The sequence below is a fragment of the Stomoxys calcitrans genome, chromosome 1, assembly GCF_963082655.1.
Source record: "Stomoxys calcitrans chromosome 1, idStoCalc2.1, whole genome shotgun sequence".
Taxonomy (NCBI): Eukaryota; Metazoa; Arthropoda; class Insecta; order Diptera; family Muscidae; genus Stomoxys; species Stomoxys calcitrans.
The window spans coordinates 140,415,773-140,559,951 of record NC_081552.1 but is presented as its reverse complement, the minus strand read 5'-3'; the positions used below and the strand labels follow the sequence as shown (position 1 = coordinate 140,559,951).

At 37.8% G+C, this 144,179-nt stretch overlaps 2 protein-coding genes across 3 annotated transcripts; both read right to left on the bottom strand.

Annotated features, from left to right (window-relative positions):
• Positions 1-23,108: 23,108 nt before the first annotated feature.
• On the bottom strand, positions 23,109-24,071 carry LOC131997044 (uncharacterized). The gene has a single exon (XM_059367306.1). It carries the CDS (start codon positions 24,069-24,071, stop codon positions 23,109-23,111), a length of 963 nt encoding a protein of 320 aa, XP_059223289.1.
• Positions 24,072-32,395: 8,324 nt separating this feature from the next.
• LOC106085333 (LIM/homeobox protein Awh) lies at positions 32,396-134,212 on the bottom strand. 2 transcript variants are annotated; one of them, XM_013249551.2, is made up of 6 exons: positions 133,659-134,212; positions 50,396-50,577; positions 45,424-45,641; positions 44,391-44,624; positions 43,960-44,085; positions 32,396-32,903 (listed from the first exon to the last, which is right to left on the bottom strand). In XM_013249551.2, the coding sequence occupies exons 1-6, from the start codon at positions 133,662-133,664 to the stop codon at positions 32,842-32,844; spliced, it is 828 nt and encodes a 275-aa protein (XP_013105005.1). In that variant the 5' UTR covers positions 133,665-134,212; the 3' UTR covers positions 32,396-32,841. The 2 variants fall into 2 exon arrangements, with proteins under 2 accessions (XP_013105005.1, XP_013105006.1); XM_013249552.2 differs by having other exon boundaries at positions 44,403-44,624.
• Positions 134,213-144,179: the final 9,967 nt, after the last annotated feature.

Below are 144,179 nucleotides of genomic sequence, written 5' to 3'. Positions count from 1 at the left end.
TATGAAATGTTGAAAGAGTACAGGCAACAGCATCTGCAAGCTACCAATACAGGAATTAAATGCAAATGCCGTGTACTTTCCTTTAAGGCAAAATATTAAGTGTGAAGACTACCACGATTTTTTTTTTAAACCCTTGGCTCACGATTTATTGTTGGCGGTGACTTGAACTCTAAACATACCTGGTGGGGCTCAGGACTTTTACACCCGAAAGGAAGGAAACTTTGCATATACATACGCAAGGAGAAATATACCACGTTATCCACAGAACAAACAGAAATGTAAATGATAAGCGCTCGTTAAATAAAGCCTGTAAAGAACTCAAAATGCTGATATTTGAAGATAAACACAGAAAAATCTTAGAATATGTTGACAAAATAAACAACTCATAATACGACCATCATTTACTGTGGAAGGCAACGAAGTATTTAAAAAAAAACCCCGCAATAGAAAGCCACTCATAAACAAATAAAAATGCGTTAAGTTCGGCCGGGCCGAACTTTGGATACTTACCACCTCGGGTATATATGCAAACCACCTTTCATCAAAATCCGGTGAAAGTTGCATACCTTATGTCCCATAGCAGTTATATCGAAATATGTTCCGATCTGGACCAAATACTAATAAGTACAAGTCATTGTTCAATTGTGTGGATGTGGCTATAAGTCATTGTGTCAAATTTCATTAGGCTATAAGTCATTGTGTCAAATTTCAGTGAAATCTGATTATAAATGCGCCTTTTATAGGGCCAAGACTTTAAATCGAGAGATCGGTCTATATGGCAGATATATCCAAATCTGTACCGATCTGAGAAAAATTTAAGAAGAACGTCGAAGGGCCTAACACAACTCACTGTTCCAAATTTCGGCGAAATCGGACAATAAATGCGTCTTTTAAGGCCCCAAAACCTTAAATCGAGGGATCGGTCTATATAGCAGCTATATCCAAATCTGACCTGATCAGGGCCAAATTGAAGAAAGATGTTGATGGGTCTAAGACAACTCACTGTCCCAAATTTCAGCAAAATCGGATAATAAATGTGGCTTTTATGGGCCTAAGACCCAAAATCCGAGGATCGGTCTATATGGCAGTTATATCAAAATCTGGTCCGATCGGATATAGCCCATATAGCGGACCAGATCGGACCAGAATGTCGAAGGGCCCAACACAACTCACTGTCTCAAATTTCGGTCTATATGGCAAATCTGGACCGATCTGGGCCAAATTGCAGAAAGATGTTGAAGGGCCTTACACAACGTACTGTCCCGAATCTCAGCAAAATCGTATAATAAATGTGGCTTTTATGGGCCTAAGAACCTAAATCGGCGGATCGGTCTATATGGCAGCTGTATCCAAGTCTAGACGGATCTGAGCCAAATTGACGAAGGATGTCGAAGGGCCCAACATAACTCACTGTCCCAAATTTTAGCAAAATCTGATAATAAATGTGGCTTTTATGGGCCTAAGACCCTAAATCGGCGGATCGGTCTATATGGGGGCTATATCAAGATATAGTCCGATATGGGTCATCTTCAAACTAAACCTCTTTATGGACAAAAAAAGAATCTTGCAAAATTTCAGTTCATTATCTTTATTTTTAAAGACTGTAGCGTGATTTCTACAGACGGACATGGCTAGATCGTGTTTATAAAGTCGGAAATGGATGTTTCGATGTGTTGCAATAGGAATGACAAAATTAATATACCCCCATCCTTCGGTGGTAGGAATAAAAACATGGATGAAACATGGTGTACAACAGCAGTGGAGACTTTATTATCATTTGCACAACACCTCCAAAACATCTTTAAAATTCCATGAGAGTGCGCTTCAAATGGACCCACCAACAAGGCCAGTAAGAGTGAGCGAAGAAAGCATGAAATAAGGGTACTTAATAAGAAAAAGTCACCGGGTTACGATGCACTTAACGTAGAAGTAGTACAGCTCCTCTCACGGAAAATGCATTACGTTCCTAGCAATTTTATATAGTGCCATTTTGAGACCTAACCACTATAGATCCCAGTGAAAATGTGCTGCAATCACAATGATTCTTAAACCGGGAAAACCCGAAAATCTGATCGGGTCAACCATTTTCTCAAAGATCTCTGAGAAAATATTTTAAAAACGGCTGCTGCCTCTTTTGGAACGCGACAACATTATTCCTGAAAATCAATTCATATTCCGACATAAACACGGAACGCCGGACATCATCCACAGAATAGTTATCCAAATAAAGAGCGATCTGAACCATATACGACACAGATGTCGAAAAGCCTATCATAAGTCACTGTATCAAATTTCAGCGAAATCGGATTACAAATGCGTCTTAAATGGGGCCAGAACTTTAAATCGAGAGATCGGTCTATATGGCAGCTGTATTCAAATTGTGATCAATATGGTCCAAATTGAAACAAAGATGTCGAAGGACCTAATGAAACTCACTGTCTCAAATGTGGGAGAAATCAGACAATAAATGCGCTTTTTATGGGCCCCGAACCTTTAATCGGGAGATCTGTCTATATGGCAGCTATATCCAAATCTGGGTCAAATTGCAGAAAGATGTCGAAGAGCCTATCTCAACTCACTGCCCCAAATTGCGGAAAATCGTACAATAGATGAGCTTTTTATGAGCCCAAGACCTTAAATCGAGAGATCGGTCTATATGGCAACTATATCCAAACCTGGACCAAATTGCAAAAAGATGTCGAGGGGCCCAACACAACTCACTGTCCCAAATTTCAGCAAAATCGGATAATAAAATGTGATATAGCCGATATAGCTCATCTTCGAACTTAAGTAGATCGACTTAGATTTTTACGACGATCAAAATAAATATACTTTATAGGGCCGGAAATGGATATATCGATGTGTTGCAAACGGAATGACAAAAGATGCCATATCTGAAATACGTACTATAAATGCTGGCATTCCCCAAGGAAGTGTACTGGGACAAATGTTGTATACATACACTACCGATATACCAATAAGCGATAACATTTTGATAGCCACAGCTTTGCTCGCTACTAGTTCTTGTCTCACTACTCTGTTGCAAACTGAACTTACTAAACTAGATAACTGGCTCAAAAAATGGAACATAAAGGTCAATTCTACGAAATCCAGCCATGCTACTTTCATCATAAAACTTGGCGACTGTCCTCCCGTTACTTTTGAAGGCAACATGATTTCAAGCTGTGAACAAGTTGAATATTTAGGGATGGCATTCGATTTTAGGCTGACGTGGAAGCAACATATTAAGAACAAATAGAAACAACTAGAAATTAAATCCAGAAAACACTATTGGCTCACTGGGCCAAAATCGCAGCTAGGCTTAAGCAATAAGCTAAATCTCTACAAGGTAATGCTAAAGCCAATTTCGACCTACGATAACCTGTTATGGGGTACTGCAAGCAACTCAAAATTCGAAATTCTTACCAATGCACCACGGTACGTAAGAGAGACCAATCCATGTCAACAATTCGGGAAAAAATAAATAAATTCCGCGGAAGGTACCTACAGCGTTTAAGTGACCACGCTAACGTATCAGCCATAAATATACTTGACACAGCAAATGAAACTGGAAGACTGAGAGGCATCTCGTCCTGGATTTACTGAATTTACTTTGTAATTAAAATATAAAATGCACTTGTATATATAAGAACCAATGTATGTATCTAAAGGTATGTTCTTCAATGGGAATACTTGCCTACTGTGATTTAAAATGTATTACCTAAATCATTTATTTACTGTCCTACGACAGATTGCAAATAAAGATTCAGGTACTCTCATCGTAAACAAAGTCCAACGTTTTTCAAAAAAGATGTTAACTTGGCGAACATTGCCTTTATGTCAAACGAATTGATTTTTGCGTGTAATTAAAGACATACAATGGCTAACAATTGCTACACTGACAAAAAAATTAGGGTACTTTGGCAATACCGCCTGGTATTATTTTGTTCTCTTCATTTGCAAAGATTTGTAATACCATTTGGTATCAATGCAATGCCAGACAAAGGGGGCTATTAAAAATTGATGGCGTCACATTTGTATTCTTGTCATCGCGCCAGAAGTGCTGTTGAGCTTTGCACTTAAAATATTGACGACATTATAAAATATTTGTTTACAAGTTCTAACGACATTCTACATCAAAAACATGATAGTCTCTTGTGAAGAAAACGATGTTGTGTTTGTGTATTCATATGAAAACCTCTTGGATTCAATGGAAACCTCTGGGTATCAATGGATATGCAATCAATTGCTGAATACAAAGAATTGAGGTTGGTCACGGTGTAAATAAAATTAGATTAAAATTATTTTCAATGTTTTTTTTTGGTTCATTGGGGGTGGAATAATCAATAACGGTTTGGCAATAAAACCAATAACGGTCTGGTTCTAAACCCAATAACATATTGGTATTAAAATCAATACCAGTTCGTTAATAAAGCTAGTACCAAAGGGTACTAATCATTTTATGTTTCATCCATACCACCCGGTATTGTTTTTGTACCATACGGTGTTGCTTTTCTATCAATACCGTATTGTACTGAAATGAGCACGTTTGGTATCAACGTTTCCCAGGGTGTATGTTATTGTAGCCTTATCAGGTAAGGGGCCAACTCAGACTATACTAGGCACGAATGTTGCATGTCATGGAAGAAATCATTTTGCGAAATTTGAGCTAAGTTAGAGATAAATTGCGCCCTCTTAAGGCTTAAGAAGTCATATCGATGAATCGGTTTATATGGGGGCTTTATCCAAATCAGAACCGATATCGCCCATTTGAAATCCCCAAGGACCTACATGAACAAGAAGTATATGAACAAAATTTTATCACTCGTTCGACCAATTTCGTGATTTCCACAGACATACGGCGGACATGGCTAGATGGACTCAGAATGTCGAGACGATCAATCATATATATATATATATATATATATATATATATATATATATATATATATATATATATATATATATATATATATATATATATATATACATATATATATATATATGTATATATATATATATATATATATATATACATATATATATATATATATATATATATATATATATATATATATTGTAAAGTGCCAGATCAATATTTCGAAATGACTAGATTAGTATACCCCCATCCTATGGTGGAGGGTATAAAAACACCGTAAGATATGCGTTATGCTATTTGAAAAAAAAAATCTCGATTATAGCAAGGCACGGTCTAGTGTTCATACTTCGAATGTATACTGCTTTGTAAAATTTGATTTTTTCACTCTTTTTGCCTCTCAACATTGCGTGACTTTGTTCTCATATTGTATGGGACACATGGCTTAGATAATTTTATCAATCCCTTGCGCTTAGCCAGCAATGCATTTCATGGAGCCATTCCTTAGTATGGCTTGCTGACATAACCAGGGTCTAAGTTCCCAACAAATTTTATTGGTACTACACTTTGCATATAACAGAAAACTGGAAAAAAAGTCTTCTAACACTTGTACGTTATCGAGTATGAGACTTGGTTCGCTGGTGGAATTTCCTTATCGTTGGCTGAGATAGAGTTGCTAGAGCCACTTTGTTTTTCCTCTGTGTGGAGATGATGGTCATTTCTCGAATAAACAAATCACTAAAATCATTAATAATGGTCACATTGTTAACTTTCATAAATTGTACTCCTTCCGAGGCAAAGGTGCATTCGCTCAGATGTTCTGTCCCGAAATGTAGATGGAGCAGACTTAAAAAAAAAACAATTTATCAATAAATGATAGATTGTTTTCATCAGAGGGTTTCACATTTGTTAACTTGGCTTAAGTGCATCGGCGTTTGAGTGAATAACAATAAGTGTAGAAGGGGGAACTCATACAAGTGGATTAGATGAAAGAGCGAGGATTATCTTGGGTTATGAACGATGTGATATCTGCTCGATTGCAATGTATTTGCAGGCGTAAAAAACATGACATATTCTTCATCATGGACCTTAGTTATCTGCAAAGGCGATCAAATCCTGCGACGAATAAAACAATATTGACCACGGTCGCAAGTCCCTTTGTGAGTGATCACCCAAGGTACAAACGAGTGTTGCCAGTGGCATTTGTTTTTATACCCACCACCATAGAATAGGGGGTGTATTCATTTAGTCATTCCGTTTGCAACTCATCGAAATATACATTTCCGACCCTAATATGTATATATATTTGGGATCGTCGTAAAATTTGATTTTAGGTATCCGTGTCTCCGTCCGTCTTTTGTAATCACTCTATAGCCTTCAGAAATTGAGATATTGGGCTGAAATTTGGCAAAAATACGTCTTTTTGATGCACATTTGGTTATAGCTGCTATATAGACCGATCTGCCGATCAAGGGTCAAAAGCTCATTAATGCTTTATTTTTTATCCGATTTAGCTGAATTTTGAAACAGTGAGTAGTTTTAAGCCTCCCGACATCCGGACTAGATATGGTTCAGATCGTACTATAATTGGATATAGCTGCCATATAGACCGATCTCCCGATAAAGGGTCTAATGCCCATTAAAGCTTCATTTATTATCCCATTTCGCTGATATTTTAAAAAAGTTAGTTATTTTAAGCCTCCCGGAATCTGAACTGAATATGGTTCAGATCGTACTATAATTGGATATAGCTGCCATATAGACCGATCTCCCGATAAAGGGTCTGAAGACCATAAAAGCTTTATTTATTACTCGATTTCGATGAAATTTGAAAAAGTGAGTAGTTTTAGGCCTCCCAACATCCGACCCAAATATGGTTAAACGCTTTATTTTTTATCCGATTTAGCTGAATTTTGAAACAGTGAGTAGTTTTAAGCCTCCCCACAGCCGAACTAGATATGGTTCAGATCGTACTATAATTGGATATAGCTGCCATATAGACCGATCTCCCGATAAAGGGTCTGAAGCCCATTAAAGCTTTATTTATTATCCCATTTCGCTGAAATTTTAAAAAGTGAGTTATTTTAAGCCTCCCCACATCCGAACTAGATATGGTTCAGATCGTACTATAATTGGATATAGCTGTCATATAGACCGATCTCCCGATAAAGGGTCTGAAGTCCATAAAAGCTTTATTTATTACCCAATTTCGATGAAATTTGAAAAAATGAGTAGTTTTAGGACTCCCAACATCCGATCCAAATATGGTTTCGATCGGACTATATTTAGATATGGTTGCCATAACGACCAATGTGCCGATAAAGGGTCTGAAGCCCATAAAAGCTTTATTTATTACCCGATTTCGATGAAATTTGAAATAGTGAGTTGTTTTAGGCCTCCCAACATCCGACTCAAATATGAGACAGATCAGACTATATTGATATGGCTGTCATATAGACCGATCTTTCAATTTAGTGTCTTAATCCCACAAAAAGTAGATTTATTGTCTGAAAATGTTACTTGTATATGAGTTCTCGGGACCTGAATAAAATATGATCGAGGCAAGCCCCTATTAAAATATAACTACGGATATATTAGTAGTGGAGTTGTAATAAAATAGGATGATTTTTATATCCTTGGTAGGGGGTATCCAAAGTTCGGCACGGCCGAACTTAACGCGCTTTTACTTGTCAACATTTCTATCGTTTGCTTCATTCATTGTTAAACTCGGAACAAAATCATTTCGATTTGAGATACATATGTATCATTAATTTCCTTTCGTCGACTTCTTTCAACCGAATCGACCATGATCTGAGCATTAATCATAACGCTGGCTCCGATTGGGCGAGGGGTAGAATGAATGGTCGCTATGCATGAAAATCGTCGCATAAAGGCAAGACGCATTGGCACATTTTCTGCAGAACAAGGTCATGCGGTATTTTTTCTTTTTTGTTTCTTCCCAATGCATACACTTGTCGAATCATTTGCGAACGATTGTTAGCAAAGTGGACTGGATACAAAGATTCGCCAAAATGCATATGTATAACATGCGTTCAGTTTGAAGATTTAATAGTTTTGACAAAGTTTTTCGTTTTGTGTAACAGCTACACCCAGAGAATAATACTGTTATGTTAACAATGTAAAGAATAAAGGTTCAAAAAATTCAACATAAGTTTGGGAATATCTTCTTCTTCTTATATATAACAAGTAAAAGCGTGCTAAGTTCGGCCGGGCCGAATCTTATATACCCTCCACCATGGATCGCATTTGTCGAGCTCTTTCCACGGTATCTCTTTTTAGGCAAACAAAGGATAAAAGAATATTGAATATTGAAGAAGTAAATAGGGAGATCGGTTTATAGGGGAGCTGTATTAGGCCGATTCATGCCAAAATCGTTGGATAATATTTGCGCCCTTTAGATGCTCAAGAAGTCAAGATCCCATATCGGTTTATATGGCAGCTAAATCAGGTTATGGACCGATTTGAACTATTCTTAGCACAGTTGTCGAACGTTATAACAAAACACCAAAATTTCAGCTAAATCGGATAATAATTACGTCCTCTAGTGACTCAAGAACCCAAAACCCCTGATCGGTTTATATGGCAGCTATATCAGGTTATGGACCGATTTGAACCATTCTTAACACAGTTGTTGGAAGTCATAGCAAAACACGTCGTGCAAAATTTCAGCCAAATCGGATAGGAATTGCGCACTCTAGACGCTCAATAAATCAAGACCCCAGATAGCTTTATATGACAGCTACATCAGGTTATGGACCGATTAATCCATACTCAGCACAGTTATTGGAAGTCACAATAAAACACCCCATGCAGAATTTCAGACAAATCGGATAAGGATTGTGCCCTCTAGCGGCTCAAGAAGTCATGATCCCAGATCGGTGTATATTGCAGCTATATCAACACGTGACCCGATATAGCCCATTTACAATCCCAACCGACCTACACTAATAAGAAGTATTTGTGCAATATTTCAAGAGGCTAACTTTACTTCTTCAAAAGTTAGCGTGCTTTCGACAGAAAGACGGACATGGCTAGATCGACATAAAATGTCGCGACGATCAAGAATATATATACTTTATGGGGTCTTAGACGAATATTTCGAGGAGTTACAAACAGAATGACGAAATTAGTATACCCCCATCCTATGGTGGAGGGTATAAAAATCAATTTGAGTTTGTTTGTCGGTTTGTGTGTTTGTTTGTATGTTTGTAAACATGGCGCCAGTGGTGAAAGTAGGGTACTACATTTTTTGATATCTGAAGGGGGGCGGACCCACCCCCTTACACTAATTTTCAGAAACGCCACATCTCGAAGATGGGTGGTGCGATTTAAGCCAAATTTTGTATGGTCTCGTACAGTAACCAAAAAACAAAAATTTAGTATCCAAACTTCGGATGGGTACCTAGAGGGACGGCCCACCCCCAAAAACGTACCAAATATATATTTAGACCAATCACGACAATATGGGACTAAAGTAAAAGGCATTAAGAACACGAAAACGTATCTGATAGTCAATTGTCGGACCAAGTGTTGGGAGGACCACCCCACCTCTAAAACGGTCATATTTACCAACCATGGCAGTATGGGACTCAAATGAAAGGTATTTGCGAGTAGAATACGAATCTTACATCCAAATGTGCGAAAAGGTCTCTAGGGATCCACCCCTTCCCCAACGCCTTCCAAACAGGACTTATTTACTGACCATGGCAATATGGGACTTAATAAAAAGTATTTGAGTGTAGAATACGAATCTGATATCCAGATGTGGGACCCAGTGATTGGAGGCCGCCCATCCCCGAGAACATCTCCCAAAGAGGACAAATTTACGACCATAGCAATATGGGGCTCATATGAAAGGTCATTGAGAGAAAGCACGAATTTGATATAAATATTCGGGAAAAGTGTCTATTGGTCCATCCCATTCCTATATTACATCACCCATATAGGACATATTTGCTGATCACTATAATATAGGGCTGTAATAAAACGTATTTTAGAGTAGAACAGGAATCCCATATATATTTTCAGGACCAAATCACTGAACGGCCGCCTCATCCCCCAAACTGGTCATGTTTGCCGACTATGGAAATATGGGGCTCAAATGCAAAGTATTTAGGAAAAGACCCCGAATCTGATATCAACATTCGGGGCCAACTGCCTAATGTATCATAATAACCCCCCAAAAGGACATATTTAGTGGTGGATGGAAGTGGAACTCGATATTGATAGTTTTTAGGGCCCATACCCCAAACCGGACATATCTGCCGACTTTTTAAATAAGATGTTTAAATGATTGGTATTAGAGATTAGAACATGAAATTGATATCCAATATCGAGGCCAATGGCAATATGGGGTTCAAATAAATGATATTTGAGAGTAGACTTCACGGCTAAGTGTTTGGATCACCACCCAAAATACCCCTAAAACGGGAATATTTAGCGACCACGTCAAGGTATTGGGGAAAAGAGTACAAAATTGATATCCACTTTCGGGACCAATATTCTGGGGTCTACCCCTTTCCCAAAGCACCCCACTAACAGCAATTATTTACTGCCCATCGCTATATGGGGCTCAAACAAAGGTATTTGGGAGAAGAATACGAATCTGATACTCAAATGTGGAACCCTGTATTTGGGGCACCACCCCTTCCCCAAAACACCCCCCAAAGAATACAATTTGTAGGGGCACGTGTTTGGGAACGCCTCATTCCATAAACTGCCCTTAAATCAATGGCAATATGAGGTTCAAATAAATGTTATTTGAGAGAAGAGCACGATGTTGATATTTTTTCTGGGCCAAGTGTCTAGGGGACAACCTCATCCCCGAAAACACCACTAAATCGGACATCATGACAATATTAGGATGAAATAAAGACTTTTATGAACGGAGTATATCTAACACCCAAACGGTAATGACTCTTAACCCTCCGACCGAACTCATTTTCAATTCAATTGCGGGTCCGGTTCAGTTAAATATGAAACAAGTAAAAGCGTGCTAACTTCGACCGGGCCCTCCACCATTGATCGCATTTGTCAAATTCATTGAATAACTTTTTCAAATATAAATGAGTTATATCATCAGTTGACCGAAATGGACCGTATTTGTCACGCCGTAGAAGTCATATCGAAATATCACCTCCAAAATTTTAGGCAAATCGTATAATAATTGCGCCTACAAGACGCTCATAAAGTCAAATTATATGGCAGCTATGTATGGTGATGAACCAATTTAGACCACACTTGGCAGTTGTTGGAAATCATACCAAAACGACATATGCAAAATTTCAGCCAAATTGGATAAGAATTGCGCGGTCTAGACACATAAGGTGAACGATTATTATGGTGGCTCAGGGAGGTAGCCAGTATTTTATTTTGGAGGAGGCCCATCCCACATTTTTCAAAATCTTGTTATTGTGAAATTGGTACCTCAAAAAATTTTTTTTTTTAATTGTGGTAGGTGCAGGAACTGACACATCGGCGGTGACATTTGATCATAAAGTCAGAGCTTAATTTTACACAGATTGACAGCCAAGTGCCAATATATTTTGGAAGTTGTATTAATGGCTTCAAACGGTACACAACGGCAACGGCTCTTACTGTTCCTCCGTGTGCCCAGGTTCGCATTAAGGACGAAAAATACTCAAGAATAGAGCCATCTGTAGTTAGGAAAGTGTTATCGTAATGAAATTTGGATTAGCGTAAAGAAGACGACTGAAGCAGTTTTCCCATCATGTTTTGGGGGAAAATTGGCTTGTCAAAAGTCAGTAACTTTTTATAACCCAAAAATCAAACGAAAAAATTTCTCAAAATTCTTTGGAGTGGTATTTCTGGAATCCATTGTCTTGTCTTGTTGCATTTGATGATTTCTATAAAAAAAATTAATTAATGGCAATAATCCTACTTCTTTTGACAGCAGGTTCTATTTTATACCAGAATCAATAAGCTTTCTTCGCTGAATGGTCATAAAATATTATGAAAATGATTTTTTGTTGTAGGGGCTTAGGAAATAAAACGATTTTTTTTTGTGAAAAATTTTTAAAATTCAAAATATTTGAAAAAATTCTACGTCAATATAAATTCTCTAAATTATGAATATGCTACCATATGGCACGGTCGCTTCGCTGCTGCGATGGTACACCCAATATCAAGATGTAGCTGTATTGCAATTTTAATAGCTTTAGCCTTATCCATAAAGAAAGAACATTTTGAAAGTTTTAGTGCCTAAATGTACGAATTAAAAAAAACTCTCGTCGGCCGATAAATATTGTCAAGGTGACCTTTAGTTCAATTCGTAAATAAAGTACCATTTTGTACGTTTTAGGACCTAAATGTACACATTCCAAAACAATCTTCTAGTCATCCCTTACATACTGCCAAGATGTACCTGTATCTCGAATGTCACAGATGTGGCTCAGTCTGTAAATAAAGTACCACTATGTACGATTTAGTGCCAAAATGAACGAATATCTAAAAAATCTCCTAGTCGCTCGGTACATAGGGCTTAGATGTAACTAAATTCCAAATTTCAGAACTGTAGCTCAATCCGTAAAGAAGGCGCCATGTTGTACCCTTCAGTACAATATGGCACCTTTAGTATAATATAGTAGACGTTCGGTACATACTGCCAAGATATGCCTGCATCCCAAATTTCAGATCTGTAGCTCAATCTATGAAGGAATTACTAAATAGTACCAAATACCAGCACTTAAGTACTTTGTATTCCACTCCTTGTACGATTTCAATATTTCATACTTGGTACAACTTATCGTTTATTTGTCAAGACATCGACCATTATTATCATGTTTTTATACCCTCCACCATAGGATGGGAGTACACTAATTTCATCATTCTATTTGTAACTCCTCAAAATATTCGTCTAAGACCCCATAAAGTATATATATTCTTAATCCACATGACATTTTATGACGATCTAGCCATGTCCGTCCGTCCGTCTGTCTGTCGAAAGCACGCTTGCTTTCGAAGAAGTAAAGCTATCCGCTTGAAATCTTGCACAAATACTTCCTATCAGTGTAAGTCGGTTAGGATAGTAAATGGGCTATATCGGTCCATGTTTTGATATAGCTGCCGTATAAACCGATCTAGGGTCTTGAATTCTTAAGCCTCTAGAGGGCGCAATGCTTACCTGAAATTTTACACGCGGTGTTTTGGTAGCACTTCCAACAACTGTGCTAAGTATAGTATAAATCAGTGTATAACCTGATATAGCTGCAATATAAACCGATCTAGGGTCTTGACTTCTTCGGCTTTTAGGGGGGACAATTCTTATCCGATTTGGCTGTAATTTTGCATGAAATGTTTTTGTTATGACACGTGGTGTTTTGGTATTACTTCCAACAACTGTTCTAAGTATGATTCAAATCGGTTTGTAACCTGGTATAGCTGCCATATAAACCGATCTTGGGTCTTGACTTCTTGAGCCTCTAGAGGGCGCAATTCTCATCCGATTTGGCAGAAATTTTTGTACAAGGACTTCCCTCATTACTTTCAATATACGTGTCTAATATGGTCTGAATCGATCAATAGCATGATACAGCTCCCATATAAACCTATCTCCCGATTTTGCTTCTTAAGCCCCTACAAGGCGCAATTCTTATCCGAGTGAACTGAAATATTGCACAATGAATTCTACAATGTTCTGCATTCATTTGTGTTCCGAATCGAACTATAACTTGATATAGCTCCAATTGCATAACAGTTCTTATTCAATATTCTTTGTTTGCCTAAAAAGAGATACGGCTCATAGAACTAGACAAATGCGATCCATGGTGGAGGGTATATAAGATTCGGCCAGGCCGAACTTAGCACGCTCTTACTTGTTTGTTCTAAAATGCCCGAAAACTTTTTTGGCATCCTAATTAAGGTTGCTAAGCTGTACCTAAAATCCAAAATTCAAAGTTCTAGCTCAATTAACAAATAAGGTACCAAAAAACACCAATCGCGGTACTAAATTACCATTTTTTCCACTTTGGGTATTATTTTGGGAAATTTTTTTTCATCAGATCTTATTTTTTTTAGACGCTCTTTAATTTGAGCCCAAAATCATAATTCTAGCCCCATCTGTTCGAGCTGGGTAAAAAGTCACAATTTTGTACTTTGTAGTACCTAAACGTACGAATATCACAAAACCCCAAGACCGCCTTCCGCGCCTAATTTCATGACTTTATCTTTAGCCGTTTAGGCTAGACGTTGATCTGTCAACCATTCAGTCAGCCAATAAGTCAATCACGCGTCTCTTTTATATATAGAGATAAAATTTCATGAAAATCCGAAAATTAAATCGAGGGCCAGGCGAAATGGGTTAAAATTTTGTCTTTAAAAATATTTATTGAAATTTGTCTACAGAAGAAATTTTAGGAAAATGTTGTTTGGGACAGATGAGTATAATAAAAAGACTTTAAATTTTGGTCTTAAAAAATAATCGCGAGGTTAGGTTGTCTGTAGAGAGTTATTCGCTGAAAGTTAGTCATTAAAAACTATTCATTAAAACGTAGTCGTTGGAAAAAATTTAATCAAAATTTTTTCTTTAGAAAAACTTTTAAAGAAATTTTTTCTTAAAAAAATTATTTCGAGAGGGGTCCGGCCTGCGCCGAAATTTTGTCATAAGAGAATATTACGCTGAAACTGTCATTACTAAAATTTCATTAAAATTTTGGTTTTACTAAGAATTTCATTACAATTCTGTCCTTAAGAAAAATAAATTTAAGGCGTACCTTGGCCCATTTTCAATCCCACCTAATAAGAAGTATTTATGCAAAATTTCAAGCGCCTGGCTTTACTCCTTCGAAAGTAAGCGTGCTTTCGACAGACGGACGGACATGGCTTAATCGACTGAGAACTCCAAGACAATCAAGAATATATATACTTTGTTAGGTCTCAAATCGATACTTCGATAAGTTCTAAACTGAATGACGAAATTGAGAAAAATTTCAGCCAAATAGGATGAGAATTGCGCACTGTAAAGGCGACAGAAATCAAGGCACGAGATAAACCGATGGCAGCTATATGAGGTTATGCACCGATTTGAACCATATTTAGCACAGTTGTTGGAAGTCATAACCACCGATAAAAATTGCGCACTCCAGCGGCTCAAAAATTCAAGATCCGAAATCGGTTTATATGGCAGCTGTACTAAAACATGAAAAACGAAAAATAAGCGGGCTTTCGACAGGCGGACGGACATGGCTCAATCGATTTAGACCGTCAAGACGATCAAAAATATATATACTTCGTTAGGTCTCAGATCGATATTTCGATGAGTTCCAAACTGAATGACAAAGTTGGTATACCTCTATCCTATGGTGAAGGATATAATAAACAGTTTGAAGCAGATTTGCAAAGTCGGAGAATTTTGCTGGAGTCGGAGACAACAACTTTAAATTGACTCCTACTCCGGTCAGTAGAACATTTTATACCCAAACACGAGGGATGGGGCTTTATTCATTTTGTCATTTCGTTTCAACACATCGAAATATCCATTTCCGACCATATAAAGTATATATGTTCTTGATCGTCGTAAAAATCTAAAACTATCTTGTCATGTCCATCCGCTTGTCTATATGTCTGTTGAATCACGCTACGGTCTTTAAAAATAGAGATGTTAAACCGAAACTTTGCACATATTCTTTGTTTTTTTGTCCATAGACATTTTAAGTTTGAAATGGACTATACCGGACTACACCAATATGCCGATTTAATGTCTTGGGACCATTAAAGCAACATTTATTATTCGATTTCGCTGAATTTGGGATAGTTAGTTGTGTCGTACGTGTAAAGCTAGCCTAATTTTACATAGATACTTCTAATTGATGTAGGTCGTTGGGGATTGCAAATGAGCTGGCTGAAATTTGGAACAAAGATTTGTGTTGTGACCTCCACCATGCGTGCCAAGTTTGATCCGAATCGGTTTATAAACAGATATAGCCCCCATGTAAACCGATCCCTGGATTTGAATTCTTAAGCCATCAAAAACCTCAATTTCTATCCGATTTACCTGAAATTTGGAACAAAGACTTGTGTTTTGACTTCCAACATCCATGCGAAGGATGCTCCGAATCGGTCTGTAAGCAGATGTAGCCCGATCAACGCATTTAACTTCTTCAGCCCTTAGAAGTGTAAATTTTCAACTGATGTGGCTAAAAGTTGGCCCAAAAACCTATCTTATGGCCTACAACATCAGTGTCAAGTTTTATCCGAATCAGTCAATATGGTCTAAGTACTGAAACCATAGTGCTATGTACCCAAGGTTCTGCCCGGCCGAACTTAGCACGCTTTTACTTGTTGCATTTTCAATCGAGCATGTCCATGTGTTGTAATTTCGATCAAATAATACGGTAGAAATTGCATCCTCGTCTTCTGGTGAAGAACTTTCCCGTTAGCTAAATAAAATGTTTTCACTTTTTCCATTTTTATGTATTTCTTTCTTTTTTTCAAACATTCAAAAAATTTTGCTCCTATCATTGTTGTCTTGCCTACTCAATGATGGCAGCTGATTAGACTTGGCATGGTGTAGCAAATGCAAAAACTTTCCAATCTCTGCAGCCAACACCATTATAAACGAATACTTCTCCCGGCGATTAATAGCCTGTTTGTGGACGTCGTAAAATAGTCCAGACGAACAAACGACAATCGCTCGAAATCGAATATTCTTCGGTTTGTGTATGTTGAATTAAATTTTTCGCCAAGACATACGTAAGCCAATGTTTTAATTTTCACATGCTTACGATTTTGGAATTGCCGTATGGTTGTTTCTCCAAATCTGCTACCAATTCGTTTGTACAATTGTGCAACTATGGTATAATTTTTCTTTTTTCAATCACATACATAAGCAATATCTTCTTCTTATATATAAAAATCAATTTGTGTTTGTTTGTGTGTTCCTTATAGACTCAGAAACGGCTGAACCGATTTTCTTGAAATTTTCACAGATGGCGCATAATGATCCCGTAGTGAAAATAGGCTACTACATTTTTTGATATCTGAAGGGAAGCGGACGCTCCCCCCTTACCCTGATTTTCAGAAGAGCCAGATCTCGGAGATGGGTGGTACGATTTAAGCGAAATTTTGTGTGCTCTCATATAGTACCCTAAAAATAACAAGTAAAAGCGTGCTAAGTTCGGCCGGGCCGAATCTTAAATACCCTCCACCATGGATCGCATTTGTCGAGTTCTTTTCCCGGCATCTCTTCTTAGGAAAAAAAAGGATATAAGAAAAGATTTGCTCTGCTATTAGAGCGATATCAAGATATAGTCCGGTTTGGACCACAATTAAATTATATGTTGGAGACCTGTGTAAAATGTCAGCCAATTCGAATAAGAATTGCGCCCTTTGTGGGCTCAAGAAGTAAAATAGAGAGATCGATTTATATGGGAGCTGTATCGGGCTATAGACCGATTCAGACCATAATAAACACGTATGTTTACGGTCATGAGAGAATCCGTCGTACAAAATTTCAGTCAAATCGGATAATAATTGCGACCTCTAGAGGCTCAAGAAGTCAAGATCCAAGATCGGTTTATATGACAGCTATATAAGGTTATGAACCGATTTGAACCATACTTAGCACAGTTGTTGGATATCGTAACAAAACACGTGGTGCAAAATTTCATCTCAATCGGGTAAGAACTGCGCACTCTAGAGGCTCAAGAAGTCAAGACCCAAGATCGGCTTATATGGCAGCTATATAAGGTTATAGACCGATTTGAACCATACTTGGCACAGTTGTTGGATGTCATAACAAAACACGTCGTGCAAAATTTCATTCCAATCGGATAAGAATTGCGCACTCTAGAGGCTCAAGAAGTCAAGACCCAAGATCGGTTTATATGGCAGCTATATCAAAACATGGACCGATATGGCCCATTTACAATACCAACCGACCTACACTAATAAGAAGTATTTGTGCAAAATTTCAAGCGGCTAGCTTTACTCCTTCGGAAGTTAGCGTGCTTTCGACAGACAGACGGACGGACGGACATGGCTAGATCGGCATAAAATTTCACGACGATCAAGAATATATATACTTTATGGGGTCTCAGACGAATATTTCGAGTAGTTACAATCAGAATGACGAAATTAGTATACCCCCCATCTTATGGTGGAGGGTATAAAAACGTCTTGCGAAATTTCTGCCAAATCGGATAGGAATTGCGCCCTTTAGAAGCTCAAGAAGTCAAGTCCCCAGATCTGTTTATATGACAGCTATATCAGATTATGAACCGATTTGAACCATATTTGGCACAGTTGTTGGATATCATAACAAAATACTACGTGCCAAAATTCATTCCAATTGGATAAGAATTGTGCCCTCTAGAGGCTCAAGAAGTCAAGACCCAAGATCGGTTTATATGACAGCTATATAAGGTTATAGACCGATTTGAACCATACTTGGCTCAGTTGTTGGATATCATAACAAAACACGTCGTGCAAAATTTCATTCCAATCGGATAAGAATTGCGCACTCTAGAGGCTAAAGAAGTCAAGACCCAAGATCGGTTTATATGGCAGCTATATCAGGTTATGAACCACAATTGTTGGATATCATAACAAAACACGTCGTGCAAAATTTCATCCCAATCGGATAAGAATTGCGCACTCTAGAGGTATCCAAATTTCGGATGGGGTACCCAGGGGGGGCCGCACCATCCTAAAACCTACCAAACATATATTTAGACCAATCACGACAACATGGGACTCAAATGAAAGGTATGTAGGATAAGAAAACGTATCTGATATCCAATTGTCGGACCAAGTGTTAGGGGGATCGCCCAACCCCAACCAAAGCACCCCTAATCGGACATATTTACCGACCATGGCAATATGGGACTCAAATGAAAGGTATTTACGAATAGAATACGAATCTAATATCCAAATGGTTCCACCACGTGCTCCCACCACGTTTCTGGAGGTTCACCCCTTCCCCAAAACACCCCCCAAACAGGACTTATTTACTGACCATGGCAATATGGGGCTTAAATAAAAGGTATTTGAGTGTAGAACTCGAATCTGATATCCAAATATGGGACCAAAACATCCCCCAAAGGGTCAAATTTTCGACCATAGCAATATGGGACTCAAATGCAAGGTCTTTGGGAATAAAGCACGAATTTGATATCAATATTCGGGAAAAGTATCTATGGGACCACCCCACCCCCACAACACCACCCAAATAGTAAGTATTTTCTGACTTTTGCAATATGAGGCTCAAATAAGAGGACTTTTGGAGTAGAACTCGAATCCCATATATATTTTCAAGGCTAAAACATCCCCAATCCGGTCATGTTTGCCGACTATAGAAATATGGGGTTTAAATTAAAGGTATTTGGGGGTAGACCACATATCTGATATCAACATTAGGGACCAACTGTCTAGGGGACGTCCCACCACCATAACAACCCCAAATAGGATGTATTTGCTCACCAAGACAATTTGGGTCTTTAAGAGATTTATAGTTTTTTGGGCTAATACCCCAAACCGGACATATTTGCTGACTTTTGCAATAAGGAGTTTAAATGAGAATAGAAAACGAACTTGATATCCAATTTTGAGACCAATGGCAATATGGGGCTCAAAAAAATGATATATGAGAATAGAGCACGGTTATGATATATTTTCCGGGCTTGGGGATTTTCCAATCCCCCAAACACCCCTGAATCGGGCATATTTACTGAGCATGTCAGTGTGGAGCTTAAATAAAAGGTATTGGGGGGTAGAGCAAGAAATAATACCCACTTTCGGGACCAGTTTTTTGGGGGTCTACTCCTTTCCCAAAATACCCCACCAACAGCAATTTTTTACTGACCATCGCAATACGGGGATCAAATAAAGGTTTTTTTTTTTTTTTTTTTTTTTTTTTTTTTTTTTTTTTTTTATATTATTTTTATCATTTTCTTATTTTCTTACATTTTGGTTTTAAAAAATTAAGTTCCCACGAAACCATTCGGTTTGTCTGCAGGATGAGATCTTAGCCAAGCTGTAATATTTATAACAAAATAATAATAAATTTCAAGATTTTACTAATTACATTTTTCTCAAAAATTGTACTAATAACAATACTTTTTAACATTTTAATTCATTAATTTTTAGTATGATAGTAGGTATTTCTTGACCATATTCATTCTTATTGCATTATTGTTCGTATTTAATATGTCTAATGGTAATTTATTTAGCAGAGTTGGTAGAGTTGTGATGAGTGAGAGTTTGCCGTAGTCGTTGTTGTGTCTTGGTATATGATATTTTCCATTGAGCCTACTTCGGGTGTTTCTTGTGTGTTGTATGTGTTTTAAAAAATCAGAGTTGTAGAATTCACGACATATAGTCGCGTTGTATATGCCTTCAATGTTAAGGATGCCAAGTAATTTAAAGAGATTATGATCCATTGGCGCGTTTTGGTTGGTTTGTATGGTTTTGTTGTTTTTATACAGGAATTTTACAAGTCGGTTTTGGTACTTTTGAAGCAGCCTACATTGCTTTGACTTGCCCCAAGCCGTAATTCCATGTCGTAATTGTGATTCGACTAGAGAGAAATAGGCTTGCTTTAAGACATAGTATGGTGAGCAGTTGCTTAGATGGTATAGAGCAAACATGGACCTTCGTAGTTTTTTGGTAAGTTGTTCGATTTGTACTTTCCATTTGAAATTATGGTCTAGGTGCACTCCCAAATATTTATATGTAGGAACTAGTTCAATCTTTGTTGTACAATAATCGTCACTGCCGCTCAGTTGTGTTTGATGTAGACAGTTAAAATCGTGAAAGATTATCTCAATATCTGCATGCGGAATGTGTCGAGGTCTAATGTGCATTATTTTTGTTTTGCTGGAGTTTATTATAAGGCCATTGTCGTGGCACCATTTACATACTGCATTAAACTCAGATTGCATAACTTTTTCTGCCTCTTTTACGTCATTGTGTGCAACGACTATTGCAGTGTCGTCCGCATATGAGAACATTTCGCTATTATTCAGTAATTTCACCATTTCGTTTGTATAGATAATATAGAGTATTGGACCCAATTTCGAACCCTGCGGTACTCCGTAGCTTGTTGTTATGTGACTGCTCATCGTATTATCTATTTTTACCCGATACTTTCTGCAGTTCAGATAACTTTTGAACCAGTTTAGGCAATTGCCTCTTACTCCAGATTTTTCTAATGTGTTCAGTAGCTGGGTATGTGACAGGGTGTCGAATGCTTTGCTAAAATCTATAAATAAAACAAGGCAATGGTTTTTATTATCAAGATTTCTATTAATGCAGTTAGAGAAATATCCGAGAAGCTGATTTATATTCTTTTCCTTTTGGAATCCATACTGGTTATCGCTTAATACTTTATATCTCTTCAGGAAGCTAGTTAGTCGTCTCACCATGATTTCTTCTAATACCTTTTCTATAACAGATAGAATAGAAATAGGTCTATAGTTGTTAAAGTCAGCTTTACTACCGTTCTTGTATATTGGCCGTACTATTGAAGTTTTTAAGAGATCGGGAACAATTGAGTTATTAAGGCTTCTGTTTATGAATTCGGTAATAATTGGTGTGAGATATCCCGCACCTGCTTTTAAATCCACAGCCCTCACGCTATCAATCCCTGCACTTTTCCTTTCGTTTAGTGTTTTCAATATATTATAAACCTCTTCTTCGCTGGCTTCTTCAACGAATATGGTATTACTTAAGCTGGTACTTAGACTTGGGCTGGTTTTTATAGGGCAAATGTGAATTATTTTATTCACATTTTTTTCAAGTGTAGTGGCAAATTCTTCTGTTAGTTCTTTAGTATTTTCGGTTGAAAAATTTTTCTTAATAGTTTCATCTATATTTTGAATTTTTTTACCTGTTATTTTATTTATAATTTGCCATGTTCCGCGTATGTTGTTTTTATTTTGCAAAAATTGATTGTAATTGTATTGATTTTTTGAATAGATTATCATTTTATTTAGTTTATTATTGAAGGTTTTATATATATTTTCATTACTTTTGTTGTTTTTGTTCTTCAACCATTTTTTGTGTAATTTATCCCGTATTTCGCAACATTTAAGTATTTCGTTGTTTAACCACGGATGCGGATTTCGTTTTTTAATTTGGTTTTTTACAGTGTATTCGCACTTTTTATATATTTCTTCGAATTTCGTATAAATTTTGTTAAATAAGTCATTGGCGTTGTTTGTTTGGTCTATTATCATTTTCCAGTCTGTATCTTTAACCAATTGGTTAACTTTTCTATTATTAAGTTTAACTTTTGTATTACCCTGTGCATTGTCTCCTTTGCTTATTTTAATTTTTTCGTTTATATGATCCAAGCATCCCATTATTGCATAGTGATCGGCTATTGCTGTGTTTATTATGGCTGCATATGCCCTTTCTCTTTTTCTATTACATCTTATAAAGAGATGATCTATACATGTATTGGTTCTTTTATTTGTGTCTTCTCTTGTTGTCTCTTTGATCATACATTGCAGACCGTGCGAAGAGAGCAATCCAAGGTAGTTAATTGTCGTAGTGTTGTTTTTTTTAATATCGATGTTAATATCTCCCAAAACTATCAGCTCGTGTTTTTTGTTTACATTGTTAATGTGTTCATCCAATTCTTTTAGGAACTGTTTGATGCTAAGCTTTGGTGGTCGATAGATTGGTATGATGGTAATGTTTTTGTTTTGTGCAACAGTGATGTCTATTCTCAAAGACTCTGCTGTGTTCATATGAATTTGTACTTGTTGGTATTCTGTGTTCTCATTAATATAAACAGCAATCCCTCCTCCTCCTCTTCCCTCTCTATTTAAAAATATAGAGTCGAAGCCTTCGATTTCATAAAAAGTGTTTTCATCTCTTGTTATATTTATTTCTGTTAATATTATTAGTCGTGTTTTACTAAGAATATTTTTCGTTTGGGCCAATAAAGTGTTAAAGTTTTTTCGCAATGATCTTATATTTATATGAAGTATTGAAAAAGGATAATTCATAATTTCATTTTTAATTTCGCTGAAATTGTTTATAATTTCGCGTGTGTAATTCATTTTAATTTAAAAAAATAAGTTTTTCGACGCCAAAAGCAATGTTTTGTGTACTTTATTTTTTATGTATGTATGTTTAAAAAAAACGTTTAGAGCTCTAGCTCGCCAAGGGGAAAACAAAAACTGTTTTTTTTTTTTATTATTTTTTTTTTTAATTTCGATTTGTGTGTTTAATTGAATTTTTATTTATTTCAGTTGGTAATCGATTCCAAGTCTGATGCATTATATAAAATTATAAAAGATGAGCTTTCGTTTTTCCTTGCATAAATAACACCATTTCGCACCCATACAAACTTCCAACCATTTTCTTTTGCCTTCATCTTTGCAGCCCACAAAAGGCGCCTATTGTGCATAGTCAGCTCATCATTAATATAAACATAACCACCGCTCTCATTTTCTGGTTCGCCTTTCACCACATTTGCCTTTACGCGATGGCTCTTAAGCTTTCCCATTAACTCTTTTTTCTTATTGAGAGTTGAAAATTCCACAATTATTTTCTTCTTTCTTTTTATTTTATAGGTATGGCTAATATGATCTCTACTCACATCTACACCAAGGGAATCAGTAATTCTCTTAACTAATACTTCGGCTTCGATATCCATGTCTTCCACATTATTTATCTCTATATTTTTATCTATCGCTTGTTGCTCTAATCTCTGTATGCGCTTGTTGAGTTCATCTATTTGCTCAGACTTTTCTTTATCCTTCTTCTGCAATTCGACCACTTGTGCTGCTATGGTCGCTACATTTTTATTCATCTCCACTAATGCTGAATCCATATGTGACTTCAGATCAATGCTTAGCGATGAGATGCTTGCTGCAATTAGCTGTAAGCTGCTCTTTAAGTCGACCATTCCAGTTTTAAGTTCTGCTATGTCGTCTCTTGTATTCGTTATTTCGTTGCTGCTGCTGTTGTTGTTGTTAATGTTGAGTGCTGTTGCTGCTTCTTTAAAACGTTTGGTGTTATTGGTGTTAATCTCGTCATCTTCTCTTTGCTGTTTGTTTTGTTGTTCCTCAGGAATGGTTTTTGGCGATTCAATGCTTTGGCTGGAGTTGTTGGTGCCGCCAAATACGAATGTCTTGTACGCGTTGTTGGGGGATTTCCTCGGTTTGCATATGTGACACTTCCAATCGTTCTTTTTACTTGTACTCATGCTTGCATGTGAACTTTCGGAAAGTGAACAACAAGGGCTATGGTGAAAATTGCGATTACACTGATAACAACGCACGTATTGTATTTGGGTATTTGGGAGTAGAATACGAATTTGATATCCAAAAGTAGGACCATGTATTTAGGGCATCACCCCTTCCATAAACACCCAAGAAGCTCTTAGTTGTGTACAACTTTGCAGAAGCATGCTTTGGTGAGAGGTCCGTAAAGCGTTATATATATATATATATATATATATATATATATATATATATATATATATATATATATATATATATATATATATATATATATATATATATATATATATATATATATATATATATATATATATATATATGTTATATATATATTTATATATATATATATATATATATATATATATATATATATATATATATGTTAAAGACGTGTGTGGTAATATCATTGAAAGCAACAATTTGCAATCTAGGTGCTTAAAATTTTGCACAAATACTTTGCACGTTTTAAAAGAAATCTAATGGGGACATCGGTTTATATCGCGGCTATATCAGGTTATGGACTGATTTAGACGCTGAGCAATTGGAAGTGATACCAAAACACCACGTGCAAAATTTCAGCCAAATCGGTTAAGAACTACGTCCTTCAGAGGCTCTAAAAGTCAAGACCTAAGACCGGTTTATATAGCAGCTATATCGATACATGGACCGATATGGCCCATTTACAATCCCAACCGACCTACACTAATAAGATGTAGTTGTGCAAAATGTCAAGCGACTAGCTTTACTCCTTCGAATGTAAGCGTGCTTTCGACAGACGGACGGACATGGCTAGATCGACGTCAAATATCATGACGATTGAGAATATATATACACTATAGGGTCTTAGACGAATATTTCGAGGAGTTTTAATGGAGTGACGAAATTAGTATACCCTCATCCTTTGGTGGAGGGTATACAAATTTAATGCTACACATACTGTGTCTGGACATTGAGGCGTCTATGGAGACTGTGTATAGAACATCAGGGCGAGTTCTACTCTGAATATGAGAACTTGTCGGATTTAGCGGATGTGAACATTCGCTAGATATTGGTTCAACCATAGTAACTAGAAGCCATCTTCCTTCTCCTGTGCCTGTGCTATCACAACGGGCGAAAAGGTCTGAGTCTGATGGCAGACTACCACTTAAAACTTACCCAACAATGGTCCAAATCGGTATATAACTTGATATGGGTGCCATACGAACCGACATCCCAAATAGTCTGCTACGGCCCAAGAATCTTATAATGATGCATGGTCATCGTAATAATTTTCGTGATAATGAGAGTGCGTGCATCACATGTTCACATAACCATAAGTCATGGATCATTTGATTTTCTCGCTAATTGGCGTCTATCGACCGTTTACACAGAAATGTGCAATCATTACTTGATGGATATTGAAAAGCACCTTCTATCAAAAATAAATTTAAAAAAGAGAAGAACAGTATGGGAAATTAAATAAAACCAAAGAAGAGAAAAAAAACACACATACACACAATGAGTACGATAATTTTGCGCCGTGTAAACTGCCTATAACATTTTCGGCTGAATTTTCGCAAAGTACACATGTGACTTTCAACTTAATTAATTTGTGTAAATTTTTAGTACATAGACTAAATGGCGGTGGGTTCCCAGGATTCAGCCTTCCGATATTAGCACGATTTTACTTGATTGCAATCGCACTTCGTAATTATGTATCCAAATGTCCCACGTAAGGGATGTTGTGCCAAATTGCAAAATGTTGGACGTAGAGGCTTTTGGTTGATACCCTACATTCCAAGGCATATTATGCTATAATAGATGTTGGTTCATCACATAGGTTGAAATATAGATTCTGTCTAGTCCCCAAAACGTTTTGAGTCAACAGTCAATATTTCTGTAAATACCCTGAGAAAATAAAACAATTACTTTCTTAAAATGGAAATTATGTTTGTTTTATTTCTGTTTTCTTTCAGATTCTTTTTAGTTTTTTGTTTTTTGTTTTGTTTTTTTTTTACATATTCATGATTTGTTTGTTTGCTTGCTTTTTGTGTTTAATAATTTGTTATAAATACTTTAGTGTTTGGGGTTTTAGCAATTACTATTTACAGAACAAGTGTCGAGGAATGATAATAAAAGTTATTATATATAAAACATGCGTCATCCTTTTTATTCATCTAAATAATTTAACTTAATGTAAGGGGAATTTCTATTTTACAAAACATCAGACGCTTACTTCTACAAGTGCTCGAGGGTGACTTAGGGAAACTAGGATAGCGATTGAGTAGGGGGCGGCCAAAGGAAGTAACAAGACCAAACAAGAAATAAACAATAACAACAGTTTCATTTTATAATCACTCTTAAATATAAATTACAGGGGCAAATTGTTTATCTAAAATTTAGATTCTAAATTAATTTACAGTATATATCTAACTAAATACTTACACACATGCATGCCCATGTTTGTGGAGGTCTATACATTCATACCTGTATGCATGTATGCTTGTACGTACGAGCCGGACATTGTCAATATGTCGACGGATGCAACAACTGATGTAACTGATAATAATTGTTGGAAAACCCCAAGAGTCCGTACGAGAATAGTTGGTAATAGAACAGGAGCTTTGTGTCGCACTTTAAAAAAAAATTCTCATGATTTGCACTATTGTGAGAAAAATTCATTTAGCCGACGGCTTCAAATAACGACCACTTTAGGATTGATACAAAACGCATTTTTAACGATAAGTCGTCAATGATCATTCATAGAAATGAATTGTTTTGAAGGTTTTGTAACTCTAATTTTTTTATATTTTGAGGTTAAAGCACCCAGATTTGGATATAGCTGCCATATAGACCGATCCTCCGATTTAGGGTCTTAGGCTCATAAAAGCCACATTCATTATCCGATTTTGCTGAAATTTCGGACAGTGAGTTGTGATAGGCCCTTCGACATTTTTCTTCAATTTGGCCCTGATCAGTTCAGATTTGGATATAGCTGCCATATAGACCGATCCTCCGATTTTGGGTCTTAGGCCCATAAAAGCCACATATATTATCCGATTTTGCTGAAATTTGGGACAGTGAGTTGTCTTAGGCCCATCAACATCATTCTTCAATTTGGCCCTGATCAGGTCAGATTTGGATATAGCTGCTATAAAGACCGATCTCTCGATTTAAGGTTTTGGGCCTATAAAAGGCGCATTTATAGTCCGATGTCGCCAAAATTTGAAACAGTCTCTTCGACATCCTTCTTCAATTTGGCCCAAATCGGTCCAGATTTGGATATATCTGCCATATAGACCGATTTCTCGATTTAAGGCTTTGGAGCCATTAAAGGCGCATTTATTGTCCGATTTTGCCGAAATTTGGGACAGTGAGTTGTGTTAGGCTTTTCGGCATCCGTGTCGTATATGATTCAGATCGGTTTATTTTTAGATATAGCTACAAAAAAGACCAATGGTTTGTTGTACACAATAGAACAATGACTTGTACTCATTAGCATTTGTTCCAAATCGGAACATATTTCAATATAACTGCTATGGGACATAAGGTATGCAACTTTCACCGGATTTTGATGAAAGGTGGTTTACATATATACCCGAGGTGGTAAGTATCCAAAGTTCGGCCCGGCCGAACTTAACGCATTTTTATTTGTTTTTCTTTTACTTTACCATGTTCTTGCATTTCCAAAGAATGTTCCATTAAATTGTGAAGCTTTTTCATACAAAGATGGGCGCTTGTAGTCCATTTTCTAAAAATAGCTAATTGCTGATTTGTTCAATATTCATATTTATGACAAATTTTGGAATTTTGTATTACATGGAACAAAATGTGTGTCAATATGGCTCCGAATAAGCAGAATTTTTGTGTTCCACCTCCAATGTAAAAATCATTATTTATATTAAAATAATGAAAATACATTCACTTTACTTAATTTTAAATAAGGATCTTTTATCAGTAGACCGGTCTATATCGCAGTTATATCCAAAAACGGTCTTACCTGAACCATATTTGGGATGATTACCGAGAGGTTTAATGCGTACAACTCATTGTTCCAAATTCCGCTGTTTTGGCACAATAAATGTGCCTTTATGACAGATTCATTCAATGTGGTCCTATCTGAATCATAATCAGCATGGCTGTCAAGGGACCTTACACAACTCAGAGTTCCAAATTTCGGATTAATCGCGTAAAAATGCGCCTATTATGGGCTGAGCGATAATATAAATGCTTTATAAGATCGGAAATGGTTACTTCGGCGAAATGACAAAATGAATATTCGTTTGTAGGTTAAAAAAAATAATATTTTCCAATAAGAGGTGTTATTTTGAATACCACAAAATTGTCGCATCTGGCGCTGGAAAACCCAAGATTTATTGTTGAAAAGCCTCTTCATCCTTAACATGTAACCGTTTGGTGCGGCTTATGGTCTGACTTGGTCATTGGACCTTACTTTTTCGAGTGAGGTTGGATCAAGAGTTACGATGAATGATTACTGATTTTTTTATGGTCTGAGTTGGATGGTCTTGATCTGGACGAAGTTTACTTTCAACAAGACAGCGCCGTGTGCCACGCAAGCAACAAAACCATTGCTCTTTTACCGGAAAAACCTTCCGGGCCGTGTTATCTCTGGAAAAGATAAATCAACGACTTCTTTCTTTGGAGTCACGTGAGATATAAGATGTACGCCAACAGCCCAGTGTCGCACAGTGGGATAGAAACGAAAAAAAAACAGTAAAAAATATGCCGTATAAAAACGAATAGAGGCAACTCCAAAGCCATTGTAAATTTTGGCGCCCTGACCACCGAGGACCTTGAAATTTTGCACATAATCTCGATAAGAAAAAGCAATCTCTTTCCATTCTCATATGGCATACTTTTTACAAGTTTTTTTTCGATTCTATTCCACTGTACGTCGAAGCAAGACCTCAAAAATAGAATTCGTGAAGCTATGGAGGACATAGGACAGCTATTTTGAGATATGGTTATAGAAATTTTCATAAAATGCATATGGTCTTGTAAGCGTGATCGCGGTCTCCATTTTGCTCCGATAATTCATCTCAAAAATTGAAAATTTCTTTGAACGCCAAGATAGCACCACTTATTTGAAACCCCTTTAGATCTATCTTTGGAAGATGTGTATTTAATAACAGCTCGATTAGAATTGTTTCAAATGCTTGTGATTATCGATTTCTTCAATGTTAGAGTGGTCAGGCTCCAAAAAATTTCCGAACGACTTGAAATATTTTCGGAAGAGTAGACAGAAATATTTGATTGCATATCTGGCTTTTTGATTGCAATTTTATGGCACATATGAATATGTGATGAAATGCTCCAATAGTTCAGTCACGCTTCCCATTCGGCAAACCCAACAACATTCAATCTGCGGGCTTCCTTCCAAAATGAAAACCATGTTAGTTTTCCTTTTCATTTGTTTCACACTCACAAATTAAGTCTTTAGAAACTTAAGCACCTTCAAGCACTATCCATTCTAATGAAATGTCATTTTATTATTGCTTTCTGTTCTACTTTTAAATAAATTGGATACAAATTGAGCACATGGAATATAATATCGTAGAAATTTGGGATATGAAGCAAAATTCAAACTTTTGATTTTTAAAGTGGATTTGGAACAAACTTACATCTCAATATCTTAAAATGTCTTACAAATTCTCAAAGTGCGTACCTTTAAACGCTAGGAACCGTCCTCTAACTTAAAAAAGTCAAAACCCTAGAAACTGATCCCAATTCAAAACTGACATTTGGAACAGGGTATCATTAGGCAGACGATATGTTTTTGGGGTTATTAACCCTTAAAGCTGTTTCCTAAGCCCATAGTGCGTGAGAACAGTAAGCGTAAGTGATAACAGTCTTTTTGTTTTTTGCGTTGAAGCCGAAGAAGTTATAATACACTGTTCTACTCAAACGAGTAGCAATACAGACGGTGCTCGCTGACTGGCGTCAAATTTTCTTCATTGCTTTCTTAAATGTTTTTCTTGCATTTCAGAAAAGCTTGTCAGGATGCACATACATATATTAACATTCGGCATGTTTATGGGGCGCTAGTGAGACAACCTTCTTCTAACGAATCGTGCGAGCATACGTTAAAAACTTTAAAAATCTGAAATCTCATTTGATATTTTAAAATGGTAGGTACGCAATATATCGTTGGGTTAATGCTACCGTGTTCCATACTTTAACATATTTTAAAGTAAATGCACTCAAAGATTGCAAAATGCATTGAAATAAGCCATATTTGGCATAACTTCACCTCGCCATCGTAATGCTGAACGCCTGCGTTCAAATCTTGGCGACACCATCAGAAAAATAATTTTCAGCGGTGGTTTTACCCTCCTAAGGCTGGCAACATTGTGAGATACTATGTCATGTAGAAACTTCTCTCCAAAGAGGTGTCGTACCCTTTTCATTGAGCTTAAACTTGAATCGGACTGCACTCATTGATATGTGAGCAGTTTGCCTCCGTTCCTTAATGGAATGTTAATGGGCAAAAAATTTACACCTCAATATCTCTATGGACATACACCTAAGCCAGTAATCGGCTTGTTGTGCGCTCTAAACAATATAAAGTAACCTCTAAAAAGAAAATTTTGAGTTTGGAATTCCGTGCTACTTACAAAATCCTTAACTATTTTCAATACCACTCCCCTAAGTTGGTTCATGTCTGGTATTGTGTCTCCACTTAAGTGCCGGTATCTGTTAGAGGCGAAAGCCGGGCAATGACAAAGGAAATGCTCAAACGTCTCATCATGCCCTACACATGCCGCACCGATCTTACATAAGTGAGCTCGTAGTCCTATGTGTCCCGTTATGATACCATTAGCTATACTGACCTCCTTGTTGCTTCCTTTCAGTAATAGCCTCGTCTTCTCACGATCTGGATCCCCCATAGGATTTTCCTTGTCCTACCGACCGTTTCGCTGTTCCACAATGATACATGCGCATTCGTCGCCAGCTCCTTTAACTCGGACTGCGTCGACCCGAAAGGCTTCGGGTTAACTAAGTTTATTATACCGCGATGGTATGAGCTGCTCCCATCACCTTAAGTCTCATAGCCGCAGTGGCCGCCTCACACTTAATCTGTATGTCAGTGGGTCGGATGTCTAGAATAGTCGCCAGTGCCCTCGAAATCAAAATAAGATGTGTGAGATCTTCTTAGTGATTCTGAAAAGGCAAGTCTTTAGATCACGAAAACCGATCCTAACTTGAAAATGGCGTATGGATCAAGAAAGCACTAAGTCGACGATATATTATCATTAACACAAACGTTCGATTAAGGGCAAGTATGCCATGCGTTCTATGTAGGTGGTTTACCATAAACGAAGAAGCCTTTCAAAGGAGCTTGAAGCCGAAAATAAAACTCAAAGCACTCATTATGTTTCGGTCTTAGCACATGCAATCATTATATCAAGCAAATCCTTTAAATTCTTTATTCCAATGCTTTAAAGTCGATTTCGAACAAACGGTATAACCAAAATCCACTAATGTATCTTTGAAGTTGTGGTATTTAACTTTATAACACTTCCTTGTAGTTTTTCTCAGTGTTAGGCTAAACACTAATACTGCTGCCAGATCTACGGGCACATTTATACATGTGTCCAAGGATACATGTTACTAGAGAATGATATAGCATACATAAACATACATATGTACTCGTACAGACACTCATTGGGGCAGGCAAATATGTATATACAAAACATCTATTATCTAAACGAGTTGTATTCAACTCGATACAAATCAGGAATGTGGATTGGTTGAGACGCTTAACTGGATATTGAATACCCATCTGATATAGTCTCAATTGCGTAGCGATAAAACGCAAACTGATACGTGTACCAGATTGGCATTCAAATCAAATAAAAAACTCAAATGGTGGACAAAATTGAAAGGTTACGCCTCTTTTAAAATTGTTTCGCAGATGTGCCGATTGATATTATCCGACAGGCAAATATTATATCTTCACGGAATTACGCTAATGATTAGAACAGTGTTGCCTACAATCATACAATCCAACCAATGGACCATTCAAGTATTTATGATTTTGAAAAGTGACAACATTTCATGGAAACTTGTCGCAGCCAAAGATAGGCTACGTCAAACTTCTCAACCGATCCACATACTCTTACAATAATTAAAAAAGCACTTTAAGCACTTTTGGAAATATCTGGCGGAAAGGCTTTTCTCTGTTTGCTTTCATTTAATGTGTTTGTGTGTTTCAATATATATATATATATACATATATAAAAAAAAATAAACTTTTATTAGAATTTAACTAAGGATTTGTCTTCCTTGCTTGTATGTATTGTAGTTCGATTTAAAGACTAAAAACAAAAACAGACCAAGCAATTGCATCTTGTTGCTCGTACAAACATTCTCTGGGTTGTGGTTAAGTAAAACAAAATAGGAGAAAGGACGGGACTATACACACACACACACACACACACGTCTTAACTTAGTTGTATACATAAATTTAGTCACTGATTTGAGCCAAATGGGTAGTTCCTTTTTCGTTTCAACGAAATATCATGACATTCATTTTGTGCGATTCAAGGTTGACTGAAGTTTTTTTCATGTTTTTTCCTTTGTTTAGAGTTGGACGATTTTGCAATTTTGACTAGGTTTAGGACGTAATATTTTAGTACTTTTTATCCTCTAAAATATTTGCAATATTTTGTAAAAATGCTGATAATAATAAGGTAGGAATTAATTGATCTAATTCGGTTCTAACAGGTTGAGTCACACTTCACTTTGCATACAATGCACACTGGAGTCCTGTGATAATTCATCCATTGAAGATTCTGAAAATAAAAACATTCGTATTTGTGTTATTAGTAAAATTACGATAAAATTACAATGTAGAGCAAAAATTCAACTCTCCCGAAAATAACAGGAAAAGCTGCACAGATTGTGAATGAAGAGACAAAAAGAGGAGAAATATAACTAAAAACACGAGGGCTAAGTTTCCCACATTCAGGACATTTTTTTTTAAATTTTTACGATTGCTTGCAGATCTTTCAATTTAGGTTTAAGATGTACTCGGCAATATTACTGAAAAGACTGCGAGCAATGTTTTTGTGGATCATGTAAACCCTCGAGCGACTCACAAAAGAGGTCTTTAAGTTCCATTTTTTAAAGGGTTAAAAATTCTTTAAAATGAGTTTGTGGCTGATCGAAATATTCCACAAAAATTTACTTTACTTACAATAATCGGCTATGACGGAACATTTGTCCCATTACCCGGACTTAGAATAGCTTTCCGAACGCCTCGATCTTCTGCTCTCCTTCTCCAATCTCTGACACTAAGCTTTCACCACTTGATCCTCTCATTGGAGTTTTGGCTTCAAAAGACTTCTTTGCTGGATTTTCTTCATTCATTCTGACAACATGACCACACAATCGCTGTATTTTGATGGGTTTAACTATGCTAACGTCGCACAGTGAGTCAAACCAACAAAATATTGGAAATAACATTTATATATAATAATTTCTAGCATATAGGATATGCCTTAAGGAAAACGGTGTTTTTGGTCTATAGGGTGTCAGGGAGTCAAAGGTGACCACTTGCCCCTTCTCCAACTTTCTACTCGACTCTGGCGAAAGAACTTGATTAGATCTAAAACTGTACCGTTAAGGAGGTATAAATAGTTGAACTTGAATATATTAAAATTCTGGCATGGGTTTTTCTGTGATTTCTTAATAACATGGTCAATTTTTAAAATATACGCTGGGCCGAATTACTCAGTTGTGAATTGTGTATTTCTCTATTGAACGAGAATTTTTGCAATTTAGGAACCCGAATGTTAAAATCGCTCATAATATAACACAAGTAAAAGCGTGCTAAGTTCGACCGGGCCGAATCTTATATACCCTCCACCATGGATCGCATTTGTCGAGTTCTTTTCCCGGCATCTCCTCTTAAGCAAAAAAAGGATATAAGAAAAGATTTGCTCTGCTATTAGAGCGATATCAACATATGGTCCGGTTTGGACCACAATTATATTATATGTTGGAGACCTGTGTAAAATGTCAGCCAATTCGAATAAGAATTGCGCCCTTTGGGAGCTCAAGAAGTAAAATAGAGAGATCGATTTATATGGGAGCTGAATCGGGCAATAGACCGATTCAGACAATAATAAACGTATGTTGATGGTCATGAGAGACAACGTCGTAAAAAATTTCAGGCAAATCGGATAATAATTGGGACCTCTAGAGGCTCAAGAAGTCAAGATCCCAGATCGGTTCATATGGCAGCTATATCAGGTAATGAACCGATTTAAACCTTATTTGACACAGTTGTTGAAAGTAAGAAAAAAATACGTCTTGCAAAATTTAAGCCAAATCGGATAGGCATTGCGCCCCCTAGAAGCTCAAAAAGTCAAGTCCCCAGATATGTTCATATGACATCTATATATTGTATATCATAATAAAACACGTCGTGCAGAATTTCATTCCAATCGGATAAGATTTGCGCACTCTAGAGGCTCAAGAAGTCAAGACCCAAGATCGGATTATATGGCAGCTATATCGGGTTATGAACCGATTTGAACCATACTTGGCACAGTTGTTGGATGTCATAACAAAACACGTCGTGCAAAATTTCATCCCAATCGGATAAGAATTGCGCACTCTAGAGGCTCAAGAAGTCAAGACCCAAGATCGGTTTATATAGCAGCTATATCAAAACATTGACCGATATGACCCATTAACAATACCAACCGACCTACACTAATAAGAAGTATTTCTGCAAAATTTCAAGCGGCAGACACGGACGGACATGGCTAGATCGACATAAAATGTAGCGACGATCAAGAATATATATACTTTATGGGGTCTCAAACGAATATTTCGAGTAGTTACAAACAGAATGACGAAATTAGTATACCCACCATCCTATGGTGGAGGGTATAAAAACAAGTGAAAAAGCTTTAAGTTCGGCCGGGCCGAACATTGGATACCCACCACCTCGGATATATATGTAAACCACCTTTCGTCATAGTCCGGTGAAAAAAGCATTATTTATGCACTCATAGCAGACATATCGAAATATCGACCGAGTTGGACCAAATTCGGCATGGAGGTTGAGTAGTCTAATAAATACAAGTCACTGTTCAATTTTAGTGCAATATTTGTCTTTTTGGCAGCTATGTTCAAATATAGACGGATCTGAACCATGTAGCACACGAACGTCGAATAGCCTAACATAAGTCGCTGTGACAAATTTCAGCGAAATTGGGTCAATACCTTAAATCGAGAGATCGGACTCTATGGCAGCTATATCCAAATCTGGACCGATCTGAGCCATCTTCAAGAAGGATATCGAGGGGTCTAACACAACTCACTGTGCCAATATCTAGCGAAATCTGATAATATATGCGTCGTTATGGGCCCAAGACCTTAAATCAAGAGATCAGTTATCTCCAAAGCTGTCCTCCGCTCCTATAGGTGTGGGTGTCTTGGCACCTATAGTCGAGAGTAATGCTTCAAGCGCACAACTAGTCGTCAGACTGATTAATGAGGAAGAGACGGATGAACCAGAGGGATGCACATTTCGTCCCCAGCCTTTAAGTACAGGTGGTGTTTCTGACTCGGATTCAGATAGTGACTTTGTCAATGAAACAATCATCGCAGCCGCATCGAGAGATGAGGGTAGCGTGATGACGGCAGAAGTGAGCGATGGCTTTGCTAAGCTCACAAGCTGATCATGAAAACGATCTGGGGCACGACGAAGGAGATAGAGGAGTATGTACCGGCAGCCCAATCGGGTGAAACTGCGGAATGCTGGAAGGGATAGAACTGACATTCCAAGCACTTCTACGGAAGCTGGAAAAAGAATCAGATCCATCGAAAGGCTCAACATTGCCTAAATGCTGAAGAAGAAAAAGTAGGCCACAGCCATCACAGAAGGGGAAGATTGTCGCTGAGAATGATAAGGAGCCACCCTCTTACGCCAGAGTGGCAAGGAAGCACAATAAAGATAAGCTGACATATGCAGTCATCAATATCGGCAGTGCATCTGGTAGGATTTCACCAGATCATCAGTCCCAAGTGAAGGATGTGGTTTACTAGCGTATTTTCGAACATGTGTGGCACTCTAAAGAGGGTCCACCCATACAAATAATGAGCTGCGAGTATAGAGGGGACATCTTTACGCTGCGTTTTGCGTCGGCGGAATGTATTGATACCGTGCAACAGCTCCCTGGGAGGGCGCAAAGCTCGACCTCGTGAGAAAGATGGACATCACTCAGCTCACAAAGGCGACGGTCTTCATCAAGGGGCGGGGGAGTAAATTTGCGACGGAACGCATGTTGGGATTCTTGGGCAAGCAAAACGCATGTCAGGATTCTTGGTCGCAGAGAAGTAGGAGGTCTTCCACTGGGAGGAGAAGGAGGAAGGAACTCTCTTTGTGGTTGTCATTGATCAAGTCTCTGTGACGAGTTTGGCTAAGACTGAAGGCATGGCGCACTACGAGAGCAAGGTTGTTTTTTTTTTTCAAGATTGGGAAGAGTAGGATAGGCAGAAATCCTCATATTGAGACATCAGGCCGTGCAGTGGCAGGTGACACAATACCGCCCAACGAATAGGAGGCTACCGACGAGACAATCACTACCTCTCTCTATATTGGAAAGACTATGATAAGCAAAAATCCCAATACTAAAATATCAAGATGCCCATCTACTGGAGTACCAATGATTGAGGTAATCCAGATAAACCTCCACCGGAGCAAGACTCATACTCTGATGGAAAAAATCCGCAAGGGCAAGATTCATATTGCCTTAATTCAGGAGCCAAGAACGACCCGGAACAAAGTTTCTGGACAGAACTATATCAACTACCAATTATTCTAAGCTAACACTGGTACTCGGTAGACGATTTGGCGGAGAAGGCCAGAGGCTGCCATCAATAAACTTGGTCAACCCGAAGACTTAGCCTGCCTTTAGACAAAAAGAGAATCTGTGCAAATTTCATCTCAATATCTCTATTTTTAAAGACTGTAGCGGACATGGCTAGATCGTCCTAGATTTTTACGACGATCAAGAATATATATATTTAAAAGGGTCGGCAATGGATATTTCGATGTGTTGCATAACGATATTACAAAATGAATATATGCCCATCCTTCGGTGATGGGTATAAAATTTGAAATTAGGATGAGTATAAAGCCAGGTTTTTTAATCTCCGGTTACAATTTATCGTATTGATATTCTTCTGGTTAAAGGAATTTGGTTTTCTGAATATATGCTTATTACTTATCCTTATGATAAACCTTAAGCGGCAGATGGATACCGGTTAGTGTCTTATCGACCCGATATATACAGCTGTTTTTTGTTAACCAATAGCTGCGTAATATTAAGTGTGTTCGCGTACTTATCCAGTTACAATTTGCCAGTAAAAATTTGCACCCTCTTATTTACAAAACTCTCCAAATGTTTTTCACTCTCACAATCTCTCTCATTGCAAAAAGTAACCTCTCTCCGTAAACGTTTGTGTAAATTTTTGTGAACACGAACACTATAATTGCTGATTGCTACTTAATAAATTACCTTTAAAGTTTACGGGAAAACCAAATTTGTTAACAGGAGGTTCATCGCCACGATAAATTAATGTTCCGATTAGCTAAGAAGTTAGTTAGTTAGTTAGAAGTTAGAAAGAACTTTATTTTTTCTACGATAAACCCGCCCTTAGCATATTAACATAAAAAATAGATATTTAAAGACGCTGCTACTCATGAGGCTGCTTTAGGTCTTTAACTAAGGTACACTGTTGCCTCATCTCAAATTCAATTTCCAACTTTCGGCGATATTTTGACATCCATTTTAGATTTTTGTCTCTAATAAGTTAAGAATCTACTAAACTACCATTTAAAATAAGCAATCCCTAATATCAAGAAAAATATATTTTACTGAAGGAAATTGTCCCTTAAAAAGTTGGACAATTTGTCATCTTTAAATAAAAAACTAATAAAAAAAACGGTTATCAAAGTCAAATTTTGCCGAAACCATTAAAGCAATTGTATACCCCAAGACCTACTTTTTTGTAGGAATTTTGAGCCCAGGATAGTGCTCAACAAGGCAGCGATTTATGAAAACTTGGACTTAACGGGTAGTCGCTTGTGTCAAACTCCAAGTGTGCAACCATATAATAAAATAACTTTCACACTACTGTTGAAGATTCTGACTTTTGCATTATGTGAGATGTCACTGCATCTCCAAACTCTGTTGAGTTAGAGAAAGGCGCTTCTAGCCTTGTTGATACGTCCACCTCTGATCTCCCGTCCTTTGTTATTTTGCTGCCAAGATAGGAAAAGTTGTCAACGCCTTCAATGATATGGTCGTTCATAGTGAGAGGTGTCAGATTTGATGTTCCCACACGACTCAATTTGGTCTTTGCTATGTTTATCCCCAGGCCAACTTTGGCAGCATTTACATTTAGTCGTTCCAGTTTCGCCTTTATGAGTTCGAAACAATGCGCATATATCAAATCTACAATACGAATACTTTCCATATTCTGGCCAAACCGTATTTGCAATGAAGAATTGCAAATAAAAACAAACACTTCCCCTGTCGATGTAGAAATCCGGAAGAGAAAATGGACTTGGTTGGGTCATATCCTACGCCGATCGCGCGATGATATAGCGAAAAGTGTTCTAGACTGGAAACCTCAAGGACAGCGAGAGAGGGGACGCCCGAAAAACACATGGATCCGCTGTATGAAAAGAGAGTTGGAATCAACCCATATATCGTGGAATCAACCAAGGCTTTGGCCAACGATAGAGCTCGATGGAGAATGCTTGTGGATGCCCTATGTTCACACTGATAAGTTCAATAAAAGAAGAAGAAGAAGCATAAACACAGTAAATTGTTGTTGGTTGTTTTCCAAAGCATACCTTATGTGTGGCATGGTTGCCAGATTTATTTGAGACAGATACCCACAATTTCAAACAAAATTCCCCAAAAAATCCCCAATTGTATTGTTTTTCCCCTAAAGAAAAAAATGCAAAGATTACAGTTTTTTTTCATAAAAACTTGAGTCTTATTCCGTCAATTGGTGCATTTTAATGTTGTCATTGTAAGTAATAAAAAACATTTCAGTCGATGACCAATCGGACGATAGTTTTACTCGGTTTATATGGGAGCCATTATATGAGGTTGCAAATCGATTTTGACCATACTTGGCACTATTGTTAGCAGTCGTAACAGAACACTCCCTTAGTTTCAGCCCAATTTTGGACCAAAAATCCGAACGTCCTCGAAAGGACAAGTTGCCGATTTAACAAAATCTGAGTCTAAATGAACTGCTTTTAGGAGTAGAGTACAAACGTAACTTTCAAACATTTAACGAGTGGCTGAGAGTCCGCCTTATACTTAAGTAGACTTATAGCCCAATAATGGCAATATTATATTCAAATGAAGGATATATGGCAGTAGGGTAAAAATTTGTTGCGTTCACATGTAAGAGCTCTTAGCAGTAAGTATGATAAGCACCTGAAATGGCTATATAAAGCCAAGCTTCTAGAGCTCGCCCCTCCTTCAATTCCTACCAAACGGATGTAGAACCTGATTATAACAATATGACGCATAAATGAAAAGAAGAGGGTACGAATCCTACAAATAATAAATAAAAATGAAAAAAAAAACCTTTTAGGCTGAGTGATTGTATGGCTGCACAATCTTAACTTTTTAAAATATGCACTGCATTCAACCGAAATGTATTGGCAAGATGCGTATGCCAACAACGTGGAGTATAAATGAAATCAAGGTACACCCATGAGACCTAGAAGTGTAGATTAAATATGTAGGTAAATTTGTATTCTGTGTATTGTAGAAGGCCACCGTAGCACAGAGGTTAGCTTGTCCGCCTATGACGCTAAACGCGTCATTCTGGCGAGACCATCAGAAAAAAAAAAATTCAGCGGTGGTTTTCCCCTCCTAATGCTGCCAACATTTGTGAGGTACTATGCTATGTAAAACTTCTCTCCAAAGAGGTGTCGCACTGCGGCACGCCGTTCGGACTCGGCTATAAAAAGGAGGCCCCTTATCATTGAGCTTAAACTTGAATCGTACTGCACTCATTGATATGTGAGAAGTTTGCCCCTGTTCCTTAGTGGAACAGGTGAATGAACACATTTCGAACCGAACACTGATTTTGGTAATAAAATTCAATGATTTGCAAGCGTTGCTCGTTAGTAAGTCTATTCATGATGAAATGTCAAAGCATACTGAGCATCTTTTTCTTTGACACCATGTCTGAAATCCCACGTGATCTGTCAAATACTAATGCATGAAAATCCTAACCTGAAAACAATCACCCTTTAGATCTATCTGTGCCGAAGAGGATCATTATTGGCATAGTTGGTTTTATAATAAGAAATTTTCAAAAGATCAAAATAGCTGGTAGGTCTGATAAGAACGTTAAAGAAAATTCGACTCAAAAGAAAGCAGGAATCTATTTGACCATGAATTTATTTAGTCAAAAACGCAATGTTTAGCATCGTTCTACGACTTTTTAATGTAGGAAACTTTATAAGATTTAATCGGTACTCATACGAAGGTAATGAACTTCTGTCCCACCCATTTCGACGGAGACAAAATAATAGAAATTTATTTTTGAACCGATTCTATCAAAACAGAATGAATATTGTAGTACGGATCCCATACCACTGAACCGTACTCGAGATTACTTCTGACCTAAAGCCATCGTTCCCTAAAGCCATCGTTGACCAAACAAGTATATTCTAAAATATTTGTTATCGTCGATTTCGATTTCCGGAACCCATGTTGGTAGGGAGACAATATAGAAGAGACTTAATGTGAAATAGTGTCAGTCAGAATTTTCTCTAATAGCTTCGGAAAAGCATTCAAAATTGAAATGCCCCTGTAATTAGAAACCTCAATGCGATTTCCGGCTTTAAATAACAGTCTTATATAAGATTGCTTCCACAATTCCGGCAGATATCCATGCTTTAATGAACTGTTGAAAAGTGTACAAAGGGGATACAAAAGTTCGAGAGCGCAATGTTTTAAAATTTTCGATGGAATTCCATCTGGACCGGGTTTTCTTCAGTGACCTTAAATTTTCAAGTACTACGTTTTCGCCAATCCCTGACACGTCTATAAAAGCTGAATTGTTGATTGTGTATGGATATGTTCCACATAAATCATAATAATTATCTGAGTAAGTAGTGCTGAAAAAGTTTGCAAAGATGTCGGCAATGCCTGAATCGTTATCAGCTACTTTAGCTTTATATCGAAGAAAGTTCGGTAAGCTATTAGAATGGCGCTTTGAATTCACAAATTTGTAGAAGGATTTAGGATTTGATTTCTAATTTTATTCAAATAACATACGCCAATTTGTTTTCTTTATTATATTCGCATCTTGTTAATGAATACATCGAAAAGTCACACGTTGACCCTGAGCGTTTAAACCTTTTATATAATTTATTCTTCTTATTCTTCAGCCTAGAAAGATTGGTTGTATTCCATGGAGGACCAGAAGCGTTGCAAAAAGTAGTTTTAGGGACAGATTGAGAAATGAAGTCAAGTAGCACAGTATAAAAAGGTGAAATCATTTCATTGATATTTTTAGATCTGAAAATTTCATTCCAATGAACAGATGAGAGTAGTGAGTTCAGTTTGATGTAATCAGTTTTAGCAAAACAGTACACTTTTTCAATTGCTACATCTCTTTTAACTTTAAGAGTGGGATAGGGTATAAGTAATTTGAGTGTCGGATGATATCTATCCTCAGGACTTACAACCGGATTATTAGAACTTGAACATAACTCAGATGGTTGATTAACGAAAACAAGATCGAGTAATTTAGAAAATGAATTGTTTATGTAATTAATTTGAAAAAGACCAAAATGTAACAATATGCCGATGCATTCATTAGAAATGCCATTTGGTATCACGGGTGTTAAATCTTTTGACTCGGACGAATGAATCAAGTTAATTTGAGGTAGATTAAAATCACCAAGGGCAATCAATGTGTCTCTTGGTTGAGACGACTGAGATGCTTATTGGATTGCAGATACGTGTTTTACATAAATATTCTCGCATGAAGAGGGTGGGATATAATAACATGAAATAAATATTGAAACATTTTTCAAAAATATCTTTACGGGTACAAATTCAATATCCAAGGAAGATTCCACTATTATTTCTTCAGAAGGAAATTCAGTGGATACCGCTATTAGCACACCACCGCCAGATTTTTTAATTCTATCGTTCCGATCACGCCTATATATTTGATATTTGGAATGTAATATTTCAGAATCGTATACCTTATTCTGAAGCCAAGTTTCAGTAAAAGCGATGATATGATAATCGAAAATAAAGCTATCTGAGTAAAGAGACGATAGTTTTGTATTTAACCCTCTAACATTTTGATATACTAGAGATATGTGATCAGCAGCAAATGATAAATTCAGTTTTTTGGCATAATTTCAGAGTTAGAATTAGTTGGGAGGTAAACAACATCAGATCGAGGCGTATCTTTAAAGATATATTATCGGATAAATGCCTTAGCGGGCCAAAAATCAGGCTTTATAACGACTTCAAAAATGTCTTCTGGAACAATGATTCGGAAAGAAGCTTAGCTATGCCTTTCATGGTACTTAAATTTGTAAACACTCAATTCGACATCAATGTCAATCTATGATTTTATATAAAATAACATGTCATCGGTGGAAGTTTCAGCAGCGAATTTGGCTGCAAAAATCGCTTTCTTATTCGGGGCAACTTTTAGTGGTTTAGGAGTCGTAGTTGGTAGTTTGGGTGTAACGATGGGGAGGAAACTTATTGCTCAGTAGTTGGCACATTCCGTCTTCTCTTCTTCTCACCGCAATTTCGTTTTTAACAGAAAAAAGTTTGAAACTACTATGCACGAACGAAATAAAATATAAGCAATATTAACATATATTTTTGTTAAAATAAAGAAGCTTGCTAATCGTTGCAAAAGCAACACCGTAATTATGATGCTGCGTTTGCGGTGTTTTCGTTCTCGTCTTTCATTCACTCAAAACACCGCCATAGACAAAGACGATGTTGAAAGCGGTGGTACACGAAATTCAAATCAGTATTCAAATGCTCGCCACTCCGACCAATGTGGTAAGCATAACACCGCATCAATTGCGGTGGCGATACCCACTAGCGCCGTATTTTGATGAGTATACCGCAAATCAGAAAAATACCACCGCTTGCAGTTCTCTGGTATGCAGCTCTTGCAATATCTTCTTTTCCATAGGAAATGCATTGATTTGGCAATTCTAAATTGTCATTTTCAACAGAAACTATAATGTCAAATGAAAATGTTTGGCCCAAATTGTTTTTCAAAAAAAAATCAAATTTCATTTCTTTCTTTTATAAAAATAAGACAGCATTAAAAATGTGCTATATAAATTGCACTTATAAATTATTATAATTGCACTTATAAATTATTATAAATTTTTATAATTGTGTCGATGTGTGCAATACATCATACGCCACCTTGGTCACTCCATATCAAAATACACTAGCACAAATTTTTATAAGTATTAAATTTCTCATTGTGTTAAGCTATCATGAAACCAATAAATAAATATATACTTGGCAAATAGTTATTTCGCCAAATCATGGGCGAATAAATAAATATATACTTGGCAAATAGTTATTTCGCCAAATCATGGGTAATACGAACTTTAAGCGTCTCCTTATTTTACTAAACCGCAATCGTAGACATACGACGCGTTTGTGACATAAAATATGACAAAAAGAAAAAAACAGCAAAAATGGAGGTGCTGACCAGTGTATTAGATGCCAATGTTCTGTTGGGTTTAATTTTTCTTTAGCAATAAATCTAAAGTCTATTAGTACTTACCGTGAGCGGGATACAATCCCGCTTTATTGCCATTCAGTTGCATGGGGTTTTGAGCATTATTCTGGAAGGAGTAGGTGAGCTGCAGGTTTATGTGGCGGGCAAAAGAATTTCCTTCAGGTTCACGCACTATAATCAAAAATATGTTGTAGAGAATATTTCTATAAGTATGTAAGTATCTAAGCCATCCAAAATTCTATTAAGCTATGACCACAACCACCATCACCAATTTTATCTCACAAATGTCTTTGTACAGATCGAAAGCGGACGTGAGGGAAAATACAAACGAAATAGCTAGGAATACATACTACAATACAAACAAATCAGCTAAACTACACCCAGCTTAATCCGGGACAGCAGTGGCAATCAACTGCTGCAATTACATAAGATTCTCTCGCTAATCTACCACTAGTGCTACAACTAACACTACTTACTTTTATTCTTACCAGCATGTATGTGTTTTTTCTGACGGGCGCGGGAATTTTGAAACCAGACTTGGGTGACACGTTTACTCAGTCCTGTCACGGAGGCTATGCGCTCAAGATCCTGGCCATCGGGATTACTGTCTATTTGAAAGTTGGCTTGTAATACTTGTAACTGCTCTTCGGTAAAAGTGGTGCGAACTCTTTTCGTTTTACTTTTGTGGTAGCCATCACCATCACAGCCATCTGAAAGATAGAAACATATAATATACAGTTAGAGTTGCATCACAAGATCGGCCACTACGAAATGCATTTTCAAGCTACAATCCTCATTATCGCCACCTTCAATTTGCTGCTGCAGACAAATTGAAAAGCATTTACATCTCCTACCCGACTTGTTCTTCACTTTCCATCCCATCTCCCTTTGCGACATAATATTTCATGCGTGATTTAAATAAATTTGAGTCAAAAGGAACGAATGTTTGTCAACCATGTCACAGTATACTCCCTTCGTGTGCGTTAAACACCATAAGCATTTGTAGAGTCCACCGTCCCACACTGGAATCCGTCATACCGTGCAGGTATGTGGAACGTTTCGCAAATGAATGCATTTTATGTTTGATGCCGCTTGGGAAGCACGTTTTATGTCAACTTGTTGGTCTACCAGCCGATGGCTGGACGAGTCAGAACTTTGGAAGTTTGGCAACGAAACTGACTTTGTTACACACACATGCATATACTCATTCGGTGGGTGCCAAAAAAAGAGAGAAACGACAGGATGTTTGGACGAACAAGGCAAATGACTTTCTGACTGACTGCTAGCGCAGCTAGCGTTAAGGTTTTGTAGACTTATGTTTATTTGGCTACGCCTTTGATGGGACGGATGATGATTGTATATACACGTGGTTCATAGATTAAAAGAGAATCACGTGCCATATGTTGCATTGAAGGTTAAGCTACCATTTAACATATGGACTGTGGCGTATGTCCCTATAAGGAGCAATTTTTTGACTACCTCTCTGACATAATGATGAGTCGCACTTACCATCGCTGGAGGTCGTACCTCCTTCCACGGTCTCCAGGTAATGTGATTTACACAAAACCCGATCCTCCATGAGGGCAAATTGTTCTCCCGTTGACAATTGCCGACCACATTGATCACATGCAAAGCAGGCTAAATGAAACACCAAATCTCGCGCTCGTCTAACCCAATCAGAGGCTGAAATACCACGACAACATTTTGAACATTTGGCACCGAAGCTTCTGCAAAGAGAAATATGAAATTAAGAAATTGAATTTGGTTGAATTTTTTAAAGCTGAGAATTTAAGGCATTTAGTTGTCGTTTATTAAGGATACATGCATCATACTCATATATCTATTGCCCACATACCAGAATAGATTGTTGAGAGTGCTTAGCTATTCTTTGTGGTGGTGGGCTCAAAGATGTGGGCTACACATATGTTTGTAGGAAAATGAACACCCAGAGTTATGTGATTGTCGTAAAAATCAACAATTGTGTTGCTTCTAAAAACAATTGTGTCCTAATGTTGTGTGTCCTAATTTTACTGATTATTTTTTTCCACTTTTTATGTAGGCATAAATATTTTATAACTTTGTCTTCTTGGTTTGGCTCGAGATCATCGAACAATTTATACAAAGAGGTGTTGGTGTTTTATTTGTAATTTTTACCAATATTTCGACCACCATCGGTGATCTTCATCAGGGTTTTAACTATAAATTTAACAAAGAAGCAATTTTACAAAAAAAAAATTTTAAATTATAAAAACATTTATATATTTGAAAATAATTACATTTTGAAACAAAACAATCAACTTTTCCTTTACAACGCACAGGTTGGACTAAAGCTCTATCATTTTTGTCTGTATTTTTGTACCAAATTCCTGTAAATGAACTTTCTTTCTTCAAGTTCATGCGTTTGTTTGTGGGGTGTCAATAGTATGTAACATTTCTAAAGTAAATCGTCTTTTCTGATTAGATTCTTGTGCTAGCATGTCTACATCTATAAAATTTAGTGTACGCTCTGTTAAAGTGCAATGTGCTGCAAGAGCAGTTTTTTGTTTTAAAGGTTTGTCTTTCATTTTCTGGTCAGATTTGTGAGATGATAATCTTGTCTTTAATTTCGTTTAAGTTGTTCCCACGTACATATGTCATTGGACATAAATTTGCTTCCTCCCCGTAACATTTAAATGTATATTTCGTTTGAAAGAATACATTTTGGACAATTATCTTTTTTTGATATAGACATGTTAATCACAAATCCAAGAAAGCAGAAAAAACAATTGACTTTTTTGTTTGTCATCATCTGAAAAACTCTTGAATGCATGTTTCATTGAAGTTTCTCCAAATGTGTTGTTCGACATATAAGTTTTCTATTTCAATAGACGATTCTACCGATCACAGCGATAGAACGAATCTTAATGTCATATCTAATGAAAAGAAATCGAAAAAAGGGAGATCTTTTATGAGTAAAGTTTTTCGGGGTGGCAGCACTGCGACAGTTCGCACAGACTCCATCTGCGAAAGTTACAAGTGCCATTCTGCCATTTCATCATGGGGAAACTCAAAAACGAGCAATGATGGTAATTCGTTGAAATGTATTACAAAAATGCATGCTTTGTGATAAATGGCGATGGAAATCCACTGTTTTATCGAAAAATTTTGTTCAGAGACAATGTTCATTTCTGGTCAAATGAATACGTAGACAAGCAAACCATTCGCATCTGAGGTGAAGAACAGCCACATGCCATTAAAGAGTTAGCAATGCATCTCGAAGGAAATTCAGACAAATCGGGTGGTTATTGCCTTAAAAGAATGAAAGAGGTTTCGGATGGGATGCCTGGTATTGCCATTTGGAAGTTTATGCTACACAGATGGATCAAAGCTGGAGTACAGAGTGGATTTGGGCTCCATATTGAGAACCCAGGGAATGAGGTCTGTTCTCGACTGCCTGACCATAATATGGCCCTGCAGGCGGAGATCCGGGCGACCACGGAATGCGTGTGGTGCTGTTGTATTAGCGCGAGGACGGCCAGTGTGAATATACGTTTTGTGAACTCTCATGTGTCACTGTGGAACAGCGAAATGACTGGTAGAACGACGAAAATATATCCTGGGGATATCCAGATCGTGAGGAGACGAGTCTATTACAGAAAGGTAGTAAGAAGTAGGTCAGTATAGCTTTCGGCATCATAATGGAACACAAAGGACTACGAGGTCACTACGCAAAAGCGCAATTTACAGGGAGCACCTCCGATTCGCTGAAATTTGGTGTGTAGATGGGGGTTGACCCCAGGAACACCAATCAGAAGTCCGTTTTTGGGCCAAAGACCCCTGGGCCAACAGAAGGGCGATCGTGCGATGTTCTTTTTTTTTGAAAAATTTCTCCTTTTTTAGAGCTTAATTTATTCTTTTTGCATATCTATCGTAACCTACTACTTCGTAGCCCTCAATTGCTACTCATGTTGCCTATGTTACCTGGTGCGGCAAGTGATAGCATGTGTAGGACATATAGAAAAGATGATGAGACGTTGGAGCATGTCTTATGCCACTGCCCGGTTTCGCGATACTAGACATGAAACGATTTAGCGGCGTAGTATAAAAAACAATTAAGGATTTTGTTAGTACCACTGAATTCCTGATTTAGATATTCTTTTTCTAGATTTCATTTAGTTTTTAGAGCACGCAACAAGCCGATACTGGTTTGGGTATATGTCCATAGCGGCATGAGGCAATATCCGCAACGTAACCTAACCTTACCTTAAGTATTTACTATTTCCATTTTCACTTACTGCGGGTATTAGAACGCACTTCTACGCACACAGGAGGCCACCGCAGCGCAGAGGAGGTCCTTCTATGACGCTGAATGCCTAGGTTCGAATCCTGGCGAGACCATCAGAAAAAATTTTCAGCGGCTGTTTTCCCCTCCTAATGCTGGCAACATTTCTGAGGTACAATGCCATGTAAAAACTTCTCTCGCAAAGAGGTGTCGCCGTTCGGACTCGGCTAAAAAAAGAAGGCGGCTTATCATTGAGCTTAAACTTGAGTCGAACTGCACTCATTGACATGCGAAGTTTGCCCCTGTTCCTTAGAGGAATCTTCATGGGCAAAATTTGCAATATTCTACGCACACAAAACGTATTTAAACATTTTATTAAATTAATTTAAATACAAAGCTAAACAACACTTCTGGCGCAATGAGAGGAATACTAATGGTATTAATTTGATACCAAAGTGTATTAAAAATATTTGCCAAAAATGTGATTTAAAATAATACCAACCGGTATTGGCAAAGTGCCGTCCTTTTTTTTTTTTTTTTTTTTTTGAATTAGTGAAGTGCTTTATTGCTTTGCAAAACATTGCGAATAAAGCTTAAGGCGCTATTACACGGTATGTAGATGCCTTAGGACATGTTACTTTTTGTATGCACATGTAATGGAAAATGTTTGTCCAAATTGTCAATTAAGATACGATTTATCACTTTTGATATCACACCTGTATGTTATTTTCGTATGACATAACCTAAAAATTTAAGCTAAAATTGGTTTTTTTTTTGTGCGTAAAAGTTGTGAGAAAGCTGGTTAAGCCAAAAATTTGTGAAAACTTGTGAAAACAATTTAATTTGGGTTTGCTTTCGTTCGCTGCTAGTCGGTCGTTTGTATCACATGACATTTACAACTCAACATGTGCTAAATTTGACATGTCATAAGACAACTACATGCCGTGTAATAGAGCCTTTATGTATAAAATCTAATGTTAGTTTTTAGAAATTGTAATAAAAATGGCGAGATAACACTTTTAGGACACACTAAACCAATACGGATATAGTAATACCGGAAGTATTTCTTAGCATTTGGAAATTTTTCAAGCTGTTTGAAGAGCAACAGCCGTCTTTCAACATGCAAGCACACACTTACATGCTATACGCTATATGAACAACTACGACCAACAAGCGTTTAAGATGCTTCTCTCGCGTAGCCTATCCAAAGTTGTTCTAATGAATTGCATGTTCGTAGTTTAAGTGTTGAGGGGGAAAGAAAGCCCAACAATTTCAAACTTATTATGCCCGACTTGAAAAGCAAATATTTGTCCAGCCTCTGATAAACATTTAGTGTTTTTCTTATTTCCGTGAGTATGTTTGGTTTTGGGCTTTTTCCTCTTCGCCCCTTGGCTTCGTCGCATTGTGCGCCAACAATTTTGTATTCTTTCCACAATATCTTTGTATTGTGTACTTGGGCCGTGGACACTATGGTCGCAGGCCTGGTGTTTATGTTTGACACTTTATGACCGGCAAAATGTATCTCATCAGGGTAGCCAGCTAGACTGGGGACATGATGCATACATCCAATCTACATCCACATCAACATCCGATGTTGACAAGTCATGCTTGAGCGGCTGTGGAATGGAAAGTAACATCGAATGAATGAACGATCAATCGATCGACGGAATCGAAGATGATAAAGTGATCGCCAACCAGCCAGTTAGACTTGCAGTCAATTCTTCTTTTTGTTGGCTGCTGGCTCTTTCGCTCCCATTCGCCGGCACATTGATTCTAGCTCTATTAAAGCGGTTTGTTTTCTTGTTTTGCCCCAGTGTTTTCCTAAGGCTTTGAGTTCCAGATAGAGTTTAATTGAATGGAATATTTGATTTTCATCGGATGTTGCATAGACGACAGACATTTAAGGTTTTGTTTGTGTTACGGATTAAATGCGAAGCTAGAAGATACGATGACGAGGTTAATATAGATATTGGTATGGATATGTTTGACCACGTACTTGGCCACCCAATAACAATGTATTACTGCTGTGAGTGTACACACGCACACACATACTATTATATATTCATTTAGTGTGGGAAAATATTTTTACAAACACCTGAATCCACACACAACCGTTGAAACGGTAAAAGAGTTTGGATGCAGGTGATATATGTATGACAAGTGCACGAAAACGATTGAACGCACTGGAGTTCAGCTTATTAAACTTTGACTTGGACTTACTTGCTATAATCCGCTTTGCAGTAGACCTGACGTTCCCGTATAAAACAGGACTGTTGGCGATCCAAGGGACACATGCACATACAACATCGCAGGCAATTGGCGTGCCAAGAGCAACCGCCAACCTCGAGGTAGAATCTATCCGAGATTGGCTCCCCACACGCTGCGCATGACCGCAGCTCAGTCTGAAAATCGAAAAAGCACAAAAAGTTAGATTTGTTAGAAGAGATTGTAAATAAAATAATTTATTGAGAATTGGATTGTTAAAGACGATTGCATAATTAAAGTTAAACGAAAATTTCACATCGAATTGACCCATCTAGCGGTTGCTTCTTGAACGTTGTCTTATTTTATAAACTATTGTATTTATCCTCACCTAAAATACAGGACAACGTAACATAAAAATTTTTCCAAAAATCTCATTTCGCACTCTAGAGTATTAGGTAAGGTTTTAGGTCCTACCATAAAATATGTAAGCAAAGTACATATTTATTGGGGTGATGGCATTTTGAGTTTTTTTCCCCAAAAATTATTTCCCCTTGCACGAATGTATGAATTTTTGTCAATTTATTTGTTTATTCATTTTATCAGCTAATGGCAGCTGGGCAAACCAATTTTAATGTAAAAATATTACATTACAATTATAATATCTATTAAGTATAATCAGGAAGATGCAAACAAACGAAAAACAAGTAAGCGCGCGCTAAGTTCGGTCGGGCCGAATCTGTGCCAAATCGGATGAGTATCGCTCTCTCTAGAGGCTCAAGAACTCAAGATCCCAGATCGGTTTATATGGCAGCTATATCAGGTTATGGACCGATTTGAACCATGCTTCGTGCAGTTGTTGGAAGTGCTATCAAAACACTATGTGCAAAATTTCAGTCAAATTGGATGAGAATTGCGCCCTCTAGAGGCTCAAGAAGTCAAGACCCAAGATCGGTTTATATGGCAGCTATATCAGGTTATGAACCGATTTGGACCATACTTCGCACAGTTGTTGGAAGTGATATCAAAACACTATGTGCAAAATTTTAATCAACTCGGATAAGAATTCCGCCTTCTAAAAGCTCAAGAAGTCAAGACCAAAGATCGGTTTATATGGCAGCTATACCAGGTTATGGACCAATTTGAACCGTACTTAGCACAGTTGTTAGAACCGTACTTAGCACAGTTGTTAGAACCGTACTTAGCACAGTTGTTAGAACCGTACTTAGCACAGTTGTTAGAACCGTACTTAGCACAGTTGTGATATTGAAACACTATGTGCAAAATTTCAGTCAAATCAGACGAGAATTGTGCCCTCTAGAGGCTCAAGAAGTCAAGACCCAAGATCGGTTTATATGGCAGCTATATCAAAACATGAACCGATTTGGTCCAGTTACAATCCCAACCGACCTACACCAATAAGAAGTATTTGTGCAAACTTCAAGCCGCTAGCTCTACTCCTTCAAAAGTTAGCGTGCTTTCGACAGACAGACGGGCGGACATGGCTAGTTCGACTTAAAATGTCACGACGATCAAGAGTATATATATATATATACTTTATGGGGTCTTAGACGCATATATCAAGGTGTTACAAACAAGATGACAAAATTAGTATACCCCCATCCTATGGTGGAGGGTATAAAAACGGTAAAAACAATAACATAAGTACTAGAAATAGGCAATAGTCTATATAGTGAAGGAATAGCCGAACCCACAATAATGGATTTAGATTAAGCATTTCTGTATTCCGAAGACGAAAAAAATAACGATGAATCGGAGTAACGGTTTCTGCATTCACGCACAATCGCTCAGTAGACGCACACGAGTTCGCAGTAAAGGATTCACGATGAAATCGGTAATGTTGTCAAATCCGCAATAACGGATACAGATGGAACCGCCATCGTCGTCGAATCCGCAGTGACGGAATTTGTCCCAGACGCGATCTGGACACTGAAGCAGGAGCTAACAGAAACGACAGGCTTCAAAAGCTTGAAATAGCAGTATGTTGAGCAAGTTAAGATAAAAAAAAAATACTATCTAATCCGCCAAGACAGCTCTTTTTGTTATAGGTATTGTATCAAACATGCAAAACAAGTGGTATGCATTATTAAACTCTTTCATTTTTGCATAAAACGGAGTATATACTTCATAGTTGCGTTTGCAAAGGGTAGTCTAAGTGGAACATAATATCGCATAGGCTGGACTGGTACATCAAAATGTAAATGTTCAATCAATAAATAAGAATCAATATCACCATTTACTAACTTAACCATGAATACGATAACCAACATGCGGCGGCTTTTCAGAAGTGTTGGTAAATGAATTAATTTAAGTCAATTCACATATGGAGGTAGATCTATAAAACCATTCCCCCTAAGCCCCTTAGTGCAAACAAGAGGGATTTCTTCTGGTCAGACTCCGCTCTATTAATGTGGCAATCATAACTAGGAGACCACACAACGGAACAATATTTCAAAATAGGACGAACAAAAGAGGCATGGATAGACATTGCCTTCCCAACGCAAGAATAAATATGATCATAAAATTGCATCTCATTATCAAACAAAACTTCTTACTCCTTAAAAGAAGCCACGCTCTCAAGAACACAATCTCCTATACAATATGAGGTCGGAAATGCAGACCTTCTTGAATGGCATACTCTTACATTTCTTCCTATTAAGGCCCATACAATTAATATCACACCCTTCTATCAGCCTGTCAAAATCATTCTGTATTCCGATAGAATCAAAAGGTTACCAAATGTACGAAGAAAGACCGAATAATCGACGGAAGATCATTCAAATATAGAGCAAATATCGAATCGGGTCAAGATGACTACCTTGCGGAACACCAGACGTTACCATTATTCGTCTCGACTCGCGTCCTTTAAACGAGATCCTTTTAAACCTATCCGAAGCTAAGATTATATCCACTTCAAGAGTCATGATAATGATTCAGATACATAGATTGAAAACTCCATAAGGTTCGTATCCGTCGACTTATTCCGTAAAAATCCGTGTTGATTTTCTGAAAAAATCGTCCGATATTCCTGGACAAGCCTACGCATAACCAGTTGTTCAAGTAACTATGGAATGGTATTTAATTTAGCAATTACTCTGTAATTCTCGATATCAAACCTACTGCCATTCTAATGAAGAAGGACTATATAACTCTCCTATGTAACGCCGTTTGGTCCAAGAGAATAACTACACTTCAAGGACTTCAATCCAGCAAAAACCTCATCGTTAGTTAATGTTATATCCCAAATATAATCACAAGACCGAATATCACGTAAATCGACTGAAAAAAGTCAGCAAATAGTTCCGAAAGTGTCCCATCGTCAGAGGCCTATCGTGCAACCGCATGTAGTTAGGAAAGCCTACAGTCTTTCTCTTCGAGTTAACAAAATTATAATAGCTTTTAGGATCAGCATTCAATTTAAACCTCATGCGATGTAAATATTCAGCGTAACATTTCTTATTCATCTCATTCTATCGGTATCTCGCATCCATAGATTTAACATAATTAAAGTCTAAAATAAAATTTATTCCATATAAAAATGGAAAAAAGGTCACGTACTGACCACATAGAAATAATTTTGTGCATTTATCGAATTGCCTTATGTTTAAGATTTTGTCTAATCTTAAATAGGAACTCATCAAAATACACGTATAATTCGGGGAAACGACCCGATGGTTTTGAAAGTATCAAATGACAATATGTAATTGGTTCTTTGCAAATTACAATTGAATCTGTTTCTTTTCGATACACAAAGTAGTGAGAAAACAAAACAAAATCACATTGGTTTGTCTCGAAGTCAAGTAGTGTAAGGGTTGAAGCGACCTGCTGCGAAACATTTGGTCTACCTGTTTTTTGGGATAATGGAACAATTTCATAAACAGAATAATGTTACCCTTAGGAATGCGAGTAAATTGAATGAAAAAATTCAGTCTGTTATAAAGTTTTGTGGTGTATTGGCGCAAACAAATCGGTGGTGCAAAAGAGTTTAATTTAAAAGAAATAAAGTGATATATTTTTGTTACGAATGTGACCTTAGAATATATTGGGATTGGGTAATTGCAGATTTTTCATATAGTCGGCTATGACAAATTTTTTCACAGCTTGTGACTCTGTAATTGCATTCTTTCTTCTGTTAGTTATCAGCTGTTACTTTTAGCTTGCTTTAGAAAAAAGTATATTTGATTAAAGTTCATTCTAAGTTTTATTAAAAATTTATTTACTTTCTTTTAAAAAATCCGCAATAACTTTTTGGGCAACCCAATAGCTCACGATATATTGGGCAGATGCCTACAAAATGTTGGTTATTTTCGAATTGCAAACAGTGCATATCCCATCGGTATTCCTTCTGAAACAACGGGCGTTCAAATCAAGCAAACCGCTTCTAGCTTTTATAATTAAACTTGAAGCGCGAGGTGAAAAATTTTCTAATAAAATTGGAGTAAGGCTGTGTTCCAGACGGGGGTTAATATCGTGTAATTGAGAGTCGACTGCGTTTGCACGCAAATTATCGTAAGAGAATCTATTATGTCTTTTGAAAATTTACATTGTGGTATCTGAATATTGGGGGTTGAGAAATCTACAGAGTCACATATATTTGGCCTTTCATTTGCCCAGAATACCTTTAGTTCGATTATTTTCGTTGCCAGTATATGAGGTAATCTATGTGGAATAAGCCATAATATCTTGCTGATATAATCGAAAAGAATCCTCAGCGTTGTCACAAATAAAGTGTTAAATCCAGTCTCGAGGTGAAGTACATAGTTCGGAGTGTTAACCGGTAAATATAACATTTTCTTTATAAAAAAAACCTAAATAAAAAATAAAACCTTAATGTCATCCAAATCGGATGAAAAATGCTCCTTTTATGGGCTCAATACTGTAAATCGGGAGATCGTTCTATATGACAGCTATATCCAAATATGGTCCGATCTGAACCACATTTGACAGGAATAGAGATAGGAGCCTACCAGAACACACTGTGCCAAATTCCATCGAATTCGGGTAATAAAACAATCTTTTATGGCTTCAATACCGTATATCGGGAGTTCTGTCTACTGGGCAGCTATATCCAAATATAGTCCGATCTAAACCACACTTAACGGAAATGGGTAGGGGTTTACCAGATCTCTCTGTGCCAAATTTTATCGAAATCGGATGAGAAATTACCAATTTATTGCCTCAAGACTTTATGTCTGGAAATCGGTCTATATAGCGGCTATATAAAACTTAAATCCGATTTTTTGAGATCAGAAGGTCAGGTTTATATACAGAAAGAATACTAAATCATCAAAAATTGTATGGAAAATATTTGCATAACCAAGATATTTTCAAAATTATAAATACCCAAACAAGTAAAAAGGCGTCATTTTTGGCCGGGCCGAACTTTGGATACCCACCACCTCGTATATATGTATATATATATATATATATATATATATATATATATATAAACCACCTTTCGACATAATCCGGTGAAAAATGCATATGCATTTATGCACACGTAGCAGCTTTATCGAAATATGGTCCGATTTGGGCCAAATTCGACACGGATATTGTCTGGTCTAATAAGTACAGGTCACATTGTTCAATTTGGTAGAGCAAAATATTGGTCTTTTTGGTAGCCATATCGAAATATAGACCGATCGTATATGGTATACGACACGGATGTTGAAACCTGCTCAGCTCAATATCTCTATTTTTACAGACTTTAGCGAGTTTTCAACAGACAGACGAACGGACATGGCTAGATCGTCTTAGATTTTTACGCTGATCAAGAATATATATACTTTATAGGGTCGGAAATGGATATTTCGATGTGTTGCAAACGGAATGACAAAATGAATATATCCCCATCCTTCGGTGGTGGGTATAAAAACGTGTTCTGATGTGGACACAAAAACATTTGATCGCTGTCAAATTTCGCTCGCGAAACAAGTACACATTTCCGCGACTATTCCGAAAGCAGAATAGAATGCGAAGCCTTATGGATATATAAAACGCTATTCCCCCTAAATGCTTTGTACTTTAACGTTGGCAGCACTGACAAACGAAATAATCAAATATCAGCGAAACAAAAATAATAAATCATTTTAATTTTAAATTAATGTTTCTCAGAGTTCATAAATGGGATTTTTTTAAATCCCATGCAATTTTGTCGTTCCAGAATGTCTAATCATTGACTAAACATGTTGCGTTCTTTCTCTTTTAGTTTTGTCATTCAAATTGAAAGATGACTCCATATCTTTTAATAAACGGCGATAAGATTAGCCGCTTAGCTAATCGGGGATAGCTCTTTTCTCCATAGAAGGTTAGGTTGAAAAAAGGGTGCGGATATTAGTCCGCCCTATGCCACTATGGACATACACCGAAGCCAGTAATCGGCTTGTTGCGCGCCATGCCACGCCCCTCAGTTGGTTCATGTCTGGTATTGTGTCCCAACCTAAGGGTCGGTATCTGTTAGCCGCGAAAGCCGGGCAATAACAAAGGGAATGCTGCAACGCCTCATCATCTTCCCCGCATGCCCTACACATGCTATCACTTGCCGCAGCGATTTTACATAAGTGAGCTCGTAGTTCTGTGTATCTTGCTGTGATACCGCAAGCTATACAGTCCTCCTTCTTACTTCTTTTTAGTAATAGCCTCGTTTCTCACGATCGGGATCTCACCATAGGATTTTCGCCGTCCTACCGACCGTTTCGCTGTTCCACAGAGTTACAACTAAAGCTGAGTATGCACCTCTAGCAAAATTTTTGGTTGCAACCAAGACATTTATCTCGCCACTGAAAAATAGTTGCGTACAATACAAAATGGCGACAAGCATCGATTTATAATGTTGGCCTATTTTAATCATTTTTGGCTAATAAAGTACATATTTGCTGTAATTAATCGTTTTTATTTGCAAATAACTTTATTTCATGTTGCATGGAGCAATTAAACCATACATTTTCATTCGTAGTTTGGGCCAGTGGAAGAAATGTTCGGTCATAGCCAAAGTATGTATGTAAAGTATGTAAAAAAGTTGCAAGAAAAACTTTACCAATGCCTATTACATCACCCTGTTACACAACGAAAATTTCATTTGAGCTGCGTATCTGCAAGCGAAATTTTCGGTAACGGTAACGAAAACTTCGTTTAGGATATGTCAATGCATTTCTCATGGTTACGAAAATTTCGCCAGAGGTGCATACTGCGCTTAAGCGTAATTAAAACACCCCTAATATTTTCAAGCACGTCTGTGCACGAGTATGATAATGATAACATTGATTTCTTGTATGGAGGCCAGATTTCAGACCTGAGCTTCCAGAATTCCAAAACTTGTTAAGCATGTTTCACTAATCCCGTTCACCGCACAACATAACGATAACTTATCTTGGACTGTAAAACAAATCAAATAGACTGTGTTTATTAGCATTTCCGTTATGAAAAAATTGTCAAATTTAAAATTGTTATTAGGCGGTTTTGCATTTTAGCCCAGACTCCGCCATTAACTAAATGCTTATATTTTATTTACGTTTTAGTTAGGCAAGCTTTGTCGTAGAGTTCGCAACGGTAAGCAATCTCACAAAAAGAATGACCAAAAAAACTCTTTCCATAAATTAGCCAAATTTTTTCAAATAAATTTTATCACCATAAATCATTCTTGGTGCCACTACCACTACCACTAGCAGACGCCGCAGCACGCAGCACAGTCGTCCGCTGCAGCAGCAGCCGATTTTTACATTATGAAACATTTGAGCAACCAAAACAAACGAACAATCCGCAAGGCAGAAGAAGTAAAAAAACAACGCCAAAACAAAAGCAAATTTGAAATCAATTCGATATTCAGATTTTACATAAAAACCATAAATCTTTGTTTAGCTCACAATTTGTAGCGGCTTCTGTTTGATAACGGCCATTTTTAAAGTAAAAAAATTCAAATTTTTCTATCCATCTTAAATATTTTGCGTATTCAAATGAGAAATCGTTTAATGCAAAACCCTACAATCGGATGGGCGACAAACGTAGAAGAAACGCCGAACTAAAACAAAGACCTCGATAAATAAAACAAGTAAGATCGTGCCAAGTTCGGCCGGGCCGAATCTAATATACCCTCCACCATGAATCGCATTTGTCGAGTTCTATGCGCGGCATCTCTTTTTAGTTCAATTCGGACCATAAATGAATGCTGAACATTGTAGAAGTCATTGTGTAATATTTCAGTTCTTTCGAATAAGAATTGCGCCTTGTAGGGGCCCAATAAGCAAAATCGGGAGATAGGTTTATAGGGAGCCGTATCAAGCTATTGATCGATTCTGACCATATTAGACACGTATTTTGAAGGTCATGAAAGAAGCCGTTGTACAAAATTTCAGCCAAATCGAAAGAGAATTGCGCCTCTAGAGGCTCAAGAAGTCGAGATCCCAGATCGGTTTATATGGCAGCTATATCAGGTTCTATACCGATTAGCACCATACTTAGCACAGTAATTGGAAGTCATAACAAAAGATCTGCTGCTGAGAATTGCGCTCTCTATTGGCTCAAGAAGTCAAGACCCAAGATCGGTTTATATGACAGCTATACCAGATGATGAGCCGATTTGAATCATACATTTGTTGGATGTAATACTAAAACACTACGTGCAAAATTTCAGTCAAATCGGACGAGAATAGCGCCCTCTATTGGCTCAAGAAGTCAAGACCCAAGATCGGTTTATATGGCAGCTATATCAAAACACGAACGAATTTGAATCGCAGTTGTTAGAAGTGATAGCGCAGTTGTTGGAAGTGATACAAAAACACCAGGTTCAAAATTTCAGACAAATCGGATAGGAATTGCGCCCTCGAAAGGCTCAAAAAGTCAAGACCCAAGATCGGTTTAAACGGCAGCTATATCAAAACATGGACCGAACATGGCCCATTTACAATACAATCCGACCTACACTAATAAAAAGTATTTGTGCAAAATTTCAAGCGTCTAGCATTACTCCTTCGAAAGTTAGCGTGCTTTCGACAGACAGACGGACGGACGGACGGACATGGTTAGATCGACTTAAAATGACATGACGTTAAAATATTTATATACTTATTTCGAGATGTTACAAACAGAATGACGAAATTAGTGTACCCCCATCCTACGGTGGAGGGTATAAAAATCGAGGAAGATGAGGTGTATAAATGAATAGAAAAATCAACAAAGCCCATCAAAGACACACCACAACCTCCTCGAGCTCCAAACATAGAATTGTATTTAGTCAAACAGTTTGCCAAAACCCAAACCAGACAAACAAAATGCTACTGTATGAAACTTGTATTTGAGAAGAGCGCGTCGAAAATCAATTTGAAGAATTTTACAGCTGTATGTATCTACAATGGATTGCAGGTTTAGTGCATTTTGAGTTGACTGGGTGAATGAAATCATTTATGTAAATTTCAAACAAACAAACAAAAAATCCAATCAATAAATGAAATACATAATTAATTCAAACTAAAAACTAAGCACGTTTTCACATGGAATTTCCATCCAAAAGATATCATCTAAAATAAGAGGTAAATGTAAGTTACAAGTACGGGTTAGTTCAAGATTTTTACTTAAGATTGCTTTAAATTGCTTAATGGCTAGCAACATGTTTAGAAATAGAAATAGATAAAATTGTTTATAGTTCGGTTTCTGTTACTTTGGAACGAGGAAACTCTTAGTGTAACATGAGTAAAGGCGTGTCGCTGCTATTTCTTAAATTCATCACTGACCAATCCACTCCATGAAAGTAGTATTTTTAGTTTGATACGAGTTTAACTTAGATTTTTGACAATTTACATTACACATGCTCAGATTAAGAAAAACTATACTAACTATTAGTAAATATTTAACTAAGTTGTGGCAAAATATTGGAAACATATTTTTATTGGCTGCCCAAAAATTCAAGAAGTAAAGTACGGCAAAATTTCAATGTACTGAAACATTTCACAGCCATTTTGCTGGCCCCTTTGTCGATCTCAAAATCTTTATATTGTAGAGCAGAATCGCATGATAAGTGAAATTAACATTGTGCATATTGTGTCTGTCACACTTTTGAAACCCGCCACCATGGATATATATCTGTTTGGCAAATTAACAGACAGGTTATCCGATCATTTATCCAGTCATTTCGCTGTCCTTATAATATTAATTTATGACTGTTGATATCGATTGTTCTAATAAAACTTATTGTTCCAAATTTCAGTGAAATCGTATAGAACAATCGCTTTTATCAGGTTTAGGTCGATACGGGGACTACGAGTGAAATATGAATTGAATTGGACAAAATTGAGGAAAGTTTCCGTACGGCAGAAAATGGCTTGGGTGTAAATCTGACCAATCAATACATAGAATTTAGACAGTGCAAAATACCTGGGTGTTTTGCTGGAGAGCAAATTGTATTTTCAAATGCAAAAATATAATTCGGACACCTCCTGATTAATGCCTCCAGATATTGTGGCTAGACAAATTCCTGTGGCCGCTAACGCACAGTGGGATAAAATCGGAAAAGCTACTATAAAGTTTGCCGTTTGAGAACGGGTTATGATAACTCTTTGAAACTTTATATGGTTAGAGTTGAGATGATCCGTGCACCTCTTGTCAGTCCCTTAAAGTTGGTCACCTCAACACTACGAACATTTTTTCAGGCTACCAAATCTTAATTTTTGGTCCGATTTCCAAAAATGTGTGGATAGCACTCAAAAATCCCCACAAAAAAGTCCGTTGATGTTTACAATTTATATTCTAGTCTCGTAGATTTATGGTTCCATTTTCACTTTGATGCATAATTTGGATTAGTTACAAAATTAAAAAGATTTTCCGCAAAAAGTGTCCAAATCCTACTATTCAGCTTAAAGTTACGCAAAGTTATTAAAATTTTTTTTTTTTTTTTTTAATTTTTTGTTAAACAAAATATTTTTCGTTTGTTTCTTTTTCGAGACGAGCTCAATGATCGAAGATTTTCTCCAATGAAAAACTAAAGCCAGAGATCACAACACACCAACCACTATGGGAAGCGTTTCGTCCATAGTTAGAAAACTTTTCAACCGTATTAGGTGTGGAAGCTTCAAGGGCCATACATTGATAGATTGGACTCATATAGTATATACCGTGAAAAAGTGTCACGATGTAGGCACGACACTAACCATGTTTTGACACCTTTCACACTAGCTGTTCTATTCCATTGCTTTTTTTCTTTTGTAGTGATGGACTTATTTTCCACACGGCTACATGGCCTCCATGGTATACGCACGTTATTTGTGCATCTTTTGGAAGTAGTATTGAACGCTTCGAACCCATAACAACGGCAATGGCTCTCGATGTGGCTCCGTGTATCCAGGTTCGATTCCCGGTATGGCTTCACCTAAATGTTTTTTAAGTTTTGTGCCTGTTTTAGGGCGAACATAATTTTTTTTAAGAATTTTTCTTTTGTGGCTTTTTCCAGACGAGCTCAATGATGATTTTCTGCAAATAGGCAATTTCTAAACAAAAAATTGGAAAAACTCAAAGCCCATTTGACTTCGATTAGGTTGAAAAGAGGTTACAGATATTAATCTGCCCCATGCCACTATAGACATACACCTAAGCCAGTAGTCGGCTTGAGTGGGCTCTAAAATTAAAAGTAACCTCGAAAAAGAAAATCTAAGTTAGAAAATCCGTGCTACTTACAAAATCTTTAATTGTTTTCCATGCCACTCCCCTAAGTTGGTTCATGTCTGGTATTGTGTCCCCAACTAAGAGACGGTATCTCTTAGCCGCGAAAGGCGGGCAAAGGAAATGCTGCAACGTCTCATCATCTTCCCCGCATGCCCTACACATGCTATTACCGCACCGATTTTACATAAGTGACCTCTTAGTCCTATATGTCCCGTTATGATACCAATAGCTATACTGACCGTGTTTTTACTTCCTTTCAGTAATAGCCTCGTCTTCTCACGATCTGTATCTTCCTATAGGATTTTCGCTGTCCTACCGACCGTTTCATTGTTCCACAATGTTGCATGCGCATTCGTCGCCCACCCCTTAAACTCGGACTGCGTCGAGTTTACCAACCAAGTTTATTGACGGCAGTCCTCTGGCCTTCACCGAACGTATCATGGTCAGGCATTTTAAAACAGATCTTAGCCCCTGGGTTCTCAATGAAGACCCCCAGGTCCACTCTGTTCTCTAGCTTTGATCCATAACATGATCTTCCAGATGGCAGTATTAGTGATCTTTCAGATAACAATACTAGTGTCAATCCAAGAGTGCGCCGCTGGCAGCAGTGCCTCGCTCTGAACCTCAAGGTTAATCTCAGGTATCCGATCGGAAACGTCCTCCCTTCCGTTCAGGTTTCCTATCGTCGCCTCGATAATACCGCGATGGTATGAGCTGCTCCCATTCTCCCATCGCATTAAGTTGCAGTGGCTGCCTCACATATAATCTGTATGTCAATGGGTTGGATATCTAGAATAGTCTCCAGTGCCCTAGTGGGCGTGGTCCCTATCGCTCCGCCTTTGTCAAGACAACAAGTTCCCTGAACCTCTTTGCACTATTTCTCCATAGCAGTCAACCAAACTACTACTAAAGCTAGCAGCTTGAAATTTTGCACAAACACTTCTTGTTAGTGTAGGTCGTTTGGGATTGTAAATGGGCCAAATCGCTCCATGATTTCATATACCTGCCATATAAACCGATCTTGGGTCTTGACTTCTTGAGCCTCTAGAGGGCGCAATTCCTGAATTTGACTGAAATTTTGCACGTGGTGTTTTGGTATCACTTCCAACATCTCAGTTAAGTATGATTTAAATCGGTTCATAATCTGAGCCAAGAACCGATCTTGGTTCTTGACTTCTTGAGCCAACAGAGCGCGCGATTTCCATCCGATTTAGTTGAAATTTTGCATGAGGTGTTTTGGTATGACTCCCAATAACTGTGTACATAACCTGATATAGCTGCTATATAAACCGATCTGGGCTCTTGACTTTTTGAGCCTCTAGACGGCGCAATTCACATCCGATTTGGCACAAATTTTGAACAAGAACTTCCCTCATGACTTTCAATATACGTGTCTAATATGGTCTGAATCGATCTATAGCTTGATACAGCTCCCATATAAACCGACCGATGAACTGAAATATTACACAATGACTTCTGCAATGTTCGGCATTCATTTATGGTCCGAATCGGACTATAATTTGATATAGCTCCTATAGCATAACATTTCTTATTCAATATTCTTTGTTTGCCTAAAAAGAGATACCGTGCATAGAACTCGACAAATGCGATCCATGGTGAAGGGTATATTAAAGGGTGATTTTTTTGAGGTTAGGATTTTCATGCATTAGTATTTGACAGATCACGTGGGATTTCAGACATGGTGTCAAAGAGAAAGATGCTCAGTATGCTTTGACATTTCATCATGAATAGACTTACTAACGAGCAACGCTTGCAAATCATTGAATTTTATTACCAAAATCAGTGTTCGGTTCGAAATGTGTTCAAATTTTGACAAATTTTGTTCAGCGATGAGGCTCATTTCTGGTTGAATGGCTACGTAAATAAGCAAAATTGCCGGATTTGGAGTGAAGAGCAACCAGAAGCCGTTCAAGAACTGCCCATGCATCCCGAAAAATGCACTGTTTGGTGTGGTTTGTACGCTGGTGGAATCATTAGACCGTATTTTTTCAAAGATGCTGTTGGACGCAACGTTACGGTGAATGAACACATTTCGAACCGAACACTGATTTTGGTAATAAAATTCAATGATTTGCAAGCGTTGCTCGTTAGTAAGTCTATTCATGATGAAATGTCAAAGCATACTGAGCATCTTTCTCTTTGACACCATGTCTGAAATCCCACGTGATCTGTCAAATACTAATGCATGAAAATCCTAACCTCAAAAAAATCACCCTTTAGATTCGGCCCGGCCGAACTTAGCAGGCTCTTACTTGTTTTGTTAAAATTATATAGCATCACGAGTACATCAGACCATAACACAAAACCATAGTGGAGATGTGCGAAAATGGAAGGCCATTCATTGAATTGTGTATCATAATTTCGAATTAAATCCAAATAAACTATGAAAAAGATTGAATTACCAACTGAGATCGGCTTATAATCTGTAAAAGTTTGAGTTATGCTAAAACATTAAATTGAACTTGGCCTCCGTTTCAGCTTGCACAATCTGTTTGAAAAATTAAAAAAAAAAATGTTCATAGATGTGAGCATGAAGTTCAATTAATTTATAAATAAAGAAAAACTATGCAGTTGAAAGCTCGAATAAAATGTTGTATATAACAAGAATCCATGGTATTGTCAGGGTACAAAAACAACTGTACGTTCATAGTAAACAAAGCCCGTTTACTTTTCGAAAACTTCATTTGTGTGTAACGAATTATTGTTTGCGTGTACGTATTTAGTTAATTTCGTCTGAAAGGATTTTGTAAGCGTTAGCCTTAAGGAACAAACAAACAAAAAATTGGTAATAAACTCTATCTGCATATGCCGGTGAAGACATTACTACCACTGGTGTTTTATTGTACATTCATGTATTTTAATTATTTATTTGATAATTATACTTATAACTAGATTATGATTAAGGCCCTGACCGCAGAGGTCCCAGGTTTACTACATTCATGTTAAATAGGAAAACTTCGCTTAGAGCTGCTATATACACGAAAATGTTTACAAATTGAACATTGCCAAAAAATTTTAATTGGGACTGAACTCTATATAATTGCCTTAAAAGTATATTTATATGAAGCCTATCAGCGGCGCCTATTGGCCTAAAGTTATCTGCATAAGCTTAAAGTTACCGAATATACTCACTTTCACTAGCTCATCAAGCAGAGCCCGTCATGTGTTGACGGAATTACAGATTTTGTTTTGAAAAAGTCGACAATTCACAAAATATAGTGACCGAAATCGCTATTTGGAGTGCACTATTTTTTTTTATTACACCAAAGTAATTTATAAGTGTAAATCATTATTTCAAATGTCGGCTCAAGAATGCACGTAGGCATGGCCATACGTTTCAGCCAATACCCACTCGATGATATTGTTTTTCGAATCACTTAAGAGATTTTTGCACACTTAACATCTTTATAAGCTTAAATAGAGTCTTACGGAAAAAAACGTCCGTTCAATTTCGATTTCTTTACAATCCGAAAGCTACAAAAAAACATATTCCCCAACAACTCCAATTCACTATGCCCATGGCATTCTCACGGTGTTTACTGGGCGGGGGCTCTTTATTTGAATTGTATTTTCTTTTCTGTTGTTTTTTTTTTTTATTTATCGAAAATGTTGTTGTTTTTGTTGGCGCAGTACTTGATGACAAATCATAAAAACGCTCAAAATTTTACAAGTAGATTTCTTTTTGGCCACATTTGACTTTTGACAGTTGTCGTTGTCGACAGTGGACTCTCCGTCGGTTGTATTGTCATGGTTTCGGGATGAAAATCCATTGCCAGTCATTATTGATCACTCAATCTGAACACCGCAGTCAATGTGAACAACGAACGGCATTACTGTGTTAGATTCAGTTATGAAATCCTCATCTCTTGATGCGATCCCTACAATCCACCCATCCATTGGTCCATCGATCAATTGATGTTGTTCGTAAGCAAAATTGACAGTCAGATGCCATCGCCAGATAAAAGATGATGTGGATTTTCATGCTGAATTTGTAGTTTTTATTGTTTTTGTTCGCCCTGCTTCTTCGAGACATTCTGTGTTCATAACATTAAAGTCCAAAATCGGTAGCAGTATTGGGCAAAAACAATGAGGACAAAGAGAAGGGGTGCCGAAGTCATTTCCCCCCTCCGCCAGGCATACCTTGTGGCCATAATTGAAATGTTGCCACAAATGACATGAAACATCTACTAGTGAACATGCCCCTCTTCTGAGCTCACTGCTAACCGAACATTCACTCAGCAACCAAGAAATGTCGCTGGTTTGGTGGAAGTCTTTTCTCACCTTGGCTTTATGTGGATCTTTTACTCGAAACATCTCAAACATCTTCTCAATTTTATTAGTCAATAAAACCATAAGATTTTTATCGCCTCTCAAACTCAGTGGGATGTATGTGTATGTATTTTGACATGCCAATGCAAAAGGTTAGAATCTTTGAGATGTATTGCCGGCGTCTATCCATCCATCAGGCACGTTATTTATTGAGTAACATAAACCTTATAGCCACAACAGCAGCAGAGCTGCATACCATAAAAAAAACTTGGTTTGTGGCGCAAGGTGCAAGATCTAATTTATGATTTTTTTTTGGGTTAAGATGGGAAAATGCATTGTTGCATGCACATAGGTCGTCACTTATGTGTTATGTCGGGCTTACAATCTGCTTTGCCGACTAAAAACCCGCTGAGTGTCAAATCCACCTCGGCACCGATTTCGTATTACTCCGAGGTGGCTCTTAAATCGGTCCTTACACCGTTGCCTAAGCTCCCATCGTTGAGACTACTTATGCCTCTTCCAGATCAGTCTTCTTTCGTCTTTGGACGTCTTCGCAGTATCTTGCTACTGTGGTCCACTTGTCAATACTTCTGATCATTTTGTGCAGTTATTGACCCTATCTGGCCTTCAAGGGACTCGCGTGTGCAGCGTCATTGAGGTATTCTACATCTTCGTGGATGCAAAAAGGAGTTCTGCACTTCCCCATATTGTGCAAATATTTCATAAAATATCCGTGTCCGGGCAGCATTTGCATTATGTAGAAGTTTACATCTCCATATCTCCCATATACAAAGTTCTTGATATTTGGTACCAGTTTCGCGGTCCAACTCTCGTATGCTTCGTTCTCCCACCGTATCTGCCACTTTTTTGTAGTCTCTTCGCTTAGTTCATTTCTGTAGTAGGTTCAATGTCGTTCACTCTCGCCTTGAAAAGTGCAGAGCGTTCCTTGGCTTGCAGTGTCATTCCTGCAATTATCTGCAACGCAGCAGCCGAAACGGTTCAATACGCCAATGCCCATCTTAGTGCAGCGGGGCTCTCTGAATACTAATCAGCTGTTGTGCCCTCTTCCTGACATGGAGGCACACTTTTCAGCTCAGATCTCGCACCTGTATAAGAGTGTTATGCTGTTACAAGCTTCCATTGAAAGATTTCTCTTTTGGGTATTGGCCTTTTTGTTAGTGGCAGTTGGGCCGAGATTCCGATGGCTTTACGAGCAGAGAATTTTATATGAGGACCGAACGTCAGTTTGGAATCCAATGTAATTTACCGCCTTCCTTGTCGTGTTGACAACGTTGTCGACTCTCATGTTTATTTTCAGGGCAATATCCGTCTGGTTAGCAGACCAGTTCAGTCTTGTGTGTGGCCACCTCTAGTCCTTGTGTGTGTAGCCGGTTTCTCGAGCGGTTCATGACCTGCATTAGCGTACTCTGTGCCTCTTCCGTATTTCTCGCCAGTATAACTGCCGCAACGTCGTCTGCGTAGGATAAGAGGAAGCTGTTTTATAACAACTTTGTAGTCAAGGCCCCACTTATCTCGGTTAATATCATCTCTCAGTGCTTCCCACTGTTCTTTTTTAATATTTTATATGGCGCTTCTGAGATTTTTCTTTGCTTTTTTATAGTCTTCGTATTCCGATGCTGCTTGACCTCTTGAATATTTTCTTCTATTTCGAAGGCTGTTTCGCCTTGTGTGTTGCCGGTCTCGATCAATTTTAAACATATCACTTTCAAAGCCCTAAAACAAACGTTATCAATTTTGGGAAAAATCAGTTCAGATTTAGATACAGCTCCGATACATATGATTCTCCCGATATACACCTAAAAGAAAGCAGTTACAATAATTTTGGACGGATATGCATGAAATTCGCTATGGAATGTTGCATTTCCCATCTGAAAGCCTGTGCCAATTTTTAACAAAATAGATTCAGATTTGGAAGTCCCCAAAATCGAGATTTTTAAAAATTTTGAGTCCCCAGCAGCACGTGTTAATATCTTCCAATTGTGCTTCAATTTTGGGAATCTTAAAATCTAACAAAATGAAACATTTTAGGGGGGTGCCACCGATTTTTTCCCTTTGAGATAAAACCACCCTAGTGTATATATCTAGAACTCTCCAGTTTATTATTCTGTTCGCTATGGCTTCTGATCCTAGATGTGAGCATCGAGGATGGTGTGCCCGGGCCGCCCGAAGGTGCGCACCCGGGCCGCCTGAAGGTAGGAATTCTTCTCACATTATCGTATGGGAAGCTTCTTTCTGGCAGCCATTTGTATTATACTACTGCCTCCTGTTTTGGTCGTTTTTCATGAGTTTAGGTCACCAGTCATTCATTATACAATAGTTTGGCCTTCAGCGCCTCTAAACTCGTCTTCTATGGCTGCGAGTTTCGTGTCAAATGTGAGTTTCAGAATTAAACTTGCCATGATTCTCTTTATGAGTACCCAACTGAAGGTCCGAATGAATTTGGCATAGGCATATAATTCTCTCTCTCTCTCTCTCTCTCTCTCTCTTCCTTTGGCTGAGGGGTTTCGAATTGTTCAGATAAATTCAATCTACTTAATTGAAAGCTCATGCTACGAATATGAGATAACATATTTTGCTGTGGGCAATTTCAGGCTCAACGCGAGCTAGATATTACTGCAGGTATCTTGGGCAACTTTCGTGTAGTATTCTAATTACAGGAATACAGATAATAAAGTAAATTAGCAAACGGAAAAAAAACCATAACAAACGGTAATTGGTGGTCACCAAACCCCACAGATTTCGCTAATTTCTAGTCATTTCCGATAAGAATTGCTTCTTCTAAAGGTTCTTACACATGATGGAAGTTATAATACAACACAACATTTCAGCCAATGGAATTTTTCTAAAACTAAATTTCAATGAAATTTGGCCGGAAAATTTCAAAAAAAACACATCTCTAAGGACTCAATTTCAATAAATTTTTTAAAGATTTTTTTAACAAAAAATTTTCTAATGTAAAATTTCAATGAAAGTATTTTTTAAGGGGACACGATACCAGACATAAATCAGGGAATTCCTAACTTAAACTTTTCTTTTTCGATGATATTTTAATACGCTCAACCATAGGATGGGGGTATACAAATTTCGTCAATCTGCTTGTAACTCCTCGAAATATTCGTCTAAGACCCCATGAAGTATATATATTCTTGATCGACATGACATTTTATGTCGATCTAGCCATGTCCGTCAGTCCATCCGTCCGTCTGTCTGTTGAAAGCACGCTAACTTTCGAAGGAGTAAAGCTAGGCGCTTGAAATTTTACACAAATACTTCTTATTAGTGTAGGTGGGTTGGGATTGTAAATGGGCCAAATCGGTCCATGTTTTGATATAGCTGTCATATAAACCGATCTGGGATCTTGACTTCTTGAGCCTCTAGAAGGCGTAATTATTATCCAATTTGGCTGAAACTTTGTACAACGGTTTCTCCAATGACCTTCAACATACGTGCCAAATATGGTCTGAATCGGTCTCTTGCCTGAAACAGCGCAACAAAGATACCGGGAAAAAAACTCGACAAATTTGATCCATGGTGGAGGGTATATAAGATTCGGCGCGGCCGAGCTTAGCACGCTTTTACTTGTTTATCATCATGATCATACCCCTTTTAGAAGGGACGGCTTCAAGAGCCGTACTTTGGTAGGTTCTACTTAAATCGAATCCATTGCGAAAACGCTTTAGCCAAGATCGACGCCCTATCTGATAGCTGTTGTTTTTCCAATGTATGTGTCTGTGTGTTGTAGTAAATATTTTTGCAATATGCAACAAAAGTAAATCATCCCATCAAAATACTAAAGCAAATTCTCCGAAATTTTTAACAAAATACCACATTTACCACTAAACTAAGCCATCCGCACAGAAATATCTATTCGGCCTATTAATTGTGTTTTGGCGAAAAATGCAAAGTTTAACTCTTGTTCTTTGCCTATGAATTCCATCATTCCATCAGGGAACATGGGCAAACTTCTCACATACATCTAAATGAGTGCTGTCCGGTTCAAGTTTAAGCTCAATGATAATCGAGTCCGAACGGCGTGCCGCAGTACGACCCCACTTTGGTGACAAGTTCTTACATCGCATAATCCCTCACAAATGCTCGCAGCATTAGGGGGCGATAATCACAACCGAAATTTTTTTTTCAGGATCGAAATTCTGTACAAATCTTAAAATTTAGTAAGACATCATTTCATAATTCCCCAAAAATATCAGATTTTCCTCCGCCGTCGAGGCCAGAGAGCGCATTTGTGTCAGAAATCGGAATGTTTTGTTTGCTGGATACTTTAATTTTTCTACGGCAATAGTAAATCCAAACGTACAAGAACATTTCTTTTTATTCTTGTTAACACTTTTTGGATACGAATAGGATATAGATACAAGTACATCAACACTTTTGTTTCACATTGTTTACCTTCACAAATATTTTCTTCTGATTGGAAACGAGATCCGGAAAGCAAGGGAATTTTCTTTGTTGAAACTAAACTATTTTTTGGTGTGAAAATTGACAGTTTCCCATCGAAGAAGTAGTGGCATAATAGCAGAAGCGCCATCATGACTGTATAATTATTGATAGACGCCATCAGCTCAAAGGCTGAGGCCTCACAAATACAAAAACAAAAATATATTATAAAGGGTGACTTGTTAAGAGCTATAGGAAAGTTAAAAAACAAGTAAAAACGTGCTAAGTTCGGCCGGGCCGAATCATATATACCCCCCACCATGGATCGCATCTGTCGAGTTCTTTGCGCAATATCACTTTTTAGGCAAACAAAGAATAATGAATAAGGACGGAGGAGTTATATCATGTTATAGTCAGATTCGGGGTTTAAGAAGCAAAATCGGGAGATCGGTTTATATGGGAGCTGTATCAAGCTATAGATCGACTGAGACCATATTGCACACGTATGTTAAAGGCAATGGAAGAAGCCATTGTACAAAATCGGATGAGAATTGCGCTCTCTAGAGGCTCAAGAATTCAAATCCCAGATCAGTTTATATCAGGTTATGTACCAATTTGCGCCATACTTATCACCGTTTTTGGAAGTCATATTAAAACATCTCATCGGATGAGAATTGCGCCCTCTAGAGGCTCAATAAGTTAAGATCCAAGATCGGTTTATATGTCACATACACCAGGTTATGGATCGATTTGGACCATACTTGGCACAAATGTTGGAAGAGATAGCAAAACACCACGTGCAAAATTACAGCCAAATCGGATAAGAATTGCGCCTTCTGGAAGCTCAAGAAGTCAAGACCCAAGATCGGTTTATATGGCAGCTATATCAAACATGAACCGATTTGGCCCATTTACAATCCCGACCCACACTAATAAGAAGTGTTTGTGCAAAGTTTTAAGCGCCTAGTGTGCTTTCGACAGACAGACGGACGGACGGACATGGCTAGTTCGACTTAAAATGTCACGATGATCAAGAATATATACACTTTATGGGGTCTTAGACGCATATTTGGAGGTGTTACAAACAGAATGACGAAATTAGTACACCCTCATCCTATGGTGGAGGGCATAAAAAAAACAAAAACTTGACAAAAATTTAAATCTTAATGAACGCAAATTTAGATTGTTGAAGTTCTTCATATTTTCAAGGGAAACATTATGATACATTTTTCATACTCCACCACTTTTTCATCAATTAAATCATTATTCAATTTATATTTGTTTCTGTAATTAATTGCCATATTTGCCTGGCAGTGTTTGTTTCTTAGTTAGGTATAAATAGATGTTTAATTGCATAATTGCGACGGCATTGATCGAATAGTTAAATATGCCGTTTGAAGGAATTGCTTTTAATTTCTCTGATTCTTTCGGTGCTCCAGGTCTTGTGATTCTGCTGACTTATTGTCGCCTTTATTTGTTTCGGGTGCGGTATTTTGTCAACTTGTCGTCTTAAACGTTGTTGTATGGAAAATTAATGGAAATTACAAATAAAAAAGCAGTTGCACAGTGGGACAAGGAGAAAAAATGAATGGAAATTAGTCAGCGATTTTTTTTTATTCATTCATAAATATGTAGTATTTACTGTCTTTTAACAAAATCACGATTTTTCCGAGAGATCGAGGGATAGGTTGCATTTTAAAAGGATAAAGATATCTTCAAATGCATTCGCGAGCAACATAAGAAGGAACAAATTCGAAATTTTCACAAGATATAATGTTGTTGGTCGAATATATTGGACACCGTATAAGATATTCCACAAACGAATGCATGTCTTTTGTAGAGATTTTCGAGCATTTTCCAGCAAATAAAATTTGAAAAATCGAACCAAAAATGTGCTTTCGGCGGCTCGAACAAAATTTTGTAAAGCCGAAGTGATCAGATTTGAAATTCCACAAACTTTAAAGATCTCCGGAACCTTTTGGAGCACCAAGTTATAACCTGGTATAGCTATTATAAAAGCCGATCTAGGATCTTGACTTCTTGAGCCTCTAGTGGGCGCAATTCTTATCCAATATGGCCGAAATTTTGCACAAGATTTTTTGTTGTGACTTCCAGTAAGTGTGCCAAGAATGGTCCAAATCAAGTCATAACCTGATATAGTTTCCATATAAACCGATCTTTTGATTTGACTTATTGAGCTTCTAGAAGGCTCAATTAACACCCAATTTAGCTAAAATTGTACACGTATAGTTTTGCTACAGCTTCCAACAGCCGTGCCAAGTATGATCTAAATAGGTTTATAACCTGACATAGCTTACATATACCGATCGCCGGATGTGATTTCTCCAGCCTCTAGGGGGCCCAAAAACTTGTCTGAATTTATAAAAGTGGTATTTTGCTACACGCATAGTTTTGATAAAGCTTCCCACAACCGTGCCAAGTATGGTCTAAATGGGTTTATAACCTGATATAGCTTATATATAAACCAATCGCCAGATGTGATTTCTTCTAGGGGGCGCAATAATTTGGCTGAAATTTTAAACGTGGAAAACCATTGAAAGGACGTGTCAAATGAGATCCATGGTGATGGGTATATAAGTTTCGGGCCAGCCGAACTAAATTCGTTTTTATACCCACCACCATAGGATGGGGATATTCCGTGCTACTTACAAAATCCTTAATTGTTTCAATACCACTCCCCTAAGTTGGTTCATGTTTGATATTGTGTCCCCAACTAAGAGACGGTATCTCTTAGCCGCGAAAGGCGGGCAATGACAAACGAAATGCTCCAACGTCTCATCATCTTCCCCGCATGCCCTACACATGCTATCACTTGCCGCACCGACCTTACATAAGTGAGCTCGTAGTCCTATGTGTCCCGTTATGATACCAATTGCTATACTGACCTTCTTCTAGCTTCCTTTCAGTAATAGCCTCGTCTTCTCACGATCTGGATTCCCCCCATAGGATTTTCGCCGTACTACCGACCGTTTCGCTGTTCCACAATGTTGCATGCGCATTCGTCGCTCACTCCCTTAACTCGGACTGCGTCGACCCGAAAGGCTTCGGGTCAACCAAGTTTATTGACGGAAGTCCTATGGCCTTCACCGCCAAATCATCTGCCCATTCATTTCTCCTTACTACGTTATGGCCCGGCACCCAAACGATGCGGATTTTTCCATCTTCAGAGAAGGCGTTAATCTCCTTCTTACACTGCAAAACTGTTCGTGAACTTTCCGTCCTGGTTGTTATTGCCATTATGGCAATTTTACCTTCGGTAAAGTTGTTCACACTCAACGTCCTCACGTTAGCACCACACCACTTCACGCATTCCGTGATCGCCCGGATCTCCGCCTGCAGGACCGTATTATGGTTAGGCAGTCTAAAACGGATCTCAGTCCCTGGGTTCTCAATGTAAACCGCCAGGCCCACTCTGTCCTGTAGCTTTGATCCATCCGTGTAACATGATCTTCCAGATGGCAATACTAGGGTTCCGTCAATCCAAGACTGTGCCGATGGCAGCAGTGCCTCGCACTCGACTTCAAGGTTCATCTCAGGTATCCGATCGGAAACCTCTTCCCTTCCCTTCTTCATAGCCGCAGTGGCTGCCTCACACTTCATTTGTATGTCAATGGGTCGGATATCTAGAATAGTCTTCAGTGACCTAGTGGCGCTCCGCCTATGCCAAGACAACATGTTCTCTGAACCTATTGTATGGTCCTTATGTTGCACTTTTCTCCATAGCAGTCCACCAAACTACTGAGGCGTAAGTACGTATTGGTCTAATCACGTTCCTGTAGAGCCAGTGGACTATCCTCGGATTCAGGCCCCATTTCGAGCCTACGGCCCGTATGCATAGTGCGCAACATCTGTGAGCCTTCTCAGTACGCTCCTGAATGCGACACTTCCAATTCAGTTTCCTATCCAAGATCACACCTATGTATTTGGCCTTGTCAGATATCGAAATCTTTTGTTAGATTTATTTGTTCAGCTGAAACCAATTTTGGGGCAAAGCAGATTGATGATGGAGGTTGGTTAGCTTCGCGATCTCTGTAGCCTGCCCAATGCATTAATCGCAACCACATTTTTTGCTTTCTTTTTTAATTAGAAACAAAACAAGCCCTTTATTGGATTCAGCTGGACAAATGAATCCAACAAAAAAAAAATTAATTCATATAAAAATTATTTAAAGTATAAAAAAGTTTCATTCAAAAAAAACCATTAAGGAAAGGCAAAAGTCGGGCGGAGCCGACTATATAATACCCTACACCACCTGGTCTACATCGTACCTTTTATATGTAGAACTTATCACGAAATCTAGTCAGACTTTAATTTGGATACCTATTGAAATATCAAATAGAACCTTGTAAGATTTTCCTACGATAGGACAACAAATTTGGATTTCCACATCCTTATCGGATAAAAGATTAAATGGGAGTTATATCGAAACCGGTGCCAATTTTGTTGACACACACTGTAACGTCAAATAGAACATCTCACGCCCTACATTGTAGAGATTTGACCAAAATCGTGGCTTTTACTGCCTTAAAAGTCCATAGCGGATAAAATATATACATTGGAGCTATATCTAAATCAGGACCGATTTTAATGAAATTTTGCGCACGTATTGGAACGTCAATTTTAACGTCTCATGCAAAATCGGACGAAAATTATGGTTTCTTCAGGCTAAAGTCTATTTCGGATGAAATATATATTGGGGACCTATATCTAAATCTGAACCGAATTTTATGAAATTTTGCACACGCATTAAGACGTCAAATAAAACACCTCGTGCTGCATCTTGTTAAGATCGGACTAAATTAGCGGCTTCTAGAGAAAAAGAGAAGAAAATACCATATCGGACAAAATATATATATGGGAGCTATGTCTTAATCTAGACCGATCTATATGAAATTTTGCATTGGAATTTTAAATGAAACAACTCACGCTACATTTTGTAGGAATCGGGCCAAAATTGAGCCTACTACAGCCTACGCTGCCCAAATCGGATGAAATATATATATAGGATGTATATCTAAATCTGAACCGATTTTTTTTGAAATTTTGCACACATATGAAGACGTCAAATAAAGCAACCCGTGAGCAAAAGCAAAATCGGACCAAAATTGTAGCTGCTACAGCCCAAACCATTTTTATGAAATTTGGCAGTCGTATTAAAACCTCAAAAATTCAAAATTTTGTAAAGATCCGACCAAAATTGTGGCTACTATAGCCATACAATTTCATATCGAATGAAAGTTGTATATGGGAGCTATATCTAAATCTGGGCCGATTTTGGCGAAATTGTGCACAGATTTCAGGACGATAAATACAACATTCAATGCCAAATTTTGTAAAAATCGCGGCTTCTACAGCCTTAAAAGGCCATATCGGATGAAAGGTGGGATGCTTTATCTAAATCTGAACTGATTTGTTTTTACATTTTGCACACATATATACACGTTAAATAAAACATTTTGTAAAGATCGGACCAAAGTTGAGGCTTCTGCAGTCTCAAAAGGCCATATCGAATTAAAGATATATATGGGAGATATATCTTAATCTGAACCGATATGAAGACGTCAAATGAAGCACCTCAGCCAAATTTTGGCTTCTTCAGCCTTAAAAGGCCAAATCGGATAATGGATATTTATGGGAGCTATATCTAAATCTGAACCGATTTCGTTCAAAACAAGAATACATGGACAGACAGACAGACGGACATAGCTAAATCGAATCAGAAAGTGATTTTAAGCCGATCGGTATACTTACCAATGGGTCTAGCTCTTCTCCGTCTAAGCGTTGCAAACAAATGCACAAAATTATAATACCCTGTTCCACAGTGGTGGTGTAGGGTATAATAAATATTGAAATGACTGACAACATTTTTCTTAAAGGTGTACACGTTGCTGGTCCAAATCGGACTTTAAACAGATATAGTCCCCTCTTAAGCTCTTAAAAGCCTCAATTTCCCTCCGATTTGCCTGAAATTTGGAACAAAAACTTCTGTTACGACATTCAACATCCATGCCAACTATGATCCCAATAAACCGATCACCAGATTTAACTTCTTCAGCCCTTAGAAGTCTAAAATTTCAACTGATTTGGCTAAAATTTGGCACAAAACCTATCTTATGACTTAGAACATCAGTGCCAAGTTTTATCCGAATTGGGCAATATGGTGATATAGGCCCCCCTAAGTACCGATATGACTTCTTGAGACCAAAATAGTTCAAATACAAACTCAGTTAATAAGGGTATATTTTTAACGGAATCCATGGTGGTGAGTACCCGAACCCGTAAAATCTGGGAGAAGAGAAAAAAAATTTCCCAAAATATTTTACTTAGAATAGGCTGCAGGGAGCAGGGAATTGTTACTCAAAACAGGGTAGATGGGTAATATAAAATTATTGTAAATAAATAATTGCAAAAAATATGTAAATTTTTTTGTCTTTAACTCTCGTTGTAAAAATGTAAAACGACTTGGTGAGCGCCAATTTTTAGATTTAGGTTCAAAGTTTACATGGTTTTCATTTCTCTTGACATAAATAAATAAATAAAAACAATTAAAAGCATGTTCGGCCGGGCCGAATCTTATATACGATCCACCATGGATGGCATTTGTCAATTTCTTGGAATGAGTTTTTCAAATATATAACACCTCCAAAATTTCAGGCAAATCGAGTAATAATTACGCCCTCCAGAGCCAGCATGTCAAATTGGGAGATAGGTTTATATGGCAGCTATATTAGGTCATGGACCCATTTAGACCATACTTGGCACAGTTATTAGAAGTCATACCAAAACGACATGTACATGTCGACATGTTCAACCCAAAATGGATTAGAATTGCTCCCTATAGACTCTCAAGAAGTCAAGACCCAAGATCGGTTTATTTGGCAGTCATAGTAAAACATCGACCAATATGGCCCATTTACGAAACCAATCGACCTGCACTAAATCGACATACACCAATCGGAATTTCGCCCTCTAGACGCTCTAGAAGTCTCATCGGGCGATCGGTTTATATGAAAGCTTTGAACCGATTTGAACCATACTTATTTAAATCCCAACCGACCTACACTAATAAGAAGCGCCTAGCTTTACTTCTACGAAAATTAGCGTGCTTTCCACAGACGGACGGATGGACGGACATGGCTAGACAGACTTAAAATGTCATGGCGATCACGAATTCAAACATTCCTTATTGGGTCATAGACGAATATTTCGAGGTGTAACAAACGTATTGACGAAATTAGTATACCACCATCCGACGGTGGAGGGCATAAAAACAGAAATCCAATTATTGTATGGTTTTTCGGCTTTTTAGGCCAAGATAAACACAATTATTTTGATGGTTTTATTCAAAAAATTATTAACTCAAGAAAGGTTATGAAGTAAAGCGACCACTGTGCGATTGTGACAGACACCGCAAAATTGTAAACAAATTTGTTATTCATTAACAACTAAATCAACAAACATATCCACTGAAAACATGGACAGACAGGCGGAAGGCGGTCTTAGTTCAAGCGGCGAAAGATCAATTGCTATTCTTTTGGTTGGCGTTGGTTATGTGGACAATGGGAAGTGCTGAAGACCCTCTCTCACAAAATTCTGTTTAAAATTTATGGAATACAAAATGGTTGTGTACTGTTTGGTGTTTTGTTTTTATACCTTCCATCATAGGATGGGGGTATACTTACTTCGCCATTCCGTTTGTAACACATCGAAATATTGGTCTAAGAGCCCATAAAGTGTATATATTCTTGATCGGTCCGTCGTTGGAAAGCACTCTGCCTTTCGAAGGAGTAAATCAATGTAGATAGGTTGGGATCGTAATGCTGGCAATATCGGTCCATGTTTTAATATAGCTGCCATATAAACCGATCTTGGATCTTGGATCGTGACTTCTTGATCCTCTTGACGTCTTTTGTTTTGATTTCCCACAATTATGCCAGGTATGGTCCAAATCGACTTATAACCTGATATAGCTTCCATATAAAATGATCTTATGATAATACTTCTTGAGCCTATAGAGGGCGCAATTGTGATCCGATTTGGATGAAATTTTGTATAATTGGCAATCTTTAATCTGATATAGCTCTCATTTAAACCAATCCCGTTATTACTTCTTGAGCTCCTATAGGGCGTAATTTTTTTCCGATTTGGCTGAAATTTTGCACAATGACTTCTTCTACCTACCATGGTCTCCAACATCGAAACCAAGTACGGTCCGAATCGCTCCATAACCTGATATGGCTCCCATAGCACGGCAAATTTTTATCATTATCCTTTGTTTGTCTATAAAGAGATACTGAGCAAATGCAATCCATTGTGAAGGGTATATAAGATTCGGCCCGGCCAAACTTAACACGCTTTTACTGTACGTTTTTTTTTTCTAAAAGAGTATCCGTAACCATCAGTCTGCCACCTTCAACAAGTGTATTCGTGTTCGTATATGACAAGCACTGAATGGAAGCAGCTGTCCAAATAACAATGTGATCTGGATTGACGCATATAAGTCAAGCTTGTGGTCCGCATCTTTGGGCAAACGCATGACATTGAGTGCGATTCCTTGGAGTGTCAGTAGGCCAACCGCGCTGAAGTGGTGCTAATGAAGTTGGTTTGTTCACATGGGCCCGATAAGGGATCTTTCGTAATAGAAATTTGTTATTTTGTGTGAATATCATTATTCAATTGCAACTCACTTACTCTAGCCCATGGGTACCTGGTCACAAATACATACAGGCTAGACAAGAACGATTGCAATCGTAAAATAAAAATGTTGGACATTGCGGTTACTACCGTACTGTCCGCCACGGAGTCAAATGTTTTTCTAGTGGTATAAAAAATGTACGGTGGTGTTTCGAATGCACCCAAACTATCACCATCACTAGCGCCGGCAACCATGTGCAAATGTCAAAATTATTTATGACATTACCTCACAGTTAGGAAAAAGGATACCTTGAACCAAACGAACACACACACACACAAACACATCTCACTCTTCCATGCCTAGCTACACAAAGGGTATGGTAGCGTAAAAGGACCATAAACCACTGGGTGTACCGAATTCAGAGTGCTTTCAATGCAAAGATGAACATAACATAAACAAAATATACAATTGATGTAATATATGTACTGGTCTCGACTACATACGTTTGTCATCTGTCTACGCACATAGATCCCCGCTCAACATTCGCCTATGAGTGAAAGTTGCCTAAATATGGCCTCCAGATATATTGTTCACCACACACTCACGCCAAGTGCACAACGTTCGCATATCATGTCGTTGACAAAGCAAATATGTATGCTATCCTACAATCACATTAAGTACTTGCACACAACCAAGGAACTTGCATACAACCATGGCTTTATGGGTATACTCATATTTGTAAATTTGCTCGTGCCAGATCCACATTCAAAATTCTTCAAATAACACAGTGGAAGAAGAAGAGTGTGAGAGGAAGAGAAAGAGAGAGAGAGAGAGAGAGAGGGAGTGGAAGGGGGGGGGGGGGGGGTATAGAGCAGCAAACAAATACATATAGCTAATAGTACATTGTTTTTACGTCCTGTTCGGATCCAACCGAGTCCTTACGCCGTTTCAATGGATATAGTACATTAAAACATTTAATTCTGGCAGGCAGGCATAGGCATAGATATTTGCCTATGCCTATGTATCCCAAAACCATGTTTCACTCCGACCGTGCGTTTGAATGCTACAACGAATTTGGCACAAAACATTAACCCATAATGGTTGGCTTTCATGTCCATGTTTGCCCTTTTCTAATGTCTCGGTGCTCTTATTTACGTGCCCACATACACAAATATAGGAGGACACTCTGACGCGTAGCATGTAAATAGTACTAGTAATTGACATGGAAAATACTTATCACATTCATTTTCATATTGTAAATAAATGCATACGCGTAGTTTTTCTATTGCAAACCCACATATGTTTACGAAAACTACTCTTAGCACTGCCTCTGGAGAAGAGATTCTCACTAACATTTACATGCATTCTCGCCAAATTGCTGAAAATTTTCACCACAATAGTTTTAATCGGCTATCGTTTTGTTTTTGGCATTATTTGGATTCATTACATTACCAGACCACTGTTTTCGTGTCCCATATAAGACACATCGGCGGCCTAAGGCCCCAAAGCCAAATTTCTAGGTCATAAAATGGCTTTCTGGCGACCTCAAATATATATATATATATATATATATATATATATATATATAAATTTATTTTTTTTTTAATTGTATACATATATAGACGTCGCTAGAAAGTCATTTTATGACCTAGAAATTTGGCTTTGGGGCCTTAGGGCGCCGATGTGTTCCTTCTTGAAATTTACACAGATGGTACATATTGACCCCGTGGTGAAAATAGGGTACTACATTTTTTGATATCTGAAGGGGGGGCGGACCCTCCCCCTTACCCTAATTTTCAGAAACACCAGATCTCGTAGATGGGTGGTACGATTTAAGTGAAATTTTGTGTGCTCTCATATAGTACCCTAAAAATAAAAATTTGGTATCCAAATTTCGGATGGGGTCGTAGGGGGGCTGCCCCACCCTAAAACCTACCAAACATATATTTACAACAATCACGACAATATGGGACTCAAATGAAAGGTATTTAGGATAAGAAAACGTATCTGATATCCAATTGTCGCACCAATTGCTAGGGGGACCACCCCAAGCCCCAAAAATACGAATCTGATATCCAAATGTGGGACCACGTTTCTGGGGATCTACCCCTTCCCCAAACAGGACTTATTTACTGACCATGGTAATATGGGGCTTAAATAAAAGGTATTTGAGTATAGAATTCGAATCTGATATCAAAATATGGGACCAAGTGTTTGGGGGCCGCCTCTCCCCAAAAACATTCCCCGAAGGGGACAAATTTACGACCATAGCTATATGGGGCTGAAATGAAAGGTCTTTGGAAGTAAAGCACGAATCTGATATCAATATTCGGGAAAAGTGTTTATGGGGCCACCCCACCCCCACAACACCAGCCAACTAGGAAGTATTTGCTGACTATTGCAATATGAGGCTCAAATAAGAGGGTTTTTTGAGTAGAATACGAATCCTATATATTTTCAAGGCCAACTCACTGAGGTGCCGCCCGTCCCCCAAAACACCCCCCAAGCCGGTCATGTTTGCCGACTATGGAAATATGGGGCTCAAATTAAAGGTATTTGGGAGTAGACCACGTATCTGATATCAACATTAGGGACCAACTGTCTAGGGGAAGTCCCACCACCATAACAACCCCCAAATGGGACGTATTTGCTCACCAAGACAATTTGGGTCTTAAAGAGAGTGGAACTAAATATTCATAGTTTTTAGGGCCAATACCCCAAACCGAACATATTTGCTGACTTTGCAATAAGGAGTTTAAATGAGATTAGATAAAAAATTTGATATCTATTTTTGAGGCAAATATGGGGGTTCAAATAAATGATATATAGATATATGAGAATAGAGCACGTTGCTCAGGGCTTAGAATTTAGGGGACCACCCCACTCGCAAACACCCCTAAATCAGGCATATTTACCGACCATGACAATGTCGGGCTTAAATGAAAGGTATTGGGGGGTCGAGCAAGAATTGATACCCACTTTCGGGACCTTTCCCAAAATACCCCACAAACAGCAGTTTTTTACTAACCATCGCAATATGGGGCTCAATTTAGAGGTATTTGGGAATAGAATACAAATTTCCTATTTAAATGTAGCACCATATATTTAAGGCATCACCCCTTCTCCAAAACACTTCCCAAAGGGTAAACATTTTTCGACCATGCCAATATGTGGCTCAAATGAAAGGCATTTGAGATTAGAAAACGAATTTGATAACCAATTTTGGGACCACGTATTTGGGCGACGCCTCAACCTGTAAACTCTCCTCAAAACCTATGGCAATATGGGATTTAAATAAATGGTTTTTGAGAGAAGAGAACGATGCTGATATTTTTTCAGGGTCAAGTTTCTGGGGGACCACCTCACCACCTCACCGCCGAAAACACCCCTAAATCAGACATCATGAGAATATCGGGCTGAAATAAAGAATTTTAAGAATGGAGTACACCTTACATCCAAACTTTAATTCGTCGAATAATAAAGATCATATGGAATTCAGATAAAGGCACTTATATTGTTAAACTGTTTGTCAAGCGATATACTATTTTCGTAGCATAGTATTTCACTAAAAGCTCATTAATTGTCGAAAACAAATATTCGAAGGAAACTTTTGTTCCATATAAAGTAAAAGAAGGCGCAGCGGAGCGGGCCCGGGACAGCTAATTGTACATAAAAATGATAGATGTGCATCGATTTCTATGATGATTTTGTTCATTGGTTATGTGGCTTATCGCGAAAGTTATAAGCCATGAGACTTTTTTCACATTTGGATTTATATGATTTAAAAAGAAAGAACAAGCCTAATGGGTATTTTCGAATCTTTCTTCCTGGAAATTATGCGTCCTTGTGTGCGTTCGACCTGTTTTACGTGGTTCATGTTTGAAAACATATCCCTCATTTCGTATGGTACATGCTGTCTTTAAAAGTTTTATTTATTTTAGAGCAGCGATGGCCGAACGCACACATTTACTCAGTAGAAAAGAGTGCACCATTGCTTTGGAAGAATTGGCGATAGCTGCTTTTAAGCAATAACTATTCATATTTTTATACCCACCATCGAAGGATGGGGGTATATTCATTTTGTCATTCAGTTTGCAACACATTGAAATATCCATTTTCGACCCGATCAAGTATATATATTCTTGATCGTCGTAAAAATCTAAGACGATCTAGCCTTGTCCGTCCGTCGGTCTGTCTGTTGAAATCACGTTACAGTCTTTAAAAATAGTAGAAGATGACTATATCGGACTATATCTTGATATATACCGATCTGCCGTTTTAAGATCTTGGGTCCATAAAAGCCACATTTATTATCCGATTTCATTGAAATTTGGCATAGTGACTTATGTTAGGCTTTTCGACACCCGTGTCCTATATGGCTCAGATCCGTCTATAGTTGAACATAGCCGAACCAAAATTATACAGTAACTCGTATTTATTAGACCACTCAATGTCGTGCCGAGTTTGGTCCAAATCGGACCATATTTGGATATAGCTGCTATGGGTGCATAAGTAATGCATTTTTCACCGGTTTATGGCGAAAGATGGTTTACATATATATCCGAGGTGGTGGGTATCCAAAGCTTTTACATACCAATACATAGCCATCCAAGCTTTGTAGTCGTTAAAAACCGTAAGCTCGATTTTGATTTTAGACCTATGGATTATTGTGAAAAATTCTGAGAATTTGTCGATGATTGCGATTTTGATAACAGCTTGATGTGATTTTTTGGCCCATATAAATTGACCACCCTTGTTATCACCATATACACTCCGGTTTGTCACCAATGACAAATTGGCTGATGGATTTTTCTTAAGTTTTCGAAGGTGCAGATTACCAGCAACCATAATTAAAAGTTGGAAGGTGAATTTTCTTGCGGTAACTTAGGTCCAGTCCTTAATGTTGCTAATGCAAATTTTGCCCATAAACATTCAACTAAGGAACAGGGGCAAACTTCTTACCTATCAATGAGTGCAGTCCGATTCAAGTTTAAGCTCAATGATAAGGGGCCTCCTTTTTATAGCCGAGTCCGAACGGCGTGCCGCTGTGCGACACCTTTTTGGAGAGAAGTTTTACATGGCATATAACCTCACAAATGTTGCCAGCATTAGGAGGGGAAAAACACCGTTGAAAATTTTTTCTGATGGTCTCGCCAGGATTCGAACCCAGGCGTTCAGCGTCATAGGCGGACATGCTAACCTCTGCGCTACGGTGGCCTCCTTAACGTTAGCAGAAGAAAAACACACATTTGAGTTATTGTATATACGTTTGTCCTGTGGCGTAGGTGTACAATATTCCTACGCGAAAAAAAATCGTTTGATCTTTTTTACGACAAACAAAACACTTTTATCATGAAGTTTTTCTTTTATTAAAAACGAATAACGTTTCGCTTCAACAAATCAAACGTTAGCCATAAAGCATTATTCACCGTAACTAACTATGTTTATTGTTAACCATTTAGCAGCTTCGTATGCGGTAAAAGGACCTATCTTTTATTGTAAAACAGCGATGGCCGCAAACGATTATTTGTGTACCGGACAATGATTATTCTCTTTGTGCCTCTCCTAATAGAAAGAATGAGTGAAAATTCGAGCGTTTAACCCAGTGGTTCTCAAAAATATTCACACTACGAATAAATCCCAAGCAGGCCCATGGGCCTGCAAATATCTGCAATTGTGTGCTCTTCACTGGTTTAGACACATTCTCACACACAATTGTTTTTCCTTTTTTGTTTTAACGGAGCAAAAAGCAGTCAGTATATTGGGCAGCTCGGTCGAGTGCGTGACAATTTTAAAATTTTTGCCTTAAATCCAAAAACTCTGGTATCGCCAATGGGGAAAATCTTTAGCGCAACACACAAATGGCTGCCAGGTACAAACAAAAACACAACAAGAATTTCTAAGGCATATACACTGTTAATTATTCATCCCAAGCAGTTATATAAATGTGCGAAACAACAACTCCTACTTTTTTTTTTGTTTTATTTATAGCACAACGAATACAGCAGATCATTATACAAAACCATAACAGAGTTATGCGAAAATGGAAGGCTTTAAATATAATTATGTACCACAACATAACAAAACACCCAAATAAACTCTGGGGTTTGAATTACAATTATAAAATTGGTGAAATAATGAGTTTGAGTTATGTCACCACATTAAATTGAATTTGGCACAATCTATTTTAAAATTTAAAAGAATATACATAAGCATGACGCTAAATTATTTCAAAACCAAAAAAAAACCTGCTGAAATCCCGAATAACACGTTCCATATATCAAGAATGAAAGGTATTGTCGGGGTAAAAAAGACTTTCTATTTGTCGCAAACTCTTGAACCCATGAATTTATTGCAAAAAAATATGTACTTTAATTCAAAACAAAGTCCAACGTTTTTCAGAAATGAAATTTACTTGACGAACTTTTACTTTTATCGTATCTTATCCCGTTTTCAATAAAATTCATAACTACATTATGGCTCCGTTAGACCATTTTTTCCCCATTTCCGGCGAACTCAAAAAATTTCTACAGCCTATTTTTATTGCAAAATTAATTCCTGAAGCCTGAATGTTCCTTTCATAAATATTTCAATAAACTTTATTGCTCCCGACGATTTAGGAAGGTAGAAACATATTGTGGTTTTATCCTGGCGAACAACTTAAACAAATTTTATAAAATAAATTCCAAGTATTTTCCCCCATAGTGAGATAAGCCGCTTCCTTCAGCCATTACTTCAGTGGTTCTAACCTTGTGAACCGCAGTGCATGTATATTTGTAGTAATTTTTTCTCTTTCAAGGCAAATTTCCAGAATTCGTCATAGATTACGATTTTGATGACTGATTTGTTGACCAAAAATTAATCCACTCTATTACATTTTGTAAATAAACCCACGAGCATTCCTTTAAGAAACAGGGAAATTTGTTTCATATCAATGAATGCCGAGTCCGAGGCAGTGCGACATCTCTTTGCGAAGAAGTCTTCACATGGCAAAGTACCTCACAAAATTCGCCAATATTAAGAGGGCATAACCATTTTTTTAATGTTCTCGCCAGGATTCGAACCCATGCATACAGCGTCACAGACGGAGCATATGTGCTAGGGTGGCCTGCTGATTCCTTCATTGTAAGAACGAAATATTGGATTAATAAATGCACCTTGAAGTTTCAATCAATTTATGGATAATTTTTGGTGTTTCAACTTTTTAACGGGTTTTATAGCCCTTTTTGGGAATACGGAATCGTTTTGTTTTAATATTTAGCACATACCAAATTTGCTGTATATTGGGTTCGGTTTAATGCAATATTGGGTCTTAGAAACGATCAAATTAATTGAAATTTAAGGGGTTTTATTGCGTAGCCTACGCTCTTTATGACTGGCGTGAAGTGCCATCTACAATACAAGGTCATAGCCTACCAAATTTTATTGACCACCGTAGCTCCATTTGAATGGATTGCCGGTAATCATACAATGGTGCCGCAAGGGCGACATGAGAATGGAGGCAGTGGAATAACATCTTGTTGAAAGCGCATAGAGTGTCGCGAAGCGAAAATAGAAACATTTGGGAGAAATCGATCTATTGTCTTCCAGATTTAATTTATTGAAAAAATAATAGTCGATTCTAATTTATGGCCAGCTATAATGTGTATTCACATAGATGGGGCGAGCGAAGAGGGCGCGCGAACGCCTCAATATACGCGCGTATTTCAATGCGGCAGTGCGATCGTTTGATCGGGCTACACGTTTCACAGTTAGGAGCGATTGATGCTATTCATGCAAGGCACCAGCCACCCTATACATAGACCGGCTTGTCAGCGTGAGAGTGTCTGCTTGAATTTTTTTATTATTATTACTAAACATAAACAGAAGGTAAGATTGTACATTTTTATTGACCACATAAGCTGATCGTGTTGACAACATTTTATTGTATCTCTTTCTTTAGTCGTTTTTCGTTGGACTTTTTGTGCTTCTTTTATGGACGTTTGAGCAAAGTTATGGGTTATGTTTGATCGGGATTACAAGCCTGGGTTGGATGCTGTTTGATGAAGAGTTTATGGCCTTTTGGTCTGCGCATGGGGTGATGAGAGCGGTTAACGCACCATGCTGCTGTCCAAATACAAAACGAGCGCTCAGCCGCTTTAAGACTGCCTGTCCAACAGAGTGTTGTCGTTGTCGTTATTGTTTTGTCTTCTTTAAGCCTTTGGAATATGTTGCGCTTTTATGACTTTCTTCGCAGTAAGCGACAAAACGTGAAATTTACATATCGACCAGTTGAAATTGACTTCAACCATCGACATCCAGAATAGCAATGACGAATTCAACAACAACAACTGCAAATTTTGCTGAGAGATTTAAATTTGAATTTTCTAGCTGTTCTTGTCACTTTCCCACAGAAATTACACACAAAACTAATTCTGTTGCGCTAGTCCCTCAAATTGCCTTCGTAAGGTGGCAACACTGTATAGTGATGCGCTATGGGGGGAAAATGACGAAGAGATAACACCGAGTTATAATAAAATGTTCCTGCTTTGGCCCAGCAACAACATTGTATGGGATTATCTCCGGTTTTAATATGGCTTTTCATGTCCAACTGCCAGACTGTAGCGCCCTCCAACCAGTCTTTCAGTCTCGTCGATACGATAGCAACAACACAACCGAAATGGTTAAAACATATCTTTTACTACTGTTTATCGTCTTAGCCAAACTCTGTCGATGTACGTTTGCGTTTCAAAAATATTGCTCTTGACTTTTTGTTAGCCCGTTGAAATTGGCTTTGGAGTAGAGTTGTGGGGCTTTTAATGATATCGACTGACTAAAACTAGTTTTGGTCTTTTGTTTTTGGCCAATAACATAAAATTTATAAATAATCTTAAGTTGACATTAATTTTTCCACAGCAGTTGGCCATTTGAATAACACACAAAATATGCCGCCACCAGAAAAGACATCAACATCAGCGGCAGTAACAGTAACAGCAGCAGCAGCAGCTACCACAACATTCAACGAATTGATTTCACAGTCGAAGACTATTATTGGAAATGTGATAGGGTTTCCACATTTAACCGGGTGTATGATGGAACTTTTAGACCCTAAAATAGTCTTCCACATTTATCAGGATACACGCAAAAAATGTTTAAAAGATTTGAGACATTTTTACGAGAAACAAAATACGAAGTTTTTCTTTTATTTTACATAAACGCCGATGAGTTATTCTAACCAAATGACGAAACGCTTCCCATGGTGGTTGGTGTGTATTGTGATCTCTGGCTCTCCTTTTCCGTTGCAAAAATCTCCAATCATTGAGCTCGTCCCGAAAGGGAAACAAACGAAAAATTGTGAAATTAAATGATCTTCGCCCTAACAGGCAAAAACTTGAAAATAACAGCACATTTTTGTTGTTTTTTTTTCTAAAACATACATTATTGGTGTGAACACAAACCCATAGGTGGGAGTAGTAGTGATGAGAATAAAAGAAACATATGACGCGAGAGAACGAGTATCATTATTTAGGTGAGGGTGTTGTTGGGGTGTGATGTTCGTGGTCCTACTTGGTATGTAGGTCAGCCAATTCCTTAAGGCTCGGCTTCGGCGTGCGGGACATTTGTAATTTTTTTGGTTGTTTGCATATGCTTTGCGAGTTTGCACTACAAGACAAACAATTTTGTATATATGAAAATTATATGCAGAAAATTTCAAATCTATGAAAACGAGTAATTAATTTTCAGTACGAGAAGAAGAAGCAGAAACACAGCAAATTGTTGTTGGTTTTTCCTTAAGTATCCGTTATTTGTGTTAATACAAAGGCATAGGTGGGAGTATAAGTGGTGAGAGTGCGAGAGGTGACTGGTATGTGCAGGAGAAAAAGTATGCTAAAAGAGGGTACATTTGCGCTGCGGGTGTGTGGTGTGATGCGTGCGGCATGAAGGTCAGTCAGTAGTAAGTTAGCTGCGATTATGGACAATGACGTTTGCGGTTTTTGTTGGCAACGGTTAAATACAACTTTTGCAACGCACTTATTTGAACATTGAAGTATACTTTAAAATGAGTCAAAGTAACTAAAAGCGTGGTCGCATTATGCACTTAAAGAATGATGACTTAGATTTACTTGCAATATTCAGATAGTTTACAATGATCATGTGATGAAAATAGATCAATACCAAAGCGGCATGCAGCGCGATCTCGTAATATGGGGTCTCGAAAGGAACGCAGAACGAATCTGACATGAAAGTATGACGTCAAGTGTTTAGAAGTAGAGTACAAACCATACTTTGAAATATGATTACATCTTTCATAGAGTTTTACCCCAAAAGGCACCAACGGACATGTAGCCTTACTATGACAGTATGGGACTCAAATTCAAGATATTTGAGAATAGAACCGGAACTTGGCATTGAAATTTATGGCCAACAATCTCAAGAGCCTCCAAACCTGCTCGAAAGGACATGTTGCCGGTTTAACAAAATCTGGAGCAAATTAAACGGATTTTAGGAGTAGACTACGAACGTAACTATCAAACATTTAACAAGTGGCTGAGAGTCCGCCTTATACTTAATGGTAATATGATATTCCAGTTCGAAGTTCGAGCGCTCACCCCTCTTTTAATTCCCACAAAACGGATGTATAACCTGATAGTAATAATATGAGGCATAAATAAAAAGAAGAGGGTTCGAATTCTACAAATAATAAATGAAAATGAAAAACAAAAATACATTTGGGCTAAGTGCCTGTTCGGCTGCACAATCTTGATCTTTCGAAAGGTATTGGCAAGTTGTGTATTGCCAACAATATGGAGTATATTTGAAGACAAGAAAAGCCCATGAGACCTAGAACTTTAGATTATAAAAGTAAATTTTTATTCTGCATATTGTAGAAGGCACAGCGGGGAGAGATTGGGTGGGCTAGTAATCATTTTTATACCCCCCGAAATTTTAAACATGAAACACGATCATGACCACTAAAACCCACACCAGGTATTGTCCAGACAGGTTCATACATATATAACATATTTCATAGATCAACTTATATCCCCTAGAGATCTGTGGCAATACTGCCTAGAAGCGATGTTGTACGGTATTCCAATTCCAATATATGCGGAATAAAAGGAATTTATTCCCTTGTTCCTTAAGTAGGTTGTTCGCTAAAGAAAATGCATGAGATTTAGAACTGCATGCATCAATATTTAGAATATTTGTCTGGGACTTCAATACTTGTTCATAGTTGCTGTAATTGTCTGTTGAAAAAGATGAATCAAAACAAATGGCAAAACAAGAGATCCTCTGGCTTTCCTTTCCATTGCAAAAAAAACCCCTTCGATCATTAATTTTGACTCGAAAAAGAAAACAAATAAATGGTCCAGCGTTTAGAAATCCGTAATCTACACGCAAAAAAATAATTCATTCCACATAATAGTAAACTTCATTTCTGAAAATTGGTTGATTTTGTTTACGATAAAAGTACATGTTTTTTTGCAAGAATTTGTGGCAAATATAAACCTTTTTTACACTGATTATAAAATGTTATTGTCATATTCGTACATTCTTAATTTTGTATTCACATCATACACATTTTGTTTGTCCAAAAACAAATTAAATAGCGTTAACCATTAGATAAAAAAGGCTTATTACTTGTCCTGCATTATCTCTCCCTTTCTGTCTAGTAGGAGAGACACAAGAGAATAATTTTAAATCTGGTAAACGAATAATCGTTGGTGGCTATCGAAATACTTTTGCCATAAATAAATAAACAAAGTTAGTTACATTTGGTTAGAATAACTCATCGGCCATTTGAAATGTGGAGGCTTCAAGGGTTGCTGTGTTTATGCTTCTTCTTCTTTTATTGGAAATTAGTTCCTCATTTTCATTGCTTTTCTTTAAATCCAATCCAGCCGATTGGCCGTAATATGTACCACAATATCGTTTTTATGAAACCCTTGGCTGTTTAATAATAAATGTGAATTAAACTAATTGGGCAGTTTTTATAAGGTGTTAAATATCGTGGATAAACTTTGCATTTAGAATTTTAACAAGTAAGTGCTAAGTTTGGTCGGGCCGAATCTTGGGAACCCACCACCATGGATTCTGCTAAAAATTTAAAATAAATTTAGTTGTAGGGCATAATTTTATTCTAATACATACTCTGTCAAACCAGGTTAAAGACCGACTGGAACCATACTTGGCACAGTAGTTGGAAGTAACAACAAAACACGACATGCTAAATTTGAGCCAAAGTGGACAAAAATTGCGGCTTCCAGGGAATCAAGAAGTCAAATCGGGAGATCGGTTTATATGGGAGCTATATCAGGTTTTAGATCGATTCTGACCCTACTTGGCACAGTTCTTGAAAGTCATAACAGAACACTATCTGCAAAATTTGAGCCAAATCGGACAAAAATTGCAGCTTCCAGGGGCTAAAGAATCAAATCGGGAAATCGGTTTATATGGAAGCCATATCAGGCTAAAGGCGATTTGAATAGTAGTCTGCACAGTTATTGGAAGTCACAACTAAACACTACATGCAAAATTTCAGCCGAATTGGGTTCGAATCGGTGAAGGTTCAAGAAGTCAAATCGGGAGATCGGTTTATATGGGAGCTATATCAGGTTATAGACCGATTCGGACCGTACTTTTCACAGTTGTTGGAAGTTATCCGAGACTCAAGACTTCAAATCGGGAGATCGGTTTATATGGGAGCTATACCTTAATCTGAACCGATATGCCCCATTTGCAACGACCCCCAACGACCAATATCGATGTTAAGTATCTGCGAAAAATTTCAAGCGGCTAGCTTTACAACCTTTATCGTGATTTTGACAGACGGACGGACATGGCTATATCGACTTAGAAATTCGAGAGGATCAAAAATATATATACGCTATGGGGTCTTAGACGAATATTCCGAGGTGTTACAAACGGAATGACTAGATTAGTATATCCCCATCCTTTGGTGGTGGGTACAAAAATAATGATAATATAATATTTCCGTTTCATGTTTCATAAATTTCTATAAACTGTAAACAATAAAATCTGACCAAGCTGTTCGGCCAAAGGTTTAGAGGAAATGTATTCCCATTTCAATTTGCTGCCGAATTTTACAGAAGAAACCGGCTGAAATGTGGCTTACTAAGCTGAAATACAAAAATGCAGGCCGCATAATAAAAGAATATCCATTATTGAAAATTATGAGCTTTTCGCTGAATTCTTACATTTATAGCTCATCTTGCACCGCGATTTGGAGATTTGTTTTTATATCACGAAAAGCAATAGCTTCTTTCAAATTATATATTTGAAACTTTTGTCTTTTCATACTATACAGCATAAGGTGGGAATATACTTTATATATAAAGGGTGATTTTTTTGAGGTTAGGATTTTCATGCATTAGTATTTGACAGATCACGTGGGATTTCAGACATGGTGTCAAAGAGAAAGATGCTCAGTATGCTGTGACATTTCATCATGAATAGACTTACTAACGAGCAACGCTTGCAAATCATTGAATTTTATTACCAAAATCAGTGTTCGGTTCGAAATGTGTTCATTCACCGTAACGTTGCGTCCAACAGCATCTTTGAAAAAATACGGTCCAATGATTCCACCAGCGTACAAACCACACCAAACAGTGCATTTTTCGGGATGCATGGGCAGTTCTTGAACGGCTTCTGGTTGCTCTTCACTCCAAATGCGGCAATTTTGCTTATTTACGTAGCCATTCAACCAGAAATGAGCCTCATCGCTGAATACATTTCGAACCGAACACTGATTTTGGTAATAAAATTCAATGATTTGCAAGCGTTGCTCGCTAGTAAGTCTATTCATGATGAAATGTCAAAGCATACTGAGCATCTTTCTCTTTGACACCATGTCTGAAATCCCACGTGATCTGTCAAATACTAATGCATGAAAATCCTAACCTCAAAAAAATCACCCTTTATTATTTGAAAGGACTCCAAATTTTGCACAAATATTTTTTATGAATGATGGTCGATCAAAAATTCCATCATTTGATACAAAATCTAATAGACTATGTCATCAGTATCTTAATTAGTGTAGTTTTACTTAACACTTTCACGATTTTGTTTTACCTCATGCGTTCACCATCGTCAAAAAGAGTTGATTTAGAGTTGATTAAGAGATTTTTGATGAATTTTTCAACATCTTAAGAAAAAATTTCTTAAAGTAAAATTTTAAAAATCTATGTCAGCATGTGGTCATGTTCATTTCAATACTCCTGGGAATATGGAAAATTATCCCGAGAATACCGGTCTTCAAAAAAATCGGGAATTCCCGAGATTACCCGGCTCGGGGATTCCTTTTGCAAAATCCTAACGACAATACAAACTCCGTAATCCCAAGGGCAAATTTAGAAAAATGTTTTTGAATCCGCTCAATTCGACCGATATGCGAAATACAAAAAGGAATCCAAATGATGGCAATATTCTCCAATTTTAATCTAACATAAGTTGTATAATATAACTTAAAAATATTAGGATCTGAAAAATCGGCCGGGAAAAATCTAATATACCTTCCCCAAGGATCGCATCTCACAAGTTCTTTGAATGACTTTTCAAATATATAGCTTTTTAATTATATAAAAATATAACCACCTAAATTTCAGGCAAAACGAGTAATAATTGCGCCTTCAAGAGGCTCAGAAAGTCAAGTCCATTTATATGGCGGCTATATCAGGTTATATACTGATTTAGACGATACTTGGCACAGTTGATGGAAGTCATACCAAAACGACATGCACCATATTTCAGCCAAATTAGATGACAATCGCGCCCTCTAGAGGCTCAAGAAGTCTAATCAGGATATCGGTTTACATGACTGCTGTACCAGGATATGAACTGATTTAAACCATATTTGTTGGAAGTCATACCAAAACAATATGTGCAAAAAATCAGCCAAATCGGATAGGGCAGCTATATCGGAACATGAACCAATATGGCCCATTTACAATCCCAACCAATCTACACTAATAAGAAGTATTTGTGCCAAATTTCAAGCTCCAGCTTTACGGACGGACTTGGCTAGATCGACTTCAAATGTTATGATGATCAAGGGGCGGACCCTCCCCCATACCCTAATTTTCAGAAACGCCAGATCTCGGAGATGGGTGGTGCGATTTAAGCGAAATTTTGTGTGCTCTCTTATAGTTACCTAAAAACAAAAATTTGGTATCCAATTTTTGGATGGGGTACCTGGGGGGACGCCCCACACCCAAAACCTACGAAATATATATATAGACCAATAACGACAATATGAGACTCAAATGAAAGGTATTTAAGATTAGAAAAAGCATCTGACATCCAATTGTCGGACCAAGTATTTGGGAACCACCCCAACCCCCAAAACAGCCCTAAATGGGGCATATTTACCCACCATGGCAATATTGTATATGTATTTGTATATTATTATTTAAAACCCATACAAAAGACAGTGTCTTATATAAAGCATGAGTTGGTAAATTGATAAATACAATGAGTTCAACAAGTTTTCATTTAAATAGAAAAATAATTGGTACAAAATATTTAACAATTTAAGCAAAGTTACTGATACAATATTTAAGTTAAAAAAACGTTAAAACAATTTTTTTTTTAAAGAAGGAAAAGAAGCATTAAAAAAAAATTTAACAATTTAATCAAAGTTACTGATAAAATAAATTAATAAATATATTTAAGAAAACATAAACAAATAATTAATTGAAATGATTTTAAATCAAAGATTTGAACTGTTGTTCATTACTTATAATTTAAATACTATTGGGAAGATTATTCCAGAGACGTATAGCATTAACAAAGAACTGTTGTTCAGATACACAATATTGATGACGTATTTGTATTACTTGTTTACCTCTTGTAGAGTTGGCAAAACGCAATACAGAAGCCAGATATGACGGTTTATTGGTATAAATAATCTTGTGGATCATTTGCAACGAGCGTATCTTAAGGAACGAGTTAAATGAAACACCATATACTTGTCTGGCAAAGTCAGATATCCGATCTCTTCTACACAAACCAAAAATTTATCTAACGACATCGTTAAAGGCCACGTGCAATTTATTCCTATGAGTTACATCACAACTGTAAAAAACCTTGCAAGAGTATAATAGTTTCGGCAGAATAAATGTCCTAGCCAAAAGCATTCTTATTGTCGACTCATATATAAATTTCGTAAAACGCCGTAGGTCCTGCCCACTGTCATACTGACATGATTCTTCCATGAAAGTCTATCATCAAACTCCAAACCAAGGTGTCTTGCAGATGAAACAGTCTCAATTGGGGCTTCAGCAATTGCCACATCAAGTTTGGGCGGCATTGTCACCCGATTCCTACCAATTACAAGGCACTTTGACTTTGTTGGATTTAAAAGTAGTCCGTTGGCGTTTGCCCATGTGTTTATCCTATCCAAGTCATTATTAAGTCGAAGTACGCCATCCATCAGCCTCTTCGGCGAGGAGCTCATATACAGCTGTACGTCGACGGCATACATATGAATACCACAGTTGCGCAACTGTCTAGGAAGGTCATTGCTATATAAGGAAAAAAGGAGTGGGCCCAATACAGACCCCTATGGAACACCTCTTGAGACTGGAAGATAACTAGAACACCGGCTATCAACACATACCGATTGGCTTGTATTCGAAAGATAGGAATATATAAGATCCGTTGTTCCTTCAGAAAATTTAAATAAATGTTTCAGTTTAAGGCAAAGTATATTGGGATCAACGGAATCAAATGCTTTCGAATGATCTAAAAGAACAAGAAGGGTAACTTAATCGCTGTCAATATCACTCCTTACATTATGAACTACTTTCAAAAGTGCAGTAGTGCAACTGTCCTTTGGCCGGAAACCAGATTGAAAATCTGTTAGCAGCGAATTATTCGCAATATATTCTGATATTTTCCGGTTGACTAGGGTCTCAAATATCTTAGAGACGTATGGAAGTATTGCTATTGGTCTAAATTCCTGGTTATTTTTTTTTTTTGGTATTGGGACTATTCTTGCCCGTTTCCAAGACAGTGGATAGCAACTCCTGAAAATAATATTGTTATATACGGAAGAATAAAGGGTAGAATTATCCTAAAAAATCTTGGGTCAATACCATTAGAACCAATGGCATTAGACTTGATTGAATCTACAGCGCTAACGATACCGCTTTGTTCAAAACGCTCAAGATCAAAACGTAGGTCTGGTGAGGTGTTGTTACGGTTTATATGAGGCTCAAATAAGAGGTATTTTAAAGTAGAACTCGAATATGATAGATACTTTTAAGGCCAAGTCAATGAGTGGCCGCCCATCCCCAAAAACACCCCCAAACCGGTCATGTTTGCCGACTATGGAAATATGGGGCTCAAATGAAAGGTATTTGAGAATAGACCACGAATCTAATATCAAAATTCGAGACCAACTGTCTAGGGGACGTCCCACCTATTATCGTTGCATGGTATTTCACTAAAAACTCTTTAATTATCGAACATAAGCATTCAAAGAATAATTTTGTCCCATATAAAGTAAAAGAAGGCGCAGCGGAGCGGGACGGCTCAGCTAGTATACACTAAGATTTAAGTATTAATTCTCTATAGATCATAGAACAGCTCGAGAATTGTATCCTGGGAATTTTGGACTGTAACTTTGGAAATGGTTACAACTTTGGGTGATGTAACCGCTTTTCTATAAGGAGAGGAACCTGCATAATTGGAGTTTGAAATTACATCATAAGTTGATTACATGAAAAGACATGAACGACAGAAGAAACCAAAGGAACTAGCCAGAAATATGTACGGATATTTTGTAGTGATGGAAATAACGCCAATCTTGGTTCTGCTTACCGTTGTTTTTTACACTTTGTAGTCTATGATGTTTATTCGTTGATAGTTGAAGTCGAATAGAACAGGTTAGTTGACTTGTCTCACTACGTAGGGCTAACCATTTCATTGGAAAAAGATATTCAACATGGTATTGCAGATACAGTATTTGAGATACATCTTAATCTTAAGTTGACTCTTATTGTATATTACTTCAGTTGTAAAATTATATTTTTAAGTTTTTGTTAACCAATAAATTGTAAACAATTGCTGGGTACAGTAATGCAGTAAGAGATAGAACTGTGTATGGAAATTCATAACATATACTTCATTGTTCATTTTTTATGTTTTATTTTTTCATATTGTTATTATAAACGATTTACCAAAAAAAAGTTATGTACTTCAAGTACGGTCAATTATAAGACTGCTTGTCTAGTTGTACTTCTACCCTGTGCTACCTTAATGGCGTACGGTATGAAAAGTCAACTTTGGCCTGTTATAGACATCTTTATTTAATAGTTTCAATCGTACCGTAGTTAAGTTATGTATTGAACTGGTAAAAAAAACGATTTGGCTTTACCACCACTCTGTATTTATAATCGCAAATTGCATGCACTTTTCTAGGACGCTACTAGAATTTTATAGGATATTAAAGGCATTTCCCAAAATTTCTGTGTACAAATGTTGGCGTAAGACCCCACAAAGGATATCAATTTTGGGCACCCTGTCCTTTTGCGTTCGAAACCCCATACTGTAATTGTGTGAAGGATCTATCTATGTCTATCTTCTAACTAAAGTACCTATTGCGGTCGATAATGATGAAAAAATTGCCTTTCTAAACAAAATCCCATTTTCTGACCTTTACTCAATAATATACAACTTCGAATTGATGGCATGCATATCTGCTCTAAAGAAACAAAGATCTCGAAAATATTTTTCTTTCTTTTTTTTTGTCCAGGAATAACAATCATTGAATCCATATCTCATCGCTGCAATTCCGCACGTGTTTGTGTTTCGAGCTTCTGTAGTCATGTAAACCCGCATGCGCGACCGTTTATCATATTTGCTTTTGTTTAGTGTTTATGTTAGGGCTTAAACAAGAAAAGAAGCATTGATATGTAAATACTTTTTAACAAACATTAATGCGAATTAGGAGAAACAATGAAGCAACTAGTTGTGATGGAATTAAAACTAAAAAAATTATTTGGCAGACTACATCTAAAGCTATTGATTGACAAATAGTCAAACTTAGCAGCAGGGGTTCCTTTCTTCCAAATTTGCCGTCAAATCGACAAGCTTGCGCACACTCAGAAGGAACGAGAGAGACAATGATTGGAAAAAGCTGTAGTTTGTAGTATTTGGCAGCTGCTACCGCAGATGTGACAAACAATGGCGCTTCCATTGGACCACGTCTGGGTATAGTCATATGGAGTGACCACTAAGCAAGCTGAGTAGACACCGTTACACGCAAAAAAATAACTGAAGAAACTTTCGCAAAGTAAACATATTTTCGGGAATAAATTCTTTCAAAAATTTGTGACAAAGGTTTTTTTACACTGACAATACCGTTCATTCTTGATATATAAAACTTTAGTCGGGGTTTCAACTAGTTTTTCTATACTTATAAAATAATTTAACGCCATGCTTATGTATATGTAAATTCTTTTTTGATTAGGTTAGGTTGAAAGGAGGGTGCGGTTATTAATCCGGCTCATGCCACAATGAACACACACCTAAGCCAGTAATCGGCTTGTTGTGCGCTCTAAATTCTAAAAAGTAAACTCGAAGAGACAAAACCCTTTATTGTTTTCCATACCACACCCCTTAGTTGGTTTATGGCCGGCATTGTGTCCCTACCTCAATACCGGTGTCTGTTAGCCGCGAATCGATTAACAAATGACCATTTGAGTGCAATATTACTGCAAATCGGACAAACATATATATGAGGGCTATGTCTAAATCTAAACCGATTTTGAGCAAACTTTATAGACATTGTGAATGTCATTGAGGAAAGCGTTGTACAAACTTTTGGAAAGATTGGTCAATAAATGCGCTTGCAGTGGATCTAGGAGTGAAAATCGGGCGATATATATATATATATATATATATATAAGAGCTACACCTAAATCTAAACCGATTTCCACGAAATTCACCAGTAATGTCGAGAATCAAGAGAAAAGCCTTCCCAACAAATTTCAAGAGAATCGGTTAACAAATGACCATCTTATTGCAGTATAACTGCAAATCGGACGAACATATATATGGGAGCTATATCCAAATCTGAACGATTTTTTCCAATTTCAATATGCTTCGTCTTTAGGCCGAAAAACATGCCCATACCAAATTTGAAGACGATCGGATGAAAATTGCGAGCTGTGGTTGGTTCACAAATTAACATGGACAGACGGACAGACAGACAGATAGACTGACAGACAGACAGACGGACATAGCTAAACCGAATCAGAAATTGATTCTGAGTCGATCAGTGTACTTATCAATGGAATTATCTTTCTTCCTTTTATGATATAGGAAATAATGCTGCCACGTCTCATCATTCCCCCGCATGCCCCACACATGCTATCACTTCCGGCACCGATTTTGCATAAGAGAACTCGTAGTCGTATGTGTCCTTTTATGATAACGATAGCTTTACTGACCTCCTGCTTGCTTCTCTTTCTGCAATAGCTTCATCCGACTTCCTGCTTGCTTTATATTATTTCTATACCCTCCACCATAGGATGGGGGTACACTAATTTCGTCATTCTGTTTGTAACACCTCGAAATATGCGTCTGAGACCCCATAAAGTATATATATATTGATTGTCATGTCATTAAAAGTCGATCTAGCCATGTCCGTCCGTCCGTCTGTCTGTCGAAAGCACGCTAACTATCGAAGGAGTAAAGTTAGCCGTTTGAAATTTTGCACAAATACTTTTTTTTAGTGTAGGTCGGTTGGGATTGTTTTGATATAGCTGCCATATAAACCGATCTTGGGTCTTGAAATTTTGCACGTGTATGGTTCAAATTGGTCCTAATTTTGATATAGCTGCCATATAAACTGATCTTGGGTCTTGACTTCTTGGGGCTCTAGAGAGCGCAATTCTCGTCCGATTTGACTAAAATTTTGCACGTGTTGTTTTGGTGTGACTTCCAACAACTGTGTTATGTACAATTTAAATCAGTTCATAATCTGTCATAGGAACCAATCTTGGATCTTGACTTCTTGAGCCAATAGAGCGCGCAATTCTCAACCGCTGATTCTCATTTGGCTGAAATTTTGCATGAGGTGCTTTGTTATGACTTCCAATAAATGTGCTAGATATGGCGCAAATCGGTACATAACCTGATATAGCTGCCATATAAACCGATCTGGGATCTTGGCTTCTTGAGCCTCTAGATGGCGCACTTGTCATTCAATTTGGCAGAATTTTTATACAACGGCTTCTCTCACGACCTTCAATGTATGTGTCTAATATGGTCCGAATTGATCAATAGCTTGATACAGCTACCATATAAGCCGATCGCCCGATTTTGCTTCTTGACCCCCTACAAGGCGCAATTCTTATCCGAATGAACTGAAATATTACACAATGACTTCTACAATGTTCAGCATTCATTTATGGTCCGAATCGGACTATTACTTGATGTAGCTCCAATAGCATAACAGTTATTATTCAATGTTCTTTGTTTGCCTAAAAAGAGATACCGGGTATATAAGATTCGGCCCGGCCGAACTTAGCACGCTCTTACTTGTTAATTTAAAAATAGATTGTGCAAATTGAAAAGGATGCCCAGTTCAATGTAAGACGCAACATAATTCTAACTCAAATTTTTACTGATTGTAAGCAATTCTTAGTGGGTTATTCAAACTTTTCCGGAGTACATTTGGATTTATTGCGATGTTATGATACACAATTATGTTAAAAGCCTTCCATGTTGCTCTAATGATTTTTCTCATTGGACGTACCTATGGCGAAACTTTAGAAATTGTACATTTCCGAGATTACCATCCGTTCATCTCTTTTTTTCCATCACTGGTCTATACGCTTAAATACCTACCCTCTCTCACTCTCTAGCAGGAGAGACACAAGAGAATAATTATGGGTCCGGTAAACGAACAATAGTTTGCGGCTCTCCAAATACTTTTGTCGTTAAAGAATTTTTGGTTTTTCAACAAACGGAAGGTACTTTTACCGTAGGCGATGTTGCTAAAGAGTTTAAAAAAAACCAAGTTAGTTAAATTCAATAATGCTACGTTTGTGTCTATCGTTTGATGTTTGAAGCGAAAGTTACATAGTTACAATAGAAGAAAAACTTCGTAATAAAAGTAGTAAAAAGTTTCTCGTAAAAACGTCTCAAGTGATTTATTTTTTTTGCGTGTACGGACCCAGTCGAGTGAAATTGTTAACATTCCGAAGAAAATTCTTCGAAGACTACTCTGGCGGCGATTAAGAAAATTGTTTTGCCCAACAAAAACTTTTAAAGGGTGGATTATTTAGAAATAAAATTGGAGAATGAATAAGGATTGTTGGCTTCAATAAGTTCAATCAGTTGTACCGTTTTTAAGGCAGCTGAAACTAATCATGGGTCGTATTTGGAGTGAATTGAAGTGCATGCGTGTACATCACATAGGAAAACAATTATTCATTGGCCATAAACGAAATTTTGGACAATTTAACTTGATTTGTGAAAAACGTTAGGAGTTTGTTAACGATAAAATTTCCAAAAAAAAAAATACCATTTATTTCTGACTTTTATCTATATATTCGTTTGCAGAAACTTTCTTTCTACAGATCTTTTGTAAGTTTAAATTGACTTGTGCCTATTCCAAAGAATAAAAGACTCAATTTAGTTAAAGACCTTAAATCGGGAGATCGGTCTATATCGCAGCTACATCTAAATAAAAACCGATCTGGGCCATATTGAACACAAACGTCGTTTCAGCAAAATCGGACATTTCAGCAAAATCGGATAATAAATACGCCTTTAAAGAGCCCAAGATCTCAAAACGGGAGATCGGTATACATGACAGCTATATGCAAATCTAGACCGGTCTTGGCTATATTGAACTGGGATGTCAAAATAGGACAATAAATGCGCCCATTATGGATCCAAGACCTTTAATTGAGAGATCGGTCTATATGGGAGTTATATCCAAATAAAGACCGATCTTGACCATACTCGGTACGAATGACAAGGGGCCCAACATTACTCATCGGCTTCGGTTAATAAATTCACCTTTTATGACCATAAAATTTTAAATCGGGAATTTGGTATATATGACACTTATATGCAAATCTGAACCCAACTAGGCCGTTTTGAATAGGATGTCGAGTGGCCTAACACAACTCGCTATCCCAAATTTCAACGAAATCGGACGATAAATGCGCCTTTAAAGGCCCCAAGACCTTAAACCGAGAGATCGGAATATAGGAGACTTATATGCAAATCTGAACCCATCTTGGCCACATTGAACACTATCCCAAAAATCAGCGAAATCTGGACCCATCCGGGGCATATTTAACAGGGATGTTGAGAGTCCTACCGCAACTCACTGTCCCAAATTTCAGCGAAAGCGGATAATAAATGTGGGTTTATTGGGTCCAAAACCTTAAATCGGCATGGGGGCTATATCAAGATATAGTTCGATATCGATCGATCTTCGAACTTAACCTGCTTATGGAGAAAAAAAAGAAAATGGGCTTAGATTTTTACGATGATCAAGAATATATATACTTTATAGGGTCGAAAATAGTTATATCGATGTGATGCAAACGGAATGACAAAATGAATATTCCCCGATCCTTCGGTGGTAAATATATAAATAATTAATTTTGAAGATAGGAATGTGTTGGCACAAAAAAGTTCTTGTAATTAAATTTAAACATGTAAAAACGTGCTGAGGCCGCCGTAGCGCAGAGGTTAGCATGTCCATCTACGGCGCTGAACGCCTAGGTGCGAATTCTGGCCAGAAAATCAACCAACTTTCAGCGGTGGTTATGCCCTGCTAATGCTGGCGAGATTTGTGAGGTACTATGCCACCATTTGAAAAATTATATGGCAGTCATGTAAAAATTCTCTTCTTTGATGAAATTTAGCAGAGGATGGTAATACAACATTCCATACCATAGTTCGAGCAAATTGAAACTTGCACGAACAGAATATTCATGGCCAAATTTGCAATTACTTCGTCCTTATAAGTGTAAATCGGCCGATATTTATAAATGGCTGCTGTATATAAATGTAAACCGATTTTTACCAAAATTCGTAGCGTTCGTATTTGAGCTGGCAAAGTTATGTTTGGTGATGACTGCGAACTCCACGGTGATGACAAAAAAAAAAAACGATAGACGAATGTACTGAATTAAGGATACCCTAACAGACGGACATGGCTAAGCCGAATCAGGTAGAATTTCTGAGTCGAACCGGTTACTGCTCACAGTTGTGGACCAAAAAATTTGAGGTATGCGTTTCACTATTTGCAAAAACAAGCTTTAAAGCGTGGCCCTGATCGGATCAGATCACCGATCAAATTGAAGAAAGATGTCGAAGGGCCTAACACAACTCACTGTCCCCAATTTAAGCAAAATCGGATAATGAATATGGCTTTTATGGGCCTAAGACCCTAAATCGGCGGATATGTCTATATGGGGGCTATATCAAGATATAGTCCGATAAAGCCCATCTTCGAACTTAACCTGCTTATGGAGAAACAAGTAAAAGCGTGCTAAGTTCGGCCGGGCCGAATCTTATAAACCCTCCACCATGGATCGCATTTGTCGTGTTCTCTCTTCTTCTTAGGCAAAAAAATTATATAAGAAAAGATTTGCTCTGCTATTAAAACGATATCAAGATATGGTCCAGTTCGGACCACAAATAAATTATATGTTGGAGACCTGTGTAAAATGTCAGCCAATTCGAATAAGAATTGCGCCCTTTGGGGGCTCAAGTAGTAAAATAGAGAGTTCGATTTATATGGGAGCTGTATCGGGCTATAGACCGATTCAGACCATAATAAACTCGTATGTTGATGGTCATGAGAGAATCCGTCGTACAAAATTTCAGGCAAATCGGATAATAATTGCGACCTCTAGAACCTCAAGCTATATCAGATTATGAACCGATTTGAAACATACTTAGCACAGTTGTTTAAATTAAAAATAAAATATGTGTTGCACAATTTCAGCCAAATCGGATAGGAATTACGCCCTCTAGAAGCTCAAGAAGTCAAGTCGCCAGATCTGTGTATATGACAGCTATTATATCAGGTTATAGACCGATTTCAACCATACTTGGCACAGTTATTGGATATCATAACAAAACACGTCGTGCGAAATTTTATTCCAATCGGATAAGAATTGCGCACTCTAGAGGCTCAAGAAGTCAAGACCCAAGATCGGTTTATACGGCAGCTATATCAAAACATTGACCGATTTGGCCCATTTACAATACCAACTGACCTACACTAATAAGAAGTATTTGTGCAAAATTTCAAGCGGCTAGCTTCACTCCTTCGATAGTTAGCGTGCTTTCGACAGACAGACGGACGGACGGACATGGCTAGATCGACATAAAATTTCGCGACGATCAAGCAGAATGACGAAATTAGTTAACCCCCCATCCTATGGTGGAGGGTATAAAAAAACTCTGTCGTTTTTGCATAAACACCAAGATGATGGAAAAATTTAAATGTCTAAAACGATTGGAGAGAATAATACCATCTACTTTGTATTTAAAAATAACTATAGTGGCTACCAAATTTACAATGGCCAACAAGCGAGCTGTTTAATGGATTTGCGAAAATAATTCAATTTGCTTCTCTTCACGATTGTGTACCAATACTAAATTATGCTAAGTCATCTTGTTGTTTTAAACAAAACATTTGCATTTCTGAATTTAGAACAAGAATTAAAATCCAAATGAAATTTTTAAATTTAGCATATTAACCAACTTAACGAAATATGGAAGCTTTTAATAAGTGTCAATAAAATTTATCAACTAGAGATGGGCGAAATTCTGGCAGTACATTGAAGCATTGCATACAGCGACATGCTAAATTTAAAATTACCATAAAACATCCAATTCATAAAATCGGCAATTTTGACAAAATATGGCATAATCTAAATGTGCCAAGAACACATTTTGGGCATATGCTTTGTAGGGTCTTATGTCAATATTTTGTTCAGAAGCAAGAGTCCACAATGGATTCATTGTTTGAAAATAACAACAACGCCAGACCTGGGAGATAGTTGGTGCGATGTAAGCGAAATTTTGTTTGTTCTCTTATAATAACCTAAAACCAAAAAATTGGTATTCCAAATTTTGGGTCGGGTGTCCATTAGAAAGCGAATTAGGTATCCAATTTTGGGAATAAGTGTTTGGAAAGTTGGAAAAGGATCTCCGCTGCAGGACCAAACTTTTTATTTAAACAATTCCCAAATTACATCTGACAACTAACCTGCATAGTGATCACTTTGCGAATCCGTATTGGCCATAACTCCAATTTTTGGGATAAGATGATGCGTATGGAGACAATCTTGAATTTATTATGCCCACAGTTTAAGAAGACTGCCACTGGTCTCTGGCCACAGGTATTTGCAGCTGAAAGACACAATCATTTTATGACTACGACAGTCGATATATTTTGGCGTAGCAAAACGTAAATTTGCTAATATAAAGCACTTGTCGAAAGGCCACAAATGCTATCGCAGAGCGACCTCAAGGTGTTGGGTTGTCCCATGGAGGTGGACAACGAAACCAACATCAACTGTCAAATACAATAAATTCCCTGTTGATGTGTTTAATACGTTTTATGATTTCTTGGAGTTGCAGCCAATATGGTTGGTGCGGTTTCTGTAAATGAGCTACAACTTCGCTCTGATGATCCCGCCGCCTCTCTCCTTGTTGGGTAGTATTTTTATATTCTCCTGGTTAATCTATGCTATCACAATATTTGCATATGAGTTTCTCGTAAACTATCGAACGAAATGCTACACGAATGGAGACAGACAATGATCAGTCCCGCATTGTGCATGTTGGTTGATGTGTAGATGTGCAAAGGATGGCATTCTAGTTAGTCGCAGTGCCAGTTTCTGGCCATGAGTTGGTGTTCTTATTAAATTATTCACCCTTAAGCTTGGAATTGGCAATGAACATGGATTGTTAGCTCTTCCATAGCTCGAGTCTAACTTCATTCATAAGGATTGCTCAACCATTTCAAGTGCCCTCTTACCCTCCTCTAGTTATGCAGTTACTGCTGCATTGGTATACTCAATGGCGGACCGAAAGTATGGCAGAGTGTGTGTGCAAAGGCAGTTAACCACAACTCTAAAAATTAATATTGTAAATAAATTTAGCAAAAACATGTTGCATGAATTGACATTAAGTGTTAATGAAGTTTTTTTTTCCTGCATCGTATACTGCTGCAGTTATTTCCTCTGCTTCTTCTCTATTATTTGTATTTGCCTTTCATTCTTCTCCATCTAATTCTATTGCATTCCGGGTGGGGCACAGTGTCGCCGTTTCGTGATGACGTTGGTCAATAACTAAGAAGTTAACGTGGATCTCCCGATCTTGCTTCTTGAACGAACAAAATTTGTTCCATTAGAATTTTTCCTTCAAAATTCCTTCTGCTGTTCATACACCAATTATCAGCTATATATGTCCCCCGAATTTAAATCTTCATGCCTTAAGGAACAAATTTTGAATCCGGTTTTGGTGGTTTATCGATTTCACTACATGGCTCCACACAAACCTCACAATTTATCTGATTTTGCCCAAAATTCGGCCCAACTTTACTATCAGAATCGTCTTTCTATTATTGTTTTAATTGACTGGTGAATTAAAGATACCACTTTTTTACATTTTCCGGCTTTTAACACTCCCGAGAAAACGGAAATAAAAAATAAAATTGGAAGTAGAAAACGATCGTATTTACATATAAGTCAGTTCATCTAATAGAGTCGACATCAAACGCCACATTAAGCCACTTCACCCTTTAATTTTCAAATTAGTTATTTGAAAGTCATTTTTAATACAATAAATGACTCCTTGTTCTGTTCAGATTTCGGAATAGTTGTGAGAACCTTAAACAGTATATCAGAGTTGTTTTAAACATATTTATAAGAATTTTTTTCATATTACACTATGATTAATTGATTTGAAGTGCTAATCTCAAAATATACATTTCCGAACCTACAATGCATGCATATTTCTGAGCGTCGTAAAATTCTAAGACGATTTAACGATATCTGTGTGTCTGTCCTTCAAAAATTGAGATATTGAGCTGAAATTTGGCACATATACGTATACATTCTAAAAGCAGAATAAGTTCTTGAACGAGCCAAATCGGACCCTACTTAAGGTCTTTATGCCATAAAAGCCGAATTTTTTTGCCAGATTTGACATAGCGATTTGTTCGGATCAAGCCATATTTAGATATAGCTGTCATATAGAACGATCTTCCAATTGAGGGTCATAGTCCCATAAAAAGTAAATTTATTGTCCGATTTCACTAAAACTGACCCGAACTGGGACCCGAATCATATATGATCCAGGCCTTATTTGGATATACATAACTATGGAAATGGTAGTGGAGTTATAATACAATAGGATGATTAATATATCCATGGTTGTGGGTATCCAAAGTTTGGCACAGCCGATCTTAACATGTTCTTACATGTTTTATGTGGAGCTTGACAGTTGTTCATGTGAAAAAACGAATAGAATACCAGCCCTAAAGCAGTGCTTTAGTAAAAGATGTGGATGAAGTTAAATTCAGAGGAAACACTGCAGCTAAAATACATGTACTTGGATGTTTTTGTATTGTAGAAATTGAAACCTGAACATTCAAACAAACCTTAAAAACACTATTAAAGGATGAATTTTTAGCTATTATCTTTTTGGCAACACTGATTTAAACAGCTCACGCACGTATAGTACTTTGTTTTACTGCCAAACATCTTGAGTTTGGTCTATAATTCACCCATGAAACGTCTTACAACCGAACAATGCTTGCAAATTATTGAATTTTATTATAAAAATTATTGCTCTCTGAAGAAAGTTAATCGCACGCTTCTTCCATTGAGCGATGAAGCTCATTTTTGGCTCAATAGGTACGTAAATCAGCAGAATGGTCGATTTTGGAGTGAAGATCAGCTAAAAGCATTGCAAGACCTACAAATGTATCCAGAAAAAGTCACAATTTGGTGTGGTTTATGGGCTGGTGGCATCATTCGACCGTACTTCTTCAAAGATGATGCAAATCGTAACGTAACTGTGAATCGTGGGCGCTATCGTGAGGTGGTATCCAATTTTTTTTTTGCCCAAAATGCAAGAGCCTGACTTGCATGACATGTGGTTTCAACAAGACGGTGCCACATGCCAAACAGCACGCGTAACAATGGACTTATTAAGAGGCGCGTTAGGTGAACCTTTTTTTAACGTTCGGAACCGGTCCATTAGCCGCCTAGATCGTGCGATTTAACGTCTTTAGACTATTTTTAGTGAGGCTACGTTAAAGCTAATGTCTATAGAGACAAGCCCGCTTCAATTGACGCATTGGAAGAAAACATTGAAGCATTTATTCGTGAGATACCGGCCGAAATGTTGGAAAGAGTATGCCAAAATTAGTCTTAGCTGATGGACCATTTGAGGCGCAGTCTTGGTCAACATTTGCATGAAATAATCGTCAAACATTAAATTAGGTGGACCGTACTATCGATTCAAATAAAGATCTCAGGCGTTTTCCGGAATGTGTTTTGTTTTTTTGAAAAGCTTTTCTATAGCTCTTAAAAATTCACCCTTTATAGTTGCAGAATCAGACCTATTTATATGTAGTTTATAGATTTATCAAATACTGGAAAATATCAAGAATTTTTTTCCTTTCAAATTGTAATTGAAAACAAAACCAATTTCAATTAAAAAATTAATTGACTCAATCATTTTTATACCCACTACCGAAGGATGGGGGTATATTCACTATGTCATTCCGTTTGCAACACATTGAAATACACATTTCCGACCCTATTAAGTATAGATATTCTTGATAGTCGTAAAAATCTAAGGCGATCTAGCCATGTCCGTCCGTCATACTACAGTCTTTAAAAATAGGGATATTGAGATAAAACTTTGCACAAATTCTCTGTTTGTCCCTAGGCAGCTTAAGTTTGAAGATAGGCTAAATCGGACTACATCTGGATAAAGACCCATAAAAGACACATTTATTATCCGATAATACTGAAATTTAGGACAGAGAGTTGTGTTGGGCCACTTCCTTCTTCAATTTGCCTCAGGTAGGTCCAGATTTGGATATAGCTGTCATATAAATCGATCTCTCGATTTAAAGTCTTGGGTCCATAAAAGTCGCATTTAATGTCCGATTTCGCCGAAAATTGGGACAGTGAGTTGTTCCAGACTCTTCGACATGTTTTTCAATTTGGTTCAGTTCGGTCCAAATTTATATATAGCTGCGTTCTTATACCAATCTGCCGATTGAAGGTCTTGGGCCCATAAATGGGGCATTTACTGTCCGATTTCACTGAAATTTGGGACAGTAAGTTGTACCAAACCCTTCAACATCTTTTTTTTATTTGGTTCAGATCGATCTCCCGATTTGACTTCTTGAGCCGCTGGAAGCAGCAAATTTTGTCCTATTTTGGCTGAAACTTTGCATGTAGAGTTCTGTTATGACTTCCAATAACTGTGCTAAGTACGATCCAAATAGGTCTATTGATTGGCGTTTTGCAAAAGTAGACATAAAATAAGAAATATTATATACTTTTTATACCCTACACCACTACTGTGGTATAGGGTAATACAACTTAGTGAATTTGTTTGTAGCACCCAAAAGGAAGAGAGATAGACCCATTGATAAGTATACCGATCGACTCAGAATCACTTTCTGATTCAATTTAGCTATGTCCGTCTGTCTGTCCGTCCCTCTGTATGTCTGTCCGTCTGTCCATGTTAATTTGTGTACAAAGTACAGGTCGCAGTTTTCATCCGATCGTCTTCAAATTTGGTACAGGCATGTTTTTCGGCCTAGAGACGAAGCCTATTGAAATTGGAAAAAATCTGTTCAGATCTGATCTGGATATAGCTCCCATATATATGCTCCTCCGGTTTTCAGTAATAAAGCGATAAAATGGTCATTTGTTACCCGTTTCTCTCGAAATTTTGCAGAATGGATATTTTTACGACTCTCGACATTACTGGTGAATTTCATGGAAATCGGTTCAGATTTAGATATAGCTCCCATATATTGTTCGTCCGATTCGCAGTAATATTGCAATAAAATTGTCTTTTGCCAACCGATTTTCTCGAATTTCGGCAGGAGGGACTTTCTCTTGACTCTTAATATTACTGGTGAATTTCATAGAAATCGGCCCAGATTTAGATATAGCTGTCATATATGTATATCGCCAGATTTTCACCCCAAGAGCCACTGCAAGCGCATTGTTTGACCAATCTTGCCAAAATTTTGCACAACGCCTACCCTCGACTTTCCTCGACGACTACCACATTATCTGAGAAGTTTGCTCCAAATCGGTTCAGAATTAGATATAGCTCCCGTATATGCGTTCGTCAGAATTAGGGTAATTTGCCTTAATGTTGTCATTTGTCAACAGTAATTGTTGCAATTTGGACATATTTGCTCGCCGAGGTCCATTAAAATTGGTTCAGAATTGGATATAGGTCCCATATTGAACTTATAGGGTAGGTGTAGGGTACTACACAGTCGGCACCGCCCGACTTTTGCCCTTTCTTACTGGTTTATATCTTCCAAGAGTTCAAGCGACGAAAATCATTGTTTTTAAAATAAAAACAAAAAAACGGTGCGTATATTTCGGTGCGGTTCATTTGTTGCTATCTCAGCAACTACTGACAACAGAGCGTAAGAATACATGTAACTTGCCATTTACGCTACCGTAAAGGGCTGGGCATCATCAATTTACCGTAATAACATTATAAATATTTTTGTCCTTGGAGTACTCATGAATCTCAAATTCGTGCTCCAGGAGCTTAACGTATGTGTAGCAAATTCAATCTAAATCGTTGGAGCGCCATAAATAGCGCGTTTTTGCAAAATTTCAATACAACATTTGTATATTTTCAATGTATTCAATTAATTTTTTAATTGACCTAATTAAAAATTTGTGTTCCATACAATCCAATTTTACACTTGGCAACAAATTTAGATAGGATATTCTTACGATGCTCGTAAACAAGTAGTTGAAACTCGTTCGTTTGTGCCGAATTATATATACCCTCATCCAGCGTCGCATTTCCATCATTTTTTGTAGGCAAAAACTTTAAAAGGATAATGAGAACATAGCAAGAAATCACTATCACTTTCTCATAATTTTGAAACACATGTATTACTTTCTCTAGGCTATTCATATGGTTATCGTTTTTCTTTTTTTGTATTGATTCCATTCACTTGGGGCGCCGTCAACTCAGAGCTTGCGTGTCAGAAGCTGTTAAGGCATATAATTAACCATTTCATGCCCTCTTCTATGGAGATTAAGCTGTCACATAGAAATCCATCTGTCATTCCTGACTCATGTCTTTTTGGTCAATTGCTATTGCCAGAACTCCATTTAACACTACAACAAACCCCTTAGTCAATATCACATCTATTTGACATGATAATCGCAGGTGGTAACAGGTTCAAATGGCGGCGGAAAATTTGTCTATAACGTTGAAACTTGGAGAGGGAAAGTATAAAATTCCAATTCAATTCAACTATTTGTGTTTTTCATTTAAAATATTTCTGGAACAAAAGATATTGATTGCGACCATTTAGTTGCTAGTTCCATGAAGAACTTTAGACCAAAATTATAATTATTTTGATTTTCAACTAAATATGAAAAGTTAAAAACTAACAATTAACACATATATCTAAGCGCACTTATGAGTTTAATGGTTCAGCTTACAGATAACAAAAATAAAGGTGTATTGTTCGTTTCCAGAACAAAAGTTTACGTAAGCATAGCTTAGACTGAGAAATTTTCGAAATTGACTTGAAAGGTAAATACAATGTTTTTGTATCGCATTACGATGAAAACAACCCGCAACATAGCCCGAAACGACTCGTAAAGTTAGTTCGTCTTTAAAAGTTAAGTGAAATTAACAGTACAATGTGTAACCATTCAAGTTCCAGTAAGACACCTACCCACATCAAAGCAACCCAGATCAATTCGAAAGTTTTATTTTGGGATTGTTCGCTGGATTGTTCTTCTCGCATAAAACAACAACATAGTCTTGACATTCTAAGTCGATTAAGCCATGTTCATATCTTGAAATAATCCTTAATCGATTTGAAATTGATTGGACAGCTGACGGGAATATTTACTTCTTAAAAAAATTATTTTGCACCCGGATATTTTATATGTGGATTCGATATCTCTCACGTCTAATTCTTTTCCACTGACTGCGACATCTAGAAATTCTACAACAAATACCAGCCACTCTTCTTCCGCTCCTACTTAAAACTATTCTCTTCCCAACGCAACGCACTGCGTAATTTACACCCAACGACAGTCTGCTGAAAATGGGATAGCAGACATGACTGCTGTATCAGCACACAAAGGGCTGCCGTTTTAGGAAACATTTTCGTCTGCCTTTTCAACTAAGAAAATCTGCTAATATATTGAATACGTATTATTGCTTAACAGGAACAACATTTTTGGTACGATAGCAAATAAGTGCTATTGAGTGCGAGTACAATTTATACTTGCATATAAAAGTAGGCATATAAAGGGTGATTTTTTAGTTATTATCTTTTTGGCAACACTGATTTAAACAGCTCACGCACGTTTCGTGTTTTGTTTCACTGTCAAACATCTTCAAATTGGTCCATAATTCACCCATGAATCGCCTTACAAACGAACAACGCTTGCAAATTATTGAATTTTATTATCAAAATGTGTGCTGTTAAGAAAGTTGATCGCACGCAAAATTGTATTCAGCGACGAAGCTCACTTTTATCTCAATGGGTACGTAAATAAGCAGAATTGTCGATTTTGGAGTGAAAATCAGCCAGAAGCATGGCAAGACCTACAAATGCATCTAGAAAAAGTCACAATTTGGTGCGGTTTATGGGATGGTGGCATCATTGGAACGTACTTCTTCAAAGATGATGCCAATCGTAACGTAACTGTGAATGATGGCCGCTATCGTGAGATGACATACAACATTCTTTTTACCCCAAAATGCAAGAGCTTGACTTGCATGACATGTGGTTTCAACTAGACGGCGCCACATGCCACACATCACGCGTAGCAATGGACTTATTGAAAGGCGAGTTCGGTGAACATTTTATTTCACGTTCAGGACTGGTCAATTGGCCGCCTAGATCCTGCGATATAACGCCTTCAGATTATCTTTTGTGGGGCTATGTTAAAGCGCATGCCTATACACAGAAATGACGCATTGGAAGACAACATTGAAGCATTTATTCGTGAGATAGCGGCCGAAATATTCGAAATAATTGGACTAAGCGGATGGACCATTTGAGGCACAGTCACGGTCAACATGTTCATGAAATTATCTTCAAGCATTAAATTATATAGACCGTACTATCGATTCAAATAAAGCTCTTAAAAAATCGCCCTAGTATCTTGCTATCCTATTTTGTCTTATTTAGTTTTTGATTTTATTTTATTTCTTGTAATTTATTTTTTTTTTTTTGCCTGCTGCTGTTTCCGGTCTGAGATTGCAAACATTTTACTATGACAGCAGAACTAATGCTGCAATAGCAGCAAAATTAACTACTTACAGTCAGCAGAAATAGTCTGATATTATCAGCTGACTTTTTCTACGAGTGTACCCTGCTTGTTCGTTATATATTGAGTTATTTCCGAAGAAGATTCATAACGATTTTAGAGCAGAGTGATGATGACGCTACGATTTGTTGATTAAATGATAACGGCTTATAACGCTCAAACGCTTCACAAAGTGCAATAAGATTGTCGACATCAGCAAACATGGTCTGCTGATTTCAAAATATTTTTTTTTTTTTTTTGAACTTCTAAAGAACATTCAATGATTTTCTAAATAGTAATATTTTAGTAAATATTTTGTTTGGTGATATTTGAAGCCATTAAAAATCTATTAAATTGTAGAACATTTGGTATAATAGTGCACTGTTGACAAATTTAAGTATAAGAAGTAAAATAAATTTGTATACCCTCTACCATAGGATGGGTGGTATACTGATTTCGTCATTCCGTAATACCTCGAAATATTCTTGTAAGACCCCATAAAGTTTATATATTCTTGATCGGCGTGGCATTTTAAGTCGATCTAGCCATGTCCGTCCGTCCGTCCGTTTGTCGAAAGCACAGTAACTTTGGAAGGAGTAAAGCTAGACTCTTGAAATTATGCACAAAAACACTTCTTATTAGTGTTGGTAGGTTAGGATTGTAAATGGGCCAAATCAGTCCATGTTTTGATATAGGTGCCATATAAACCGATCTTTACTTCTTGGGCCTCTATAGGGCGAAATTCCCATCCGATTTGGCTGAAATTTTGCACGTATCACTTCCAACAACTGTGCTAAATATGTTTCAAATCGGTTCATAGCCTGATATAGCAGCCATATAAACCGATCTTGGGTCTTGACTTCTTTTGCACGTGGTGAATTGGTATGTGCCAAGTATGATCTAAATCGGTTGATAACCTGATATAGCTGCCATATAAACTGTTCTCCCATTTTGACACTCTGAATTGATGTAGGGCGCAATTTCTACTCGATTTGCCTGAAATTTTCGAGGGGGTATTTTTCTATGGCTTTTAACAGCCATGAAAAGTACGGTCCATATCGGTGAATAACTTGATGTAGCTTATATATACGAGTATATATTGAAAAAGTCATTCAAAGAACTTGACAAATGCTATCCGAAAAAATTCCCTCTCCCCATTCAATTGGAATAGAAGGATTCTATAGAAATTAATTCAGAATGGGGCTGAATATGTTAATAGGAAGGAAATTTTATGATTGTTAAAACTTTGTGTTCACTATTGAGACATTTTAGAAAATAATTCACATGTGTTTTTTTTACAGAAATTTTTGGCAGTAAATCGTTTAGTCAGAGAAATAATAATTCACATGTATGTTTTTTTTACAGAAATTTTTGGCAGTAAATCGTTTAGTCAGGGCAAGTTTGCAAGTTTTGCCCTTTTCCGTTTTGCCGTAACATTTAAATAGACGTAAAAAACTGCTAAATGTTAATTGAAATGAGTAAAATGGCTAATACGGCCTTCTACAGACAATCAAATATAAAATTGTTTATTTTCCAATAAATGACATGATTATTTAATTAATAAGAGTAAACGGAATGTATGTGTATCAAAATTTACATTAAAGTCCGTAAGTGACGTTTCTCCTCACTCCTTGTCTCCCGATACCTCTACTTCATGTGGCGGGTTGCTCTATATGCCGCATTCTTGGCTTCAGTAGCATCCCGGCACTCTTGGCCGTACCATGGGTTTCTTGGACGAGGCTTCCGGTACCCAAGTACGGGTTTCGCGGCATTTTCCATGGAGTGGGCAATAGTTTGCCACTGCGCCATTATATCATTGGAACAAGAAGTGCTTTCATCAAGCAGTTGGGTCAGTCGAGTGGAGTATGCCGCTGCCACCTGTTGTGTTCGAGCTTCCGTGCAGTGCCAGATCGTACCTATCTCGCCATGTTCAAATGGGTGCGAACCTGTGCTGCAACAAGGTAATGACCCCAATCTATATTCGCTACACGGATCGATCATACATCTAACACGCTGGATGAATGCCTCCCATCTACCACAACGTGATCAATTTGGCTCCTCGTATTTTGATCGGGTGAAAACCATGTAGCTTTGTTATTTTTTTTTTTATTTTGATATCTGGTGCTACTACGATTTTCAAGAGCAGAGTCTCAGTGAGGAGTCAGGTGGCACTGGCTCTTAATTAAATACTGAGTGCCAATGATACTCGAGATGACAAGGCGAGTTATTGGCGCCGTCAAATAACCAATGGCTAACATCAGCGTCTGTTCTCAGGTTAGGGGCGGCTGGGGGCGAGCGTCGGATCTTGGAGCAAGCGGCTCGCAACAAACAGGGATACATGTGCATGAGGTGGGGGCGCTGGGCCAGTAACCCGCCCCCGGAAAACTATGAGAACTACAATGAGACACAAAGGAATAGTAAAAACGGACTTGTGGTTAGTCGAAGACTGATACACCTTGTCTCCAGCTTTACTCCGGTGAATGAGAGCCTAGCCACAATCCGCATAAAAGTCAAATTCTTCAACATCAGCCTTATTTGTGCCCATGCCCCGACGGAAGACAAAGACGAGCAGGCCAAGGATATTTTCTACGAGTACCTAGAGAGAGAATATGACCGCTGCCCCGCACATGATATTTAAATCGTTCTGGGAGATTTAAATGCGAAGATAGGGAAGGATGACATTTTTGGTCCAACTGTCGGAAAGTTTAGCCTCCAGTAATGGGTTGAGGCTGATAGATTTCGCCGCGGCAAAAAACATGGTAGTTAGTAGCACCAGAAATTGTACGCTACATACCCCTTATATTAAAAGATAAGATGTAATGTACAAGTTTTTCAAGTAATTGTGATATTTTTAGGATACAAACAGCAGAAAATGGTTGTTGTCTTAGCAAAACAGTATTCAGCAAACAGTTTTGCTGGTTTTACTAAAAATTTGTGTATTCCATATTATATTTAAGTATAAGAGGTGTATAGAGTACCTTTTCTTCTAATTTACTACAAGTTGATGATATTGTTGTTATTAAACATTAAAAAAAATATACCCCTAAAGTGACCGAAAACGTGTATTAAAATGTAGGATATGCTTCAATTATTGTTTTGAAGCTAATAAATTAGAGAAGGTTTCCTTAAATAGTTAAAAAAAAAAAAAATTACTTTTAAAAACTGCAGACAGTGTTGACTGATATAAGCAAACTTTCTTCTCCGGTCTGGTTGCAAGACCTCAGTTAGTTAAGAAACCTTCAGAGGACACTCAGCTTACATCTATTTGTGATATTTTTGCATCCATTTTTGTCCAATTAGTTTCAAATGCTAATGGTGGTGTGGTGTTAGTGCAGTTAAAAAAGTGCAACATTTATGTTGTTTTCTAAGAATTAGCTTACAATGTTTTCGATAACATTAAACGACAGATGGTGTTCATGATCTTAGGCCGATTTAAGATTTGTTTTTCTTCAACACTCTCCAAAAAGGTCCCGAAATGAAGTGTGTTAAAATTTAATAAAAACAACAACAACGATCGTGTACAGATACTCGTTTTAAGAAGCTAAGCAAGAATATGGTTTGTATTGGACCACATTATAAATTCAATATGTTATTGTTGTCGTCAGCTTAAAAATGTCAATAGCGCAACAGGAGATGAAAAGCGATTGATCAGAAGTGAGTCGAAGGTCTACTGCATCATGCTAGGAAAAAAAAGAAGAAACACATATCAGTAATCACCCAGCATAGAAAACGAAACCCCCAAGAGCATCCCTCAAACGGCATTCAAGGCGGCGATTCTTTGTCCCACCGTGTTTCATGTGTCCATCCACCCGAACGCCAGACCCTCAATGGCTCGATTTGTTTCGACCAACTTTTCAAAATATGCATAATCGTCAAGCTTTTGAATATTAATTAGGCAATGATTTTGTTATTGTTGTGGATTAAATCTCATAGAAAAAATAATCCATTGGTAGTTATTTATGAAGTCGAAAGCCATCAAACGAAAAAGAAACACATTTCGAAATGTGAAGTGAAAACCCTGGTAGTCAAGACGCTGACGATGACGCCGATGCTAACGCTGATTATGCTTGCTTGCTCGCAGGCTGCTTGAAGCTGTGGCCACTGATGATCATTCGCTCTCGCCCCTGTCTCCCGATGTACAAGGGAAATGAAACACCGTTTTGGCGGCTGGCTAAGATCATGGGATGATGACATGACATGCGGACGATATTTATCACCGGCCTTTAAAAACAAAACCTAAATCGAATTTATGGATTTTGAGGTTAAACACTGCTTGAGTTACGCCCCATCGTTATGGATACGTAAATTTCGTACAAATAATTATTTATTCGGATCAATGTGATGCGAAGGGGAACGGAACGGTAAAACGACGTACCATCATTTTTGATGACTTTTTGTAGGGTTATCGATCTGGTCAAGCAGCGCAGGTTGATGTGAACATCTGACTCAGAAAAGGAAGCTAGTGTCCCAGAGACTTGGACACAATTGGCAAAACTAAAACGGAACCTTAACACATTTTTGTCCACCACAGATGTTTTGCGGTTAGATAGACACCAAGGGATTTGCTTTGTGTCGCCCATAAGATGATTGGCCATCAGCGTCCCTCATTATGAGTAAGGCGCTTTGACAAAATTAAAGCGGACAGCATGAGAATATCGTAATTAACTTACCAAACCTTCTCTGTATATGTGTGAGTTTGTTTGCAAGGCTGCACATTGGGCTTGTCCTTTGTCCTAGAGTCCTCAAGGCCTTTGACAATGGACAAAAGGAAGAAATAAGAAAATAAACAACATCTTGACTTGTGACAAACACAAAAAAAACATCAATAAAGGGGGATGACTCTAGCCGATGTCTGACCAGCGAGAACAACAGCAAATTGTCTGGCTCACAAGGGATTTGGCTAAACCTCAAGTGGAAGGCTGTTAGAAATCACACCTTTACTGTTTTATGGGCAGTTGCGCATGCGCCTGCGCCTCGCTACAACACAATGAACTGTGATCGTCTTGTCCGTCCACTGTGCAAACTAAAAACAAATGGCACTTCTCATGTCGAACAATAGAGATGATGCGTAAGATCGCAAACATTTCGAAAGTCAGCTTGATTTTTAGCAGGTAATTGTGAATTCAGCGTTCGGTGCGCCCTAAAACAGACAATCTAATGAAAATGAAATTGCCCCTCAAACAGACGATTGTAAGCCACCCAACCACCGACGGCGGCCTATGTCCTCCTTGGGTATGAAGAGGAGGCTTTGGAACAAAAGATTTATCCTCAAGTGGGCATTGTTCCTCATTGAAGCATCTCAAATCCACAAAATAGCCTTTAAGGATGCTTGCATGCAACATAATAAACGAGCCAAACTAATACATCTTCACTTTCATGCACACACATACCCACAGAGGTACAGAGGACAATGTGTTAAATGCCGCTTAAGGACAACACCGTGGGCTGTGGGCTGAGGGCTTTGTGTTTGTCACATTCAACGCTGTAAGGATTTCCTGCAAGGGTTTCTGACAACGAACGTTGGTGTGTTTGTGACATAAGCACTTTATAGATGAAATTACCTTTCCTTTGTTCGGCGACCGTGGCATGATATGATGCTACTTCAGACATTTATAATGCGAAAATTCACACCATGTACCAAACAAGCGACCGACCCATCATAAAGCCAAACGGGCTAATGTGTTTTATGAACGACCACAACAAACCGCACCCAATCCCTCCCATTGTCTTATGTTTTTTTACATACTCAATCCTGCTATTTGAAAAGCATAAGCATTGGTTACAAAAATTATGGATGCGATAAGTTTTAGTCTTCAAATAGCTATGCTGTTGTTGCTGCTGCTGCGGGCAAACAAGCAAACACCCGTGTCCAAAAATGCGAAACAAATATTTATAGCGCGTCATTCGTTGGGTATCGTTATGCAACAACAAAGGATTTTTATTAAAAACTAATGACACCCATCCCTTTTCCCTGCACAGCAGCCAACTATTGCAGCACACATTTAGAACAATTTGTTGTAACTGATTGTCCATGACAGCTATCTAGAACCTAGGCAGGCATTCTCTTCTGCTTAATGATGCAGGATTCCTTTGGATGCAATTACGAAAACTCAGACATGCAGTACTTGGAGCCGTGACTCACTTATATTGGTTTCTCTTGGGAATCAAAGAGATTTTTGCTTTTTGAGACTTGAAGGACATTCCAACAGGTCCACCCAAGAAAAAATAAAATTTTTATTCATAAATTTAAAAAGTTTTACTCAGGTTACCAAAAGTTTACGCTGATAAAGGAAGAAGAACGTTACTTTTCCTGTTTTTGCAAATATTTTTAATACCATTTGGTATCCATTTAACTTCAAACGAAAGAGGCTATTAAGAACTGACGGCGTCACATTTTCCATCACGGCAGAAGTGCTGTTTAGCTTTTCATTTGAAATATTGACGTCATTATAAAATATTTTTTTTTTTTTTTTTTTTGATTAAATAATTTGTGTGCTTGAAAAAGTGTTCAAGTACTCGAAAGCAGTGAAATAAAAATAACACAAACTCTAAGGAAGCTATGTCAAAGACGTGATAAAGTATCTTTCGTGATAAACGATGATGTGTTGGGGTATCAATTGCAAAGTTGGTCTGAGTGTAGGATTGTTTTTGTTGTAATTATTAACATCAGACTCACTTAGACGTTTTCGTCCAATGTGATACCATAGGAAGAGAAGAAGGAAGATGGCTTCTAGCTTCTACCATTGAATCGTCCAGATCGCTTTGAAAAGCCCACCAACTTGAGAATGCTAACATCCGCCAAATCAGACATGTTCTCAAAGAAATGAGAATCTAAAGTGGGTCTACTTCTGACTGACAGGGCGGAACACAAACACAGTCAGTCTTCAGAAGTCGTTACTTGCAACCTAAAGTCTGTTAGCATGTTAACCGATCAAACAGTGACTTGTCATGATGCATATAATGACTGAGACATCTAGCCAGCGAGAGCAAAGTGGTAGACCTCTTCAAGTCTATCCATATGACAGCTTTATCCAAATATGGCCTGATATGGACGATGCGCAGTCCAGATATCGGATGGCCTAGTGGAAAGACCCTTAATCGGTAGATCGGTCTATATGGCAGCTATATCCAAGTTTAGTCCTACCTGGGTTATTTTCAGCTCGGGCAATGAGAGGCCTGGTGAAACTCACTGGCTCAAAATTTCAGCGAAATCGGGTAAAACCCTTATTCTATAAGACAGCTGTATCGAAATGTAGTCCGATCTGGACTATGTTCAGCACGGACAACGAGATGCCAAGTGCAACTCAATTTTCCAAATTTCAGCGAAATCGAGTAACAAATGAGGATTTTATGGGTTTTAGAGCCTTCATCGACAGATCGGTCTATATAGATATAGTTCGATCTGGACCAAACTGGTTGCGGATGTCCACAAGTGCCAAGTGTCACCGTGATGAATTTCAAAAAACAATCGGGTATCGGGTATCTACCTAAATCGGTATGATGAAATTAGTATTCCTCCATTCTATATGGTGGAGGGTATAAAAAGTTATGGAGGGTAATAAGTTTGGTCACAATATTCTCAGAAAGCGTGGACCAATTCCATCTAATTCCATGGCATTTGAAACGCATTTGAAAACCCCATTCTCTTCTACACTGCGGAAAGTAAATAGATTGTCAATGGATGCAGTGCAAAGCTGTTCATATATATTGGAAAAAATATAACTTATATCGAAGACGAACCAAAACTTATACACCCAAAACAGTAGTAAAATAAATGAACTTAACATTTAATATGGACGACCTTGACAATACAAAAAAAAAAAAGAATTCAGCAAAACAATGGAAAATTCCAAATTTGCCACACTTTTTGTACAGACATCGTATATGGCATATTTTATTACTTGGACAGTGTGTTATTTTTGTTGGAATTGCGCGTGATTCCCAATTCCCTTGTCCAATTTTGAAAAGCTTTTGATATAGTCATAATCAAGGGTCATTTTTTAACAAACAAAAAAGTTTTAATAAAATTTAAAAAAATCGGAAATGATGCTAATGACCCTAATAAACAACACCGTGGCGCAGAGGCTAGCATGCCATGTTAAAACTTGAAACGTCTGTGGTGGCGCTATGAGGCAAGCCGTTTCGACTCAGCAAAGAAAGGAGGCCCCTTATCGTGGAGCTTAAACAATAATCCGACTGTACTCATTGATATGAGAGTAGTATCCCCTGTTCCTAAATGGAATGTTCATGGGAAATTTAGTAAACAACATAAACAGTAATAACAGTAACTTTTCATTTCGAACATGTTTTCAATTTTGATTGCATTTCTACACTTCTTCAATTAATATTATCACAATTCAATTCTTTGTTTTGCCTCAAAGCACATTCTATTCTCACTTGATTGATATCTATTTCAATGTCACGATTTTCACAAAATCGCAACCTTTTACATTGCAAACCAAAATGATATTATTTCTAAGGAATTATAATAGTTATAAAAGGCATAATTATGCCCTACACCACTACTTATACTTAGTGAATTTGTTTGTAACACCCAGAATGAGGCGAGGTAGACCCATTGATATGCCGATCGTCTCAGAATCACTTTCTGATTCGATTAAGCTGTGTCCGTCTGTCCATACAAATTTGCGTACAAAGTACATGTCGCAATTCACATTTGATCGTCTCCAAATCTGGCACAGGCATGTTTTCGCCTCAGAGACGAAGCCTATTGAAATTCGAAAAAATCGTTTCAGATTTGGATATAGCTCTCATATATATATATATATGTCGCCCGGTTTTCACTCCTAGAGCAACTGCGCATATATTGACCAATCGTCCCAAAATTTTGTACAACGCTTTCCTCGATGACTTCTACAATATCCATAAAGTTAAGTCGAAATCGGTTCAGATTTAGACATAGCTCCAATGTATATGTTCGTCTAATTTTGAGAAATATTGCAATAAAGTGCTCATTTGTTAACCGATTCTCTCGAAATTTGGCAGAAAGAATTTACTTATGACTCTTAATATTAGTGGTGAATTAAATAGAAATTGGTTCAGACTTAGATATATTGTTGCTGCCATATATGTATATCACCCTTCTAGAGCCACTGAAAGCGCATTTATTTACCAATCTTGCATAACGCTTTCTTCAATGCCCACCACAATATCTAAGAAGTTTAGTCAAAATCGGTTCAGATCTCGATGTAGCTCCCATACATATATTCGTCGGATTTTGGGTAATGTGCCATAATGTTGTCATTATGGCGTATTAATAACAGTTTGAACATATTTGCCGGAAAATTAATACGGATTGTTTAAAAACCCATCCGAAAACATCTGCGGAGGTGCATCAAAATTGGATATAGCTCCCACTTTGTACCTATAGAGTAAGTGTAAGGCAAAAATGTTTCCTGTAGCAAAAAATAAATAAACTGTCAATTTAAATGAGCAGTAATTTTTTGCAAAAACATCAAACATTTTCTGCTGTTTTCAGATGGCGAAAGGTTGATTATAGCCTCTTAATTCGAAAAGTATGTACCACCTAACCTTTTTTTCATCCTAATTATTTTTTATTTATTTATTCTTAGTTAACGAACATCTCAACAATATGATAAAAATCTTATAAGCATAGTGCAGGCTTAAAAAACTTTGTAAAGATACTCGTAATAGATCAATAAAAACAGATGAACGAAGAAATTATTAATGTTTCAAATGAGAAAAATACAATTTTAAAATATTTAATTTAGAAGAAAAATGAAAAAGTCTTGTCTTAAAAATTGACGCGTCACTGATGTTTTGGATTGCATGAGGAGGAGTATTCCAAGGACGTATGGTATTCGTGTAAAACTGACATTCAGTAAATAGGCTCCTTCTTCTACGAGGGGCAAGTATCTTACCCCTTCTAAATGGGGCGAATATTAATTTGCAATTTTGGCCATGAACATTCCATTAAGGAACAGCGGGGATAGTTCTCTCACATCAATGAGTGCTCTCCGATACAAGTTTAAGCTCAGTGATCAGATACCTCCTTTTTTAATATCGAGCAACTAACGGGCCTCTGAGTGATACCATTTAGAAAAGAAGTCTACACGGCTGATAACCTAAGGTAATAACCCCACAAGTGTCGCCAGAACTAGAAAGGAAGTTATCGCTGCAATGTTGTTCTGATGTTTTCGCCGGTATTCGAACGCAGGCTTTCAGCGTCAGACCGGAACATGATAACCTCTGAGCTACGGGTATTCAGACAAGAAATAACGCGCACAATTGCCCAAGATTCACTAAGTTAATTGCCTCCATTCACTGGTACGCTATCAGACAAACAGCTGATTTGCGTTCCAATAAGAAGGAGAAAAACGACTAATCGGATGAGTGGCGAAAGAAGACTTGGGCAATTTTCTTTGTAATTGGATTTCACTATGGGTGTATTGGTGTCATTTACAAGTGCCAATTATGCTCACTTACATTTTGGCTTTGGTGAGCTGAAGACAATCTTAACATTTTTGATGAAATTGAAACACTTATCTAAATATAAATGTCGTTCATCCTTGACCCAAAAAAGTAACAGGTGAAAAATTTATTACACATTTGTGAAAAGTTATAATTTTATGCCTTCTGGTTTTAGGGCATTTCGAGAACATTTGCGGTCTCGCAAACAAAATCGAGAAATATGCATTATTTTTTCCTTTTCTCACGTGTTTTAGCAGTTTTTTTCGCCACATGTACGTTTTTCCAAACTGTAGCTCTGGCCACATATTGTCCCACTCACACAACGTAAGGCCATGTGAATAATTTTATACTAGCTAGTGAAACCCATACTCACTCGTCACTCTTCCTCATAGCTTGTCACTCACATTGATAAGTGAAACAGGTCCTTAATCAAAAATCAGCAGAAAGTGTTTGCTGGGCTCAGTAAGCTTATTTTTCTGGGTCTGGGGAACATACGCAATTTGATCAAGATAATATCGAATATTTCCAACAACGTCCAGAGGGACAGTGAAGGATATTTAAATATTTTGATTCCGTTTCTGTTATTGGAATTCCGAACTATTGATTGAAGGCATGCATGCCCCCACAATTTTAACATTCCGATGAACACTTAATTCCCACTCAATGTTAACCAAAGATTTATTTTTTCTGTAGGAGTTGGATCAGTTGTCTACATATCCCCAACAACCATAACTGACTAGGCGAGCATAATTGATTGGTTACTGTTTGGCAAAAAAAAAAATTAATGTTAATGTCATCGATTATTTGGAGATTTGAGGCTTCCAATATGGAAATTTGAAAGTAACAACAACAGTATCCTAACTGATTTTTAACGCTAATGAAATCTGAGCCAAAATAAAATCAAAGCGACAAACTTGGGGAATATGATGAACAAATTTCAATCTCTAAACACAGATGACGATGGGGATCATTTAAAAATGCGTAAAATACAAGTGTGGGTGGTATTTATCAGAAACCATTTGGATGATCATCGTCGCCGCCGCTTGAGACGATAACAAAATTTCGGATCAATAAACCAAAGAGGAAACAACAACAAGAACCTTACCAAAACCAGAGAAGACAGTCATGCGGACACAGCATCTTCGAAAAGAGACTGCCCGACGGGCAAGCACAGAAATGAGCCGCAACCGAATGGTGTGGTCTGTCTGTCTGCTTTTGTATGTGTTGAAGGGAATTAACAACAAATTGAAGCATTTGTAAGTTATCAGATATACTCAGCGGGATGGCGGTACATTTGAGCGCAAATATCTCAGCACTATCACTGCACAAAAAATCGATTAAACACACACTCGCACAAAATCGATTTCAATTGTGAAAACAAAATGTATAAATAATGCCGATGCTGGAGCTGAATGAAGCTGATGATGTCGACGAATGGATTGGACAGATGGATGGATGGTTGGCCGCCGACATCGATAACATTGTCAGTATGTATGTATGTATTAGCAAAACCGTTTATTACGACAATTTAATCATTGTGGCCATTTCAATCATCACAAAGCAGCGAAGGCTAACCCTCTCCCACCCAGACCAAAGCGTAAAGGTTGCATCTCTTCGAGCACTTACGAGCACTTACTACACGTACTACACACGAAGCTCTGCACAAATATGAATGAATGCCTTACATTACCCATTACCCAAATGGTTAAGCTCACATACTCATATATTAAATAATTTTTTTTATAACTCATTCGGATATATTGGCAGTTTGGTAGAGGGGATCAGACCATTTTGCTGCATCACTCCTAAGACGAATTGAATTTACACGAGTCAATAAACAACAATCCATCGACAACATCTACAGCCATTGACCACCAAACAACTTCTTTTGTTGGTCGTGGCGAAGTTTGTAGAGTGTTGAATGTTTTGGACAAAATCACTTCAATATTTCGCTATGGTATGCATCACCAACGCAACTCGTCATCCACATCATAATATCGACTTAACAGATTGCCACATATAGAAGCCAACAATACCCCCTTCTGGTCCAACACCAGTGTATGCGATCAGTACCGCGCTGTTGCATGTCAATCTCCAACTGAGCTTTCAATGCTTTGATCTGTAAGACCCGCCTGTCAATAAGACTCATCTCCATCCTCTTGCGCTGCAGCACGTTGCTTGGAACGTCTCCTCCACCACATCATGGTCATATTTATTTTATAACATGGTGTTATGTTCGAACAAAAGTCCCATCGATGGATTTCTTTTAACATGGGTTCATTGTATTCGACCTCCCTATTGTTAAGGAAGTTTGTGTAGGCAGATTTTTCTCTTTCAAGGACTGTGGGCTGAGTCATCTCAGATGACCAGCAGCACGAGTGATACATAACTAAATGTTTGTTATTTACAACAATATATTGCAAATTTATACGATTTTTTCCTACGGTTACCCTCATAAAGAAGACCTGAAAAATATATAATTTCGTAAATAAAACAATGACAGCTAGGCATTGTTCCAATTTATATTTTCGTGATTTTTCGAACATATTCTAGCTCGTATTATTGGATTCAATGGTTTCTATTCAAAGAATAGCATAGCAAAAAACATATGCAAGTTAGGCAAGTGTGTGCTACAATATTTTTCAAAACCCTTTGGCTGGCATGGTGGATCCCGATTTCTGATACCCCCCTGTATCTTTATCATCGGAAATCGCAATCCACCATGCCAGACAAAGTGTTTTGAGAAACAGCATACACTTGCCTAACTTTTATAAATTCTTTGAACAGAGAGCATCGAATATGATCTCGAGCTAGAATATGTTCGAAAAATCAAGAAAAAAAAAAATTATATTTTATAGCCTGAAATAACAACACACGAGCGAACGAATCTAATTAAGTATCCAATCACTATATGATTATTACTCTGGTAAAAGTGGAGCCGTAGTTAGCTTGACTGTCCAATGCGCCACGACTGTATCATTGCATCACCTCGCTTACACTGGATATATTCGGATGGATTTCAGTATTCAGTAAAACTATTTGTTCTACAGCACGCCATAAAAATTGAGCTAAATCAGGCTGCCCTCAAGGTGAAAGTTTCGTATTCATCATTGCATCGAAAAAAAGTTGGCCCAAAATTTAAGATGTTTCCTTATTCGTAGGATTTTAGCAATGAAAAAGAGCCAAAGTACCGAAACTTTAAAATAAAGATGAAATCTTTAAATTTAATTGCCTATTTGCTAACGGACATGACCATCCGTTGATTCTTATTTTACTTTATAGATGACTGCCCAATTATTATTTTTTGAAAAATTCTTTTTTTTTTAAACTAAGCATTTTAACCTAAAAAAAAACCGAATCTTATATACCCTCCACCATAGATCGCATTTGTCGAATTCTTTTCCCGACATCTCTTTTTAAGCAAACAAGGGATAAAAGAAAAGAATTGCAATAATATTGGAGCTATATTAAGTTATGGTACGACGGACTGTAATTGAGTTGAACGTTGGAGACCATAATTCGAGTAAGAATTGCACCCTTTAGGGGCTCAAGAAGTAAAATAGAGAGATCGGTTTATATGGGAGCTGTATCAGGCTATAGACCGATTCAGACCATATTTGACAAGTATATTGAAGGTTATCGGAGAAGCCGTTGTACAAAATTTCAGCCCAATCGGATAATAATTACGCCCTCTGGAAGCTCAAGAAATCAGATCCCAGGTTATCGATCGATTTGAACCATATTTCACACAGTTTTTAGAATTCATAACAAAGCACGTCGTGCCAAATTTCAGCTAAATCATCGGAGAGGAATTGCACCCTTTAGTTGCTCAAGATCCAAGATCGGTTAATATGGCAGCTATATCAAAACACCGTTATATCCATTTACAATCCCAACCGACTTACACTAATAAGTTAAGACAGTTAGCGTGCTTTCGACAGACAGACGGACGGACGAACATGGCTAGATCGACTTAAAATGTCATGACGATCAAGAATATATTTACTTTATGGGGTCTTAGACAAATATTTCGAAGAGTTACAAACAGAATGACGAAATTAGTATACCCCCATCCTATGGTGGAGGGTATAATAAACATTTGAAGACTCTCCTATTAGTACGGCTAATTTGCGTCTTTAACTACGTTTCACTGTTTTCTTGCCCAACGTCAATTTCATTACTTTAGTTTTATATTTTTGTCTCTAATGATAGGAGGGAAAGTGAAGGATTAATTAACCTACCATTTGAAATAAAAAATCCTTAATATGAAGGAAAATATTATTCACCAAAGGGAATGTTTCTCTACAAAGTTGGAAAATTTACCATCTTTAAATTAAGTTTGCTTAGGCTGGAATCTTAAAAATTAGAATAAACATTTTCGTCAATGTGAACAAGGAATAACCTAAACATTCAGATAGCAATCATCGGAAATAAAAATACAAGTTTTGCAATTCCTGGATGGAATTGTTGGGAATATGTTGGATGAAAGTTTGACACATGGCATAACTTTGCTATTAACAAACAAAAAAAAAAAATTGACAGAAAAATAAAGATTTGTTCCTTGTTCCCAGTAAATGGTAATGATTGCGAGGAAAAGAAGCCAATCCTTAAAAATTAAGATGCTGTCGTTAAATTTAATTGCTATACACTAGCGGACACAATTTTCCAGTTCGGATTTCGATTGCTGCTTGCTGTTAAAATTCAAATATTTAAAGACGCTACTATTTGTAAGTAATTTTTGTGTCTTCAACGAAGATACAACGCGTTTCTTGTCCCAAAGTCAATTTTCTAACCTTCAACGACTTATTGAACTTATTAAAACGGGTTTCATCTTTACTACGAGTATGGTGCCAAAAGTACACGACTTAACGAAGAAAATATCACACATTTGGAAAAAACTTTATTTCTCAACATAATCGATACCCTTCTTGTAGTAAGAACTGCTGGCTCCTCATAATAACCACCGACCGCAACTTCCACCTCTACATTACAGGAAAATCGTTTTTCGTCGAGCCAGTTTTTGAAATTTGGAAGCAAAATATGATTCAAGAAAGCTAAATCTGGCGAATCAGGTCCGTGCTGAAGCAATTCGAACTTGAACTGGTCCCAATTTTGTTCATATTTATAAATTTACCGTGCTCGTTTACATATAAGTGCTCCCCACAAAAAACTAAACACTGTAAAATCTCTTCTACTTTTAACGAAATTAATTATTTATCTCACTATTACCGCCATCTGTATGTCAGGTTGATTTTTTTTTTAATAATACATTAAAATAACATTTCAAAAAATTCTTTAATGCTATGTAAAAAATCATTCACCAAAGGGATTGTTTCCTTTAAAAATGGAAAGTGGGGCATCCTACCCAAAGACAGAGAAAAATGTTCAGGAGTTAGAAGTTGGAGTAGTTGGACGCTGGAGCATTTCCTTTGCCATTGCCCGGCTTTCGCGTCTAACAGATACCGGCACTTAGGGGGGACACAATACCAGACATGAACCAACTTAGGGCGTGGCATGAAAAACAATTAAGGATTTTGTAAGTAGCACGGAATTCCTGACTAAGATTCTCTTTTTCGAGGTTACTTTATGCCTAAAGTGGCATTGGGCAGATTAATTTCTGCAACCTCTTTACAACCCAGTAGTTTTTTTGTTTTTGGTTGCCCCGGGAGCAGATTTGGTAGCCTGCTCGTGGAGCGTGTGAGTTCGAAATTGACCAGAGGCCTGGTCTGTCATTACTGTGGTATCAGAATGGACTCAAATTGTCGTAGTGTGTTTAGGAAAAAACTCCCACTCTAACCTTAGAGACTTTTTCTAAACCTGTTATATTTATATTCATTTTAAACCCTGGCTCGCAATTACCGAAGTTACGAAAGAGTTGGTGGAGACTAAGAATTATCTGCCGTTTAAATGTATGAACATACTGACAGTTCTCGAGCATAAAAATCCGTGATGCGCCACTCACCGTGGCGCAGAGTTTAGCATGCCCGCCTACGACGCCGGCGTGAACATCAAAAACATTTTCAGCGGTGGTTTAACAGCGGAGGTCCATGATTTTTTGTTTCTTTAAAAAGATCGAATATTATCTTTCAAACAAGACATATTTTTTACCCTTCACCATAGGATAGGGGTTTACTAATTTCGCCATTCCGTTTGTAAATATCAAATATCGACATTTTAAGTCCTATTAGTGTAGGTCGGCTGGGATTGTAAATGAGCCATATCGGTCAATGTTTTGAAATAGCTCCATATAAACCGATATACTGCTTATATTTCTCGAGTCTCTAGGGAGCGCAATTCTTATTCGATTTAACTGAAATTTTGCTATTGACTTCTCCTAAGACATTCAAAATTCGTGCCAAATATGGTCTGAATCGGTTCAAAACCTGATAAAGCTCCCACATAGACCGGTTTACCGATTGTACATCTTGAGCCCCCAAAAGGCGCAATTTTTATCCGATTTGGCTGAAAATTTGCGCAATGACTTCCCTTATGACCCTGATGCAGCTCTCATATAAACCGATCTTTCGATTGCACTTCTTGTTTCCCTAGACGGCGCAGTTCTTATCTGATATGGCTGACAATTTGCACAATGACTTCTCCTATGACCCTCAACATACGTGCCAAATATAATCGGTTCATAGACTGATATAACACCCATATGTACCGAATATACATCTTAAGCCCCTATTAATAGCAATTCATATCCGATTTGGCTGTAATTTTGCACATAGACTTCTACAATGGTTTCCAACATCTAAAGCAAGTATGGCTCGGATCGGTTCATAACCCGATATAGCTCCAGAAGCATAGCAATACTTATCCATTATCCTTCGTTTGCCTGTAACGAGATATCGGCCAACGAACTTCACAAAAGAAGAAGAGGGTATTTTACTTGTGCTTTAATCGGTTAACAAGAGGCTTTGTTATAGTAACTGAAGGGTGGAAAAGCGCAGAAAAAACTTCCTCAATCTGTAGGCTGCTTAGAAGATACCAAACAAAACATGTATGTATTTATTATTATGAACAAGAAGGAGCGTGCTAAGTTTGGCCGGGCCGAATCTTATATACCCTCCACCATGGATCGCATTTGTCTAGTTCTATGCGCAGTAGCTCTTTTTAGGCAAACAATGAATATTGAATAAGAACTGTTATGTTATTGGAGCTATTCAAGTTATAGTCCGATTCGGACCATAAATGAATGCTAAACATTGTAGAAGTCATTATGTAATATTTCAGTTTATTCGGATAAGAATTGCGCCTTGTAGGGGCTCAAGAGGGACAATCGGGAGATAGGTTTATATGGGAGCTGTATCAAGCTATAAGTATGTTGGAAGACATGAAAGAAGCCGTTGTACAAAATTTCTACCCAACCGGATAAGAATTGCGCCCTCTAGTGGCTCAAGAAGTCAAGACGAAACACTACGTTCAAAATTTCAGCTAAATCGGATGGGAATTGTGCGCTCTATTGGCTCAAGAAGTCAAGATCCAAGATCGGTTTATATGACAGCTATACCAGAATATGAACCGTTTTGAATCATACTTAGCACAGTTGTTGGAAATCACACCAAAACACTGCGTGCAAAATTGCGCCCGCTAGAGGCTCAAGAAGTCAAGACCCAAGATCGGTTTATATGGCAGCTATATCAAAACATGGACCGATTTGACCCATTTACAAACTCAACCGACCTACGCTAATAAAAAGTATTTGTGCAAAATTTCAAGCGTTTTCCATGCACTCCAACCAAACAGAATTTGTGCATTGGGACCACTGAATATTTTTTTCTTTTTGTATCGTAGTGCCAGTCGATTACTCAGAAAATATTTCCAAACATTATGCACGAAAATCTGCTCTTCTTCTCTAAAAAGAAAGAAAATGTAGTATTTCTGAATAATAAATTATGCTCAAATGCAATCATTATCGAGTTCACAATCAGCACGTGTGAAAACAAGTTTTTGATAATCGATAATCGCAAAATTCGATATCATCGAAATTTTAAAAATAAATATCGATTGACTACCGTTAATATATTTAATATTAATATTTAAATATTTTATAAGAAAGAAACAGAAAATGCTTTACATTTTGTCGCTAGTTAACTTGTCTTTGCAAATTAATCCTGTACAGTAATCCTTCGACAAAGCGATGACGCGCGATTCGATTTTCGATCTTAAATGTGTTTTTTTGGTTTGTTTGCTTTGATCTAATTTTTCGTACAGCATTAGTCGTGAATGTATGAATTGTTGTTAAATACTAATTAAAAATGAACTTTATAAAAAAATTAACTAAATTTTTGTTCTTATGCAATTTACGGGGCCTAGAAATAGGTCGGAGTTAAAATGACGAAGGATGACGTTAGTGTACTAAAAATAAGGATGACTTCCCAAGTTAAAATGAAAGAAAGGAACATTGACAACCGAAAATCGACAAATGCGTAAAAGTCCGAATTTTATATACCCTCCTCTTCCACCCACCATGGGTCACACATGTTAAATCCTTTGCACGGCTTCTCTCTGTAGGCAGAAACTAAAAAGGTCATGACAGAAATCATCGTTCAAAACTTGAGCCAAAACGGATATGAATTGTGCCTTCTAAAGGCTCAAGAAACAAAATCGGAGATGAACCCATTTGGCCTATTGACAAATTCCCACCCAATGACATAGTTCAGAAGTATCTGTACAAAATTTCATTCATATCGTACTTAGGTTAGGTTGAAAAGAGGGTGTGGATATTAATCCGCCCATGCCACTATGGGCATACACCTAAGCTAGTAATCGGCTTGTTGTGCGCTCTAAAAACTAAAAAGTAACCTCCAAGAAGAAAATTTAAAGCTAGGAATTCTGTGCTACTCCCCTAACTAACTTCGTATTCCCGGCCAGTAGTAGTAAAACAAAAATCTTATTTGGATAAGTTAATCTGAAGAAGGATCGGTCCTTTATTTTTTTTATTTTTTTTTTTTTTTCAAGGGAGCACTACTTTCCTTGAACAAACGTATAAACGCATATGTATAGAAGAAAATCCATTCTATATGACATGATGATTGGAGCCGCTCTATTCGTATCTGACATTTGTAGTACATAAGAAACGTCATATGGACACAGAAAGCGACAGCGCATATGACAAATACATATCCTCAGATAGCACCTCAATCCATATTCACTTTGCGACGGGTCCTGTAGAGCTTTGACTGATGCCATTTCAAACCGCCGGCTTTTCTAATTTGTAGCTTACCTTCATTTTAAGTGCCTCCACAATTTTGGCGGTTTATAATCCACTGGAAGGAAGAGTTAAAAATTCCGATGACTTTCTTAGAGCCTATACCAACTGAGCAGCCAAGGAAATACGGCAAATCCAGAGATAGGCACTGTAAAGGTACATCCACCGATCGATCATACACAAAAAAAACACTCCCTAATATCCACTTTTCCGATTCAGCTTTGGAGATTTTCGATTTTCACAATGCGATTTTCACAATCGAAACACTTGTATTAGTTACACACTTTAATATGTATGTTGGAATTTTTCCTTGTATGGGTGTGTATGTAGTAATAATTCTTTTGTTACTTCACGCGATAGGTACATATGCATGTATGTATGTATGTGTATATGTAGATATAAAACCAACTCCGGATTTATTGGCAAACCAGAACGAACTGCGACGATGGCGCCTCGATTTTATTTAGAGAAAGAAGCACGAACGCGGCGAGGTTTTGTTAATAACATCGAAATGAGCTTCAGAGGAAAATACGCGTCAAGCCGTTGCTAAAATATTTCGTGCCACTCACACAAAGGCCCTCCATAAGAATACGAACGTCGTTACAACGCAAGACCACTCGTTGGACTGATTAGAGCCAGCTGCTGTACACAAGGCCGACAGCATGCAGGCGCGACGGCAATAGCACTCAACAGATTCGCTGTGGCGGAGCCGCGTGACGAGTAGGTTGAATAGTAGTTGGCTTATTCCACACTGCAGCCGGTCAACAACCACAAAACCAGTTTGTCAGTCAGTAAGCGACCAATAAGCCGTGAGCTCACATCCATGATCATAAACTCAACGCTCACTCACACTAACACTCTTAAACCCACCCCGCTGCCAAGCTACGATTGAAGAAACCAACGAAATATTGGGACAGTATGAAAAGACATTCTTTTCAATCCAAAAGAGAATTGAAAAACAATCTCCACTCGTTCCGAACAGAAAGATGAGCGTTAAGTACGAAGCATGCGATAACCCGCACTCTAGGGGTTGATATTGATTGGTAAACCATTGCTGAACGTAGTCCCGCCCAGTTTGGCTGACTTCAAACGAGTTGAACCAGTAGAGACCCATTTTGAGTGAAATGTAGTTGTGCTCTTCGCTCTACTCTGTCCGTTGCTCGTCTCGACTGCGCAATCGCATAAAAGCCACTCGAGCCATGTTACTCGAGGCAAAGGCGAATATCGAGCATATATTTATGAAATATGGAGATATGGAAAAGCCTAAGTGCATGGTCGCGATCAGGTGGCAAAACACTTGTGGCTGAGATGAATGTGACCCGCTCATACTGCCATGTATACAACCAGTTGTCAAAATAGTGACACGAACCCACATAAACGTGAATATTGGCGAGTAGGGAAAAATAATAATCAACGCTCAAATGCTGTCGCTTATTTTTTATTTTTAGCATTAACATCGGCCGAGTACGTACACTTTTTTGGGGAAACCGGGTGTAGTAACGCCTTTCGCGAATGGCGCCATATCTGCACACCACTTCGGCAAATTCGCCAGAGTACAGAGCACACCCCCTCATTCCCCAGCATCAGACAGACGTAAACATGTTGGCCAGCGAATAAGTTTCTCTGTTTCTTTGTGCTGTTTGTCTCTTTCCCGCTGCCACATCTTCAGCGAAGATAAACGGAGGAAGCTTTGTGCTGCTTGTCGCGCACATACGCCAACCATTCATCCATCGCCACCACCGAGAACTTGTTTCAACTGTTTTCCTTTGTCAAATGGGTCGTCTACAAAGTGGTTGTGTTTGTTGTTGGTGTCACAAAGCTTCCTTTAGTAGCAACACAGAAGGGCTTGTGCAAGCAAAAATTCCTTTAAGAAACCCCTATCCAAAACAATGACTTACAGGAAAGCAGATAATAACATGGAAGGGTGAAACAACGCATCCATCAGAGCATCTTTTGGAGCGGCACTTCCGCTTCGCGCAAAGCTGTCAGGCATTAGGCGCTATTAAAGGATAAACAGCACAAATTATGGATCAATGTTTGCACAAAGATGCCTTTGAGAAATACGCGTTTCGTACTTGTGCTTCGGCATAACTGCAGGCCATATTTTTGAGTCGTTAAGGTATACACGTAAGTACTTGAACATATTGGATATAGGGTTGCCAAACGAAACTGCCAACTGCAAACGCCAATAGTCGTACACCCAGAGAAATCATTGGTTGCAATTCGATTATATGTACAAATTGATGATAATGGTAAATAATTTGTAATTGTTCGCACCAATGATCGGTCATTTTCTTAGTTCAGTAGTTAACTTAATATTGATACTATTGAGAGCATTAAATGAAGATGGTAATAATCATCTTTTGGTTGTGCCAATAATTATTGGCATAAAAAATAACTTTTTTTGCCTCGAGTTGTTGTATAATATTTCTGTTTAAGTTGTCACTGATATGCATTCGTCGGAGGCCATTAGGGAAATTGTGTCTGAGCCGAAAATCCTTTGGGCGAAAAAAAGTTTCGACTCCTTTAAGTCGCCAGGCCCTGATGACGTATCACCGGTTGAATTACAAGCTGTGTCTGATAGACTGGTCCCTTGGCTTAGGGAGATATACTCTGCTTGTATCAGAATATCATATATACCTGTGGGATGGAGGGACACTACCACACGAAGGCGAAAGATTTGCGTCCTATTAGTCTGTCATCCTTAATGCTGAAGACGCTAGAGAGGTTGATAGAAACATATCTTAGGGCAAAGATCCCTGGAGATCACCTGTGGCGGCAGCAGCATGCATACAGTAAAGGCAAATCCACTGAAACAGCCCTTCACGACCTAGTCGGCTACATAGAGGGTTCTCTCGCTGTCAAGGAATATACAATGGTGGCATTTCTTGACATGGAAGGTGCTTTCAATAATGTAAAACCGAAGACAATCATGAAGGAGTTGGAGTTTCTAGGCATCAACTCTACTGTAAGAGAGTTTATTAATTACTTACTGACTAAAAGATGCATTACGGCAGGCTTGGGATCTGTGGATCTAAAAAGTGGGTCAGCAGAGGAACACCTCAAGGAGGTGTACTGGCTCCTCTACTTTGGAATATAGCCATTAACTATATTTTATTGTCATCAGCGTATGCTGATGACGTGACAAGTTGCCTACAGTGAAACCTGTCTCCTTGAGTGAAGAGAATAACCAATTTACAGAAAGCGCATAATACCTGGTGGCATTTTTTACTGGACAGGAAATTGAACCTCTAAAATAACATTTTGAAAAGGGCACGAAAGGCCACTCATGCCCTATACACCTGCAAGAGAGCAAAAGTTGGGGATTTAGACCGCGTGTCATGCATTAGGTATATACTGTAGTTGTCAGACCTATTATGCTATATGGTGATGTGGCCTGGTGGACGGCGTTTCAAAAATCCACCTACTGCTCAATACTTTACCGGATCCAATGGATGGCTTGTTTGTACATGACAGCCGCACTGAGGACGACACCATCTGATACACTGAATTTAATGCTACATCTTATGCCTCTGGACATTGTGGTTAAGGGAGCTTTCTCATTGGTCATGTGTGTTATACTTGATACAATATCCGATGTTCCAGGCGGTTTGGATTACACCTTACCTGAGCCGCTTTTTGATAAAAATTACTGTACCACTATTCCTGATAGAACCTATTGGAACTACGATATCCCTGGTGCCAGAAGTTACATAGACTTCTATACGGATGGTTCCAGACAAAACGACCAGGTGAGCCTTGGGGTGTACTCTAAAAATCTAGAACTGGTCATATCGAAGAGGTTACCCGACCATTGCAGACTTAAGGAAGTGGTGGAATGGTTAAGATATAATGTCATTACGAGGATTGGCATTAATATCTTCTCAGACAGCCAGGCAGCCATTAAATCCCTGGAGAACCTATTTCTGAACACAAAAATCGCACTCGACTGTTGCAGATGTCTCAACGAGATGGCTGAACAGTTAAAAATTTACCTGTTCTGGGTGCCGGGCCGCAGAGATATCCCAGGGAATTCTAAAGTAGACGAGCTTGCGAGACTAGGAACTACCTTACACACTCCAGGGATACTGGAATCTGTGGATATGCCTCTAGCGACATGTAAGCTAAGTTTTCGGGACCAGGCCCGAAGAACAACGAATGATAGATGGTCACAAAGAGGGGGATGTAAGCATTCCAAAACCATGTGGTCTCATCTAAACTTGAAGAGGTCTTCTGTTTTGCTGTGATTGGCTAGAACAGACGTCTCAATCATTATGTCCGTCACTGTCTAATCGGAAAACATGCTGACAGACTGAAGGTTGCCAGCAACGACTTTTGCAGAAGCTGTAGGGACATCGAGGAAGAAGAGAATGTAGAACACCTTCTGTGTGTGTGTCCCGCACTAGCAGTTAGAAGGAGTGCCATTTTAGGTTCTCATTTCTTTTAGAACCTGTCTGATTTAGCGGATGTGAACATTCGTAAGTTACTGGGATTATTAAAGCGATTCAACGGTAGGAACTAGAAGGCATCTTCCATTTTCTGTTCCTGTGGTATCACAACGGGCGAAAACGTCTAAGTGAGTCCGATGGCAGATTGCCACTTAAATCTAACCTAAGCAATCAGTTACTTTAACCGAATGTGTTGATGTCATTTACTTTCGGAGTCTCGTTAAAGTTATTTCTTATCGGTGTTAAGTTAGGCAGTATTTATTGGTGCAAAAGTAAATGTCTCGTATGGACTTAAATAGTTGCACTACGTACAAGTTTTATAAGTCAGAATTTCAATTCGCGCGCATCGTGAGAAGTTCCCTGAATTAAATGGATAAACCTGCATCGTTCAGCTGTAGTTTATTGACAGAGATGCAGCTATTGGGTTGCCCAAAAAGTAATTGCGGATTTTTCATATAGTCGGCGTTGACAAATTTTTTCAACGGCTTGTAATTCTGTAATTGCATTCTTTCTTCCGTCAGTTATCAGCTGTTATTTTTAGCTTGCTTTAGAAAAAAGGGCAAAATGTATATTTGATTAAAGTTCATTCTAAGTTTTATTAAAAATGCATTTACTTTCTTTTAAAAAATCCGCAATTACTTTTTGGGCAACCCAATATTTCACCATGGCACGTGGAAGTAATTTGCAGTTCCTAGATGTATATTTTTCTGTTTGTTGTAGAAAATGTGTGTGTTTAAATCTATGATCTTCTGCATATTTACATACATATGGGATTTTACATACATACATAAATAGAAAATATGGCAATGGTCCGTTCTTTTAATTTTTCCATACAGTACTATTTTTGGTACTCAAAACAAAAAAAGACAATAACTGTTTATGAACCGTCGTAGTATGTGGAATCATCAGCATTCGGTTGGCAAAAAATTGGTTGAAGCAACGAATCTCTTTTCTATGTGTAGATGCGCAATCCCAACGTTTTGCGGATGTCTCCCCGAGTGGAATTAGTAGGTGGGAGAAAAATACGAAAGTGAATCCGATATGGTATCTTAGAAAGCTAAAATTCGTATCTTTTCTAAATTTTCAGGAAAGTCAGGTGAAACAGAATCCTTACTGAAGAAAAAGCAACTACGAATAGCGTGACGTTTTCTTTTGTTTCATTGTTAAGAGTTCCTTAAAAGAGAGGAGAAAAAGGAATTGGGGGAACATAATAACTGTAGAAAAACGCATGTAAATTAACCTACAAGAGGTTAACAAGCAAAAAGGCGTTAAGTTCGGCAGTGCCGAACCTTGGATACCCACCACCTCGGGTATATATGTAAACCACCTTTCATCAAAATCCGGTGAAAATTGCATACCTTATGTCCCATAGCAGTTATAGCGAAATATGATCCGATTTGGACCAAATACTATTAAGTACAAGTCACTGTTCAATTGTGTATAACAAAATGTTGGTCTTTTTACTAGCTTTATCTAAAAATAAACCGATCTGAACCATATACAACATGTATGTCGAAAAGCCTAACATTAGTCACTGTGTCAAATTTCAGTTAAATCGGATTATAAATGCGCCTTTTATGGGGCCAAGACCCTAAATCGAGATATTGGTCTATATGGCAGCTATATGCAAATCTTGATCGATCTAGACCAAATTGAAGAAATATGTGGAGGGGCTTAACTTAACTCTCTGTTCCAAATTTCGGCAACATCGGACAATAAATGCGCCTTTTATGCGCCCAAAACCTTAAATCGAGGTATCGGTCTATATGGCAGCTATATCCAAATCTGGACCGATCTGAGTGAAATTAAAGAAGGATGTCAAAGGGTCTAACACAACTCATTATCCCGAATTTCGGCGACATCGGGCAATAAATGCGCTTTTTATAGCCCCACAATCTATAACCGAGAGATCGGTCTATATGGCAGCTATATCCAAATCTGGACCGATATGTTCCGTATTGCAGAAGTATGTCAAGGGGCTTAACTTAACACACTGTCCCAAATTTCGGCGACATCGGACAATAAATGCGCCATATATGGGCCCAAAACCTTAAATCGGAGGATCGGTCTATATGGCAGCTATATCCAAATCTGATCCGATCAGTGTCAAATTAACGAAGGATGTCGAAGGGCCTAAGACCACTCACTGTCCCAAATTTCAGCAAAATCGGATAATCGGAGGATCGGTCTATATGGCAGCTATACCCATATCTGGACCGATCTGGGCCAAATTGTCGAAGGATGTCGAAGGGCCTAACATAACTCACTGTCCCAAATTTCAACAAAATCGGATAATAAATAAGGCTTTTATGGGCCTGAGACCCTAAATCGGCGGATCGGTATAAATGGGGGTTATATCACGATATAGTCCGATATAGCCCATCTTCGAACTTAACCTGCTTATGGACAAAAAAGGAAACTGTGCAAAGTTTCAGCTCAATATCTCTATTTTTAAAGACTGTAGCGTGATTTCAACAGACAGACGGACGGACATGTCTAGATCGTCTTAGATTTTCACACTGATCAAGAATATATATACTTTATAGGGTCGGAAATGGATATTTCGGTGGTGGGTATAAAAATCCACATCGCGGAATGGGTACATATACGAAAAATTTTAAAAGTTTTTACATGGCTGCCATACCAAATGGTACAGTACCTCCCGAATGTCGCCAGCATTAGAAGGGGATAAGCACCGCTGAAAATGTTCATGATGTTCTCGCCTGGATTCGAACCCAGACTTTCAGCGTCATAGGCGGACATCCTAACCTCTGCTCTACGGTGGCCTCCTAGACAAGTATAAGCAAATATCCTAATACTAAAACATCAGTCAGTATAGGGGCGAGAGACTCGACGACGGAACCATCAACGACTTTCTCGTGATTAGGAGGACTAGGATGGATAAAGATTCTAATGCTGAAACGTCAGGCAGTGCAGTGACAGAAAACTCAATGCCGCCTAACGCACAAAAGCCCATTTACTCAAGATTTGGAAGACTAGTATAGGCAAAGATCCTAATATTGGAACATCAGGCAGTGCAGTGGCGAAAAATTCAATGAAGAAGACGATGAGACCACCACCCACTCCCAAAAAGCCCATATAATGGAGGAACAATGATTGAGGTCATCCAGATAAACCCCCACCGGAGCGAAACCGCTACTCACGCTCTGAAGGATCAGGAACCATGGACGACTCGAAACAAAGTTTCTCGACTGAACCATATCAACTACCAATTATTCTATGCTAACACTGGTACTCGTCCGAGGACCTGCGTAATTTGTCATACAATTTTAAATTATGTATTTTCCCCAGAGTTGTCAACGTTGGATGCAACAGTGAGACGGTGGAGCATCACTTTATCTGCCTTTCGACTCTTACGACACCGCCACCTACGTCGGAGCTACAGCGGTTGGTGAGGTAAGCGAAACAGACAGGATATGAGGTACTAATAAGGTGCGATGCGAACTCTTACCACATTTCGTGGGGTAGTACCAACATTAATAAGCGGGGCCAAGCCCTGGCACAATTCTTGAACACCAACGACCTGATAACACATAATATTGGTAACACATTTTTCCTTGTTAATAGGATTAGGGTGGAAGTTTTAGATGTGACACAGCACGACCAGCGCCGAATCCGAAAATCTCCCGTAATTAGTTGAAAACCAACTGGACAAAATTCGGAAGGCTACTCAGAAGAAGACTTGGGCAGGATAATTTAGATCGTCCAAGCATCGAAGACATTGACGACAATGTTTACAGGATTACGACTGCACTAGTGAGGTCTTTCATAGATAGTTGTCCTCTTCGGGAAAGGAAATTAGCCCAAGAAAACCCTGGATGACCGGGAGATTCGCAACATTGGGAAAAAGGTCCGCTGACTTTTTAACAGAGCACGTTGTAAAAAAGAGGAAGCTTATTGGGATGTGTATTACCAGAGCGGCAAAACGTGCCCCCTGGAATCTTTTCTGCGAACAGGTCGATAGCATTAATGACGCCGCCAAGAAAAAAAAAGTTCCTCTCACAAACCCATGTCCAAAGTGAAACTTTAGTAGTCGACATGGGAGTGAGAGCAAAGTCAACGGCGGACATGTTGAGGCTTTTGTTGAAGACGCATTTTCTACAGAATACCACTTGAATCACGAAGACACTGGAATCCTGGAATAATGAGATTGATCGAAGGTTTATCATAACGGAAGTTATGGCCAAGAAAGCCTTAAGGAGCTTCAGACCATTTAAGCCACCCGGACCTGATGGAATATTTTCGGCGTTACTACAAAAGTAGGCCGACTATCTGGCGCCTCATCTAGCTACTATCCCTAGGACTTGCATATACTCCGAAAGCCTGGCTGGAAGCAAGGTTGGTATTTAAACCTAAACTAGGGAAGGCAAATTATGCGACACAGCATAACGGAATTCTGAATAGAGTATTAATGCAATGTTATGCAGGAAAGTTATGGATATCATGCGATTACAGATAATAATTGTTTAATCGTGATTTGCACCGCTTCTTCATCATCGATCTAATTATAACATATTCAAGATAAATGTTTTCTAATTGGGCTACCTTCCCCAATACATGTAATGCATAAATTTACTGCAATAACAAAATATTATTTACTGTTAGTATATGTCAGTAGCTAGACCTAACCAGCCTCGCTACTCATCCTTTTATAATTCGGGAAACAATATTTTCCTTAGAGAGTCCGCTGTATCTATTACAGGTGATTTCTTCAGATTGTTGGCTTCAACAGTCAATAATACTCAGTAAGTTACTACGAAGTACTATTGGTATAGAGTTCGATGCAGACAATAAAAAAGGAAAACAAACATTTATGGGAACAAAGAATGATAAAGGCAGCGCTGGAGACAACAATTGAACAGGCAAACATCTTCATTCAAAACGAGGGATTGACACATACTCCCTCGAATGAAAGGATATTGACATGTGAAGTCGCACAAGTTGTTATCCCTTCGTGACAATATTATGTGGCATTTTTTTGTCTTGATACCTGTTGCCACCAAATCGAGGACTGACAGAAGGTTACTAGCCATTAGAGAATTACGGTAAGACAATCTGTCGTCGGTCTTCAGCATGACAACAGCATACCGTATCCTCGAGGGTTACTTCTAACTGTTTGTGGCATCCATTAGGCAAGGGAATAACTTATATGTCCATGGCAATAGAAATGAACGGAGTCGAGAACATTTGGTGAATAACTCATTTTTGTAGGCAGGCACCACCTACCAAAGGGATAGCAGCCGTTACCACCTTCGTGCCACAATGCATAAATCTTTGAAGAGGAATAGGTAGTAGCATGAATTCCAGGTCAAACAAATTTAAAGCCTGATGAACACTTCAACCTAAAAGCAATATTTTCTACGCCGACAATGCAGCCACCACTTAATCAATTCGAGCATCCAGAATAAGGGCAGTAAAATCTTTGAGATTACTGAGATCATTTCGTCATAAAACAAGAGCTAAACTGTGCATTGCTTGACAAAACACTATTTATAGGCCGATTAGATCATTCTGTACGGTTATTTTAGTTTTATAGTTCTATTAAAGTATTTTTTTTTTTTAATTTGGTGCCTGGGCTTCAGTTTTTTGATGCCGATTTATTACTTTTGTCAAATACATATTGCCAAAAGTTTATTTTATATACATATTATCTGAGTTCTGCTACGCCCGATAATGCTATGTTGGAGAGGAGTACTCTAAATTTGGAAAATTTTGCCTAATTTAAGTTGAAAATGTAATTCAATTTTCCTGTGGATTTTTATATCCACCACCGAAGGATGGGGGTATATTAATTGTGTCATTCCATTTGCAACACATGGAAATACCTATTTCCGACCCTATAAAGTATATATATTCTTGATCAGCGTAAAAATCTAAGAAGATCTAGACATGTCCGTCCGTCTGTCTGTTGAAATCATGCTACAGCCTTTAAAAATAGAGATATTGAGCTGAAACTTTGCACAGATTCTTTTTTTGTCCATAAGCAGGTTAAGTTCGAAGATGGGCTATATCGGACTATATCTTGATATAGCCCCCATATAGACCGATCCACCGATTTAGGGTCTTA

What these genes read in the sequence shown, in the direction of transcription:
- LOC131997044 (XM_059367306.1), bottom strand. Translation starts at nt 24,071, where the DNA reads ATGAGTACAAGTAAAAAGAACGATTGGAAGTGTCACATATGCAAACCG.
- LOC106085333 (XM_013249551.2), bottom strand. An exon ending in TGCAAAGCGGATTATAGCAA is followed by an intron (nt 45,642 to 50,395) that starts GTAAGTCCAAGT and finishes TTCTCTTTGCAG; the next exon opens with AAGCTTCGGTGCCAAATGTT. An exon ending in GGGATTGTATCCCGCTCACG is followed by an intron (nt 32,904 to 43,959) that starts GTAAGTACTAAT and finishes TTTTATTTTCAG; the next exon opens with AATCTTCAATGGATGAATTA.